General features: G+C 33.3%; 16 protein-coding genes across 22 annotated transcripts; 7 read left to right on the plus strand and 9 right to left on the minus strand.

Annotated features, from left to right (window-relative positions):
• Positions 1-1,739: 1,739 nt before the first annotated feature.
• On the plus strand, positions 1,740-10,258 carry LOC100792499 (1,4-alpha-glucan-branching enzyme 1, chloroplastic/amyloplastic). Its single transcript, XM_003523032.5, has 14 exons — positions 1,740-2,110; positions 2,742-2,858; positions 3,347-3,557; positions 4,556-4,625; positions 4,706-4,975; positions 5,689-6,595; positions 6,757-6,873; positions 7,001-7,063; positions 7,250-7,357; positions 7,915-8,016; positions 8,319-8,386; positions 8,530-8,611; positions 9,131-9,247; positions 9,740-10,258. The coding sequence occupies exons 1-14, from the start codon at positions 2,045-2,047 to the stop codon at positions 10,136-10,138; spliced, it is 2,697 nt and encodes an 898-aa protein (XP_003523080.1). The 5' UTR covers positions 1,740-2,044; the 3' UTR covers positions 10,139-10,258.
• Positions 10,259-11,174: 916 nt separating this feature from the next.
• On the minus strand, positions 11,175-12,184 carry LOC100306057 (uncharacterized). Its single transcript, NM_001249952.2, has 2 exons — positions 11,938-12,184; positions 11,175-11,867 (listed from the first exon to the last, which is right to left on the minus strand). Exons 1-2 carry the CDS (start codon positions 12,056-12,058, stop codon positions 11,380-11,382), a joined length of 609 nt encoding a protein of 202 aa, NP_001236881.2. The 5' UTR covers positions 12,059-12,184; the 3' UTR covers positions 11,175-11,379.
• Positions 12,185-14,888: 2,704 nt separating this feature from the next.
• LOC100805425 (metallocarboxypeptidase A-like protein TRV_02598) lies at positions 14,889-20,746 on the plus strand. 2 transcript variants are annotated; one of them, XM_003523056.5, is made up of 11 exons: positions 14,889-15,223; positions 15,883-15,940; positions 16,035-16,145; positions 16,363-16,500; positions 16,988-17,057; positions 17,137-17,192; positions 17,413-17,538; positions 18,486-18,625; positions 19,326-19,398; positions 19,476-19,550; positions 20,277-20,746. In XM_003523056.5, exons 1-11 carry the CDS (start codon positions 15,066-15,068, stop codon positions 20,583-20,585), a joined length of 1,314 nt encoding a protein of 437 aa, XP_003523104.1. In that variant the 5' UTR covers positions 14,889-15,065; the 3' UTR covers positions 20,586-20,746. The 2 variants fall into 2 exon arrangements, with proteins under 2 accessions (XP_003523104.1, XP_006577942.1); XM_006577879.4 differs by having other exon boundaries at positions 20,334-20,746.
• Positions 20,747-21,086: 340 nt separating this feature from the next.
• Positions 21,087-25,302, minus strand: LOC100808427 (pentatricopeptide repeat-containing protein At5g42310, chloroplastic). Of its 3 annotated transcripts, XM_003523062.5 has the most exons (5): positions 23,486-25,298; positions 22,733-22,885; positions 22,548-22,619; positions 21,878-22,066; positions 21,087-21,328 (listed from the first exon to the last, which is right to left on the minus strand). In XM_003523062.5, exons 1-4 carry the CDS (start codon positions 25,190-25,192, stop codon positions 21,956-21,958), a joined length of 2,043 nt encoding a protein of 680 aa, XP_003523110.1. In that variant the 5' UTR covers positions 25,193-25,298; the 3' UTR covers positions 21,087-21,328; positions 21,878-21,955. The 3 variants fall into 3 exon arrangements, with proteins under 3 accessions (XP_003523110.1, XP_040870679.1, XP_006577944.1); XM_041014745.1 differs by having other exon boundaries at positions 21,878-22,619; positions 23,486-25,302; XM_006577881.4 differs by lacking the exons at positions 21,087-21,328; positions 21,878-22,066 and having other exon boundaries at positions 22,733-22,853; positions 23,486-25,300.
• An 801-nt stretch (positions 25,303-26,103) lies between these two features.
• Positions 26,104-38,695, plus strand: LOC100812533 (pre-rRNA-processing protein TSR1 homolog). Its single transcript, XM_003523070.5, has 21 exons — positions 26,104-26,325; positions 26,417-26,493; positions 26,578-26,655; positions 26,741-26,872; positions 32,339-32,389; positions 32,484-32,624; positions 32,748-32,870; positions 32,989-33,066; positions 33,751-33,840; positions 33,913-34,035; positions 34,752-34,835; positions 35,695-35,793; positions 35,933-36,127; positions 36,420-36,495; positions 36,715-36,818; positions 36,914-37,173; positions 37,290-37,376; positions 37,462-37,692; positions 37,845-37,923; positions 38,029-38,092; positions 38,335-38,695. Exons 1-21 carry the CDS (start codon positions 26,235-26,237, stop codon positions 38,448-38,450), a joined length of 2,379 nt encoding a protein of 792 aa, XP_003523118.1. The 5' UTR covers positions 26,104-26,234; the 3' UTR covers positions 38,451-38,695.
• A 1,259-nt stretch (positions 38,696-39,954) lies between these two features.
• LOC100815202 (uncharacterized) lies at positions 39,955-43,875 on the minus strand. The gene is given in 7 exon segments (NM_001253232.2): positions 39,955-40,312; positions 40,980-41,072; positions 41,470-41,688; positions 42,111-42,245; positions 42,810-42,890; positions 42,997-43,086; positions 43,516-43,875. Coding segments are annotated over 7 exon segments (1,038 nt in total). The 5' UTR covers positions 43,774-43,875; the 3' UTR covers positions 39,955-40,150.
• Positions 43,876-47,184: 3,309 nt separating this feature from the next.
• Positions 47,185-53,856, plus strand: LOC100817698 (O-fucosyltransferase 16). The gene is made up of 10 exons (XM_006577882.4): positions 47,185-47,818; positions 47,931-47,981; positions 48,101-48,191; positions 48,319-48,395; positions 48,960-49,048; positions 49,161-49,344; positions 50,023-50,204; positions 52,030-52,132; positions 52,469-52,800; positions 52,886-53,856. The coding sequence occupies exons 1-10, from the start codon at positions 47,651-47,653 to the stop codon at positions 53,328-53,330; spliced, it is 1,722 nt and encodes a 573-aa protein (XP_006577945.1). The 5' UTR covers positions 47,185-47,650; the 3' UTR covers positions 53,331-53,856.
• A 149-nt stretch (positions 53,857-54,005) lies between these two features.
• Positions 54,006-61,341, minus strand: LOC100820367 (uncharacterized). Its single transcript, XM_041014746.1, has 11 exons — positions 60,753-61,341; positions 59,683-59,768; positions 59,353-59,546; positions 58,096-58,135; positions 57,305-57,386; positions 57,146-57,223; positions 56,917-57,042; positions 55,756-55,877; positions 55,231-55,270; positions 54,959-55,033; positions 54,006-54,422 (listed from the first exon to the last, which is right to left on the minus strand). The coding sequence occupies exons 1-11, from the start codon at positions 61,085-61,087 to the stop codon at positions 54,251-54,253; spliced, it is 1,350 nt and encodes a 449-aa protein (XP_040870680.1). The 5' UTR covers positions 61,088-61,341; the 3' UTR covers positions 54,006-54,250.
• Positions 61,342-65,603: 4,262 nt separating this feature from the next.
• LOC100779030 (WD repeat-containing protein DWA2) lies at positions 65,604-71,180 on the minus strand. The gene is made up of 13 exons (XM_003523092.5): positions 70,963-71,180; positions 70,799-70,882; positions 70,561-70,693; positions 70,295-70,406; positions 69,407-69,506; positions 68,487-68,614; positions 68,002-68,071; positions 67,593-67,681; positions 67,239-67,284; positions 66,811-66,881; positions 66,654-66,727; positions 66,438-66,496; positions 65,604-66,018 (listed from the first exon to the last, which is right to left on the minus strand). The coding sequence occupies exons 1-13, from the start codon at positions 71,005-71,007 to the stop codon at positions 65,977-65,979; spliced, it is 1,053 nt and encodes a 350-aa protein (XP_003523140.1). The 5' UTR covers positions 71,008-71,180; the 3' UTR covers positions 65,604-65,976.
• An 8,476-nt stretch (positions 71,181-79,656) lies between these two features.
• LOC121174815 (uncharacterized) lies at positions 79,657-80,353 on the minus strand. Its single transcript, XM_041015106.1, has 2 exons — positions 80,125-80,353; positions 79,657-79,817 (listed from the first exon to the last, which is right to left on the minus strand). The coding sequence occupies exons 1-2, from the start codon at positions 80,351-80,353 to the stop codon at positions 79,657-79,659; spliced, it is 390 nt and encodes a 129-aa protein (XP_040871040.1).
• Positions 80,354-81,716: 1,363 nt separating this feature from the next.
• On the plus strand, positions 81,717-85,254 carry LOC100814333 (uncharacterized). The gene is made up of 2 exons (XM_003523484.5): positions 81,717-82,613; positions 84,341-85,254. Exons 1-2 carry the CDS (start codon positions 82,107-82,109, stop codon positions 85,112-85,114), a joined length of 1,281 nt encoding a protein of 426 aa, XP_003523532.1. The 5' UTR covers positions 81,717-82,106; the 3' UTR covers positions 85,115-85,254.
• A 4,067-nt stretch (positions 85,255-89,321) lies between these two features.
• Positions 89,322-89,627, minus strand: LOC100788468 (uncharacterized). Its single transcript, XM_003523109.3, has one exon. It carries the CDS (start codon positions 89,625-89,627, stop codon positions 89,322-89,324), a length of 306 nt encoding a protein of 101 aa, XP_003523157.1.
• Positions 89,628-96,771: 7,144 nt separating this feature from the next.
• On the plus strand, positions 96,772-97,716 carry LOC100814865 (uncharacterized). The gene has a single exon (XM_003523485.1). It carries the CDS (start codon positions 96,772-96,774, stop codon positions 97,714-97,716), a length of 945 nt encoding a protein of 314 aa, XP_003523533.1.
• Positions 97,717-105,523: 7,807 nt separating this feature from the next.
• Positions 105,524-108,732, plus strand: LOC100815394 (protein ALTERED PHOSPHATE STARVATION RESPONSE 1). Its single transcript, XM_003523486.5, has 4 exons — positions 105,524-106,571; positions 106,677-106,861; positions 107,256-107,479; positions 107,868-108,732. The coding sequence occupies exons 1-4, from the start codon at positions 105,743-105,745 to the stop codon at positions 108,616-108,618; spliced, it is 1,989 nt and encodes a 662-aa protein (XP_003523534.1). The 5' UTR covers positions 105,524-105,742; the 3' UTR covers positions 108,619-108,732.
• Positions 108,733-112,585: 3,853 nt separating this feature from the next.
• LOC100816463 (pentatricopeptide repeat-containing protein At2g06000) lies at positions 112,586-116,409 on the minus strand. Of its 4 annotated transcripts, none has more exons than XM_014774414.3 (5): positions 114,165-116,409; positions 113,439-113,480; positions 113,269-113,349; positions 113,060-113,138; positions 112,586-112,907 (listed from the first exon to the last, which is right to left on the minus strand). In XM_014774414.3, the coding sequence occupies exon 1, from the start codon at positions 115,904-115,906 to the stop codon at positions 114,374-114,376; it is 1,533 nt and encodes a 510-aa protein (XP_014629900.1). In that variant the 5' UTR covers positions 115,907-116,409; the 3' UTR covers positions 112,586-112,907; positions 113,060-113,138; positions 113,269-113,349; positions 113,439-113,480; positions 114,165-114,373. The 4 variants fall into 4 exon arrangements, with proteins under 4 accessions (XP_014629900.1, XP_040870682.1, XP_040870681.1 ...); XM_041014748.1 differs by having other exon boundaries at positions 113,439-113,554; XM_041014747.1 differs by having other exon boundaries at positions 113,004-113,138; positions 113,439-113,554.
• A 1,676-nt stretch (positions 116,410-118,085) lies between these two features.
• Positions 118,086-121,491, minus strand: LOC100803824 (ATP-dependent zinc metalloprotease FTSH, chloroplastic-like). The gene is made up of 5 exons (NM_001370538.1): positions 120,184-121,491; positions 119,279-119,525; positions 119,008-119,191; positions 118,577-118,748; positions 118,086-118,476 (listed from the first exon to the last, which is right to left on the minus strand). The coding sequence occupies exons 1-5, from the start codon at positions 121,441-121,443 to the stop codon at positions 118,255-118,257; spliced, it is 2,085 nt and encodes a 694-aa protein (NP_001357467.1). The 5' UTR covers positions 121,444-121,491; the 3' UTR covers positions 118,086-118,254.
• Positions 121,492-121,896: the final 405 nt, after the last annotated feature.

Raw genomic sequence — 121,896 nt, forward strand, 5'->3', positions numbered from 1 at the left:
TATAAGTTGTTTAATACATGTTAACTGTTTTGAACAAAAAAAATTCCAACGGTTTGAAATTGCTAGAAAATATAATAAAATTAACATTATGTCATCATTAATGATTCAGACAATTTATAATTCAATTATTCTTGATTTTATTATAAACTTTCTTAAATTAGTTTTTAACTTTATTAATTTAATATTTTTTAAACATTTTCATGTCATGGGTAATCTACAAATATAAATATGTATTCAAAATTTGACATGTAGAATTCAAATATTATATATTATTACTTTTTCATAATTCAATAAATAAAAAAATTCATAACTCACCTCATTTACACTCTAAATAAAGGTAATAGTATAATTCTATAGAAAATAAACACAATAATATTGTGATGAGTGGTTTCATATTCACATGATCAATAAGAAAAAAAACATACATGATCAAACATTTTTTTTCTTTTCATGAGTATTTTATCATAGAAAATAATAAATTAGAATACATGTTCAATAAATAAATAATAACTAAAAAACATACAATTACAAATGTTGATTAGTTTAAAATTAAAGTTATGGTAATTTGGTTATATATTATAAGTAGTTATTAGAATCATACGAAAAGATATCATGAAATGTATTAGTAACTAGTCACTTTGATTTAGAATTCATGTATGTTCTTAGTGGGGAGGAATTCAACTCATCATTACAGACTACTAAATCGTGCTTTGACTTTCCTAAAAAAATTGTGCTTTGACAAGGAGAAATGAACTTAAATGACTCAAGGCAAGTATTTTCTTTTTAAAAGTAAATACTTATTTTTTAAATTATATATATATATACCTTTAAATACTAGTTTTATATGTATTGTATATGTAATTAGATAAATATTTTACAGTCGATTCTAAATTTCTTATATTGAATGAAAAATATTTTTTTTTCAAAGACATATGTATATTTTTTATGAGAGACACTCTTTCTCTCGTTATTTAAGATAAATGTTGTACATGTTTAGTAGACTAATTATTATTATTATTATTATTTTAATTCTCATAGATTAAAAGGCTATTACTAACAGCTTTATGGATAAACATGAATATCATGCTTCATATTTTAATCATGGTACTTAAATGTTGGAATTTAATTTTTCAATAATTAATGTGAACTAATGTTATAAAATGATTATAGTTTTTTTTATCATTAATAAAATTTTATTTTACATGATAAAATTATATGAGTACGTTAAATTGTTAAATTATTAAATAAAGTGATATGAACAAATATTAATGGTAACTCATTATAAATAATGAAAACTTTTAGAGACTTTAGCGGAAAAAAAATCATAGAATCATTAACAATCATTATTGAAGAATGCTCAGATAAAAAATTGATAGTAGATTCAAACATTTATTTTAATATTTAATAATCAAGCATATATCTTTTAGATAAAAGAACTAAAAAGTAAAAATTGTTCAATTAAGATTATTTAAAGCTTAAATAATTTTTACTTTTAGAGTCTCTAGAAGAAAAAGGCCATATTAATTTAAGAGTTTGGATAACAATTATCCCTAAGGCATTAATTAAAGAAATAAAAGAAAAAATAATTATTATAAAAATAATATAACTTAAAAACAATTATGAAAAATATAATTGTACTTATTTTAATATATATTTTTTAATTCAGTAATTAACAGTAACGTATTTACTTTACTCTCTTACTATTATATTCTTGATAAACATGACTACATGTTTGATTTCATATTATTGGGGACGCATAAAAAACAAACAGATGGAAACTCTAGCACCGTTGCTTGCTTGTTCACGTGGGGAAGGATATGCTTTACTTTGCTCTGTTTCTTCGTTGTAATCTAGCATTGAAAAGACGGTTTAAGGTTAATTATTCATCCCAAACTGGGTCCCTGATGGCTGATTGTTCAGCACATTGCTATTTAAACAACGCCTTTGTTCTTCGTCTCTTCATGTTCTCGGACATTGCTTGAAGCTCAAGTCGAACTTGGAGACCTTGATCGAACTCCAAGGCCGTGTTTGGATTTTCGGGGAGATGATTAACTGTTTGGGCCTTTATCCTCTTATTTCTGCCCCTTCAACCATTGCCTGCACCACTCACGTAATTTCACTAACTTCAGTAAACTTTTTGACTCTGTTTTCTTGTTTCTACTCTCTAGATTTTTTATGCTGTTTTTCTTGGCACTGTTTTGATTTCATGCTAACCAGCATTTTGGTTCCTTTTAATTTTTTTCACCTCCTTAATAGAATAACCTTAACCCTAGATTTTTTTCACTGTTTCTTCTAGAATAACTAGTGCGTGAAATCATTAGCCAGAGATATAAATATAAAACATACCGTGTCTTTTATTATCTCAGATATTTCGTAGCGCCAAGTTGTTTTTCTAGGCTGTAGACTAATGGCTGAATCACTTACTATAGTAAGTTCTGAACAGCGAATTAAAATTACCGCAAACACCATCGCGTGTTTGTCAAAATCTAATGTGAATGACAGTGTGTTCATGTTCAAAGCTCTCGTGAGAGTTAGCTAAAATTTAAATATTGGTCTGCATAATTTAGATCTTTTCCACCACACCACCACTTGCTTTTGCTACATAATATATCCCTATCTTTTTTCATAATTTAAACTTTAGTGATTTGATTTGGGTTATCAGCTTCTAACTATTATGTGTTGATTGCTTTCATCTGTAATGCTTTAATCATGTATGATTTTCTGTTTTTTAATTTTGGCAGATTGTGAGAAGTAAGCAGTATCTTGCGACACAAAAGCCAGTAAATCTGGCTCTCGGCTATCGGAATCCACATGGATATGGGTTCAGTTTTGGATCGAGAAGATCAATACACGAGAGGGTATATTTGATTATGTTTCATGTCTCTTATTTAAACAATTAGGGTCAGTGTTTCTTGAGAAATTTCAATGCAAATATGCTGTCCTATGTCCTAACTGATATCCAGTGTCCTTTGGAGTACATGCATTTAAGAACGGTTTGTTGCTTCTGTCGGAATCAATTCTCTTGTATAAATTGTAGTTATAGTTCACTATGTTTGGTGGCAGTTCCTAAATGTGATTATGGAGCCCAAGTTGGTTTAAACATGAACATATCAAAAGTAACAGTTAATGAATTCAATGTGTATCATAGTGTGTTAAACTTCTCTCATTATTTCTACTCATCTCTTCCAGATGGAAAAGTGAATTAATTAAAATGGCATGAAAAATTTAGACTCTAGTCTGACAAATTTGCCACAATTTTTTTTAAATGAAAATTGGTATATCTGTTATCCACATATGCAAATAGGCTGCTTGTGGATAAGTTCTCTCAATGTTTTCCTACAATTAGGTGAGCTCTCATTTCAAGGGCATAGCTGTTATGACAGATGACAAATCAACAATGTCATCCACCGAGGAAGACTTAGAAAACATTGGCATCTTTCATATTGATCCATCCCTAAAGCCATATAAAGATCACTTCAAATATAGACTGAAGAGATATGTAGATCAGAAAAAGCTTATTGAAGAATATGAAGGAGGTCTTGAAGAATTTTCTCAAGGTGATTATGATTCTTGCCATTGTTTCATGTTTGTTTTTCTTTTCTATATATCTATGCATACAAAATAAGATAACTGCAAAGATATTGTGCACAACTGCAATCTATATATATGTACATGTAAAGTTGGGATATTACTCAACTAATATTTAATAGTGAGTGTCTATTGTGAACCCTGGAAAGAGAACTAAGAAATTGGTATGAACAAAGGAACCAAACAATTTTCTTGAGCAATTAAGATACGGACCATGGAAGAAAAAACTTTCGGGTTTTCTCCTTTACGAACTTTCTAATTCTCTGCATGAATCCCTACATCTTTATTTCTCCATATTTATCTAACTTATATCCCCTTTTAACTAACTAATTAATCAATTTAACTGTGCCTAACCACTTTTCCCATCTGTCATAACAGTGTCCATGATGGTAGGTAAGTCAGTAAATTTTCTAGCACACACAAGCAAACATAAAATAATGTAAATTTGTGTGAACACAATCAATTGATTATGTTGGAGATATCATCCTACTTCAAATTAGTAGCTGTGTTTGCGTTGTATCCCTGTCAGACCTCTACCAGACACTTCACAGATATTTCAAGTACTCCTAGTTGCATTATATAATTTTATACTTATATTTGTTGAACTTTTACACCGAAGCAGATGGGAATATCAGAATTACTAGATAAACTATAGCATTTTATGATTTCTACAATGAGTTATGCTTGCTTTTTAAATATTCTCTTTTTTGATTTGAGCCTTGTGTTTTATGTTAATTTTGTAGTTTAAACTATTTTTTTTATGTTGTATTATAGTTGTGTCATGTCTATCAATTTTTAAAATTTGTTGTATCACCCTGTCCATGTCATATCTTATCCATCTTGTATCATATCCGTGCTTCAACTGGATTGATTTCTATTAAAATGCCTCACTAATTTGTTAGATTGATTCTAGTGACAGTTTTAATATAATATTTCCTTTTCTTTTCCCTTCTCCTTTCTCTCTCAGGTTATTTGAAATTTGGATTTAACAGAGAAGAAGGTGGTATTGTTTACTGTGAGTGGGCACCTGCTGCACAGTAAGTTATATATTTGTCAAGTTTATTTGTCATTGTTTTATTTAGTATTCTTTTCATATTTTATATTTCTTTCAATGCAGGGAAGCACAAATTATTGGAGACTTTAATGGATGGGATGGTTCCAACCACCAGATGGAAAAAAATCAGTTTGGTGTTTGGAGTATTAGGATCCCTGATACTGATGGAAATTCTGCCATACCACACAATTCAAGAGTGAAGTTTAGATTTAGACACGGGGATGGAGTTTGGGTTGATCGCATCCCTGCTTGGATCAAATATGCCACTGTTGATCCTACCAGATTTGCCGCACCATATGATGGTGTCTACTGGGATCCACCACTTTCAGAGAGGTCCCATTATTCACCTATTGAATATCTGTTGTCATGTTATCTTTTTAAAAAAAATTAAGCATTGCATCTGAAGGATCAATACTAAAAGGGACTTTGATGTATGCCACATATTAACTGAATTTCAAATCATGTGAATAATTTCTTGGTTTTTGAAATTCAATTTTTTTATAGCTTTCAAGTGAATTACAATTAGTTTAAAAGTTTGGATCAAAATGTATGTAATTATTTCAGTTGGATTATAAATGAATTCTCATCTTTGAGGCACATGAAATGCAAATGTAACATGATATATGATTTATTATAATATAAATTTAATGTTTTTTTCTCTAATGAATTCTACCAAAATCCCATCAAATGTCATTATTTGAAATTGTCACATCAAATCATGATTGATCAATCAACTAATACCGATTTCAAATGTGTTATGATAGAATCCATGTGCCAATGAAAGGAGTTCCACTTTTTTTATATTTCATACACTCTGGCATGTCATATTCCTCTTTTCTGTCTGGCCATTAAAAAATAAAAGAACTTTTTGTTCAGGTTTAGTTTGCAAGAGAAAGAGGAAAGTGTGTTTTGGATTTAACAGTTGAAAATTGGTTAACTAGATCAAGTGATTCTTCCATTCTTTAATACATTTGTTATCTATATTTTCCTCACACTTGGCTCTTGATTATGTTCAGATGAAATTATTCACCTTTTTTGTTCTGCAGGTATCAGTTTAAATATCCTCGTCCACCAAAGCCAAAGGCCCCGCGGATATATGAGGCTCATGTGGGGATGAGTAGCTTTGAACCCCGCATAAACTCTTACAGGGAATTTGCAGATGAGATTTTGCCCCGTATTCGGGCAAATAACTATAATACAGTCCAGCTGATGGCTGTGATGGAGCATTCTTATTATGCATCATTTGGATATCATGTAACAAATTTTTTCGCTGTGAGCAGTAGATCTGGAACCCCTGAAGATCTTAAATATCTGATAGATAAGGCCCATAGCCTAGGTTTGCAGGTTTTGATGGATGTTATCCATAGTCATGCTAGTAATAATGTTACTGATGGACTCAATGGCTTTGATGTTGGCCAAACCTCACAAGATTCTTACTTCCATACTGGAGATAGAGGCTATCATAAATTGTGGGACAGTAGACTCTTCAACTATGCTAACTGGGAAGTTCTTCGTTTCCTTTTATCAAATTTAAGGTGGTGGCTTGAAGAGTTTAAATTTGATGGATTTCGATTTGATGGAGTAACATCAATGCTGTATCATCACCATGGAATCAACATTGCATTTACAGGGGATTATAATGAATATTTTAGTGAAGCAACAGATGTGGATGCTGTTGTCTATCTGATGCTGGCTAATTGTCTGATCCATAGTATTTTGCCAGATGCAACTGTCATTGCTGAAGATGTTTCTGGCATGCCTGGACTTGGTCAACCAGTTTCTGATGGTGGAATTGGTTTTGACTATCGTCTAGCCATGGCAATCCCTGATAAATGGATTGATTACTTGAAGAACAAGAACGACTATGCATGGTCAATGAAGGAAATCTCTTGGAGTTTGACAAATAGGAGATACACTGAGAAATGTGTTTCCTATGCTGAAAGCCATGATCAGGTATTAGCTTTGCCATTGTATATTCAGTTATCTTTGTGATAGAAATACTAAGAATTTAGGCAAAATTAAATTTGTAAACAGCAAAATGATGGAAACTGGAGGGGACACATTGTTTTTTAACTCCACTCCTATCAATGTCATTTAATTTTTGCCTTGGGCAGGCCATTGTTGGAGACAAGACTGTTGCATTTCTCCTAATGGATGAAGAAATGTATTCTGGCATGTCTAGCTTGGTTGATGCTTCTCCTATTGTTGAGAGAGGGATTGCTCTTCAGAAGGTCATTAATCTGATCATAAAGATCACTGCACCACATCATTCATATAGAAATTGGATTGCAAAGCTTCTAATGTAATACATAATCATTGTTGCTTCCTTGGAGTCATTGTTATCTCAATCTTTTGCAGATGATACACTTCATAACAATGGCATTAGGTGGAGAGGGCTACCTTAATTTCATGGGCAATGAGGTATGTATACTGCTTCACTCTTCTTCCCACAAAACTGCTGTTCGCTGTGTTATTGTAGGTGCAGCTAATCATGATTTTTTTATTAAATATAATGTAAATTTTTTGTAAGTAGCATCCCACTCTTGCTACTATAGTTGTATATCATGTATAAATTTTGTTAAGTTATATTCATGAGGCCATTTTTAGTTTGGCCATCCAGAGTGGATTGATTTCCCAAGAGAAGGCAATGGATGGAGTTATGAGAAGTGCAGGCGTCAGTGGAATCTGGTGGATACAGATCACTTGAGATATAAGGTAATATTGTTTATTTATTTATTTGTGTTTGGTGTTAGTCTTTTGTGGGGGTTGGGGGTGGGTTATAGTTCCCATATGTATCAACTCAACAGTAACACAACATTGATATCTCTTTTGTGAATTCATTTCTGGGACTTTTCGGAAAGTTCAATTATTTTTAACATCAACGGAATCCTTGAATTGCTATGCTTGGATGAAGCAAGTTTATTTTTAAACATTAACCACATTTAACATTTGAATCCTCAATTTCTCATCAACTTCAGAAATTCATAATCAAAATGGATTGTTACAAATGGAATATCTGTGCTAGCTTTATGTTAAGATGATATGCTAGGGCTGAAGCTGGTTATTTTCAGATCTTTATTTTCCTCAGAATAATGTGGTAAAACATGGGCACTGTAATTCGGCTTATTTTTGTGTGATGCAGAAGGCAACTATGCAATCTTATTTGTGGAGCCCCTTTTTTTTCCTTTCTGCAGAACTCTTTATTATCTTTTCCTCTAGCAGTGTGTTGCTTGTCTGAGATATATGTTATAATTTTGTTTTTGGATGTGCAGTTCATGAATGCATTTGACAGAGCAATGAACTTGCTTGATGATAAATTCTCATTCCTTGCATCAACAAAACAGATTGTGAGCAGTGCAGATGATGATGACAAGGTGAATATGCCCCCAAATGATTGTACTATACTCATTCATAATTTGATGTTTTTTGCCACTTGCTATTCAATTAAGAGTTTGTCTTGTATCAAGATTGATTAAAATAGAACTGCTTTCAAGTTTCAAGAAAATATACAATAGGTGTTGTGACCATAATGTGAAGAGGATATTTCTCAAACACGAGTGATTGGAGAAGATAAAACCGTTAACAAGCCATTGTCTACTCAGAGACTTTGAGTTAATGTCATGCGTAACTGATTGCTATTTTAGAATTAACTGCCTAATAGTTTTTTCTTTTATAGGTTATAGTCTTTGAGCGAGGAGATCTGATATTTGTATTCAATTTTCATCCAGAGAATACATATGAAGGGTATGCAATATATGTTCATTTTTCATCTGTGTTTAGGGATATTAATTGCAACAAATTGTGTATTTTGTTGGCAAATTTTAAGAATATTACTGTAGTAATTACTGTTAACCACAAATAATTTGGCTGAAATGTTGAATATGCAGGTATAAAGTTGGATGTGACTTACCTGGAAAGTATAGAGTTGCATTGGATAGTGATGCTTGGGAATTTGGAGGACGTGGAAGAGTAAGCCCTAATCTCTCTGCGGTAAACATGAGTATAATCAGGGAAGAAACTACTGTCAGCCCAAGGGGGATGCCACTCTATCGTCCCCAATTTTTTTTTGAAATTGCAATAGCTTCCCTTAAGTTTTTATTTTTAATAAATATAAACTGTTAAAATTTTATTTTACCTCCCAAACCTTCTATTCTGCTTGAGTCTAATGATTTATTACAGGCCAATTGGTACTTGTGAGCAGCAGTGAGATTAGGGTGTGTGTGGATGAGGTTGGATAATAACTAAGGAGAAAAAAGTGGAACCAACACTATGAGATCATATAAACTGTTCTGATTTTCCCCTGTAAGTGGTAGTGAAAAACGAAGTGGCTGTGAGAGGTGAAGAGTGAAGAATGGGAGGGGGGCAACTGACACATGACTTTGATTTTTAGAGTTCAACTCAGTTGCTATAATTCAGCGGTTCTTGAATATTATGTGTTCCTTGTCAATTTTTCATGCTGGGCCGAGATTGACCATTTTCCACTCCTAGGTGGGGCATGATGTAGACCACTTCACATCCCCAGAAGGCATACCAGGAGTCCCTGAAACAAATTTTAATAATCGCCCCAATTCATTCAAGGTCCTCTCCCCTGCTCGTACTTGTGTGGTATGTTTATCTGATGCCCTCTAATTTTTATTTATTTTTATATAAATTGTCCTCTTTTATCTGGTTTATTTACACAATTTTTTTTATAGACAAATGTTAGTTATTAATATGTTAGTTTTTGTTAGCTGGGGGGATTCAAACCCACAACCTCTCCCCCCCTTCCCTTCTCCCTTAACCACCAAGCCAACTGTGTAAGCTCAGTGTGGTTTATTAACATGATTTTATGCTTTTTTTGTTAAGTACATTTGAGCTGCAAAGTTAGCTTTCCATTTGTGCTTTCCCTACAAAGATGTGAATTGCTAATTTAGTTTGGCTGGAAAGTCGAAAATAATAAGATGAATGATTATGAAAGGCATATGTGAATTGAATCTCTATTCTGTCTGTGGTTGATTTGTTATATTTCAAAATTAAGTTTGAGCTGCCATGTTAAAGTTTTTCGTTTGCTCTTCCCTTAAAATGCCAATTGCTAATTCAATTTGAAAATTTTCAAAGGCATATTATAGAGTGGAAGAAAGTCAAGAAGACGACGATAATAACAGTTTGGTTGGGGTAGAAGAGACTTCTGCTGCAGCAGATGTTGCAAAAATTCCTGATGAATCCGCTTCTACAGAAAGTGAAGATATCAAATTGGATGGGGTGAAAGAGACATTAGCTGCAGCAGATGTTGCAAAAATTCCTGATGAATCTGCCCCTTTAGAAAGTGAAGATAGCAATTTGGATGTGGTGAAAGAGCCGTTAGCTGCAGCAAATGCTGAAGTTACAAAAATTTCTGGTGAATTGGTTTCTGTAGAAACTGAAGGTATCAATTTGGATAAGTTGGAAGAGACAATAGTAGCAGCTTCTGTTGAAAGTGAGGTAGTTCGAGACAAACCAGAAGATGCAGCCAACTGAGAATCTTTTTTCCTTGTGAATATTAAGTGTTTTCTTGGCTTCAAGAGCATGAAAATCCAGCTGGTGGATAGGCAGGCTTTTGGATATCGTTGAATAAATTTTGGATAAATGTTCGTCAAATTATCGTCGTGTATGTATATTATACATATTATCTAGAAGATGCAGACAACTGAAAATCTTTTTTAGTTGCGAATATTTATCATATTATCTGGAACATTGTCATATAATAGTATCCAATCCCCCCTGCAAAAAATAAATAGAAAATGCGCTAAATTTGTAAGGTTTAAAAGGGGGAAACAAACAGCATTTTATTCGTTCGTTTGAGATCGGTACTAAACAATGCATTAAAGTAAAATGATAACGCTCTAACTCTCCAATAATCATGATTTACCTGAAATGCCATTCTGTCGATTAATCACAATTTACTTATGACTCCAAAATTTGTTTTTAATATTTTTTTTTATTAAAAGTACTTTGCAAATCTCAGTCAAGCAGAAAAAGAGTAATTTATAAATTGTTAAATAAATAAATCAAACAATCGAATCAAATATACCCGACAAATGATGGATGTAAAATTAATGGTAAGTAAAATTAACAAACTATAACCAAAAAAGAGAAAAAGATTCAACCACAAACATCAAATTAAATCGAGTTCTCAATCTTCCCCTCCCAAAAAACATTAAAATCCTATTACATTTAGGTCCTTCTTGCTCTTGTTGTTCCCATCTTTTTCTCTCTGGCCACAGCAGATTTGCCAAATTTTGAGTACACTTATGGGGCATGAAAGGTGAAAGAAAGCAAAAATTTGAGACCAGTACACTACTAAACAGACTTCAAGTTCTTGGATATGAATTTTGAAAAATTGACCAGAAATGTCATTCTGTCGATTGATCATGATTTACTCATGACTCAAAATTTCGTTTTTAATATTTTTATTAAAGTAATTTGCAATTCCAGTCAAGCAGAAAAAGAGTAATTTGTAAATTGTTAAATAAATCAAACCATTGAATCAAATATAGCCAGAGAAAAAATAAATGCTAACATATAATGGATGCATTTACTATCATATGTGAATCACAAAGATGATTTCAAATGAACTGTAACGATCCATTGAAATGTAAGTAAAATGACCAAACTATAAACCAAAATAGAGAACAAGATTCAACCCTAAACATCAAATTAAATCGAGTTCTCAATATCTCCCCCTTCCCCCCAAAAAATAAATCAAAATACTATTAGGTTTAGATCCTTCTTCCTCTTGTTCCCATCTTCTTCTCTCCAGCAACAACAGATTTGTCAAATTTTGCAGCAAGAGGAGGTTTCTTATTTTCCTTAGTCATGCTTCTGAGCATGTACCTTGGTGTTCCACTCACCCCAGAAGAGTAAGCCGCAGAGATAGATTTCCTCAAAGTTCCCATTTTTCTGACACTAGTCTTTTTTCCAGATTCCATGGTAACCCCAAGAGAGCGAACGGGCTTAGCCTTACCTTCATCAACAGCAGTTACTCCTTTCTTTCTCATGAGCCTTTCGTTCCTTCTAGCGGAATACTCGTCATAGAATCTCCCTCTCTCGAACAGAACACTTGAATTCGTGGCAGCTTTCTCCGAATTCACTTTGCTGAATTCGTCACGAACCATCTTGGTCAGAGCCCATAACTCGCACGAAATGGTACGGTATTCGGGTCGAATGTTCGGGGAGAGAACCGGTTTCTGAGATTTGGTCAAGGAACCTGTTTCAAAAACACAAAGATAAATAAAAAAGAAAAAAAAGAGATTAGGGCTTGAAGAAGAAGAATGAACCTGGTGGCGTTTGAAGAGCAATAGAGTTTGATGAATGAGCAGCATGAGAGGGTCGAAGGCGAATTGGAGATCTGGGCAACGGAGGCTTGTACACGGATTTAATGGTTGATGCGGAGTACATGATTGATGATTGTTGGTTGAGAGAGAGAGAGAGAGTCAAACAGAGTACGCTAATGTTGTGTTGTGGGAATAGTGGTGAGCCGTGTTGTGAGAACAGTAGTGAGTCTTGTGTTGTGGCTGTTACTGTTGCTTTTTTTTTTTTTGAAGAAGGGAATGGGTTTGAATTGAGGAGCGGTTTGCGTTTACAACGGTCATATTTTGGATCTACGGCTCACACGCATTCTGCATTTGGAACGGTGAATATCTTTACCAGATTCTCTATTTTACTTTCCATAAATACGGTCTCCCATTCCTTTTCTTTTTCCTATACATTTATTATTCTCTCCATTCCTAAATTATAAGACAAATTTTTAAATTTTTTTTTATAAGTTTTTTTTTTAATTATCCTCTTCATTAATTATTTCTTTTTTTAAACAGGATACCATTAATTATTTTTTCATAAATAATAAATGATATAAATTGTCTTTTTTTCATTTATGATATTTAGAGAATTCAAGAGTTTAGTTTTAAAAATTATTATTAATTTTTTTTCAATTTTTAGGTATTTTATCATTACATGTCACAAAAAAAGTTAGAAAAAATAAACAATCTTGTTTTATTATAATTATGATTAGTAAACTCTCTCATTAACTAACTCATACAAGTTTATAAATACACTTTTCATATTGTCATATGTGAGTTGACTCTTGAGTAGATTTTAACTAAATTTTATAAACTCTAAACTTTATGATTTATTTTGTTTTATTATATTGTTAAAATGTTTAATTAATATGTTATTTATAAATGTTTTGTTATTATTTTTATATAAAATAAACTCTTACGAGTATGCTAGTTGAGTTCAAAAGTTGAGTTTATGAAACTTTCACGAATCTAAATTCTCGAGTTTGATAACCTTAATTATAACGTTATCATAAAATATATAAAAATAAAAAAATTGACTAATAAAATTCATAAAATGATAAAAATTTGATAATAAAATTTGTAATCTAACCAAATTAATACTATAGTATTGTTTTTCTCCATCCATAGATTAATCGTTTTAAGAATAATTTTGAAAAGTATTATAAATACAGACAAATTAAATGGCATTGACTATTTTTCTCAATACATTTATTGTTATTATTAACTATTTTTTTTTGCTTGAATATAAGACACTTTTTTAAAAAAATTGTCTATTTTTATAAGATTTTTTAATTATCCTTTGCACTAATAATTTTTTTTATAAAATCCTAATTATTTTAGTTCATAAATAATAAACTTTATGAATTGATTTTTTTTCTCTCTTTGACTATAGATTTGGAGAATTGAATAATTTAGTTTTGAAATTTCATACTCCACTACTATTTTTCTCTATCCATCGATTAATTATTTTAAGGATAATTTTAGAAAAATAATATAATTACCGATATATTTAATTTTATAAGCTAAATTAATCAAAAAAATTTAATGGTGTATGAATTAATTATAAATGTTTTATATTTAGAAGCGCATGAAATATTAATTATCAATTACTGATTATTATTATGATTAATGCTTTGGATGTTTTTTCTTCTTATTTGTTTTACTTCCTTCCTTTGATTCATTGGGGTGGGTTTGTTTTGGCTTTTGATCTGCAGAGTGTTTGCGCATGCCTTCTTCTGTTAATCATGATCTTTGGTATTAATTTGTTTTTTAAATGGCAGAATCTTTTGTGTTTGAAGTTTCACTTTGTAAAACGAAGACTGTAAAATAAGAGTATCCAACCAACCAAATTTATGTGAGGCTTTTGTTTAATATACCTCCCTTTTGCTTACTTTATAATCATTTCTTCTTCTTCTTTCTTCACAGTGAAGAATGTTCACCGGCAGTTTTCTGAAACATATGTCAGCGATCTTTTTATGCCTATAAAAGGCTTCTTACGTACCACATGAATGAGTGAATTCAAATTGTGAAACTTCTCTTCCTCTGTTAGCTAGTTTTGTGTGCGTGAGTGTGAGGCAAATTTTCTTCTTCTCCATGTTTTATTTGTTCCGCTCTACATGTTTGTGGGTTTTTTAGTTTCTATCCCACTGTTATTACTAACGTTTCCTATCTGGAACAAAGATGAAGATGAAACCAAAATAGAGAAGAAAGTTGTTGAAACAAGATGCGCGACGAGTAAGAGCGACATGGGGGGTGTACTAATTTCCAGGGGAAGAAGAATGATTGAGTAATTAAGGTAGTGCGCGGCCCAATTTATATTTTTTTCTCTTTAAAAAAAGAATTTGGGCCGAACACTATTTATTTATATAAAAGCTAATGAAATTTATTTAATTTGAGTTTACTTTATGTATATTGTCAATGTAAAATTCTTATAGTAAATATCACTGTTAATTATTTGCCTATAATAAATTAGGATTGAACCTTAATTTTTTTTAATTAAGTCAAACAACTTATTTAAGTATAACTTTGTCGAGCTCAACTTATTTCCATCGTTACTTTCCATCGTTACTGTAAGGATAATGAAATTTATACAGATTATTCATCATTAGGGTAGCTCCGCTGAATTTAGTTTCTAAACGTGTAAATTATTTGTTTTGCCGTACAAATGGCACACTCTTACACAAAATATAAATGAATATGCCAGAGTGAGGTTACCTTTCAACTATCTTCGATCGAGACAGTCCAACGTTAAAAAAGCTACATAACCTACCCCATCTTTTAAAAATTACATAAATGTTTATTTTCTGTTTTTATTATTTTTTATTTTCAGAAAATAAATTTTATTTTTAAAATTTTAAGATTTAAAAAATATGTATTGAAAACAAAAAAAAAAATCTTAAAACACTACTGCATTTTTACTTATTCAAACAATTCAATCCAAACACCACCTTATTTTGTCATTGGTGGAAGACAGTGGTCAGACACACTTTGATAAGCTAAATCAATAATAACGATATCAACATCAAATCAAACATTTACATAACATTATATTACCATAAAAAATGAAATGAAATTTAATCTGTTCATACTCTGTTCTGGATCTTGCCATGGCTCTTTCGATTTTTCAATTTCTTCTGTTCTCAATCAGCAATTTCTTCCTCGCTTCTTCTTTCCAAGATCTTCTTCTTCTCTCTGTTAATGCGCAATCACACAATCTCACTCAACCTTCAGTTACGCCAATCAACTTCGATCTCTACCATTCCAGGTAACTGCTCTCGCCGTTACTCCCTGATCTACTTTTTCTCACCTTCGAATCGCATGTTTTTAATTTCATAATTGAATTTCGAATTCGACAATGTTTATTTCTTTCTTTTTCTTGTCTGTTCTCTTTTGGTAGGGCAGATCACGTTTTATTTCACCGTTAAATTTAGGTTACGATTTTGTTGAAAGAATGTCAAGGGACGGTTTCTTGATTGGTAGCTTTCCTGTTTGTTTGGTGAGCCATTTCAAAATTAATTTTGAATGAAATTGATTTTGCAAAATTGTTTATATTCTAAAAGCAAGTTAACAGTAAAACTCAGTATAAATGTTTTTGATTCAAAATAGAAGTTACCTGAAGTTGTTTTAACTCAAAATCAAGTCTAGACCTAAAATTGAATCCTCAAGATAGAATAAAACCTGTGAACATTTATTTAAATCACGGTAACTGATATTTCAATGTGATTTTGGATGATCGTATGATCTAAGGTGAATCTAAACATGCACTTACTTTCTCAATTATTATGCTCTCTGCAGCATTTAATACTCTTGTTGTGCTTATGTATTGTTTGTTGATGAAGCAATGTTTTTGAAGCTATTTAGACAGCTCAGTTGATTTATGAAATTGTTTATTTGTTTGCTGAACCCTTTTGTGGGATTATGCAGTGGCAATTTGATGGAGGAGATCAGGGCCTTGGTCCATCGTCACCCAGATAAACTCACTGTGGGTCATTTATGGAGTATATAGATTGTCTGTCTATTGTCCATGTCTCACTTTTCTAGGATGCATAATTCATATCTTTGATGTTTCTAAATAGATGGAGACAATTAAAGCTGGAAACAAAGGCTATGGTGCTGAGGTTTCAGTGGTTACTTATTGCAAGGAAAAGAAAGACAATGATGAGAGGTCGAAGCTTCGGATTCTTCTTGTAAGCTTTCTTCATTTGTTTGTGTTAATGATAAAACTTTCATGTGGCAAGGCATTTAATATTGCAAACAATTGTATGTAATAAAAGGGTAAAAATTATGATAATATGATTATAACTAGGCATTCTTATTAGATAAAGTTATAATTTGGCATGTAGTGGATAGTTATCTCAAATTGGTTATTCTGGTGTTTTTGACAGATGATTCCTTGTCTTCCAGAGTTTTGGGCAGCATGGAAGGGAGCTGATTACCACAGAACTTGCTTTAAGGATTTTGTCTATCTTAAGTGAAGAAAAATTTCTACCCAGCATGGATCAAGCTTCCTTAAACAGTGCACTTGACAAGCTTGTCATTAAGGTAAGTTGAAATTTCTACCATAAGTACATGATAATTGTGAAAACCATCTGGAACTTGACTTTGATTATCAATATGCTGGTAAAGTTTGAGAACAATTTATTTTTGATATTAAAACTTTGTCCCAGTTGTTGCACACTTTATACTATGCAGGCATGCAGCATTACATTTGATGTTCTGCTAGGCAGTGTCATTACAATTTTTGGTATCTTCCATCCATATATTGAAGTTTTAGACTAAGCAAGTACTTTTACCAGAGGAAATTATGTCAGTGCATGCTATTTTTTTCCTTTTTCCTATTTAATATGCTTGCATGCTCAACCATTTATTGCCGGTCAATTGGTAGAAGGATTTTGACAATGTATTTAGTTGTATCTTGGAGTTAGATTATGAAAAAAATAAGATGAGAATTTAGATGTATTTGTAGTATAATGGAAATAAAAGAAGAGATTTGGTATCTTAAAAATGTTGATGGCTAATTATTTATCAGGTGGTTCCAATGGAAAACTTGAATGGCCGCAAAGTTGTTGAAGCTGGAGATCTCTGTGAGAGAAGAAATGGTCTTGTGTTTCTCCTTTATGATCATCAGTTAAATGATTGACTAGCTTTGAAAATGCCTGAGTTTGTTTTATGTGGCAGGTAGAGGAGTTGATCTCAACCGGAATTGGAGTGTAGATTGGGGCAAAAAGGAGAAGGTTCATTTTGATTCTTCAATATCTCAGTTCATAATATTAAATATTGTTAATTAAGGGTGTTTTTTCCGGTGTCCATTATTGACTTGCACCTTGTAGATAGGTTGCGATAACTGATAACAATAGTGTATGGTGTGGCTCTCTTTATCTTTTGAAGAAATTTATCAAATGTTTAATATTTTGAAGCATCTCTTTTTCATTTTCATTATTCACAAATCAATAGGATTATGATCCATATGAGGAGAATCCTGGAATTGCTCCATTCAGTGAGCCTGAAAGTCAAATTATGCGGAAACTTGCCATATCTTTTGAACCGAATCTATGGGTCAACGTGCACTCTGGAATGGAGGTAAGTTTAGTTCATTTTTCACCTGTTTCTAAAATCAAAATGATTGATTGCCCCCCTTTATCCACATCTGTGCTTAATTCAGGATTTGCACATTATATAGTCCAAGCATGAATCAAAATTAGTAATTGAATTGTAGATCATAATTCGTACGTGCTCTGATAAATTCCATTAGTATTATGCATCAACCATGTGCTCTAGTACTAATGTACTATTCCCAACACAAGCTTCATATTTGATCCTTCATCTAGGCACAACCATGTGCTCTAGTACTCTTGTACTATTCCTCTTCTTTAGCAAACTATATTCTTGAAAACCTAATTCTTATTTTTTGAAGCATAAAGTTTCAATCAACGGGAATCAAGGTTAATCTCAAGACTCCACCAGGATTTGTCATGTTTTTATGCAGCTGAAAGTTGTGATAGAAATTCTTGATAATATCTTTTGCAAAATAGAGGAAGTGTCAGCGCAAATATTAGGAATGGGCATACATTATAGACAGTACATTACTTGAGGGTTTTCTTCTGCTCTTCTCAATGGCAGATCCATGTTTAGCAATGTGGGTGTACATCCTGCCATTCAGTTCCAAAATTCTTTAATACTAATATAGTAGTGTCAGGTTGTCATTTAAGCATCCTTGTCTTTAAAACTTTGCCTCCATCATGTTGATTTTTATTACATTTTGTCTCATGAAGTAAGAGATAATGTCTTGCCTCCACTACCCAAATTTCTGGGCCTGTCACCAGCTCCGATTATATTATTTACTACTATTGTTTTGTTTGGTATTGTTGCTTCTTTTACATTATTTGACACTACATTAACTTTTATTGGCAAATGTGTAAACTACATTATTTTTAATTTGGTCAACATGCTAAGGAACCATTCATATATCACTTCATAGTTCATATGACAATTTTTGCTGTCCTTTTTCTCCCCTCATCCCTCTGCAGGCTCTTTTTATGCCTTATGATCATAAAAATACAACACCAGATGGATTGCCATTGCAACGGATGAAATCATTGCTTGAAGAAGTAAAACATCTTCATTGCCAAGAGCGCTGCATGATTGGGTCTGGAGGCGGTTCTGTAGGGTCAGTTGATTTTTTGTTTGAGATCTGATGTGGATTGATGCAAATTTTCAAAAGGCCAAGTCCCAAGTGTTTATATTTAATAAATGTTTTTTTTTTCCTGTTATCTATCTTTGTTGTGAAAAGAAAAAAACACTGTTGTGTCTAAAATTGGTTCAGCAGGGTTAGTTTGATTTCTGGTAGAAGTGGAATGAGTAATGGCTGCAAACATGTTTCTCAGGTTTTATATTTTCTCCTGCCATCTATCCCTGGCTCGCAAGTGATGTCCATTTAGTGGACTTAATGACCAGACGAAAAAAATTGGCCATTACAGTTTTCTGTGTCAGTTTTGAATGCATCATAACATATATGGAACAAAACCAAAGTGGGTGTAAGATGGAGAGATACCCTTGCTCAAAACACTGTCAACCTATAATGACCTTAACTTATTGATTTGCAAGCTGTACTCAAACGACACTTGCTGTCTGGAATTGTCATTTAAAGGTCTCAAATATTCTACCACTTTTGATAATTTGAAGTCGTAAGTGGGTAGCCTAGCACCATGTTTTAGGTGCCGATTTGTTAGAATGAAAACTGTAAATTTTGAAACTAAAAAATACACAATCTACCGTGCTTCAAATTTTTGGTCTCGAGGTTGTTAAATGCCTTTGTATTGCCATCTATACATCATTCATTCTTCAAAGTTTTTAACTTGCTTATCCAGGTATTTTGCACACGGGACAGCAACTGATTTCATGTATGACATTGTGGGGGTACCCATGGCTTTCACCTTTGAGGTTTGTCTGTTGAACTTCTTCCTTTTTTTTCTGCTGGACTTTTCGGTGTCCTTACGTCTTCTTGTATTGACTAGCAGATATATGGTGATGGAACTGCCTCATCGAGAGATTGTTTCAAAATGTTCAATCCCACCGACCTTGCTACCTACAATGTATGTTGCTTTGACTCAGCAAGGATCGCTCCATTCCATCCGAGTGTTTCCTATTCCTTTACTCTCAAGAGTTTTTTTTTTTAAATAAATGTTTTTAACTTACAATTAAGGTGAGGGGGAGTGAATGACCCTTGGCGCGCGACAATATAAAGTTATTACTAGGGGTGTGCAAAAATTAGTTCGGTAAAAAAATCGAACCGAATTGATTTCAAATTGTTTTAACCGGTTCGATTTTATATCCAAATAGTCAAACTGATTTAGAAACTAGTTCAAAATCGAACTGGTTTTAAAAAACTGATTTTGAATTGAACTAGTTCAAAATCGAACTGTTTAATCAGTTTTAACTGGTACTAAGAGTTGAACCAATTTTGAATTGGTTTTCAAACTAGTTTTTGAATTATTTTTTTCAAATGAAAAAAATATTTAAATAAAAACCAATTCGACTAACCAAACTGGTTTTGTAGAAACAATTTGATTAATCGAATTGATTTTATAAAATAGTAAACTCATTTTTTCTTGAACTAGTTTGAAAAAAAATCAATTTGAGTTAGGTTCGGTTACAATCTGGTTCAATCCGAACCAGTTTTTTTGAACACCCCTAGTTACTGCCTTGTACATTTTACCCTCCCAGGTCTCCCTATGTGGGAGAACAATTAAAATGAGGGAGATTACATGTGGAAAAAGTGGGACAACAATGATTCAAATATTTTATATTGTCATTTTCAGAGAGTTCTGAGTGACTGGTCGGCAACATTCTTTACGATTTTCAAATTGGTGCCGCAGAAACTTGGTGATTCAAACGCGTCTATTTTGAAGCCGGATAAGTTGGTATCGATAGATGAGTATCTAGATGGGTATTTGATGGAAAGAAGAAATAGATATGGAAAGAAGTTGGAGGTGCTTGAGCTTGGAATGCAAGAAATAAGAACATATTTTAGGCTCTTTTTATTATCTTCAGTGTTATTACTGTTCATGTTCTGTTCTAGAATTTCAAAAAGCAAGTGTAGACCAATTGTTTCTGCTATACCCCTCTAAAACTATGTCGTAGGTTAAATTGTATATCCATTTTTGGGGGGAAAAATTGTAAGTTAAATTGTTGTCTGTATTACTATGTAACGCGAGCCTTTTTTTTCTGAGGCTATATAATCTAATTCTTTATAGTGCCCAACTCAAGGACTGGTGGGTTGGGTTGTAAACGAATGTATAAAGGTTGTTTGTTATACCCGAACGTCAATCCTTCTCTTTTACATTAGATTCACGTACAACGTGGTCTAACGGGGTTGAGGCACAAGTAAAGAAATGCAATTGCATGATAACAAGGTCTAACGGGGTCTTTGTCTTCAATTGATATCTGATATTTAAAATAGATAGTTATTTGTTCATCAAATTTCCGATGAAGAAATGGCACGACTAAGTCCTCTACGTAACTACCGGGAAGCAAAGCAGTGGGGATGTAAATGAAGTGCATAAAATATGCATTTCAACAAATTAATTTTACTTACATTAACGTATGATACATAAATCACAAAGAGAGAATCAGTTTAAATTTCATATATTGAGGGACAGATCAACAAATACATGATACAGCATTACAGGAAGCCATAAATTTTCTATGCATTCCATGTCGTGATTTTCCACAGCTTCATTTCTCATTCAGGAACTGTTGGAGCGTACATATCCGGCATGACCCAGACATACTGCCCCAAAGCACCTGCTGTGAGGGGACAGCGGGGGTTATGCTAGTCTACAAGGAATCGTGATTTTATTATTACATTAACCTGAAAGATTAAAAAATCCATCATAACTTGAGCTTTCCAAATAAATACAGTAAAACAAAATATGACATACTCTAAAATTGTTTACATGAATCAACATACAACCACCAATCACTACATCAGCAACTATTAATATATGTTCTGACAGAGAAAATCAGTTTAAATTTCATATATTGAGGGACAGATCAACAAATGCATCTTCTTCAATGGAAGTCAAAGTAATAAAGAGCCAATTTCAGACTAATTTTTTACATATAAAAAAAAACTTCGTACCCCATTGCCCAGAGGCTCTTCGCTATGCGAAGGTATGGGAGAGGGATATTGTACGCAGCCTTACCCTTGCATATGCAAAGAGACTGTTTCCGGATTCGAACCCATGACCAACAAGTCACCAAGGCACAACTTTACCGCTGCACCATATAATGCCGACAATTTCATGGTTTGGTAACAAATCCATAATGCAGTTACCAAGAAAATATTCATTTCAAAATAAAAACTAAAGCCTGGTGACATGCAATCTTAAGCATAGGCTGCCAGTTAGCTAGCACTAACCTTCAGAATTATAACCATGTAAGGTGAGCAAATTTGATTCTGTTCTGTCTTCATGAAAGAATGTGCTTGATAATTTAACTATGATTTTAGTGTCTGCTTCATGTATCTAAGAGCAGACCGCAGCATTGCTCTAGCTTTTCGATCAGGAGTGCACCCAGATGCGACCATTTCTTCATACACAGCTGGAACCTGAAACCCAAACAATGCAGCATAGTTTGTGCAATGAAGTTGATTGACCTTAAGCAACCCATGAATAAACTAATAAACAGGCTACACAATTCTTGCCACCAAAGTTGCGGTCATTTTTCTTCCTTGAAAAATCATGCTATCATCCACGTTAGGGATAATGTGCAATGTGATGGTACTTAACCTCTCAATAACATGACAAAAAATTGATAAAAAAAAATGGCAAAAAAACTAGAGCCAAGTCAATTTATATGTTGAAACTTGAAACAATGCTATTTTCACTGATTTGTTTACTGTGCATCATCACTGCATAGGGACTGCAAACCAATACAGAAGAGAACTACGGAAAAAGGTCACACTTGGAATTCTAAGAATGTACCGCGGGCAAAAATAAACCATGATAATTTCCTTTGATGAAGTGCAAGACTGAAGGGTCATGAAAACATAGATGACAAACTGACCGTGACAATGCTAATTTATGTACCTTTTGGAACTTTTCAACACGAATCAAAGCTTTCATTAGTGTGGTATAAGTAACTACATCAGGTTCAATGTTCTGCAGTTAATATGAACAAATACATAAGTACTTGACCAAAGACAACTCAAAAAACATATAAAAGGGCACATCCATAAAAGAAGAAAAAGAAAGAACATGTGAAAAAATCATACGTTTTCTTTCATATACTGCAGCACAGCAAAGGCTTCAGCATCCCTTCTGTCTTCACCGAATGCATTGATCAATGAATTGAGAGCTAAGAGACTAGGTGTCAGACCCTCAGTTGTCATCAACCTGAATGCATTTACTGCTAGTTCAGACAAACCCTGTGAAAATTATGCCAAATATTACCAAATTCATTACTTAACCAATCCACTCACTGAATACGAGTTAAAGATGAAATTCAGGGGAAAAAAACATAAGGTGCATTTTCAGCCTAATATCCTTTCCCACAGCCAGTTCTTTATGTTTTTCAATGGAAGAAAAATAAAGAATCAGTGATTTCCTAACAGAAATTAAAACCAATGTCTGCCAGCACCACAATGTAACGTCAGGTCCTTGAAAAAGAAAAAAAAAACTACTTAATAGCGCTTCATCCCAAATTCCCAATGCAAAGTAAGTATGAACAAAGGAAATTTTTTAGGTTTCAATCGAGTGATGTGATTCAATATAAAATAGCAAAGCTGGGATAAGATGAATGACGTTTTAGACTTCACAGCTTCACTCATGGAAAAGGTCAGTAAATCAAAGAATAATACTCGTGCCAAAGCTAGTAAGGTGCAGACTGCAGACAGGTAAACTTATATCAGTTCATAAACAACACAATCAGCATGTTGGTGTATACCGATTGACGATGATTAGATTAGCAAGCATTGAATTACTTGTAATCACAGTTATTGATAGACTTCCCAGAATACCATACATACCCTTTGCGCATAGGCATTGATCAGAGCATTATACATGGTTGAAGTTGGCTTGAACCCAGTAGATTTCAAGACCTCCAAGCACTCAATAGCGTCGCTAAATCTTCCGGACTTCCCATACACATCGACCAGAGTTGTGTAAGTAATTGAATTAGGCTGCAACCCCTGACTCTGCATCTTGCTCAAAAACGCAGTCACTTGCTCCCACCTCTGCTGCTCCCCCATAGAGTTAATCATAATGTTATAAGTAGTGATGCAAGGCGAGTATCCCCTCTGCTGCATTTCACTGAACAATTCCTCGGCCATATCGTGGCGTCCCGACTTACAATGACAATCGATCAGCGTGTTCCAAGTAACGATATCCGGCGGAATCCCCTCGGACAACATCCTCTCAAACGTGGCCATGGCGTGATCAAGGCAGTTATACTTCCCAAACGTATCAATCATCACATTGTAAAAATGCCTATCAGGCTGCACACCACTGCTCTTCATATCCTTCAGAACCTGAAACGATTTCTGCCACTCCCCTTTGTCGCGATAATTCGCCAAGATTCTACTAAAAACATAAGAATTAGGTTGCACATTGCTCGCTTCCATCTCCTTCAACACAATCCTCGCACTCTCCCACCTCCCCGCGTGCGCATACACGTCAATCAACAAACTATAAGTTTGCTCATCAGGCTTGACCCCAGCCTTCTCCATTTCAGAGACCACAAACTCCGCATCCTTAAGCGAACCCGTTCTCACGTAACCTTTAAGCAGAGCATTATAAGCCCTAGTTCTCGGTTCCAAGCCGTTCTCTCTAATCTCCTCAAACAACGCTTCAGCCTCATGCGTCCTTCCCGAATTCCCAAGCGCCAAGATAACCGCCACAAGCGTCGAGGGCTTAGGGTTCAGTCCGTTGCTCTGAGCCATAGCTAGAAACCGCATCGCGCGAGTCGGATCGCCGGCTTTGGAGAATCCTACAATGATGTCGTTCATGAGGTGGCCGTCGATTTCGATTTTATCGGTCTCGATTTCGGCGTAGAGTTTCTGGAGAATTGGAGAGTCGATTTTGTTGGAGCGCGTCAGGTACTGAATGATGGAGCTGTAGTTGACGAAGTCCGGCTGGTAACCGTCGCGGCGCATTTTGGACATTAGGTTTAGGGCTTTCTCGACGTCGCCGTTTCGGGCGCACGCGCCGATGAGCGCGTTGTAGGTGAGGGGAGTGAGGACCTGACGCTGGGAGAGTAGGAAGGCTTCGTAGAGCTTTTCGGAGCGGCCGAGGGCGTTGATGAGGATGGAGTAGAGGAGCTCGTAGGAGAAGCAGAGATTGTGTTTCTGGAGCCATGAAACGACGGCGTACGCGAGGGCGATGGAGGAGGAGGAGGAGGAGGAGGCGCAGAGAGACTTGAGGAAGGCGTGCCAGAGTGGGGCAGGGACGGCGCGGTAGGACTCGGCGAGTTGGAACTCGGTTGAGTCGAGTGAGGTGGGAGGGCTTGAGTTGGAAGTGGTGGAGAGGAAGCTGAGGAGGGGGGTGAAGTCGTAGCGGCGGTTGTGAAGGGAGAGGATGTCGTCGGGGCCTTCTTCGAGGATGGTTGGTTTGGCGGTTATGGGGCTTGCGGAGGATTGCGGCGGCGGGAGGAAATGGATGTTGTTGTGGTGGCTGTGGCGGTGGGTGGATGGGGAAGGGAAGGGGGTTGTTGTTAGTTGTGGTGGTAAAAGGTTCATGTTATGTTATTGTTTATCATCAAGATGACCCAGTTGGATTCAAATTGGATATTTTTGGTATGAACCAAATACGTTACTACGTCAAAGATATAACCAGGTCGTTCATTAAAAATTACTACAAAACCAAGTCTAGCCTAATCAATGGAAGAGACTATCTGTTGATCAAAATATTCATATTTAGTGTTCCTTTGTATCTCAAATAATATAAGAGATGTGTGACATTTATGTTTTTCACATGCTAAAGTATGATCAACCTTAATCAAAGTACTATTGTGAAAGGTAAGATCTTATAATAAAATATTATCCATTAATTATTTATATTATTATGTTTCTTATGAAAAATTATGTTATTTTTTTATAAGAGCAAAGGTATTGCCTGTTAAATTTTATATTTATTACTAGTATAAATGGTTTTTATAAGTTAACCAATCAAAAGTTGGTATGTAATATTTTTTTTTTACTTCTACAATAATTAATTTTTTTAAAAAAAATTAACACAAAATTATAATATCAATTAATAAAAATTAAAAAATATAATAAATTTTTTAATAAACAATCTATTGAATCCTTGTAGTATTATTTTCTTTTTTTAAAATAATCTTTAAAATAAGAAAATTATTTAAATAGTCATAGAAGTATTAGAAATCATGTTAAGTAATTTTCTACATTTTAAAAATTCCTTTAAATTAGTCTTGAATCATATTAAAATACATCAACTTAGGGATTGGACTAATAAATATTCGGCACTCAAGATATTACATAAATAATTTTATTGGCTATTTAGGAGAGAATATAGTTATTTTAAACTGTATGACCCTTAAGTATTTAATTCGGTTGGTTAATCCCTAAAAAAAAAAAAAAACTGCATGACTTTAATGGGCTTGGTCCGAACCAGGTTTATATACGTGTAATTTTGTGTCTCCGAGTGTTGTTTGCTAAACCCTCTGCTCTGCGGCTTATTTGGTCACGAAATAGGGTTTTGCTTGCAACTAAGATCGATAAGAGGACGAAGCGGGGAAAGCTACCGTTGCGTGCGGCCACAATGGGAGGGTCGCGAGTTCAAGTCAACAAACCTCACAAGTCCCGTTTTTCATCCAAATCTTCTCGCAACCTTCATAAAACCTCTGTCAAGGGTTAGTATTTTATATCCATGCCGTTAATTTGTGTTTTTCTTTTCCTTTTTGCCTTTTTCCTAATGTTTGGTTTTGGGTTTTGGTTGTTTAGACAGACTCGCAATCGCAAAATCAGAGCGCAATGTCGGCAAAGGAGCTCGTGCAGCTCGAATTCAGAGAAATAAAATGGTATTTTTCTGTTTCTTTGATCCTATTGTCTCTTACGCGTTGCATTTATATTTCAGAGTCACTGATTATGAATTTTTTTGACAGATACGTGATCAGAAAAGAGCTGCTGTTTTGAAAGAAAAAAGAGAACTCAGTGGGTCGAGAAGTCCTCCCCGAGTGATAGTGAGTGAATCATGGCTTTTTCTTGAACTGGATTTCGCAATTTGTTTTTTGGATACTCATTTTATTTATCTTTTGTTCTTCACAGGTTCTCTTCGCCCTCTGTGCTTCTGTGGATTTAGAATCACTTGCTGATGATCTCTTGTCGTTATTATCTAAAGATACTTGTGTGGTGCTGTCAGGAACCGTTGCTTCTTCTGAATATAGGACAAGAATAACGGTATACCAGATTGCTGCCTTATTATTCTGACTATAGGACAAGAATTATTAATTTTGTTAAGAGATGTTAGTACAGAGTAAAAATAGGTTTAAACTTGTGTAACATAACATTCTTGCACCATTCAATAGCTTTATGTAGAATGCAGTTTTTATTGATTCAACTGTTGAATTACGACTATCTGTTATGTTGATGATTGTTAGTTTGTGTCAAATCTTACAAAAATTGAAATACAAGAAGATGGTCCTTATTTTCATATATGTAGAATGCAGTTTTTATTTTCATAGTTGGTCCTTATTTTCATATATTTCAATGGTTCATATATGGGTGTGCAATGCTTTTTTGGTGTGTGTCATTGTAAGCACTGAGTAATGAATTTAAATGAAAATTTACATAGATACATCAAGGATTGAGTTAACAGTTGACTTGAAATGAAGGTGAGGAGGAGTCAAAACCTCACTTTCTCTCACAGCTTTATTAGATTCAAAATGTTACATATATATAGGATACAAAAAAAAAGAGAGAGGAGAGATGACAGTGACATCTCACTGATGCCTTCTGAATAAGGCTTACAGATTAAGCTACCAAACAAAGCCAAAATACAAAAGAAATATTCAACATTCAACACTCCCCCTCAAGCTGGAGCATATAAATCATATGCACCAAGCTTGGAACATATAGTCTGAATTCTGGGTCCTCTTAGGGACTTAGTCAAAATATCCGCTGGCTGGTCATTAGAACCAATGAACTCAGTGACAATCTCCTTGGACAGAAGCTTCTCTCGAATGAAATGACAATCAATCTCTATATGCTTAGTCCTTTCATGAAAGACTGGGTTTGAGGCAATATGAAGAGCAGCCTGATTATCACAATACAACTTCATTTGCAACTCTTCACAAAACCTCAATTCTTGCAGAAATTGTTTAATCCACATGAGTTCACAAGTAACCATAGCCATCGATCGATATTCAGCTTCTGCACTAGACCGAGCTACAACCGTCTGTTTCTTGCTTTTCCAAGAAACAAGATTTCCTCCAATGAAGACACAATAGCCTGATGTAGACCTCCTATCCATGGGACAGCCAGCCCAATCAGCATCACAATATCCTGATAATTGCGTATTACCTTTGTCTTCATACAACAACCCTTGTCCAGGAGCTCTCTTAATATACCTCAAAATACGCATGACAGCATTCCAATGGTCCAAATGAGGATTTTGCATAAATTGGCTAACCACTCCCACAGCAAAGGAGATATCAGGTCTAGTGATGGTAAGGTAAATGAGTTTTCCCACAAGCCTCCTATATCTCTCGGGGTCAGGATAAACTTCACTTTGATCTGCCATGAGCTTCAAATTAGGATCCATAGGACTTTCAACAGGTCTACAATTTTGCATACCTGTTTCTTCTAAAATATCAAGGGCATACTTCCTCTGAGAGATCACAACACCATCTCCTGATTGAGCCACTTCAATACCAAGGAAATACTTCAAAGATCCCAAATCTTTGGTCTGAAAATGACTGAATAGATGCTCTTTTAGCTGGCTGATCTTAGTAGCATCATTCCCTGTAATCACTATATCATCAACATAGACCATTAGATAAACACATTTTCCAGGAGATGTATGACAATAAAATACAGAGTGATCAGCTTCACTTCGTTTCAGTCCAAACATGTGAACAACATGACTAAATTTACCAAACCAAGCACGAGGAGATTGCTTCAACCCATAGAGAGATCGATGAAGCTTACACACAAGGCCATACTCCCCCTGAGCAACAAACCCAGGTGGTTGCTCCATATAAATATCCTCCTCAAGATCACCGTGGAGAAAGGCATTCTTAATATCAAGCTGATGGAGGGGCCAGTGACGAATAGCAGCCATAGCAAGAAACAGACGAACAGTGGTGAGTTTGGCGACAGGAGAGAAAATATCACAGTAATCAATGCCATATACCTGTGTGTAGCCTTTAGCTACCAAACGAGCCTTAAGCCGATCAACCTCACCAGTGGGCCCAACTTTAACAGTGTAGACCCACCTACAACCCATAGGGGTCTTACCAGGGGGAAGAGGAACAAGCTCCCAAGTACCATTATTTTCAAGGGCCTGCATTTCATCAATCATAGCCTGTCTCCAGCCAGGATGATCAAGTGCCTCACGGACAGTGGAAGGAATGGCAAGGGAAGACAATGAACAAACAAAGGAACTGTATGAAGGAGACAAACGGTGATAGCTTAAGAAATTATAAATAGGATGAGGATTACGAGTAGAACGAGTACCTTTTCTGATGGCAATGGGCCAATGTGAATCAGAATGAGGAGAAGAAGTGGAAGGAGAGGGCGGATCCATGAGTGGAGGACTGGTTGAAGAAGGACGAGAATCACTAGGAGAGGCTTCAGGTACTGGAGATCCAATCTGCCTTGTCCTGTGTTGATCTGTAGTCAGAGGTGGTAAGATGACTTCAGGTGAATTTGGTGAGGAAGATGGAACAATACTGACATTTTGGCCTGAGTTATCTAGGGGATAAGGAGAAGGAATAGGAAGAACTTCTTGAAGAGATGAAGAATGGTCCACGGAGGGTGAAAAGAAAGGTGTGTCTTCAAAGAAGGTTACATCTGCAGACATGTAGTATCGTCTCATGGTTGGAGAGTAGCATTTGTAACCCTTTTGAAGACGAGAATAACCCAGGAAGACACATTTGACTGACCTAGCAGAGAGTTTATCTAAACCAGGAGACAAATCATGAACAAAACAGGTACAACCAAACACTTTAGGAGAGACATGAAATAAAGGATCATGAGGAAAGACAAGTGAGTGAGGAATTTGGTTTTCAAGAGAAGAAGGCATCCGATTTATTAGGAAACAAGCAGTAAGCACCGCATCTCCCCAATGATGTATCGGAACATTTGAATTTAGCATTAGGGAGCGTGCAGTTTCAAGAAGATGACGATTCTTCCTTTCTGCAATACCATTTTGTTGTGGTGTGTGAGGACATGTGGATTGATGTAGAATACCTTTGGAAGACAGAAAAGAAGAAAGATCATGAGAGAAATACTCTTTAGCATTATCACTTCTGAAAATTTTAATTGTTTTTCCAAATTGATTCTCAATTTCATTGTAGAATGACACAAATATAGGCAAAAGTTCAGATCTGTCTTTCATTAAATAAACCCAAGTACATCTGGAGAATTCATCAATGAAGGTTACAAAATATCGAAAACCAAAAGATGTAACACGACTTGGTCCCCAAATATCAGAATGAATGGTAGAGAAAGCCGAGTTACATCTTTGTACAGTTTGAGGAAATGACGACCTGACATGTTTTCCTAGTTGACAAGACTCACAATCTAAGACTCGAAGATTCTTAAGACTAGGGACCATCATCTTCAATTTTGATAAACTTGGGTGTCCTAGACGATCATGCAAAAGTTTGGGTTTTGAGATTGCAAAACAAGACCCAGGTGGACTGGATTCCAAATAGTAAAGTCCTCGTGATTCATGTCCTTCTCCAATCAGTCGCCCCGTCCCATGTTCCTGAATAACAAAAGAAGTAGCAGTAAAGGTTACTGAACAATTTAACGAACGAGTTAATTGACTTAGTGAGATTAAATTATAGGGACACTGCGGAAGGAATAAAACAGAGTTTAATTTCAAGGAAGGAGACAATGAAACTTGACCACTTCCTTGAGACGCAACCTTGGAGCCATTAGCTACAGTGACGAGGTGAGGAATTTTTGGTAAGGAAAAGGATGAAAAGGAAGACTTATTACCAGAAATATGGTCAGAGGCACCTGAGTCGAGTATCCAAGGACTAGGACCTTCAATTGATTGAGAGATACAAGCTGTTGAAAAACATGGTACAGATGAGGATTGAGCTTGGTTGCTGGGTCTCTCAGATTTGAGCTTCAAATACTCCTGATACTCCTCATCAGAGAACTTAGACTCTGCTTTCTCTGATCTAGAAACCTGTGCAACCTTGTCAGGAAACCCATGCAACGAATAACAATTCTCTTGGGTGTGACCCATCCTCTTGCAGTAGGTGCAATGAGGACGTCCACCCCTTCCATTGCGGCCTCCTCTGCTGTTGCGACCGCCTCCTCTACCACGTGATGCAACCATTGCTGACGTCTCCACACTATCAGTAGGATTTTCATCCTTCGATAAGTGAGGCACACGGAGAAGCCTAGTGATGAGAGAATCCATGGATGGAATCTGATCCCCAGCGAGTACTTGATCACGAACATGATCAAAGTCTGAGTGTAAGCTTCTCAGGATAAGAACCATGTAAAACTTGTCCAGTTTCCTGTTCACTTCTTCTAATGAATCAGCCACAAGAAACTTTCTCAGCTCTTCCACGGCAGCCCGAGCCTTACCCACATGAGCAATCATGTCATGGCTGGTTTGCTTAAGGGCTGTAACCTTCATGGTTGCATCAAATAAGCTCTGAATATCATTGGCAAAAATTTCTTGAGCCTTCTTCCAAAAGGAACGACACGTTTTAAATGATCTAAGGATATCCAAAATATCCGGCTCAACTGATTGCCATAACACAGCACACAGTTGATAATCAAGCTTCTCCCATTCGGCTCTTTTGTCACTTGAAACAGAATCGGAAGCTTTCTCCAAGTGGTCATGGTGTCCTTGACCAAGAAACCAAAGTTCTACGGAAGCAGACCATGAGGGGTAATTTTTCCAATTGAGTTTAGCAGCTGTGATGATTGGAGTCCCGGAGAAGGAGAAAACAGGTCCAGGGGAAGCCATTTTGACCCACAAGGTGAAACCCTAAGGGAGCAAAAAGGTGGCTGTAGCGTTCCAGGTGACGAAACTGGAAACTGAGGGCTGGAACGGACTCAGGAGAAGCCGACCAAGAGAACGGCGGAGGCGCGGCGCGATTCCGGCGGCGCGTGGACTGCACGCGCCGGAGGACGCGCGGGACGGTGGCGGCGCGTGGCTGCTCCGTTGCTGACGCGAGTTGGCCGGCTGGCTCGCGCTTCCCAAGGCGAGCCTAACCCTGGCTTCGCCGGAGAAATGGCCGCCGGAAAGTGACGGCGGCGGCGGCAGACGGCGGCGGTTGCGGCGACGGCGGCGGGCGACGGCGGATGACACCTGCTCTGATGCCAACTTGAAATGAAGGTGAGGAGGAGTCAAAACCTCACTTTCTCTCACAGCTTTATTAGATTCAAAATGTTACATATATATAGGATACAAAAAAAAGAGAGAGGAGAGATGACAGTGACATCTCACTGCTGCCTTCTGAATAAGGCTTACAAATTAAGCTACCAAACAAAGCCAAAATGCAAAAGAAATATTCAACATTCAACAAGTTGAAAAGGAAAAAAACAAATTTTAACATTTAATAATTTACTTAAAGATATGGAATTATGAAACTCAGAATTTGTTCATTTTTGTATGTTAGAACATAGACCTCCACCTGGTTAATTGAATAAATATTATGTTCTACACTTCAGGTACTAAAAGCACCCCATGGCGATCTACTATCATGCATGGAAATGGCCAAGGTATTATTGTTTATATTTGCTTTGTTTCATGAGTTTAAGTTTGAAAGGTGATGGAATTTGGCTCTTGATTACCATTGGATACTTTATATTGTAGGTTGCTGATCTAATGGTTTTTGTGGCCTCGGCAAGGTCTTCATGTGAAGAAACTGATTCCTACTACATTGACTCATTTGGAAATCAATGCCTTTCTGTATTTAGATCTCTTGGTTTACCAAGCACTGCTGTGTTTATTCGTGTATGTAAATGATGGATCCTACTTTTTTTGAACTTAAACTAATAATTCCCATGAGCTTATTATCATTTCATGAAGAAATTGAGTTTTAAATATTTATGTGGAATTTTTGTTTTATGCATTCAGGATCTATCTACTGATCTTAAACAAAGAAATGAACTAAAGAAGATGTGCACATCTAGTCTTGCCTCGGAATTTCCTGAGGATTGTAAATTTTATCCAGCTGATACAAAGGATGAGCTACACAAGGTAATTGTTTCATCAATTGTTGGCTAAAAATTCTGATTGTACCTGCTGAACTTATCATCAAATGTGCACTCAGTTTGATGGTCTAAGCCTAATACTTCTCCCCTATTTACAAATGCAGTTCTTGTGGCTCTTTAAAGAGCAAAGGCTTAAAGTTCCTCATTGGAGAACTCAACGATCATACCTCTTGTCTCAAAAGGTTTGAATTTATGATGATGGAACTTCTGTGTTTGTTTCAAGGTTTCGTTGAATTTTTCTTGCGAACTTTGAACTTGGGAATATAACATATATGTGCATATGGCCACATTGCATGTGTGTGATTTACCTTCAGCATGTGCCCACAGAGTGAAATTAAAACCCCTCATTGGGTAGGTAGGTTATTTAGTGTACAGAAGCTGCTCTTGTTATAAATAGGACTAAGAATAAATTTGAGGTAAGCTTTATAGAACCAGTTTGATCCAGTGAACCACCGGTTTTATTGTTTTTTATTGGGTTAAGACCAGTTGAACAGTTTTATGGTTTTCCAGAACACATTGCCGATCTGACTGATCTGACCGGCTCTCAAACCAGCCAATCTGATTCAGTTTTAATAACTATGTTCCTAGGAATATCATTCCCAAAATGTTATATTTGCCCAAAGAAAATACCTACCTAGATTAACAGTCTAGTTTAATCGTGTGTTTGCAATCTTGTGTCATTAAGCAAACCTGAAGACTATATCTTAATTTAAGAGAAAAAGTTAATGAGAAGCTTTCAATCATATATACTTTTTTCCTAGAGCCTTCTGTAATTTGATATGGGTGCTGTTAGATGCTATCAATTTACATACAGTTTTTTTGTTATTGATGACATTATCATGCTTACCACCCACCCTAAATTATAGGTTGATGCAGAATATGATGGCAACTCTGAAAAATGCACCCTGTTTCTCACTGGTTACCTTCGTTCTCGTAACCTCTCAGTCAATCAACTGGTAATTGTCAAGGTCATGGATTTGCTACTGTAGTTGCATTGATTTATTAGTTGTCTCACAATTTTTTGTCAGGTTCATGTTTCAGGTGCAGGAGATTTCCAATTGTCTAAAATTGAAGTTCTTAAAGATCCTTGTCCTTTGAATTCAAGGAAAAATCAGGACCTAATGGATGCTGATGAAATGCATGATGCAGAGGTATATACTTTTACAGTTTTATACAATGTTTTCAAAACCAGAGCAGCCATAGAATCGATAAAGGAATAAGCTTAAGGTTTTGTGATTAAACCGGATTTTACTTGGACACATAAAATCTTAAAAAGAATATAAATGTATATGCCAAGTATGTAGATTTGGAGGTCAATGCTTGTTTATATTTATTATAGACATGATTCACAATAGAACATTATAGCATTGTGTGATCCATCATGTAGTCAACCCTCCTAGTGCATGTGCTATGTATATAGTTAAAGTGCATGTTGGGTTTGTTCATCTTATTCTGGAGAAATAACTGCATACTTTTGTTGGCTTCCTACTAGAGTTCTTAAAAAATAAGCTATTATTTTTCCATATGTAAGACAAACCAAACTTGCTAAATCATTTAAATTAATGTTGAATTATAACAATTTTACTAACTGTCTATTTCTCTAATATATGACAGTCCCACATCTAATAACTAAAAGGGGGATTATGTAAATTATTTATGTTTGATTGATATTCATTATTCAAAAGACAATTTTGGTCGATTTTATGATAAGCACACCCCTCCCCTTCTTTTGAGTCGATTTGCTGAAAGTTTAATACCTGTTGTTTAGGAAGCACTTGGACATTGTGATATTTCAATTTATTTAACCTTTGAATCTCATGCTTTCTTTAACCATTTATTTATGTGTTAATCCTCTTTAATATTTTAGGTCATTGGTTCTCTAGCTCCTGATCCTCAAAACCAGGAAGCCTTAGTGGTTGAGAATATACCTGATCCTCTTGCTGGAGAGCAGGTAGACAATGAAATCTCATCTATTTTCATACTCTTTTGTTTCTTGAGCTTTTGTATTCTTTAGTTTTTCCTTAACACCCTTTTAATCAAATGAAAGTTTTCTAATTTTATCTATTTTAGTATTATAGCAAAATGACTAGCCAGGAATACATTTCTGAAGATCAGCCAAAATGACCCATTATTTATTGCCTGGTTGTTTTCACCGTTTCTTAGCCAACCCTTGATGGAACCCTAATTTGCGAATCTAATTTTTAGCATCAACAATCTGGGGAATCTATTTGCAACTCTCTGAAATTGGGTTGAATAAAAACAAAGAAGCAGAATTAGATAAGGAGATGGAAAGAACAACACCACAATCTTGAAAGATTGATAAGTTAAGGATGATTTGTCACAAAGAATAGAATTCTTTGATAAGAACCTAAGGTTTCACACGAGAATCAAGTGTTTTAGAAGTCTATTTAGATCTCCCAGTAATAACCCCAATGATTAATATAATAATTAAAAGACTTGAAAATAGTAATAAAAAGTTGTGGCAGTCCATCGCAAGTCCAAAAATAGGCCCAAAATACCATTAAAAACAAAAATAAATCATATTCTAAAAGTTGGCTAAAATTTGAGCTTTGCTTCTTCTCTTTCCTCCATGAGAGAATTTAGTCTCTTGTTGACCTCTTCTTGGAATCTCTCTTACTCCTTGCTCTGGTGAGCCCACCCAAGCCAAACTCTTCCTCCTCCGTGGATAGTCCTCTATCAATCATCCCCCTCCCTAAAAAAGTTTGTCCAAATTATTGGGTGTTTAAATACCCTTTGTTAGCCTATTTCTTCACTTAATGATGGGGTACGACATCATTTTTTGTTACCAGACATGGCCAACAGAGGCTGAAATTGCTAAGGCTGATGAAGATAAAAAGAAAAAGAAGATAAAAAAGAGGAGTCTTCCTCATGGCACTTCAGAATATCAGGTCTGAATTTTTTTATTCATTTATTTCTGAATGCTTTTTTTTATCTTTTACTTTTTAATATTTATATTTTTTTGGCCTTACCAAATATCGAGTTCCTGTATAGAAATAATATATTTCTAGGTCTTACTTTGATTTTCAGGCTGCTTGGATTGTGGACGATTCTGATGAGGAGGAGTCGGATTGTGACAATGAAAACGATGATGGTATGGTGTTGGATGAAGGGGAGGATGGATTTCCTGGTCAAGAAAACAGGTATTCAGACTTTGATGGTGATGGGGCTTCTCTTAGATTGGGAGATTCTGATGAAGAAACTGACATTGATTCAGTGATGATGGTGAGCGCTTCTATAAAACACATTAGTTAAATGTTTGCCATCGGACAGTCTCTGCCCCCCCCCCCCCCCCCCCCCCCGCTGAATTTGAACACAGTTATAGTAGGTAGCAATGTTGAATTAATATTTAATTTTACAAGCTCGTGCATCATACAGACTTTCAGCGGTGTAGATTTTGTGAGAATTTCATTCAACCAACAGTTATTCATTTGTGCAAGATTAATTTTGATTTTCATGGTGCCAATGGTTTCTAATCTATATCCATCAATGCATGATTACTTCTGTTGTATTACAGGAAGTAGATAATTTGACGAGAGAAAAGATAGAAGATGAACTCAAGGAACTTAAAGAAGCACATGCTGCAGATGAGGGTGCATTTCTCTCCTTTCCTATTCTTATTAGTATTTATTGGTCACATTTGTCTCTTTTAAAAAAGGCATGAATATTTGGTCTGCATGTATCTAAAGTTTATCTAAATTATTTTTCGTGTAATTTCTCTTGTTCCTTCCTGTGTATTTGCAGTTGTATTGCTGATATAATTATACTATTTCTAATTTGTTGCTTGTCATTTGTTTGTTTTCTTGTTGCAGAGTTTCCTGATGAAGTGGATACACCATTGGATGTTCCTGCTAGGAAGCGGTTTGCAAAATACAGGGGACTCAAGTCCTTTAGGACTTCTTCATGGGATCCTAAAGTATGTATCTTTTGAAGAATCTTTATAGTAAATATCGTTGTCCCTAACCCCCCCCCAAAAAAAAAAAACAAAAGTCTGACATTTCTAAATATCAGGAATCTCTACCCCAAGATTATGCCAGAATTTTTGAATTTGATAATTTTAAAAGAACACAAAAACACGTTCTTGCTAAAGCTTTAGAACTGGATCAAGAAAACCGGGAGGACTGTATTCCAGTTGGCTCGTATGCTAGGTTGCATATCATGGGAGTGCCCAGTGCTGTTGCTTCAAAGTTATCTTTGCTTGCAAAGACAATCCCGGTTACAGCATGTGGGCTGTTGAAACATGAGTCCAAAGTATCTGTCCTTCATTTCAGGTGATTTTGTGCTTTACTATTTTCATTGTGCCTAGCGCACATCTTATTATAAGTTGTGGAACCATTCTGAACATTCAAAAGATGTGTCATGAACTGAAGTCACATGTGCTGTGTAGTGTGAAGAAGCATGAAACATATGATGCACCCATCAAATCCAAGGAAGAGTTAATTTTCCATGTTGGGTTTCGGCAATTTGTTGGCAGGTATGGCATTCAATTTGAAAGACTTTTTGGCGTATAATGGATATATTCAGGGATAAATATTTTGGTAATTGCAATTTTTTTGCAGGCCAATTTTCTCTAGCGAGTTCATAAATACAGACAAGAACAAGATGGAGAGGTTTCTCCATGCTGGGCGTTTTTCAGTTGCTTCAATCTATGCTCCAATTTCTTTTCCTCCTCTTCCTACGATAATCCTAAAAAGAGCTGGAGAGGATGCTGCACCTGCAGTGGCTGCTGTTGGCTCACTGAAAACTGTTGATGCAGATAGGATAATCCTTAAGCGTGTTATTTTGACAGGGTATGTTTATTATTGATAATTTATGGTCTTTTCTATTGAAATCTTTCCAATACCGTTTCTGGGAAGAAATTTCAGCATTTTATGATTGTTTATGAAAATTGATGATTGAATTTATGTTTTGCTTATTTTAAGATTTTAAAATTGTGTTGCAGTTATCCCCAGAGAGTATCAAAACGTAAAGCTTCTGTGAGACACATGTTTTATAATCCGGAGGATGTTAAATGGTTTAAGGTGAAAATATATTACCCTGTCCGGATTCTTTAAACTATACTTGGATGGTAGTGAAGTTTATTCGCTGATACCTAATGAGATTTTTCATGTGGGTGGTGATTGCAGCCTGTCGAGCTTTATACCAAACGTGGTCTTCGTGGTCGAATAAAAGAACCTGTTGGTACACATGGTATGTTGGTTGTTAGAAACCTTTGCCATCAATTTTACTAATTAACATTCTGACAGCTAGTTATTTTAGGGAGAAAACAGATTATATGTTGCTTGGTCAAAGATTTACATGTGCATTCCATGATTCTTATAGTGACCCATTGTTTTGAGCTGTTTTCTGCAATTTCCTGCTTGTTTTGCCTATCAATGTTCAAATATGTGTGGGGTATATGATATTTTGATCATATTCTATTTATTGCTTAGGTACAATGAAGTGCCTTCTTAACGGGGTTCTTGAACAGCGTGATACTGTATGTATGAATTTATTCAAACGTGCATACCCGAAGTGGCCAACCCATCATTTTCCTCTATCTGAATAAAGGAATTCAGAAGTGTATATTGATTGGGAATGAAGCTCTGGTTCAGATTGACTTCCTCGTATGGAGGAGATGCAGTTTTGTGACAAATTTATTTTCCATTTTCTCCACCGCCAGTTACCCGCTGCCCATGTGCACTTGTGAGAGAGATCAGACGTTTTCTATTTTTTTTTTTTTGCATACAAAATACTGAGAATGTAATAGTTATTCACATGTCGGCTAAAGGGTGCTTGCGTAAAATTTATTAATCTTTTTAGTGCAGTACTGAATTTATCGTTTCATGCGGGGGCCTGGTTCATTTCTTTTGAAGTTGGGTTGTTGCTGACGCACTTACAGCTGTTACTGGGTTTGAATCTTTTAACAATCACCACCTCTAACCTGTTCAACAAGCTAGCGTTTGAAAGTAAATGTATACCGAATTTGTGTTGCTACAAAACATAGGAAAGGAAATTCTCTATTTGCACTTTCAAATAGTGAATTGACCAAATAATCCTTTAGTTCTACAAAACATAGGGTTTGTTTACCAATTTTTCATTTTTGCTTTTAGAAAATAAAGAATTTTCATTTTTTTTTTTGTTTTTAACCTGAAAGTATATTTGGTTTAGTATTGAAAAATGTTAATTTTAATTATCTTCTAAATTGAGGCAAATATGAAAATAAAGCGATCAATTTAAATGTCTTAAAAATGAGAATAGAGAAAATGTGGTGTTAAGCTCTCTATTGAAAATCGTTGGTCTTTCATTTTAATTTTTTTTATCAATTGTATCAATTAGCGGTTAATTTTTGTTATATAATGTCTTAATTGAATTAGTAATAGCAGTTAATTTTTATGTAACCGAGCCTAAGCCCAAAAACCAATTTATTCATGCCATTCTTCGTGAGAACATAAACAATTTCATTATATTCTCTAAAAATGTGACCGAACGTTACGCCACTGCTCTTCTGACGAAGGAGACCAATCATCTTCAACAGGAAACATCGATGCCTGTTATTACACTCATTTTTAATGAGATAAACAGCTGTTTGAGAATCTAATTTCACTATAACGTCTCTGAAGCCCATGTTAAGGGTTATGTCTGCACCATTTGATTATGGCCCAGAGCTCAAGTTTCATAATGGAGCAGTTATTAAGATTGCACAGTAGAAAACGCAGCCTTTGGACCCACAGTTGAAAACACCCCACAAGCATTTTAATACTTATTAGTTCTTCAGGAAATAAAAATATAAAAATTAAAATGCATGTTAAAAAAACAGAATTAGGAAAACTTGGAAAATATAACAACTTAAAAAAAATGATAGAATTAAAAATAAATAAAACAATAACAAATTAAAAAATTAAGTTAGAAAATATAACAATTTAAAAATGAATATGAAAAAACTGTAAAATGAACCAACAATAACTGCCGCCTTTAAAAAAAATCACCACAGTTCAGGCTGTCAAAGAAGTAATATAAAAGCATAGCACATCTTCAGGGAATCGACCTTGATATCTTTGTCAGTATAATTGTGAATAAAAGTTTCATCAAATATATTAATAATATTAAGAGATCAATCGTTCATGGCCGCTGAAAAATGCAGACTTCTCTTTGAGCTCATGACTGGCCTTTCAGCCAATCAACAAAAAAAGTGCAAAATCTAATTAGGGCACTTGGCTTCAACTAAGAGACACCAGTACTTTGTTGAACTACTTTACTCCAGACTGCTTAAACATTTTCACCTGGCGGCAATTCAGCTAGCTTTGGAGGGGTGCCAAGTACTCTTTCCATGTCATAACGAACTTCAATATTGCGTATGCTGTACCCAACCACCATCAACCAATAAAGCAGCTTCGCAAGTTCAGCTGCACTAGTCTCGGTCACGCTAGTCTGTAAAATCAGAATTGAAGCAACTTATTCAAAAGTCTCAAATGTATTTACAGTAAAAACAAGCAAAGAGAAGGCTGTTCACTCCTCCCTCACAATAATCACACGTAGATCCATAAATCAATTTGATTTTGAAGAAATCTAGTTTCGGTTGCCTCAGTTTATACAAATAAAACCATTACCAATTTACCTAGTATCACATGACCATATGATTAGTCAGGACAAGCAAAATCTAGCCTCTATGCTTTAACTCAGTTCACACAGTTAAAGAGCATGTTACAAGTCAATCAAAGTCCGGACGCAAAAAGGTAAAATGCCCTTATTTAAGTTAACAGACAAACATATCATCAGGTCAGCAATGATTAGGGGGTAGATGTCAAATGTACGTTTTTAACCAACTTTCCATCCAAGACCCAAGTAATAAGACTTCAATCTTATGGACCAAAACAAAATAAGTTCCATCTTTCATTTTAACACTTAAGACACACACCCTAAAAATGAATGAATTCCAGTCAAAGTATTCAATATTAAGTATTAACCCAGATATCAATGGTGAGTAGAGTAGAGTGACAGTAATTTGAAAAAGTTAGACACATTTGGCAGATGACAAGGGAACGAAGTCTACATAAATGATGGGATATAGAAAGATCAAAATAATGAAGAAGCAAACCTTCATTTGGCTAGGATCCGAAACAGCCAGCAGGCGCTTTATAAATGTATTCATCGCAAACACTACATCCTCGCCAGCACTACTGGTCAACTCCTACACAATAAAATGAAGGTTTATTATGACAAATGATTGACTTATATTGATCAAGTTGAATAGGCTGCATGGGAATGTCAAATTAATAGTTACAGAAGCAAATATCAATCTATGGAACACCTATGCAAGTAAATCTACAACAGTGAATTGTGGATTTATAGTTGTGATGATTACATTAACACCAAACCAATACCTAGTTCTGAAAAAAAAAATGCAACACCAGAATGTTCAACAGTGATTCAACAATAGTAGATCATGTAAAACTAATCTCAATAAAAGCTACAGTAGTAACAAAGTACAGATCAACATGTGAAAACTTACACTGAGCAGACAGCACAAGTCAGCAGGATAAAGGAAAGGAAGTATTTTATATTGACCAATGAAAAGTAGAATTAACCTTCAAATTTCGAGGTTCGAGAGATTTTAGGTATTCCAACAGTTCATTTTGTCCATTGCTAGATTGTCTCCCAACTTGACGATTCAGCTCCTCAATCTCCGCTTCAAGTAATTCAATGTACTTTTTAGCATCTATTTTCTCAGGCCCAGAAACATTGTTCCACCGAATAACTTCACCTGAAACATTCTTTTGTGTGCCAGGTGCATAGTCTGGCACATCCTGCACAACATTTTAAGAGCATAAATTAAAAAACGTACAAACTAAAGTATTATTTTTTTGGTGCCATAATGATGCAGTCCCTAAAGGAAACACTATGGCCATTTAGCAATCAAAGCAACTTTTTGCGCACCAAAATCCCAAGACTTAATCCCTAGGCTGAAACCAACTAACCTACCCAACAAGTGTTTCCTTTTCTACTAGTCCACACCAGATTAAAGAAAGTCCTTTGCAATTTTCTTTCCTCTATAACCTGATCGGGAATCTTAATAGGAAAAGCTAGTAAGGATAGGAAATTACTGGACCAACAGTCTGTATAAATCTTCTATCCACGAAAACAAGAATAACACATCCTTGCAATTATCCGAGCACTTAGATATCTTTTGAATCACAGAATGCTAAAAAGAGAAGAGAAATTATGTTACCTTTTTATCTTGCACATCCGGAAGAGCAACAACTTGTTCCAAACCTTCTTGCAATTCCAAACGATATTGTGCATTCTTGAACATGTATCCAGTCATCATGATACTGTACATGAGTTGTGCAAGGTTTTCAGCTACCTAATAAAACGCCAAATGATTCCACCGAAATACGTAAGATGCATGAAGCAAAATAAATGAAAAGGAAGAACTTCAATTCAACCAAACCGCATGGCTCAACATTGCTTATTGGACCATCTTGTGCTAAAAATATGTTACTCTTCCAACACCAGAACAGTTGTTAGTATCGATAATAGTCTTCAATTAATTCAGATAAGTACACCAGGGGGAAAAATTTGCAAAAGGCTCTGAAATTAGGGCTTACAAGGCAAAGTTATAAACAAGGGGGGGAAATGGCAGCAAAGGTAATGAGCATACTTTTGAATTATTTTTTTCAAAATTCTAAAATCAAAGATGACTTCATGTGACATGATATAAAGGGGGATAGTGATTGAAAACACAAATTTCAGGGACAAGTACATCAGACAAAGCAAAGTCTCCCACTCCATCGAAACAATTCATCAAAATAACCAAAGAGGTTGGCTGGCCCATCCAGCCAAATATAACCATCATAACATGCAGAACTGCTAATTAAAAATGAAAGTAGAAGTTAAGCAAGAAGAGAAGAAACTCATAACATCTTACAGTGGTAATTGTTACAGCAAAAAATTGAGGGGGCAGTGTTCCAATCATATTTGTCACTGTTTGTCGCATTGCATCCACAACCTAATCACCAACGAAAGTTTCATTCACTAAGAGGGTAATCAACAGCCACGTTGACTCACAATCAAGTAACAGTCAGATAATTGTTCATAGCAAGACAACAACATACCTGTTGTGGCGCTCTTTTCACAAACAATTCCATAAATTCTGGCTGCACATTCTTAACATATTCCAGTAAAATTTCTCTCCTGCTCTTTGACTGTTGATTTCAAAACATTTAATCACTAGTCAGATAACAGCTCCGGCAGAGGTAGACACTTGTTTCCAGAACAATTTATTTTGACTACAGATCCCATTTTAATTTTATATGTACCAAAATAATCACTTGGGCTAGGGCATATAATGCTGAAGAAACTTAGGATTTCATATAATGACTCAATAAATTGGAAGAAAATATGAAAGATAAACCACACCAAGTAGTAGGTATACGGACATGAATGCACATGGTCGCCAATTCTATAGGAGAGTTTAAATATTTGATATATTCATTCACTTATTAAGGGTCACACTAACCTATTCCAAGAGGTTTTCATGAACTAATTTTTTTATATTAAAATAATAATATATAAAATTAAAAATGAGATAGGGGTAATACTGAATTTGAAAGAGTAAGAAGATGAAGAAGTACCAAAGTGCCATTAGGGGGTTTGGAGTCGCCGCCAGCACTGGCAGGGTTGGAAGTGTCATTATTGGAGGAATCGTATGCTTCAACTCTGAGACCAAATCTTCCTTTGTGCTTTAAATTTCTGGGAAAGCTAATTGATGAGACCGAACGAGATGGGAAGGACACGAGAGAAATCGAAGAGGACGAAGTGGAAGTTGAAGAAGACGAAGAAACTAATTGAGGAGTGAAGAAGGGTTTCAGTGTCAACGAATACATGATCATATAATTTGTTCCGCTGTCACAGAGAACCAGAGAGGTTTCAGAGTTTGCCTTGGAAGTGGAGCGGCATTCACAGGGATGAGGTTCACACGTGATTTTGCACCTGCCACGTACCGATACCAATAATTTCTATTTTAAATCTACTTTTGGATCGAAATTACATACATAAATATAACTCACCAACAAACTCGAAGTATTATTATGTCTAGTTTAGTTGAGTTGTTAACTAATTTATCATACAGTAATTTGTGATTGTAAATTAGTTTTAGTATAAGAGAATATTTTACTATGTTAATTCATGCATAATCAATTTTTTTTAGTATTATTTTATAAAAAAAAAATGTCAACTTTAATTAGTATCTTAACTTTTATAATACACGTGATAAATATTGAGGAAAAGATTAATTTAGTTCCCCGTAAAAAATGTATCTGGATTAGGCATGGCAACGGGATTTAAATTCGTGGGGCCCGTCCCGGATTTCTCCCGATTTTGATGAGAAAAATCTGAATTGATCGAGATTGGGTCGGATTTTTCCCGATAACCAAATTTGGATTCGGGATCGGGAATGAGATTCTCAATACTCGCCCCGAACCCGTCCCCGAATCCGCCCAGCTAATAATTAATATATATAACACATTGAAATATGAAACTATTAGATTGAATTTTATGTTAGTGTTGAATTAAATTTTATGTTTTATTTAAAATTATATTTTTTATTTTATGAAAAATTATATTTTTTAATAAAATTTTATAAAAATGTCAGGAGCGGGGCGAGGAAAACCCGACCCCGTCAGGGACGGGGATGGGGTGTAAATATACACCCTCGTCGATTTCGGGGGCGGGCAGGAAGGGGAGGGAAATGGGGAGTCAGGGGCGGGGTGGGGTAAACAAAATCTGGCCTCGACCCCGACTCGCCCCATTGCCATGCCTAATCTGGATGTCTAGATAATCTCTAAAATTAAGAAAAATTAACTAAATTTCTAAAAAATATTAGGATTTTATTTAAGTCTCTAAAATTAAAATTTTCATTTATTGATTTTGATTCCTTGTACAAGAATTTAAGTCATAATAATAACATATGTTCAAGGAATAAGATGAGAAAAAATTAGGGACTTAAATGTAATCTAAAAAAAATAAAAATTTATTTGAGTTTTTCTTACTATTCTTCCATTGTCTTATTTTATCCTATGCAAAAGTGGTTAGGCCGTGTTTTAAGGTCCTTTTTGGTTATAAGTTTCAAAAATATTAAAAACTAATAATCAATTTTTAATTTTAGAAAATTGATATTTGTTTTTTTCTTCTAATTTTTAGTTTTAAAATAAATTGTTGATGGGAATAACAACATATATACTTAAGAGTGTCAATGTCAGTGTGACAATAATGATAACGGTAACAATAGTTGTGATAATAATATTAGTAGTGATATTAATACTCATGGTAGTAGTAACGGTGAAGATGATAATTGTAGTAGTTATAGTCACAAATGATGATTAGTAGTTATGGTGAAACACAATGATAGTAGCAAAATCAATGATAGTAGAGACAATGACAATGATAAAGTGATTGTGATGGTGATGGTTTTGCTAACAATGCCTATAATAGAGGTAAATGTCATTGATGATGAATAAAAATAACCATCATAATTATATCTATGATAATGACGATTAAGATAGTTAGAAGTAACGGGAGAAGGATCATTCTTAAATGTAAAAAGTGTTTTTTTAAATTGAAAACTAAATTCATAAAAAAAATATTGATTTTAGAATAAATGAAAAAGTATTTTGAAATTATTTTAGTTTCATTTTTGTCAAAATGTATTTTATTTTAAAAATTAGATTTGAAAATAAAATAAAAATTCAACTACCCAAGTATTCTTAGGTTGGACCATTTAAAACGTTTTGGTTTAATTTTTATTTTTTAACATCCCTAAAAGACATATATATTTGAATAATAGGGCATAGATTATTTTATTATCATATATTAACAATCAGTATGTTATGCCAGCGAAAGTCTGAAAGAGATTCAAATTCATTATTTTCTTCTCACTCAAATCCTTATGACTTAAAAATACAAATTTTTACGAGGAAGGCACGAATAGAAGAATAAAAACAAAATAAAAGAAAACTTTGATATTGGAATGTCTCACCATCATCGACGCATACTCATCATTCATCATTGACATGTACTCTCAAGAAGAGCAATAATAACAAGTGAAGTGTTCATCGATCGGGTATAATTATTAAGTTTAAATTTGAACAAGTATTTTCAATCTTTTACATGTGTGACGAGTTGGGTATGGGTCTGTTTCAACTTTTTTAAACGTCTTATTTTTCTTTCTTTTTTATTTTGTTTTATTTATTTTGTACTTTGTTCATTTGTTATTCACTTATGTTGGTCTTATATCAGTCTTCTAATTAATGCTTTATTTTTCTTTCTGCACGAAATTACAATTAAGCATATATTTTTGTTTCTTTGATCGCGTTATTTAGTTAACCATTATATTTTGTTTTATTAAATATTTAGCCTAATTCATCACTTGTTTTAAATATAAATAATTATTAATGATATAATAAAAAAAAAATTTAAATAATTTAAGAATTAATTAGAACTAAATATTTTCAAAAAACATTAAAATAATTCAAATATCGTTTATCGCATATAAATGTTATAAACACTAAATGGCTTTATTTTAAATAAAAAAATATTGATTCGAGGATGACTATGTTTTAGAAGTATACATAGTTGGACATGACATTTCAGAGATTTTGTTTTACAATTTTTAATATAAATTTATTTCATTTAAAAAAACAATTGATCTGAGTATAATTCTATGTGGATCTTATGTCTGTGAATATGATTGAAGATGACTTTTCGAGTGTTTCCATGTTTTTTTTTAATATGTAAAATCATTTTTATTCAAAACTAAAAAGGATATTAAGTCGAACATAGTACTCCCTGGACCCTATATTTAAGGATATGGTTGAATATGACGTGCTAAATTTCTTTACAATTTTTTAAATACATCAAATTATTCTATTTTGAACAAAAAGAAATCGATTTAAAATGATGCTTTACTAATAGTATGTTATGAAAATACGGTGTCTCAAGTATTCTCAAATTAAAATTTTTTTTATTAAAAAAAATTATCAACACATATTTTTTTTTTTTCTAAAAAAACTATGTAACTTTAATTTTTCCATTACATTGGAAGATATACAGGAACAGGGTCATCAACTCCCTGCCCCGTCAAACTAAAATATTTTTCTTTTAAAAATTCGAAATTAAATACCGAAAAAAATCAAAATCAAATATGTTTTAAAAAAATGTATAAAATAACTTGAGGATAAGAATAATTACAGAACTAAGTCAGATCGATAATATAGACGGAAATAAGTTATTTTTCAAAATTGTTATTGATCGTAAGGTAGATTTATCCTCAACAAATATCAGATTATTTTCTTCCTATAACAGCAATCCAGCATGTAAACTGATACACAACGTAGTATAGACCAGTGGGAGGATAAAAAAGAAGGCTGTGAAGTAGCATGTCAAGTTTGCAAGAAATCTCAGATTTGGATGCGCGTTTTTGTTAAAGAAATGAAGAAACAGAAAGACAGCAAGACAATCCACGTGCAAGGGAAGCATAAAACCTTAGCAGTGGAGTGAGAGAAAAAGAAAGAGCTTACCCACTCTCATTCTCACTCCTTTTATTACCATTTCCAAGCCAAGACGCTATCATATCAATTCCTCTTCCCTAAACCAACAGATCTATCACGCAATGCCATGCTTCTAATTTAATTATTAATTCTTTCCAACATGAAATTGTTCTAGTTATTCTATCCAATTGGTGCTTCTTATAAGCGCAGAGAGCTAGAGAAAATGGCACATCAGCGCCGGCGCCACCACTATTACCAACGCTTCCGTCACATGATTCCAGTGTTTTCCGCCGTCGCCGCCGCGCTATTCTTTCTCTTCGCTCTCCTTTCGTTTTTAGCTCCTTCTCCCGTCGAAACCGATCGTATCCACCGGAGACGCCAACACACTTCGGTACTCTCTCTCTCTCTCTCTCTTGCGAATCGCTGTATCTTATAATCAATCCCAATAATTGATCGTAAATTAATCTTGGTTTTGTTTTGGTGTGTCTGAAACTATTGTGCAGGTTAACGTTCAAAAGGATGATGCGATTGACAATCCTGCGTTCCGCGTTCCGGTTAGGGCTCTGATTCTCTGTTTTTTTATTTGAATTTGGCCTTGGTTTCACGTTTCTCGCATTGGATCTTAATTCCGTAGTTTTATGTTTTTTTGTTTTAATTTGATAATAATGACTAGGGTGATGGAGGAAAGTTGGGACGCGATATCTGGAGTTCTCTAAATTCGGAACACTTCTTTGGATGTAGCAATTCCAGCAACAAGTTTCAAAGTGCGTATTATTGTTGGTTCAGTAGTGTGGAGTGATGCGATGTAAAACTTATTTTGTTTGAAACTTGGATTCGGTTTTGGATATATGAATGATAATGACGAATATAACTATGTTTTTCGTGTGGCAGAAGCTCAAGTGATTACACAACCGAATCGGTATTTGATGATTGCAACAAGTGGAGGCTTGAATCAACAAAGAACTGGGGTAATTCTCTAGACTCTTGAGATTATTATAGTCAAACAAGGATTTGATGCTGCCTTCCGTTTCTACTAGTAAAAAATTGTGTTTCTGAGTCTGATTTTTTTATTTATAAACCTATGGTATATAAAAATGTGAAATAAACTCAAAAAGTGAAGAAAAAAAAATGCTTCTGCTGCCTCAATTGGATTCTGCCATAGATTGATGTTATTGTTGTCAAATGGAATCAACTTGTTCTTGCAGTAGTAAGTAATGTGGCATTTAATGAGTAAGGAGAATATTGTTTGCTTCTCTCTCTCTCTCCTCAAATCTTCTTGACAATCATATTGTTTGCATCCATGGAAGAAATACATCCCTTGTCTTTTTAGATGTGCTTGGCTTTGGAAAACAAAATTGTCAATTTAAATTGTTTGATGCAAAGCCTGGAGTATGGAAACCCAGTAAATCCGTTTGTTTAGTTACAATGCAAATCAAGATAGAACACTGCAGTATATGATAACTGTCGTTGAATTGCAAACTATCTGCATACTCGGCTATTAATGCCAATCTTTCTGTTTCTGCATTTGGCAGATTACGGATGCTGTTGTTGCTGCACGAATTTTGAATGCTACTCTTGTGGTTCCAAAATTGGATCAACGATCTTTCTGGAAAGATTCTAGGTCAGTCACAACAGTGGCACAGATTGCCTGAGCGGTGTCTGCACTTTTGCTATTGCAATTTTATGTGGTTATCTGAGTATTGTGAAATGTTGACATACTTTGCTTTTTGCAGTAACTTCTCAGAGATCTTTGATGTTGATTGGTTTATATCATTTCTGTCAAAAGATGTCAAAATTATCAAGCAACTTCCCACTAAGGGTAGGAAAGCATTATCTGCATACAATATGCGGGTTCCAAGGAAGTGTAATGAAAGATGTTACATAAATCGCATATTACCTGTACTCCTTAAAAAGCATGTAAGCTTTTTTCATTTCCTGAAATTACAACTGGTGCTAATGTGTCGTGCAACTCATTAGATTCTCTCTGTTAAGTAGGAGATGCAGGAAGTTCATTAATGCTTTTAGATTAAGGACTAGAATCCAAATCTTTATGAGGTAGATATTATAGTAAGTCTATTCAGGTTGATTAAAGGTCTTATCTAAATCTTTTCTATCAGCTAAGCAATCTTATAATTGCACTATTTGCTAGATCCATATCCCCCTCATAATTTGCCTAAAAAAATTCAGACAATTAAGATACCATTCACTGTACCTTAAGAGCCATAGATTTGATCCATGTTTGCCATATCCTACGGCCGAGGAAGCCTACTTTATTATTCAAATTTCAAACCCTGAAGTTCCCAACTTGTAGAGGACTTAAAATTCAACTTTATATAAATTGCACGATTTTTATTTTTATTTTTAAAAAATTTGTGGTTTTGGCTATTCACAATGGACATTTTGTGTTTCATAAAACTGCAATAGATTTTCAGGAAATTCAGTCAGTGACAAATGTTGTGTTTTTAAAAAAAAATTAATAAACAAGTAATTAATGCTTTAAATTCTGATAGCTATTTCTGACCACCATATAAATGGATAACTATTTGAATGTTTGCTTATCCAGGAAAGCTATTTATTTGCTTCATTTTGTGGCAGGCTGTTCAGCTCAGCAAGTTTGACTACAGGCTTGCTAACAGGTTGGATACAGAATATCAGAAGCTGAGATGTAGAGTTAATTACCATGCTTTAAGATTTACCAACCCAATACTTGCAATGGGTGAAAAATTGGTCCATCGGATGAGGATGAGAAGCAAGCATTATATTGCACTGCACCTGAGGTAGTCTGATTGATTCTTGGTCCTTCATAATTGTATTTATCCTATTCAATTCACATGACCTGGTATCAATTAGATTCATCAATATGATAACCACCAAAACTCTAGAATATATATAGAGTTATACCAATGTGTGGATCCATGCTCTCAGTAAACATTCACTAGCGTACAAATGCATGTCAAATAGTTCTTACGCTGCTGTAATACATCCATAAGCATATTTACATCCCTGTTGGTATCCTTTACCATATGTAGGCCACTTTAGGCAGGTTAGGGGTGACCACAATTAAGGTGGCTTTTCAATAGTAGGATAGTTGAGTTAGTCTAAATTGCTGCTACCTTTTATATTTTTCATTGTTTTGTAAACATGCATGTGATGACTTATGACAGCGTATATATCAGGCAAAGTGCCAACATGCTGGGTATTATTTGTAATACAGTATTACCAATAATTTCAGTATTCTAAGATATTGTAGAATTGAAATATACAGATTGTTGTATGATATAACGATGGAGCAAGGCTTCTTGGAAATGAGGTCAAATTAGAATTACCCTGGTCAGATGTGACTACAAACTTGTATGTTATTTATGCACCATCATTTTCTAGTATTAGGCATTAGCTTGTAACCTGTGCCATTTCATCCATTAATTCTGACAAATTTATTATCAAAATAAATTTTATATTTATACTATTTTTTTGACAACTACTTAACTTTTCCCTATCCGCAACCTTGTTATTAATCCTCCTTGCATCACCTTCCCATTAGTATCTTCCATTTTATCTAGGACAATATTTCTTGGAATTTACTTTATTTTGGGATTATCATGATGGAGAAGCTTTCATACTGGAGTTTCTTATAACAGTGTTTTCCTGTAAATCCTAAAAATTGAACTTTTATAATAAGGATAACTTTCTGCTTAGCAATTTCCTTTGGAAGTCCAGTGTCTTATAAAATCAATATCAACTATTTGTTGCAAGTTCAAGACCACACAAGCCCTTTGGTCTAATTTTATGTTATGTATTTCTCTGATTCCAAGACCAGTAGTGTTAGCAATAGGAACCCAAGATAGAAATAGAGAAAAGATTCAAGCTGAAACAGAACAAAGAGAATAAATTCTCCCCCAGTGTTTCCCCTTCACCAAGGATTTCTCCTTTCTCAGAATTCTTGTACTGCTAACTTCTTTTTCCCTTTCCCTCTGTCCAAACAATACCACCCACCCTAAAATTCACCTCGTTCTCAAGTTGGAAATTGAGGATTTCCCTTGCATGAGAACTTCTCTGGTAATCTCCCAATAATAGTGCATCTCCCTCTCAAGTTTGGATAATCTCTCTGTCCTTGTTAGGAACCCGAGATGTAAATATAGAAAAGATTGAAACTGCACAGAACTAGGAGACTTAATCCCTGCCAAGGGTTTTCCCTTCATAAAGGATTCTTGCTTTCTTGTAATTCTTTGAATTCTCTGAATGCTCGCTCCGTCCATCCTTATTCTCCCTTATTCATCTAACTAATCCCCTCAAATCAACTAACTTGTCCACTCTGACTAACTGCTGCTAATTGCCTTATTCCCTTCCCCTCTGTCCTAACACTAACAGGTAGCCAGTTTGTTTGAGAAACTCCCAAGCACACATGCACATGCTCATAATTTAGACCAAGTCTATATCATGAGCTTAATTTGGACCACTTTACTTGTTGATGCTTGTGTTGATTCTATTTGGACAGTAACCAATGTGGCTTTTACCCTTTTGCATTCAAGATGCAGTTAAATAGGTAGAATAACGGATGACAAGTGAATAATTTCTAAAATTGATTGCCTTTTTTTGCTACAGATTTGAACCTGATATGCTTGCATTTTCTGGATGTGATTATGGTGGAGGGGAGAAGGAGCAGAAGGAACTGGGTGCAATAAGAAGGAGGTGGAAGACATTACATGTAAGTCTCCCCTGTTAAATTTTATTACCAACCATAATTTATTAGGAGATACTGTAAAATGTAATCACATCTTATTCACTTTTAGGTAGTGTTTTAATATGCTTGAGTGCACATGCAAAACAGGACTACACAGGACATGTGAACCTAACAGGATCTTTTCATAGAATGAATATCAGTAATGGCTTTTAACATCTGACATTCTTTCACCCTGTTAGTGGCAAGATGCAAAGGAAATACAATTATTTTGTAGAGAATGTTTTGCTGAACTATGTGTACATATGTGAAAACTGATTTACGGATTGGTGAATAATAAATATGAGGAATATCAATATGCAGAGAAGCAATCCTGATAGGGCAAGGAGGCAGGGGAGATGCCCATTAACCCCCGAAGAAGTTGGTCTCATGCTAAGAGCATTGGGATATGGTTCTGACATTCATATTTACGTTGCATCAGGGGAGGTATATGGAGGGGAAAGAACATTGGCACCTCTCAAAGCATTATTTCCTAATTTCCATTCAAAAGAGACCATTGCTACCAAGGAAGAATTAGAACCGTTTTCTTCATTTTCTTCTCGCATGGCTGCACTCGACTTCATTGTTTGTGATGAAAGTGATGTTTTTGTAACCAATAATAATGGAAATATGGCAAAAATATTGGCTGGACGAAGGTATGCACCATTTACATCTTTATTTTATTTTCTGTTGAATCACTGATATCTATACCTAATTAGCTTTCTGGGAACTTTCTTGTAGGAGATACTTTGGCCATAAACCAACCATTCGTCCAAATGCTAAAAAACTTTATCGATTGTTCTTGAATAGAAGTAATTCGACTTGGGAAGCTTTTGCTTCTAGTGTCCGAACTTTCCAGAAAGGCTTCATGGGAGAGCCAAAGGAGGTTAGACCAGGTAGAGGCGGGTTTCATGAGAATCCATCATCATGCATATGTGAAGATTCTGCAGCAGCCAAAGTGGACAAAAATTCACAATCTAGAAAATATGGGAAGGATAATACAACGAAGAAAAATGTAGCAAATGATGAACTGGATGTTGACAATGTGTCTGAGTGGCCAGACATGGATGATGATGACGATGATCAGAATGATCTAGCAGAGAAGGGTACATTCAATGAAACAATTTCGGATTATGATGCTCTGAACTTCGAGGATCCCGAGTTGGAGGAAATTATATCAGATTAGTGAAGGTGCTTTATTCAGTGCTGATGTACCTGTTGACTTATTATGGTTCTTTGCCAGCTCCATTTGACAGCTGCTTATAAAGCTCAAAAACAGGAACAGAAAAGGCACGTCTTTCTCGATACTGGCCGAACTATAGTAAAAAGACATCTCAAAAATTTAATCATACGTTCATCTTCTGCATTTCTAAGGACATAATGGTCTCAGTTTGATGCTGAATTTTTGGAGTGTTTAGACTTGTACGAATCTGTAAAGAGGTTATCAGAAGCGAGCAATGGAAGTAGAGTTAGAGGACATCCATTCGAATATAGCTGCACACAAAATTGAGTTTGCTAGGAAGTAGGAAAATCTGTATATCTTTTGCAGTTGATAGACTGTACACCTTTGTTCCTGTCTTTCATTGACATTGATGCAGTCAACTTCTCTTTTAGAACATATCAATAGTGATGGTCAGATACTATAGCCGTTTTAAAAACATGGATAAATTCTTTCATATAAGTAGTCAATATGAAAAGTAGATTTTATTTCACAAATTGTGTGCGTGTTGTGCGTGAGGGTGAAAAATGACATTTTAGTGAACTCTGGTCCTTGTCTGACTGAGGGAGGGAAAACAATTCTATTGCCGTGCTTAGCATCATTTACGCGGCACGATCTAATTAAAGAGCACACAAGAAGTAATTTTTGTCCCAAAGCAAAAGTATCCAATATTATGACTTAAAATAACGTGAATGTCATCAACTTTAAATAACTAGAGTGGGAAGCCAAAAGGGGAAAAAAAAAAGCAAAAGGAAGAACACTAAAATGGAAAGAATGAATAAAATGATCGATCCACAATGTTACAAAACGAGTTGCGCTCGTTATGAAGGGATCTCCCTAAAATTGAAGAAAATAAATAATGAAGCTTGTAATTCAGATGTTTATCTTCATTGTGAAGAGGGAAAATCTTCATCAGGTGAGTCATCATGAGCTTCAGGCGATGGAGGTGAACCAAAGTCTAAATTAGGGAAGACACCAGGAGGCCTCTCCCGAGGCTCAATTGAAAGTAATTGGGTTGAATCACCCACAACATCCGCCCATCCATAATGAGGTTCGGCCCTAAATATGAGACATTATCAAATTCAAATTAGCAATATGCCTATCATCCAAAATGACTATTAAGGATTAAAATGACATTTTATGATTTTAGCGACCAAATAGACTAATACTCATAATTTTAAGGATTTGATATATTCAAAATATACAACTTTTAATTAACCGTCATGTTCTATTCTATTTCTAAAATGTACAAAACATAGAATGAATCAATGTTATGTTTCATCCGGTTCTTACACGTTTATCACTGTATTGCAATGCTTGAGTATTTTGTGGCAAATTAAAAAGAAAAATGTGTCATGGAGTACACATGCATCATAGGCTTTTAGATTAAACAAAGGATACATATACTCTTTATATGCTCACTTTTTCAATATATTTATATTGTCAAGCATCTTGCCGACATTGCCTTTTTTAGGGCGACACCCAAGTAGAGATTGGTTCCACACTTTAGAGTGTGGGGACTCCTCATGGTCTAGATAGATAGGTATATATAGATATGCAATAGAATTGTTAGTAGTTGAAGAAAATGTTCTTACTCATAATAAGTTTCCTCGTCTACAACTATATCCCAGCTCTCACCAGTTGTGCTATTTCCATACTTATGGACTTTCCTGATACAGACGAATGCAAAACCAATTTAGCAATGCAGCATATAGAATAGAAACGCAACATTTCAAGAAAGCATTTTGAAGAATTGAATAAACAAATCTGAGATATTGGACACAGATCTACATAACAGTCGAAGTCACTTTTAAACTGTTACCATGAACAAATAATTCAACTAATAGGTAAGCTTTTGATACCATACCCATTTCCAAAGTGTTCTTCTCCCCAAGTTCTTGACCAACCTGGTAAAATTTAAGAACATTGTGGCATCAATTTTTTTTGAAAAAAAAAAAGTAAACCAAATATGTTCAAGACAGAAAAGCATGCTAGCAAGCTCATAAAAGCAGGAGAGAAAAGAGAGACCCAGCAAGCAGCTCAATGAGGCTGCCTTCCCTTGGAATATGAACTTAGTGAAAAAATCTCATCTGGAAAGCTGAATCAATATGAGAAGCCCCAATTTACGGACCTTGAAAGAAAGGGCAGTTCAACTCTTCAGAGTCATAGTATACATGATTAAACCTTAATACAATTCTATATTTCATTTTTTATATACAAAGACATCGATGCTTGATTCAAATGGAATGCAACCTCCGAGTTTACATCTTTGGGAGCACTATGAAAATCATCAAATGGAATGAAAAGACATGGTGTTTGGTTACTGAATGGGAAGAACAAAATAGGAAATAAAATAAAACTTTTCACTAAAATTATAGTAATTATAACATACGTTCACTGCTTGGAGATACGTGCCATGTTTCTCCATGTCTTGAACCTATGCCTTTAAAGAATCTCTCCTCCCACTTGTCTCCCCATTTTGTTCCAAGCTCAGTTTCTGCCCACTTATCTGTCCTGAGGAAGGTAAGCAAGGAGGGAGGAAGCAAAAAGAAAAAAAAAAAATCAGAACGGGAAATGAAAAAACTTGCAGGCTAAAATTTTGATAAACTTATAAATAGTTCCCTCATATCCAACGAAATCAACAAATTGCAATTACTCCCTCTATCCCTATTTTAAAGACAGTTTTGAAAATTTCTGTCCCTTTTAATAAGACTTCATTTCAATTGTCTTGTGCATTAATTATTTTTTAACTAAAATGCCCTTATTTCTTTTAATTATGAATCCATAATTGAATGCTACTCTGAATTGTCTCTTTCTCTCTCCTATTGAGATTGGAGAAGATGAATAGGCTCCTAATAATTTTAAGGGCAAATTTGGAAAAATATTATAATTACAGACAAATTTAATTTTTTTTTAAAAGGCACAGACAAATTTAATGTTAATTCCTAAATTTAACCAATTTTCTTATTAAGCATAAATTATTCAATGTCTTATAAATAGGAACGGAGGGAGTACATGGTAAGCAAAAAAAGGAAAAAGAACAACTATGGCAAACGAAATTTAAATTGAAACACTGTTGTGGTCCTGGAAAAAGTATATCATAATTCTACACTTGATAATATCCATTGACATTAGCATAAATGAAAATCAATCTTACACCATTGAATAACATTTTATTTTATAAGATAAAATTCAACAAAATCCACTGTTGGGCTAAAAGTCTAAAAGTACATTGTGCATGTCATCTAAAAGTAAATTGAAGATGCCCACCATTTGATCACATACTTGATACTTGTAGTCATTTAATCTTTTAAAAATTTAGAGCACACAATCAATATAATGATTCAATGGTTAGATACATAAAATCATATTCTATAATAAATTATTTAAAGTTAGACAATATAATTGTGGCAATCCTCACTCACCTAACCACACAAAATTGTTGCTACAAAAAATGAATAAGCTATTTTCAAAAAATATCTAGTACATAGCAACATGAAATTGTAAATGACAGTTAAGCAAATTCAGTAGATGGGAAAATCAGAATATGTACCATTTGAGAACAGATCCTCTTCCATCATAATGCTCTCCCCACTTTTCCCACCATGATTGTTCATTCAGTCTACCGTACTTATGTGCCCCTTTCTCAGTCCAGCCTTTAGCATCATACTTTTCCCACCTAATGAAATTGAACAGAGACAGAAACTTTTCCCATGCATTAGACACATTAATAATGCATAGAAAACCAATCCCCCCCCCCCAGGTAAAATACATCATCTTACCATTTTTCATACCATCCAGCATTTTCAGTTCCTGATTTTGCTTGTTTTTGTGCACTTCTTTCTATTCTTGCTATGTTACTGCAAATTTAAACATGCAAGAAATTGTGTCAAGAATTCATAGGTTTTACCTATTCACAACAAGTAGAGAAATATAAAGACCTCCATTCATCTTGATGAAGATTTTCCTGCCATGTTTCCCACCAAGTATCCCCCTCAGAATTTCTACCAGATTTCTCCACACCTGCAAGAGCTTATAAAATGAATCAAATGCACTATTAAGTCACAACATTTAGATTTGTTGGAAATCCCACATTGTCTCATAATATGACCAAAATAGTGTATATAAGTGGAGGCTAAGGTAACCCTCACTCAATGAGATGGATTTTAGGATTGAGTTAGGTGTAAATACAAATTCTAAGACAGTATCAGAACTTATCCTAACGAATGCCATTGGGCCTATCAAGCCACCCATTATCAAACTATTATATCCAATCTAACAAACTTCACATCCAAGATGTCTAAACCTAGGCATGAGGGGAGTATGTTGGAGATCCAACATTGTCTAGTGATATGATCAAAAGTGCACTTTTAATTCCTTTCATTTGACAATTTAAGCTTATATCACTTTTCACAGGCTTTCCATTTTGAGACATTTCATAAATCAAATGTCATTCTAAATGTGCATATAACCATATAGACCAACTAAATGTTGTTAACAATCAGTCAACTTAAAAAATATCTAGAATTATGCTAGACGTGCTAACAAAATATTTGAGCAAGGTTCCAAAGGTAAGTTTGAACCCCTCAAACTATATTTTAATCAGGACAATCATATACCTCTGCCCAGAAGCAATTCTGCACTGGCCCCAAATGCACACTTAAGAATTCTTAAAAGTATATAGTAATTTCAGGCTGCTATTGCTATATCAAACATAACGGAAGAAACATACCTAGCTCCTTATATCCAGTCCAGTCACTCTTCTCCCACCACTGTCAATTAGATCAATAAAACCAATTAACTGAATCCACCTGGGGTATGATACTAATAAGATTATGAATATTGTCAATCTAACATATTAAAAATGAATCCACCTGTGAAAACATTTGATCAGATTATAAAAAAGAGTTTTGTTAATATCAGCCCATAGGACTGATTTTAAGTAAATAAAATAAGAAAGTATTTATTACATCAAAAATGCAAAAGTGCAATAAATGCTTTGTTTCCCAATAAAAAATTTCCACTATTAATTGCTTAAAATCAATCCTAATGACTGATTTTAACAAAACGGACAAAATACCATAACCAACCTACCATAATCCCAATAAATTCACCTTGAAATCATACCTGATTCAGCTACAGAAGAATTATATCCAGATTTTCCACGAATAGTTCAAAAATAAGAAAAAAGTAATAATTTACAATGAAAGAAAAATTCACATTATGATTGTTGATAATCAGATTGTACAAATGATAAAATATTGCAGATTAAAGAATTCTAAGATTTTTCCAAATAAGTTTCTCTGCAATGGCAATCCAAGGATAAATAGAAATTTCCCTTGTCGGGAAGAGATGACCATTTTTACAAGGTTACTTGTCCCAAAATACATGTATATTAAGAATAGCTTAACTAACTTTCAAATTACGAGAGCTATTCATATAGTTAAAACTAAGTTTCTGGAAATATTCAAATGCAGTGCTCAATATTTTCAAGGTATGTGAAATGCTTACACATCAAGATCTTATTACATTCAACAATATTTGGCATACTAACACATTTGTCTAAGCCACAGTTCTATTTAACCCAACAGGTGAGAAATTACTCTATTCCTCTGTCTTTAAAAGCAAAAACATGAAGTATTCAGCTATAAATTTTCATTATTACTGTTTTCACCATAAATCATTTCTCAACAGAAGGTTAGCACAGATTGTTTTATGATCTATGGTTTGGAAATTAAGATCATTCTTTTTATTTGGTACAAAAGATTGGTCCTCTATCATAGTCTAATGATTTCTTTAAGCTAACAATGATAATTTAAAGTTATCAAACAAGATTATCTCTGATGGCTTTGCATAAAAGAATTGGAAGATAGCTTTCATTCAAAAAATTGTGTTAACATAAAATGCTAGCATAGATTTGTTCTCAAATTTTATTTATTTTATTTTTAAAAAAGTACTTGGACATTCAAATATTAAAATTACAAAATACCGTTTCTTTCCATTCTGAGGAACCATCATGGGATTGACCACCCATTCTTGTCCATCTACATCTATATCCATTTTCACCCAGTTCTTCCCCACTTTCTCGGTACCAGGCACTCCCATCTTCATTAGTGCCAGACTCATTAACATTTTCGTTTAACAAGCTGATACCCCAGTCCTTCTCATTTGCTATACCAGTGTCTGTGTAGGAACCGGTGAACACAAACAGACATAATAGTTTAACATTCCATGATTGACCAATGGAAAACATCTATAAATGGCCTTGCTTAATGTTTCAGACAGGTATAAAGCAGTAAGGATATAAATCATAAATTACCTCTTTTGGGGGGTGTATCACGTGACTGTGGGCCAGAATTTCTCGGGGTGCAACGAGGAAAGAATTTTTCCTGCTTCAGAAATGATCTGTTGCCATCATGGCATAAAGCAGCATAGCCATTAAGATTTAAAAAAAAATTCAGTTATCACCATAGGTTGTATGAAGTATAAACGACAGCCAATTAAAATTCAATGATATAACCTCTTCATCAAAACAAAGATTCGTTTATTTTCTCAAGAAAACCGTGTGACAACTAGAACATTTCAGCTATCACCAAAGAGTAAAAATGAAAGGCAAGCTTCATCCTTCCTTGCTTTTAAATGTAGGTCAGAACATTTCAGCACCATGTCATTATTAACATCTAGATAAACTCCCTTTCAAACACACGCATAATAATTCAAATAGAGTTGACCTATTTAACAGTACATAATTATATAAACGTTCACAATTTCTGCATTCAACTCAATATTACAAAAAAATATTTAACCTCGTTGGCAACTTTGCTTAACCTAATTAATCGTTCAAGTCCCCAATATGGTCGATGCATCATAATTCTTACATACTGGACTGGGTTAAAGTGTATAAAACTACTCTCATCGCACTCTAGTCTCGTACAATTACAAACCAGAAATGGCCATGACCAACATCTCACCTCACCTGTTGGTTCCAAAAAAGTTAGAAAATATGAAAGAGAATGCCAAAAAAAGCATAGCAGGCTTCTTAATTAATTAACTATCTTAACGATTTCACATGCATTACCATTATACACTCCACTCCCCGGGGAATCAGCATAAACTACTAATTGACTAATTGAGCGAGCAGGCTAACGCGAATCACTAATGCATGAACATTTCAATTCGCTATAAGAAACTTGTCAGTACATTTGAATTCGTTGATGAAAGTAACTTAACTTCAACCAACTACAGATCCAATATCATATGAAAACTGCACATTAATGCCAACATTTTATTTTATTTTTATTTTCAATTTCCATCAATATAGAGAAGAAAAAAAGTTCTGAGACCTAGATATAGAAATGAATATTCACGCGATTTTAATTGTAGACGTACGGTGGAGAAGCGAAAGGCATTGCGGCAGGGGAGGCCTGAACCCTCACTCTGTGAATGTGAGGGGGTTTTTTGGTATCGAACCTCCACTCCTCGTTCTTGTCACTGCCGTTGCCAGGTCCACTCGTTCTGCGAATCGGAGTAACCGAGTCGGAACAGCAACAGCGCATTGCGCCATCACCGAGTCGAACTCGGTCAGAGTCGAAACAGAGCTTTCTACGCTTTCTGGGACCAAATTCGAGCACGTGACTCTTAGGAAGAAGAGCGGCATTGAGTCGCATTACTCTGAGCTTGAAATCAAACTGCGTCGTGGAGAAGCCTCTAGAACTCGCCGCCATTAATGAATGCCAAATGACATTGACGAATTAAGTGCAGTGTGTGACTGCAATGAGTGCTTAGAGGATTGCAATGCGAACGAAATTGGAATTGGAGGGATATTTGTTTAGTGAAAAAGAACAAGAGCGTGAATCGTTGTCCTTTGGAAGCATTTGATCTGAATGTGGAAATTGAAGAGAGTGAGTGTGGTTTACAAAAAAGAGAGAGAGAGGGCGATGAGATCAGATCCGGGCTGGACTTCGATCATGCTTCGAATCCCGAGATTTACTCGCATATATACATATACACGTGAGCACATGGGTCCCACCAACCCTTACTCCACTTTCGCCTCGCCACGTGTCATATCTTCAACCTATTAGTATTTTTTATTATTTAATTTGTGGATAAATTTAAATTAGGATCCCATCGTATGAAAGGCATATATTCTTTTAAAGAGAAATAATTCATTTATATTAAAAATAAAATTCAAAACTTTAATTTATTTCACTTTATCTTTAATTCAATTTATTTTATATAAAAAAAATATAATTCTAGTCTCCTATTTTTTCAATCTGTAATAGTAGTATATAAGAGCATTGTTGAGACAAAGTCTTTGTGAAGAAAGTGTTGATAATAATAAACTTCCAAAAAGTAAGTCATTAGTCATATAAGGTTAAGATACTATGTTTGCTTTGAGATTTAATTATAAGAACGAGACTTGATTAACATGCATGTACTAAGCTTGAGAAGTATTAATATGAAGAATAACAGCTTTTGAAATAGGATTCGCACATAAGAAATAGTCTTACCAAGAGGATAGTTGCTAATTGATTATAAGCATACAAGATTGAAAATGCATTTAGAATATCAAAGTGCAGTAACATAAAAAAAAAATTATGTGATCAGAAGCATATTAGAATGTGAGTTTTGGCCATGGGGTAATTTAATAAACTCAGAAGCTACACATGATCAAAAGGTTTGTCGAAAGATGCTAAACAAAACCTAAAAAACGTGATACTGATGTGTGCATTGTTCGTAAGCATAAATAGTTCAAAAAAAACTCAGCCAAACTAACAGAGGTGAGAATACTAGGTAGTGTAGCCTACGAACACTTAAACCTGCTAACTGTGAAAGCATGTGAAGACTTAGGACAAAAAATACTTATGTATTTAGTGTGATATAGTAAACATTTCACAAGAGGTAGGACTAAAAGCAATCCAAGCTAAGGGGTGAATTAATATAAAACTCCATGTGTAATATGCCTTCACTCTAGCCTCTCAATGTAGTTTGTTGTCATTTTTTTTTATGATAAAAAAAATCCAATTGAATTAATCTTTGATGATACTGTTAAAGTTCTTAAAATTAGTTTCATTAAAAAAATGATGATATCTATTAGAAAATAAATTTTAACAAAGAGAGTTTCTATGATGTCCCTAAAAATTGTGTGGATTTTGGTACTATTATTTTTTTAACTAATAAAATTGTCAGGTCATAAGTCTTCTCGTTAATTAAAGAATTTTTTCCTTGATTAGTTTTTTAAAAAATTAAATTACAACTATTTTAAATTTAAAAAAATTGATTAAACCTAATTTTAAAAGTATGAATCTTAATTTCCTTTACCAATATTAATATAAAATCACAATTATATTTTTCTTGAGTGTAATAGTCACTCTAATTTATATTTAGTCACATTTTTAATTAAAATAGTTATAATTTTAGATTTAAAAAAATGTTTTAGTAAACCAAGAACTAATTTGAAAAAAAAATTCTTTAATTAGTGAAAATACAAATCACATGATAATTTTATTGGTTAAAAAAATAACATTACTAACATCCTCACAATTTTCGGACACCATAAAAGCTCTCATTTTAACAAATGATTTTTCTAAAGTTGCTTCTCGACACTGTAACCTACTTTGATTACTTGTATTTAATTATCATTGAAGTGTGAGAAAGTTTTCTTTGCTTCTAACCAACTTTTGATCGCCAAGAAACATCTTAAGTACATAACTCAAAAGATATTTAGTGTTGCGCAAAAATATATAACAAAATCTGTCAAGGATCACTATTTACCTCCCTTTTAGTGATATTCTTAAATAGACTTCAAGTAAGTGTGGGGTTTGCGTTAGCGGTATTTTTCTCCTGTCCAAACTAGAGTTAAAAAGGTAATTTATTATTTAACATTTATTTTGTAATATAAAAATGTTTTTAGTGAGTCTTGGAAATTATGAATTGGAAAGTTATCGCACAGTCTCTATTATCATACATTAATGGCATTGTACCATGTAATAATTATAATTAATTATCTTTGCACAAATTAGGTAACGTGCATAATTAAATAAAAAGTTAGAGATTTTACATTAAGAAAAATGTATACAAAATTATGTTATTATATAAAGTGAAAAATATCAAATGAACTTTTATTGACATTTTGTTTAAAACACGATAATATAGGCAGAAGGATAAAGGAGCGACGAAAAAATGAACTGGTGGTGTGTTCTATTCAGCATTTGGAATTAAAAAAAAAAAGGAAAAGATGGAAGAATATTTTTTAAAAAAAAAGTTGTGGGTTGACATGTTTATGCAACCAATAAGGCTAAGGTGATGTATGAGGAAGGTAATTTGAGATTATTAAAGTTATATAGAGATAATTGAATGAACTAATTAAAATACCATATTATCCGTAAAAGTTATGTCACGCTTAAGAAAAAATCAAAACAAAATTCATAAGGACAAAATGATATATTTAGTATTAGGAGACAAAAGTTGTTGTAGTAAGATCCACTTAAACTCTCTCATCCATCTCTCCAATAGCAAACTGGCAAAGATCATTTCACTCTTCTCAATATTATTTCTCTCTGTTGTACGGAACAGAACATAAAGGATGATTTTTTTGTTTTACATCCAAAAAATAAAATAGATGGTTTCCATTCTCCAAATTGTAAATTCCAAATATTAATACGAGTATATTAAAATACTAATTTGAAGAGTCAAACTCCCGATCTTCATTTTCAATATTGAGAATTTTAAATATTATTCCCTCTCATGTAGAAGTGAATTTCAAACACTATTATTTTCTTAGTTCTAAAGAAAGTGTGTGAAATGTACTTAAAAAAAACTCCAATTGAAAAAAAAAGAGTGGGAATTTTACTCAAATTAGGAACTTGAGCAAAGGAGTTGATATTTTATATATTTTGATGTTATTTTTAATCAAAATTATAAAATAAAAATTAGTAAGTTATTAAAATATTACTAGTAATGTTAAAATCCTATCAAATATGATCATTCAGTTTTTTCAAGGAAAATTAATAATACTCTCTATCATAATAATAAAATAAAAAAATGAAGTGACTGGTGCGAGCGACATCCTCTCATTCTCATAGACTTTCCGAGAATCCAGAAATAAGATATTGGGCGGATAACGTGGCCGTAGGGACATACCGACACGACAGAAAAGGTAAATAAAGTGGTCATGAATCAATCCCCGTTGGAAAGCAAAAGTCGTCTCCCCTTATCCACACCTCAGCCTCTAGTCACTGAAAACTGATCGCACCTTCGCTTCCACCCTTTGTTTAACGTTGTCTCGGCACGTGTCTTTCAAATTTGCCACGAGGACACGTCAAAGCACCTGTTGACCATGAGAATAAAATTGGTGGATAAGAAGCTGACTCAAAATGAGTGCAAGCTGACGTGGTACCAGAAAGGTGAAAGAAAATCCGTGGTCATTAACCTCTTCACGTGGCAGCCAAAAACAAATCGCCTACCAAGTGAAATCACTCTGATTGCTCCTTGACTAGGAGACCAAACAATGCTAAATTTGTGTTTTATATCATATGATCCATTTCAGAGCCAGAACAAAAAGCGTAGCCGTATATTGATCACAGAGCAAGGCAATGGAACTCAACGTTCCTATATTCTTCCTCTTTCTTGAGGGCCACAATTTTAGTCACCCACTTAACATAGACTGGCTAATCAAAACAAAGAGGGTGGAAATCCATTTTTAAAGGATTAGATTAGGATGTCCTTGAGCCCGAAGTTACATCTATTAATGGATATGATTGAATGCTCTTTTTAAACTAGTATTTTCAACAATCCCTTGTTGCCAAGACTTCAAAGCGTAAAAGCCAAATGATGCTCAAATCTTTATATTCACCACAGACGCACGCCAACTACATGGAGTCATGGACAACAAATGATTTCCAATGTAATCATTTCGATGATTGCGTTTTGCACTTGGATAGGTCTCGATAACAATTCAGTAGCTGTACATCGATCAAACAAACTAATTATACCTCGATTGATAAAAATTGGACATCTACAACGTCAAGTTGTCCACGAATCTGACCAGTTATACATTTATAAATTAATATTATCTCCTTTAATTTTGAAGCATACATTAAGATATTAAGATGTGTGTCCAAAACTTCTCTCCATTTGCTATAACGACACTCAGCCAATTTCATATAGCAACTTTCTGTTTCCCAATTACAGTAGATTTATTACCTTTCCACGAAGACATATTAGAGGACAAACTCGAGATACAAAGAAAGAACTTGTATGAACTTGTAGTTCCATAGATATACAACGACTCCACGAATTACATAGCATGGATGTCTAATCAAAGAATAAACTTGCACATAATCCAGCCTAAAACCATTCAACGTTGAAAGATAAAAAAGATAAAACCAAAAATGTTGATTTCTGAGCTATCAATGCTTTCTCGTCAAAGATGTAATGCACATGTAACATTAAACCTGTTCAGCCTCGTCAAACCCAGCAACGGTGACATGATGGAATAAATATTAGGGTCTTTCAGATCTATTTATCTCAAGACCCGAGAGGCAGGAAATTACTGACATACACAAGAAGATGACATGACAAATGATGGCAACATGGCAATTGGTGCTGAACTTTATTTTTTGGAGATGAAAGGCTTAACTGATTCTACAACAACCTGTTTTGAAAATGAAATGTCAAATTAATGTGATGATTATTGATAAATGTAGACAAGTAAATTGCACGAAATAACCATCGAATTCTTATCTATGCTTTGAGAAAGTCACTGATTTAGATTGTCATTATACCCAACCCAAGGCCTAATCACGGGGCAAATAATAAAACAAGCAATTATCCTTCTGTTTATAAATATAAGTATTTATCTAAGTTGTATGGTCTTATGACCACATGCATGCTATTAGCACCCACATTAGCAGGAAAGTTCATTACCAAAACGGAGTGTGTAACAGTAAGATAAAGAAACTGGGAAAATTTGACACCCGAAGAAGTTTATGTTTTATGTATATTTTTTTTTTCATTAAGAGAATTTATCATCTACCATTGAGAATTAGCCTAAAGATTTACTTGTAGTCTTACCCTGCCATCATAGGATAATGATGCAAAGATCCATGGTTCACGAGAACTCCATGTGAGCCCTGTAACATGAATAAAATATTTGTGAAGAAAAGTTTGTGTGTGTGTTTGAAATGATGTTTTGTATGTATGTTAGAGCTTAAAACCATGTCAAAGTTGGCAAAAGAAGCAAAAGCTAAACAAAACTAAAGATGGATTGAAAAACTTGAACCTCTTTACCATAAATGCTGTCTTCATAATCACTGTACGTATTAAGCAATGGATCAACCCATCGGGCAGATGAATCGACTTGTCTGCTAAAAAGTAAGCATAGATGAATAAAAAGTAGTCCTAAAATAAAATGTAATATAGTAATATCTTAAGATAATAAGATGACCTTTCAGTTGTTAACTCATCATGATTTGTTGAGGCAAGCCACAAGTTGACAGTTGAATCCGTACCAGCACTCTGTAACATCCACATTCCATGAAAAATAACTAAATATCCCCTACATGATAATTTAGTATGCAGACAACCTTTGACCAACAAATGGACACCAGCAAGAGATTTAGAAGTCATTAAAAATGCATGTTTGTATGTGTGCACATGTGGGTGTGGGAAAAAGCTTCTCTAAAGCAAGTTTATATCTAAAGTAAGCAATTAAGGGTGAATCCACCCTCAAATTTTAGTTGGATAAGCTCACCATCCACTTTAAAATAAATCAAGGATCAATACACCCTTTGCTTTAGAAACAAACTCACTTAAGAGGATCTACATCCCTGTGTGTGTGTGAAAGAGAGAGAGAGAGAGAGAGAGAGAGAGAACCAAGATCATTCCATCATACTCTGGGTTACACTTGACAGTCCAAGTCCTGGCAATACAAGTAATACAGACTGCCAATCAGATGTCTGAAAAAATAATATGAAATAGTATATTTTCATTTTAGACAATATTTTTAATGGAATAAAGAAAAGTTATTTGTGCTTTAAAAGTATGATTGTAACAACATACAGTAAGCACTGAAAATAGAGCAGTCATTTCCCTCTCAGCTTTCATTTTTAGTTTTCTTTCATTTTTTCCACAACAGAGATGATGTAAAATTGGAACATAGTAGGGTTCTTGGACTGGGAATATAGCTAAAACAAAAAAATCTGCTTTGCAACTATACATGGTAGGTACCAATGAGTATGTCCTGGAAGCTCTTGGATGGGAACTTTAGGTTTTCTTAGATCCCAAATGTGTATCCCAGACTCATGTTCTGCAGTAACCTGTACAAAACATAGCAATTCAATTTGACAACATGAACAAATGGTGGCAGAATATTACCATCTCAGAAGGCAGTTGCTACTATAAACTCATTGAGTAGACGTGAGAAAAAGCATGTAATGCAAATCAAAGTATTTTAATACTTGGAAAACAAAAGCAAAAATAGTAATCTATGATATGATTTGAATCTGTAATTGAATGTGAGAGACAAATGCTGACAATGTGAATTTCAGAAAATGTTAAAGAACACATTATAAAACCAGTTTTAAGGTACAGTATAAACATGTACATTATAATGAGGATCACAAAGTTCAACTCTTACAAGTATGTGCTGCTTTTGGGGATGGTAATCAACACTGCATACATGGGAACACTCGATTGACATAGTCTTCCTGTGATTCAAAGAATCCTATTAGTAGACATGAAATTCCTTGGGGTACCAATTCAGACAAAAAAAACTAATTGGTTTCAGGGGAATGTATATTTGTCTCCCAGCAACCCCCCACCCCAATCCTGAACTTCAAACGAAACAAGCATTTCACTTAACCAAAAGGAAAAGGCAGACTTGCAAATGCATTAACTTCGAAAAATTAAACAATATTGAATAATTTTTCAGGATGCCTAAGATCATATAACTGCATAATTCAAAGTTCAAAAAAACTAAACAAACTCCATTCCTTGTGGGAAAAAAAGGAACAAATGCAACAATAAAATCACATTTTTGCTCAATGTGGTGGAATATTATCATGTCATCAACTAAAATAAACCAGTAAAAAAACTGAATGATGTTATATGAACATTACATACTTCATTGTTCTGACATCCCAAAATTGGAGATACGATTCACAAGTTGCAGCAACAGAACTCACATCATGTGGATCCCATGCCCCTCCAGATAACTTGTGCAGCATACCAGCTGAATCTTGTGATTGTACCTGTTTTTTTGTTCGAATTTATCAGAACATGGAGGAGGAACTAAGTCAAAATCATCAAAAGTTTCAGGAATTTACAAATAGTAGTGGCCATAATCACACAAGTCTATGATTATTTAAGTCCCAACTAAATCTCGAGTCCTAAATTTCCGAACTACAGTCACATAAAATATTATTTAACACCAACTTCCCAGAAAACATTGTGGTGTTTGACTTGAAATGAGATTGGGGAATAATATCAATATCAGATTTTCCAACCCAAATACAGTTAAGTGAACAAAATTAAATCCATTATGGACAATGTGTATGACCCGCTACTGAGTCCCTTTTATCATGAACTTAATCATCACAGATTTGTTTTAGGAAGTCCATTGACCTATATCTTCACTCATCTTCAACCATTCATTTTCTATAATGCCTCTCATTCAAATAGCTTTATAAGATTCAGTAACAAAAATCAACTGATAATTGTTCATATATAACAATTAAAGGAAAGTATATTGTAAAATATTTTTCCAATTACTTTTGAATTTTAAATGCCTAGATAAAAGAGAGAAACTATCCGCTTCATTTTTGCACAAGACGAAATGATCTTTTGTTGTTTACTTTCTCCAACACATTTTCTTCCTGTTCCAATGTAGGATTCATTAATCCGTTCATTATAACAAATGATGCTAACCTGAATAATGATAACATGTTATTTTGTACTAACATGTGTTTCCTGTATGTACATATGAGAAAAAAAAAGCTAAGTATTTGTGTCACAAAAGGTGTACCATGCTATGAAATTCATACCTGAGCAGTTTTCTTTGAAACATCTAAATTCCACAAGTACAGGTTTTCCTCATTGATGCTGATCAATTTATCATGCCTTCCAGATGGCCACCATAGAATACTGTTTGGTGGTGAATATTTATTAAGGAATACAAATAAATGTATCAAATTCAAAGTGTTAAATAAGTATATAGTAAACAGGAAGATTATTAAAGATTAATGAATAGACTTAATAACATTTTTTATCCCCCCTAATATTTTTACAGCAATCAAACGTCTCAAATTTTCTAATTGGAATTTCAAGTTCCATGTGAATCTAGTGTCCAATTACATACAGAAGTTAGCAACATAGCCAACAATTAACATATATGACATGACATTTTATTGGGTCAAGCTCAAGCACCTTAATGGACCCGTTAGTAGTCATTGTATATTTTATTTAAATTGGGGAGTAATTAAGTCAAACTCACTGGGGAATTCAATAATATGTAACTCAGTACAATGCCGTGCCATTTATGTAAATTACTGGTTACACCTCTAATTTCTATTAGTAATTGAACAACATGCTAATATAAGGATCTACTTTCTTTAACTAGAAAAATGGAGAGATTGATTACTTCCAACAACTATCAGTGGCAATCAGGTTATAATAGAGGAGCTAAAAGTGCAATTAAACCTAAATAATATAATCAAATTTTCCGGGAGAAAGTTATAAGGGTAGTCCAGTAGTGTAAACTAGAGAAATGAAACCTTGCTTAATATCATCATTTAACTATTTCACCCACATCTTCAGATAATAATCTATAGAAAAATGACATAGCACATAATGGAAGCCAAACTCACGAAGTGCAAAAGATAACACCGAAACATCATTCCAGAGTCAAGAGCAAACGGGAATTGCAAACTCACCATTTAATCTTGCCAGAATCAGTGTCGAGGGAGGTAATTCTCTCTAGCTGAGGTGAATTTAACTCGCCATATAGCTCGGGGATCTGCCATATTGCTGCCCCATACGTTTCACCTATAAATTAGAACATAAAGGTAATCAGAAGTCCTCCTAACCAAACCAAGAGCCTTAAAATGATGCACAAGAAGCACAGGCTATCTCAACGTACGGGAAAACACTTACAATGTCAAAATACACAAAAATAAAATAAAAAGAAGAGGTTTATTACCGTTAGAGTAGACGGTTGAAAAGATCCGTTGATCAAAGGGGCAAGAAACAAGGTCCCAGATCTCGTTGGGATGAGAGAACAATCCCTCGCAGAAGAGTTCGGTTCCACTCGACGAAAGCCGAATCAGATGTACCTATCACGGAACGATTCACTCAATTATTTTCTACAGGGATCAAACTGTAACAAGCGGAACTGAAGCACGAGAAACGAGAGAGAAAAAAAAAGGAATGCAATGTACCTCATTTTCTTCTTTGAGGCTGAGAGTGCCAGCGAGGAAGCTAGTGTGATCTGTGTCTGCCTTCACATCGGATATGCATCTAGCCTATCATATAAAAGAGTATAAGAAATGGAATAGTTAATTAGATCGATGCAGAAAATTTGTGAGGGTTTTGTGGGTTGGACCTGATATTTTAGACCGTATCCGATGCCTGAAGATGCAGCTTGCATTGCTCTTTCTTTTCTTGGAGGCGGAATCTACTGCTACACCCACCGTGCGACACCTCAATCCACACACTGCCCTGAGAGAGCAGAGTTAAACACGGAAAATGGCAACGCCGTTGCTTTCTGCTCGCTGTTTTTTATTTTTTTCTGAAACCGTGTTTAAGGGCCAGTTGTTCAGGGATTCATTGGTGTTGCTAGTTGCACCCAGCATTTAAGGAGAAAAGATTGAAATATTTTTTATCCGTAAGTCTTTTAAGTTGATCCATAAAAAATTTACGGATCAACTTAATGCATAAGCCTTTTACGGATTAACTTGATCCGTAGAAACCTTACAGATCAACTTAATTCGTAAGCCTTTTACAGATCAAGTTGATCTGTATGCGCTTAATATTAACATACAAATCAACTTGATCCATAAAAGACTTACAGATCAAGTTGATCCGTATAATTTATGGACCACTCTCACGTACACCCATCATAAATGCAAAAAAAGTGCAGAGACAGTTTTGATATTTTTAAAAAATGCTGGGTGCACCAACAATAATGCTAGGTGCACCTAGCAACACCCTCGTGGTAGTTACGATGGCGCATTGAGTATTTTGGGCCTCTTCCTTAAAATAACCCATGAAGCCCGTTTTGGATGAAAAACGCTAATAATTTATGGATAATGGAGTTTTCCAATTAGCTAATGTTTGTTCATTTTTTTTGGGTTCATCTCTTCTTTATTGAAATTTTTTTATTTTATGAATTATATAATTGTTTTGAAATTTTTTATTTTATGAATTAGATAATTATTTTTATATATAGGATGAGAAGTAATACTAGTTTATAAATACGATTTTAAGCCAAACCTTAAAAAGTTTTTATAATAGGTAAAAAAAATCAAATTCTAACTTTAAATTCAAGAATTAAGTCAAGTTCAACCTTTATAAAGTTAACTTCATCGTGCCTATTTGTATTCCTAATTACAAACTACGTGCCCAGTTAGGCCCTCGTACATCGAGAGTAAAGTCAATGTTTGGCCTAATTATCAAGTATTAAAGTTTTTTTTTTAAAAAAGAGTAAACTTCAAATATGGTGGGCACATAGTAGTTACAAACTTCTAAAACGATAGGTTGGGAAAGAAACAAATGTATCCTACTTGCTTATCTTGAGGTTTACACTTCTCGCGCAATTTGTTTATTTGAACATTTTTGCTTGTTCTAATTTTATCTTGTAAGCAAAAATAACTATTGATTTATGGTATGTAGATTGTTATCCGTCTCTAGTTTTTATAATGGTTTAGCTGGGAGGGAGAAGCATGAGAAATACGTGATGTCAAGAGAAATGGAAGTTAACCAACTTTCTTTTTTATTAAACAAAAGTAATTGAAGAATGAGGACGGATTTAAACTTATGACCTTCATTTTTCTTTTCGCCACTTAAACCACTAAGACGATTAACTTGTTTCGTCCCTCAAAATGAACGATAGTTTAATGATATAAAAAAACTTGTTTTTTAGTTAATGGCTACTTAATTTTTAGATAAAAACTTATATTCGATCAATTAGAGAAATGGGAGATGAGTGGAAAAAAACCATAAAATTTAGATCCATAAGCTATTGTATATATTAAAGTACCGGATTAATGTTTTGATTAGTTTTTTCACGATATTAGTCGTGGGTCAATTATTTCTATTTTATATATATATTTCATACGTTGTCTATGAGAGGCCATGATCCTTTCAAGCTTTGAAATTAATCGCGTAGGATAAGAATATAATTGTGACAATTTAATGTAATGATGTTGATGTTTAAAGTGGTCTTAGTTTGGGGGTTATCTAATTTGCTCCAAATAAAAATAAGATTGAACAACTCACTGCACTTAACTGATGTGGTAGTTCTCTGATATGTGTACGTTTAAATAATATAACTGTAGGTATTAATTACTCTAAGTAGATGTGATGGGATTGTTTAACCCATCTTACTTTGAGAGTCAATAAGACAACCCCTTTAGTTTGAAGACAAAGAGATCAGATATACATGTAAAACCTAAAACTTAAGAAATTCACAAGCTTTGTTAATTTCAAATTAATTGAAACAACTATCGTTACCAAACCCCACCCAAGTCATTCCTTTGCGTGTCTAATTGTAGTATCTTGATTCAAATAACTTGTTTTCCCAAATTTAAAAATACTATCAATCTTTTATTTTTCATTTGATAGAATATTAATAATAAAAATATCTCTTGTATGTTTTTATTTAAATGTACTCCTATATGACACATTACACAAGAAACTTACTAATCAGGTAATTTTCAGTCGTCATCTTTTACTTGCTACACAGGAAGTTACAAGAAGAAAAAAAGCACGTTAGGAAACGCAACGCAAGAGTACTCATGTGTTAATGGTCTTTATATTTTGAAATAAATTAATTTACTATTAACGGTTGTGAAATGCACAATACAAGGAAAAAGAAAATAAAAGAACGATTGGAAAAGTACGTAGAAGAAAGATTCGTGAGACTTATCCCATGTTCAGGAATCAGTAAATAGTCCTTCTCAGTTTCATTCACAACGTATCAATTACCTTCTCCTTCTCACCAATCTTCAGCCTTAAAAAACTTGTAAGAAATAATACGGCATTGGTTCTATGGATCAGTCATGTTTTTTGGTAATTCTGTTTAGAGCAAGTGGTATCCTATTAACCGCTGCATGGTGACAAATTAATCCAGCACGAAAATAATGGGTTATGGGATAAATTTACACCCGCTCAAACGTTATCCTGTCATAATATCATTACCTGCTGAATGTAGACGTACTATTGAATACTGCAGAACCTAATTCGGCCTTTTATGGTGATGCATTGCATGTCTTTTGTTTGTTTGAAAAAAAACTAAGAAAATAAAATTGGCCTTTTAAAAGTTTTATTACCTGATTAAAATTCATTCGTCAATTGTGATTTGTGAAGTTCTGATTGTTGAAATAGATAGTTAATATATAATTAATATATCCGATGCCCTGGTCCCCGAATATCTCACTTTGCATAATTGCATGTGGCATTCGGGCGAGTTTGTTTCAGTACTTTTTAGAAGAAAAAACAATTAGAAATATTTATACAAATCTTAAGATAATTATATAAAATTTTGAAAAATTATTTTTTATGAGCTTAAAAGAAAAAAATATCTGAAAAGAATTATACCATAAAAAATATTTTTAACAAATTAAAATTATGTATAACCTATTAATCTAATGCTTCTGTACATGTTTTCTTTTATATTTTCCCTATCTTTATAATTGTTTTACTTTTTTTCATGCAGTGTTTCTCTTTTTTCCGTTCGTGCGGACTCGTTTGATAACCTCGATCGTAACCGTAACTATGAAAAATAATAATGACATTTTTTTTATGTTTGAATGAAAAAATTATGTAAAAAAATGATTGATTGAAAAATAAAATAAAAGCAAAACAAATTATTTTATATAAAAAAAATCTAGTTTTACATTTTTCTTCATTCAAATAAATAAAGGATAAGGGAACAAGTAATCAAGTATGCTCACTAACTAACTAACAGTAGCATGTGTCCCGAAATAATACCATTTTAAAAGAATTGGCCGAACACCGCGTGATCATATATTAGATAGATATATAAATATTCAAATAAGATATAATCTTGATAGAGTACAGTGAGAATATGGATGCCAAATTTCTGTTTCGAATATTTAACAAAGTGTATATTTATAATTGTGTCATAATTAATTCGGTGATATACTTTTGTGTAAACACGCACTTAACATCTTATTTTTAGATACAATCAATAAAAAGTTGACAAGAAATAAAATATAAAGTAAAAATATTCTTTATTTATTAGTTTTAATTTAATTCCTTCACATAAGAAAATGATATAATTAGTTTCCTTTAATAAAGATTTAATCATATGTAAAATAATAAAAAATATAATTTTTCCTATTATCTTCTGGGCACGTAAGTAAAATAAAATATGTAACTAACGGACTAAAACAGATTTTTTAGATGATATAAACCAGAAATTTTATAAATATATATTGATGTATTTTTAATATATTTTTAAAATTATATTATATAAAATATGAGGAAAGATCCTGTTATTCCAAGAGTAATTCTTTTATAATTATTTTATATCATCACATTCATTTCCTTAAAATCTAATAATTATAACAAATAATTAATATTAATCATCAAATTTTAGCAAAAATAATTGTGACTATTTTAAAATTATTATTAGAGTAAATTAATTCATTCTCATAAAACATATAAAATATATTATTTAAAGAAATTGCTAATCCACACCCACACCTTTTTATAGTATGAGTACATTAATTGTCTAACCCATAAAATTTGGACATAAAAATCAATAAACTTTTTGTTATAGTAAGTTTAACTAAATAATATTACAGTACTTTACTATTGAAATTAAAAACAGTCATTTGTTTCTCTTCTTTCATTAACATTAAATTTTTTGATATTTTTATCTCTTTTCTCTTATAAACATTAAATTTTTAATCTCTCTCCTCTCATCTATCATCAATATGTATTATGAAATTTTTGTATTATAAAAAATAAATGTATATTTTAATTTATAGTATTTTTTATAATTTCATGAACATATTAAGTGGGAATAAATGAAATTAATATGAAAAAAGTTGATTTTTATATAATACACAATAAACATATAATTGAATGTAAAGAAATGATGAGAAACAAAAATATAAAGAAATTATTACTTTTTAAAATATTTAAAAATAATTGTTTCTTTAAGATTACAAAATCCTTTTTTTTAGTGTGACTCGAAGAGAGAAACATTTTTTGTTGAAAAAAGATATAAAAATAACGTAATTTATTATTATTTTTTACTATAGATTATTTTATAAAAAATATTTATTTTTTCTAAATTTTTAAATAGGAAAACTACTATTATTATTTAAATAAATATTATATATATATATATATATATATATATATATATATATATATATATGACATGAGAAGGTTAAATATGATTACTTAAAAACATACATATTAAATCTTAACTATTTATTTTTAGTTATATGACTTAGATTTAATTCTTTCACTCTCATGTAATATATCATCTCTCCGTATATATTTATATATGATAGTTACATGAAAGTCTAGTAAAGAAAAATAAAGTTATACGATGTTGAAGTAATAAATTTTTTCTTCAATGGCGTACAAAAATAAAACTCTATGTGGATTTAAACTGAATCCAATCTCTCAATCTCTTGCTATCAATTTTTTGATGAATTAAATTTTTTTAAAGAACAAACTCTCTTTCTACCTTTTAGGTTTAAAACTAAGCTTAACTTTTCTAGCTTTGTTCCTTTTCAAAAAGAAAAAAAAACAAAGATTTTATTTAAAATAATTCTATATCTCTTAATCTTTATAAAAAATAAAACTATATCATATCTTTTATTTTAAGAAATTTCCTTATACAATAAATTTTCTTATATGTAGCAATAAAATATTATTCTTATTTTATAGACAACTTTCACATTTATAAAATAATACACCTTTTATATTAATTATATTTTTGGTGATAGTAAATAATATAATAACATTCCAGTAAAAAATTTATTTGATTAAATTAAATTATCAAATAAATCATTTTTTTATGTAAAGATTGAAACACTTGTTTGTGTGTGATCCCATAGGTTTAAACTAATAGTAGACTAATCATAATTAATTTACTAGGTAGACGTCTAGCAACACTCCCTAGCATTCAGATAACATAAAATAACATATTTTACCTTCAATAACCAATAGAAAAATAATGCAATGTTTCCTTCCATCATTTACAATTCAATGTTATATTATTACTATCAAACTCTAATAAATTAACATATTATACTTAATCAATGAATGACTTAATAAACTATTTTCTTCTTTTATTGTCGTGTCCAAGGTCTTAATTTTATTGCAGAGATCAAACTCATTACAAAAGTTGATGGATTTCTTTTTTATTAATCATTAATTCTGTAAATATTTAATCATATTCAATATTCATTCAACCCAAGGCGTCAAAAATTAAAATATAACAGATAACTTATTAAATATTAGGATAATCTTAAGTCAAAGGAAATTATTATATTTCTTATTAAAAAATTTCTATTGACAGATTAAGGTAACATTAACCATTAGGAATTCTCACTTTGAGTCAGTTCAATGATGACATCTACATATACATCATCTACATATATAATTTAATAAATGAAATTTATTAATCTTTATCAAATAATGATAATTACATATATATTAATCTATCCGGATTTCGGGTTATTGATGTCCTATTCACAGTAATATTACGATTAAAAATAATTTAGGTTAAAATTATAAATGATTTGTTTCTTAGTATCATAAATAATTATGATAATAAGTCTCTAATTTTAGTCAAGAACTTTTTAAATTAACAATTTAATAAAACAATAAATATGATAATAAAATAAAGAATAATTTTTTTATTAAAATTAATAACATAATGAATAAATTGAATCTTGGACAAACATATCTCCAACAAAATATATATATATATATATATATATATATATATATATATATATATGAGAGAAAAAGGAATTAATAATTGAATGTTTGAGATAAGAGAGAAAGGAGTATCTAAAAAATTTAATACTGACAGAGATGAAACATAAATGATTATTTTAAATTTGAATAATAAATTATTGTAATATCTTTAAATTTATCTTAGTAACACAAAAGAATTTATTGATTATTTTGTCCAAATATTTATATTATCGATTGCTAATACACTCGTAATAAAAACATATCTATATATTCATTTTAAAGTACACAAAAAATATATTTAAATAGATTAGTTTTTATATATGATCCGAGACTTATAAAAAAAATAAACATCACTTCTGGGTCATCTAAATAGAAAAGAGAAATTACTAAGTCTAACTCTCTCGCTTGAGTAGGGCAGTAGGTTGTTGTCAATTTTTTTATATTTGCCTTTGACTTTTACCAATAAAAAATCATAATAATAAATTACAAAGCTTAAACTTTAAATTTTGAACCCAAATGAAATCAAGGTTTGTTAGTCAAACACAATTGTGACCAAATATAAATTTAGCTAAAAAAAACTCTACAAAAAAGGAGGAAAAAAACTGTTTTTATTTCATTTTAAAAGCTCAAATTATTGAATTAGACTCTCCTATCCCGGCAACCTTAGCTTACATATAATTTGAGTGACATGTTATATCTAAAATCTGTTTGGACCATTTTTTTAATCAATAAGAAATTCTAGTAACACAGTTTTTTTAAATACACTTTTTTTTATTGTTGAAATTTATAAAAAATAATAAAAAATTGTGATTCTCCCATTATGTTTCATAATTTTTCATTACGGACGAAAAAATAGACCGACCTGCTCGACCCATGTGAAAATCAAGGGTTAAAATTTTAAGTGCTTCTTGTTTATACTCGAGTTGACCCATCAATCACAGCAAAATTAAAAACAAATAATAGACAAATATATTTTAATTAATTTAATGTTTTATAAACATTAAATAATAAGTAATCATTAAAAATTGAATGCATTATCTTAAATTTTGAATAATAATTTATTTAGATAAAAAAATTAAATAAACACTAATAACATTTGTATAAAATATAAAATTAAACATTATTTTTTTTAATATAAAAATTGGGTTTTCAGGTTGGATCCTTAATCCATTTTTTTTTGGACTAAAACATGATGAGTCAAAAGAGAATTGGTGGATTGAAAACGTCAACCTGACCCTAAAAAAATTGGGGCAAAATAGATTGTTGTGATAAGTCTAATTCGTCTTGTCATTCCTATTTTTTTATCATAATTTTTAATAAATTTTATTCAATTAGAAAATATGTTCTCACCACTTCTCTTTAAATAATTTACATCCAGATTTTGCACTAGATTCCACTCAACTCGTAAGGTCGTTTGCATGTATATACAAGAGTTCAACTTCAACCCCTTAGTTACGAGGAACAATAATACATAAATATTTATTTATTTTAAACATTTCACAAACACAATTTATTTATTATTTTATCTATTTTGTATTACATCATAAATTATATAATATCTATATTTTTAATTTTCTCTGCATGTGATTTATAATATAAGAGATATATATGAAACATTTTTCATTTACAAGATATTAACGTGATTTGAGTTGAGTTAGACAACCATCTAAAATTTCCCAAAACTGACCTGACTATATTTTACGGATTTAAGGGGGTGTATTGGATTAGGATTTTGAGAGAATATTTTGACAAAAACAATCTTGAAGATTTTAAAAGATTATGTGGGATTGTATTGATTTTGTGGGATTTTAAAAGATTTTTTTTAAAAGACTTTTTACAATCAGGATTCTTAACCCAAGATTTTAATGGATTTCTAACACAGATTTTTAAGATTTCAAAGTACTTTATGGATTTTTAAGATTTTGAAAGATTAATACATTTTAAACAAAAAAATAACGGAAGTTACAAAAGTGAATGAAAAAGATGATAAATAAATTATAATGTTTGAATAAAGAAAATAAAAACGATAGAAATTTTAAACCTTTTAATAACAAAGTCATTATTGCCTAAAAAAATAATAACAAAGTGATTCTCACTTCATGTTCGCCTAATTATTAGCATTTCTCCACATATCTGAACCTATATTAGTCCTCCATATATTAGCATCTCCTCGTTCCTGCTCTTGTGTTTGAACAATGGGTTCATGATCATTGTCTTCGTAATTTGGTAACACTGAAGATGAAGATGAAGACTCGTCAGTAGGTTCCACTGGAAATTGAACGACATTCTTTGCGAAGAAAATTATGAAGTGCTGCACATGCCAACACAAGCTCTGCTTGTGTTTTAAATAGAAATGGAGGTGCTGACTTAAAAATTGTGAACCGCGATTTAAAAATACCAAATATCCTCTCAATCACATTCCTTAAGGATGCATGCCGAAGATTAAATAATTCCTTTTCATTTTCAGGGTCATTACCGTGACCTGCAAAATCTTGTAGATGATATCGTACACCTCGATATGGGGCTAAAAATTTGCGTCGATTAGGAAATCCACAATCCACCAGATAATACTTACCTTGGGGCACTTTAAGTCCATTCTTCCTTGCCAAAGCATCACTTAACACCTTGGAATCATGTGCTGAACCCTCCCACCCGCTAAGAACGTACATGAATTTAGTTTTTGCATTGAGTTGAGGAAGTATTATTCGTTCTACATTTTGTTTGCTAAGTGACCCATTGGCATCACGCAATCCCCTATTCATAGCATCCACCAAGAGGTGCAACAACTCATTGGTATCCTCCATAGTCCAAGATACATAATTATCTTTGTCTCTACTCTTTCCTTTGTTATTTTCTTGTGAATCCCCCATTTGATCGCTAATATATATATAAGAAACTAGTTATTTGACAAAAATAGTTATTGTTTCCTAATTGTCAAAAGTATAGTGACTATATCCCGAATAATATACAATTCAATAGAAAAACCAATAAAAAACTACCTAATAATAAAATAAGGGTCATGCTAACATGCGCACTTAGGGCACATGTTAAGGATACTTCCAATAGTAACTATGTCTTAAAAACAATAATTTTTGACTTTTAAAAAAGTAAATTGCACAACTTTCAATACAAAATTTCTATACATAATACACTAACAAGTGTCTTAAGGGCACATGTTAGCATTTTCCATAAAAATAATACTCATATATCATAAAATCATTTAAAAAAAAACTATTAACAAAATAACAATAATAATAACACAATAACAATTAAAAAATTATTAACACAATAATAATAATAATAACACGCTGTCAAAAAAATAATAATAACACATTAATAATTAACATTTTAATAATAACACAAGAAAATAATAATAATAATAATGGACGTTGTAAAAAAACAAGTTGAAGAAACATAAAAAAAAAAAGAGTTTTTTATTTTGATTTGCATATACAATACTAAAAAAAAAGCAATATGAAATCTTGATGCATATCAATTGCCATTCTTTTGATGCATATTCATTGCCTGGACGTTGAAAACAATATGAATACGAAATCTTGAAGCATATACAGCACCATTTTCTTTTGATTTGCGTAATATACATATAGTATGAACAATATTGACTATCGATTGCCATTAAAAAAATAGGTAAAATTGATTGAAAAGTTGTAAGAGAATGAACCTGGTAGTGGTTTGTGTCTTGTTCGGCAGGAGAAGAAAAAGTCTTTGGAAGATTATGAAAAGTCTCAAGGGTTTGGGTGAGATTGTTGAAGGAGTATTTTATGTGTATTTCTAACTAAAAAGTCTCTCAAAATCCATTCCACACAAGAATCCATCAAAATCTATTTACTTTTGAATACCAAAAGACATTTTAAAAGTGGTAAGAAATCTCAATTGAATACCAACAAATTTTGTTGCCCTGAAAAAAAAAATCTTTATTGTCTTAATTGAATACCACAAGATTTGTTTATATTTTATAAAAGTCTTGATTGAATACCACAAGACTTTTTAATCATAAAAAAGTCTTTTAAAATCCTTTGAAATCTTAATCCATTACACCAATTGATCTAGAATTTGACCGCATTGACCCGACCCAACAACTTGTGGCACCGTGTCCAACCCGTCGCACCCATATATACAACAATTCAACACCCTTTATTAGAAAATACATAAAAGTAAATGTTTGTTGAGAAAAAATGAAGAAGATGACGATACACGTTCTTGATCGAAACACGGCGATACAATTAGGTGTATGTGTGAATGGGAAAACCCTGTGGGGACTTTTCAAAATTCTCATTCTGTAGGGTGGTACCTCCCAAACTTCTCGTCATACCAAATAGCCGCATGCTATGGTACCCGCCACCTTCATATATAACCCAACACCAATTCTCACCAAACCATGCTCCTTTCATCATTTGAATCATATTGCTCTCTCTCTCTGCGTTAGTTGTATCGCACACCATCACATGATCATAAAATTGCCCTTCATTTATCAGAAGAAGAAGCTAGGTAGCTACTAAAAACGGAAACCTCAGGGTTATGTGAAAAAAGCAAGAGATGTTTCAGAGTCCCAGAAAGTTTGTGACGCCCTTTACTAAATGGGTTTCTGATCTTAATTGGCGTTTAGGTTTAACTGGGTTGATCATCCCTCTGGTTTTATTCATCACGTTCTTCTCTCTGCATTATTCATCCACTTCAAACGGTTTTTCAGCCTTTTACCCTGTTCAGCAGTTTCTCTTCAACATCCCTTTTAAGTTTATCTGCGAGGACGATCCTGTTATTTCCAAGGATGAATTGTTGCGGTCGAAAATTGCGGTGTGTTTGGTAGGTGGTGCCAGAAGGTTCGAACTCACGGGACCTTCCATAATCGAAATGGTGCTCAAAGAATACCCCAATTCGGATCTTTTTCTTCACAGCCCGTTAGATAAAGACACGTTCAAGTTCTCGATCTTGAAGTTTGCGCCAAACGTCGCCGCCGTTCGAATCTTCCACCCCCAACCGTTGCCGGAGAACGAGCCGTATGTTCGAGTCCTCACCGCGCATAACTCGCCTAACGGAATCCAGGTAATTTCGCTGCTATTTTCTCTTATTTATTTATTATTACTTTTTTCCCTTTTTGGATTCCTGAAAACACCACTTCAGAATCATATTGTTAAACGTATTGCTTATTTTGTTGCCTGTTTCTTTTGAAATAATAATCAATAATCAATATGGACCACCCGCTGTTTACGTATATATAAGATTGTTACACATTACAGTGAAATTATATTATTATTATTATTATTATTTACACTTTTTTTGTATTCTTTTAATTTTTAATTTTTTAAGTAGTTGCGTCTTGCGTGCACTTTTTAGTTTTTTTTTTTTTTAGGAATCTCCATATTGTTTGATGGATATTGGTTTTAATTTTATGGAAAAATCTGAGCGAGTTGCTCGGTCAGATTTTTGTACCTTTGCAGATATTTTCATATCAGTATCAAATTCTTTTCTTTTTCAACCCTGCCCTTCCAGAAACCAGAAGTCTATTTAGGATGCTCTCTTAAAAGAAAAGTAAAATATATTATCAAATATCTTTACTTCCACTGCATTTCATCTTCCTAACCCATGTAGGTTGGTTAAAGGAAAAACTGTCAAGGTTACCCAATCACTTATGAGTGGGACAGAATATTTTAACTGTATTAAATACAGCAGGAGGTTATTATCGTAGGCACGTAACACGATCACGTTAGGTCGTGTATTTATGTGTATGTTTATCTTAAAAGTATACTTTTCTCTAAAAAGATACTTTGTAATTTGTATAACTTTATATTTATGTTAAAAGTTAACTTAGGCTTTTTTCAATAAAAAGTTAGTATTCTTCTAAAAAAAAGGGTAGTAACGTTCTTTTAAGAATTTATAATCATTATATAATAATAATATTAATATAAAATATGATACTAAACGTGAAATAAATTTAAACTAAAAATTATTTGAAAAGTTACTTTTCTATTTTATATAAAGTTATTATTAAATTAAATTTGATAAGATCTGTTTGTATTTTTATTTAAACAACTTGATATATCTCTTGAAATAAAACCTTGATACCAAATAATATATTTTCCACATTTAGGCGAAAAACAAATAAAGTTTGCCTTTTACTGGAATATATTTTTCCGTTTTTATGTAATATCCAGATCAGATTGTTTGACACATTCAATTCGTTGGCAAGATTCTTTTGAAAATGTTCCTGAACACAGAATTGGGAAGATAAAAGATACTTTTAATCTTATGATATATTTTTAAGATAATTAATTATAACATACAATATTAATTTTTAATTTTAAATATTCAAATGAATAATGGAAGCATTTCCTTCTCTTCATTTTTTTCACTAGCTACCAGTGAACCACTTTTGTACGTTGCTGCAATTCTAGCCCGCAACCATCTATATTTATAGCTAAATTAATTCATAGCCTGTTTTACTTTTTACTAAATATGTCTACAGGCTCGTAGATCTGTTAATTCTTTATCCATTTAATTGTTTAATACTTAACATATTTAGGAGTTGGATAAAATTTGAAACTTTGGAGAGTTAGGAGGCAGTTTTCAGTTTTGGTAGGGTTTGGCAGGGGTAATGAGGGCAAGTCCTTTCTTTCTTACTGTCAATGATTTATGAACTTTAATTGCTAAACCAGTAAAGCTAAGCCAAAATTGCTTAGAGTTGAAGTATATATGACGCGAACGTAAATGCTAATTATGACTGAATTTAATCAACAAACTAAATGCTAATTATCATTTACGTTATTAAGCAGGGGCTTCTTCAGTACTTTAACCTAGTGGAGGGATGCCTAACGATGATAAAATCACACCAACAGAAGCACAACTTCACGTACGATTGGATAATCCGAACACGTGTGGACGGGTACTGGAACGCGCCGTTGGGTCCCGAAAACTTCGTTCCGGGAAAATACCTGGTCCCACCGGGCTCCTCGTACGGAGGACTCAACGACCGTTTAGGAATCGGCGACCTCAGAACCTCGACGGTGGCACTGTCGCGTCTCTCTTTAGTTCCAAACCTCGATTCCGCTGGCTTCAACAACCTCAACTCGGAGGCAGCGTTCAAGGCCCAACTCACCACGCTGAACGTGAGCCACGTGGCGAAACGACTCCCGTTCTGCGTCGTTTCGGACCGCAGGTACGATTTTCCGCCGGGGCGGTTCGGGGTGCCGGTGGCGGCGCTTTCGAGCCCGGGCCCATTGAGTGGGGCCAAGTGCAGGCCGTGCAGGCCGGCGTGTGAGGGTTTGTGCGTGGAGACTGTGATGGATAACGTTGAGAAGGAGTGGAGTTGGACCCATTGGGAAAACGGTGCGCTTCAGCTCTGCGACGCACACGATGCCTGGGAGAGTGGTTGGGAGAAGATTTTTGACCGGTTTTCTGGGAACAAATTTGCGGCGGCTAGGAAGCGAATTCACTCTATGAGAATGGGGGAGTGCGTTAAGGATTTTGTTCAGTTGAGGAAACGGAGTGCGCATTGGAGTGCGCCTCCGGTGGATGAGATTTGTACATTGGGTTTGAGTCCACCGTGAACACCTTTTCTTTCTTTCTTTTTCCTTTTTATTCTTTCCATCGTTTGCAGGTACAGTGCACACAATTTAGTAAAGTGATTACTGTGTTTTCTTCATGAAAAGTTGGCAGAAATAGGAGAAATATCATTTTTTTTTCGAAATTTAAATATACTAGTGGGTGCGAATATGACACTCTTATAATTAAAATACTACTAGTAAGTACTTCGTGTAAACGAAAAAAGAGAGAGAAAGAAACTTTTAATCTTTAATAAAAGATTAATATTACATAATTATAATCTATTTATAATCCATACGAACATTTTAAAGGTAGTTTTTTTTAATACAACAGAAACGAAAAAACAAGAGGATGAGAAAACTAGAAACGATAGACAGAAACTCCTAAAACTGGGATTAATTTGGGAGTTATCTGAGAGTTAATCATGCATGATGATTGAAAAATATAATTATGAATAATATTAATAAAATCTCTAACTAGTTTAGTAAGAATTAGCTTTTTTGTAAGCCAAGTCCTTTAAATAGATAATATATAGATATATAATTTCTACACCAAACGCGAGATTTCTCCAGCATCAAATATCTTTTATTTTTTTATTTTATTTTTATATTTCTCGTCCCTCTCAAATAATAATCAGTACGAAACAATTTTTTGTAAAACTGCACGATCATTTTGTTTTCTGCCAAATATTTGTTTTACACTTCTTAATTTTTTTGCCTATTTTTAATCATAAATGATTTTTAAAAGGATGTAGGTCCACGTATTCAATTGGTGTATTTGGTGTTGTTTCTTTTTTTTTTGGATCGTGTTGTTTCTTTCGTAACAAACAACAATGTTGAATAGCGTAATTTGTCCTCTTTTAGTCATCCAGTTACCTATTAATCCTTCCATGAGTTCCATCATTTTTCCATTTTTTTCGTATCATCATCAAATAATGACAGAATAAGAAAACAAAAATGAAAAATGAAGACGACAAACAAAAAGGAGAAGAGAGGACGTGGAACCTCATATGATATGAGAGTTGATTTTCTACTTTGGTATTAGCATGGACCATATTAGAGTAGCCAAACACCACTAGTAGAGTACTTTACTAGTTTTTCTTTCTGTCATGCACCATAGCGCGGCACACACCAATTCTCATCAAAATTAGGCTAGCCACACTTTAACAGTGGAACAGGCACGTGTAGACTGTAGAGGACCCCACTTTCCCTTCCTTTCCTTCATTCTCGTTCTGGAGGGAGGTCACCGTAACTTTCACGTTCAAAAAGAGACAGACCCAACACAACCACCGTACCGTAACCTGTTGGTCCTCTTCTCAAGTTTGTTCACGTGATTTCACCACCATCATCAACGTGAATTAATACAACACACTGCATTCCCCAATCATATCATACCTTCTTTTCCTCCGATCCATCAGAAAACTACACCAGCAGCAAGGCTCGTGTATTCAAACCCCAAATCATTGCACTCCAAAGTAAATCCTATTCATTTGCTACGGCCACCGCCAACGTGAAATTAATACATTAGCCAACTAGAAGAAAAGAATAAGCACCATCAGTTATATGATTCTATCCATGATTTTAAATTGCAGTTATCGTCATATTAGATTAGATGAGCCAGACAATCTTTACTTTGTGAGAAAAATATAGCCACAATTGCGGTCGTCATATGATTAGGAAGTGTTAAAATATTTATCTTGTTACAATATTTAATGGTGATGCTGATAAATTAACAATAATTTTAAAGAAAAATTACAATAGTTAAAAATATTTTAGGATGTAATATTTTTTTTTTTAAAAAAATAATTTTTATTTAGGACAAGGTTCACGCAAATAAAAACCTACTGTGGTAGACAAGACATCCCGAGATGAGGATAGTTAACCTTTTAAACTAGTATTGAATCCAAGTATAACAAAAGATAACTCAATGAATTGAAACATCTTTGGAGCAAGAGGAAAAGAAAGCAAAGGATAAGTCAAATGGGAGCATATTTTAATTGATTCTTGATTCTTAAATTAATATTTTAATTTAAGAAATTAGGATTAGTCTCATGTATATTTTAAATTATAGTCAAAACTCTATAAAATACACATCATATTTACTACTTGTTATCATTATTGAATGAGTTAATGTGACTTTTGGTCCATTATATTTCATAATTATTTGGCTTTGGTTAATCAGGTTTAAAAGTTTTATTTTAGTTCTTTATGTTTTTAAATGTATCATTTTTGTCATTTTTTTATTTTTCATTAGAAATTTTGGTGTTCTATTAACTTTAAAATTTAAAAATAGTTTAACGTCATTTTTGATCTTTTGTGTTTTGTAGTTATTTCGTTTTGGCACATTATCTTTTAAAAGTTTAATTATGATCTTTTATGTTTTTTGAAATGTATCATTTTGGTAATTTTTTCAATTTTTCATTAGAAACATTAATGTTCATTAGTGTATTCAATTTTAAAATAGTTAACATAACATAGTGGGGACTAAAAATCGTCACTATCTTTTTCTTATTTAAAAAAAAATAAAACCATTAAGTAAATGAAGAAAAGACGGATTTGAAACTATGAACAACATAAATCTTCACTCTCATATTATTATCATCATCATCATTCAATTTAATCATTTAATAACCATAATAATTTCATCCACAAATTACTCTCAATCATAACAGGTAAGAGTTCCTTCTCCTTCCACCACTTCACCTCCCACCATCGACACAAAGAGACTGCTACCCTGACCTTGCTTCTATCTCTATCGCAACCTTCCTATGCAGCCAAAAATTGTTGCCTCATCTAACAATAACAATCATGTCATTGTCATCGCCAACAGTAGCACATTGACGAAGATGATAAAGAAGATTGACAACATCTAGATGTGGATGAGGTTTGATCGATTGGACTTGTCAGAACCCCTCTTTGTGCTACTCGTCTTGACCTAGCCCGATAGAGATGTTGGATGAAAAATCATCTACTTGTTTGACCAAATCATGTGCGACAGTGAAGATCTTACTCGCAAATCTCTCAAAGAGCCGCATTGTGACTTCCTAGCTTGTTCATATATGATTTAATTGGCAATTTAAGGTCATATTTTTGTATTTTACCGAAGATAACTTTTGTTCCGATCTCTCCTGATTTTGTTTCCAATAGAATAGAATATGAAAAAACAACATAAATATATGAAATGTTTTGATTTCCTGGTGAAATGTTTTGATTTCCTGGTGAAGAGTATAAAATTTTTGTGATTCCAACAAAATTATGTGTAGATATTGTTCGATTTGTGTAGATATTGTTCGATTTGTGTGATATTATATTTTTTTACAATCTATAAGAAATTGGAGAAGATGATTTTTTTATTGTTTATTTTTGGAAAAATAAAATAAAAATAATGACCGTTTTTATCTATTCTATATAAAATAAATTATTTTAAAAGACTTAATGACACTTTTCATCTATGATATTTTACAATTATTTAACTAACTTAAAATATAATAAACAAAAAATAAACTTAAAATATAATGAACAAAAACAAAACAATTATACAAAACATAATGAAGTACCAATGTGGCCTTAAGGCTTAATGAGTTGCAGTAAGGAATCAATTTTTTTTAAGAGAAGTAATCAAGCTGAAAAGGCGACATTTACAAAAATTTTATTCTTCGGGTAGCGTATAAATGTAATGAACTTGTGGTATTGGTTCTCTCTTCTCTGCTTAGCTGTTTCTTGCGGTTGTTTCTTTCTTCGTCATGATCATGTTACGCACACTAAAAAACAAAAATTTGACTTGCGAAATGACTTATTTCGATACATTTTCAAGTTTCTTTTTAAAGATTTTTTTATTAAGCACAAATCATTCCGTTCACTTGTGTATCATTTGTATTTATTTTAATACGGTTGAAATCACATTTTGACTAATGATTTATACTTGTACTCTACTATGATTCTGACTCTTAATTAGTCTTATGAATTTGCCAATACATATCTACTTGACTACTTATTTTTGGAAGGGGTATGCATTAGCAAATTATTCCCACTTGTTTTCAAAATGACTATGTAGCAAATTGTAACATCAGTAAGGATTAAAAAGTTGGCTGCCTAAAAGAAAACCAACATAAAGATGTACCCATTAAGTCACGAACAACAATAGGAAAAAAAAAAACATAAAAGAGGAAGCTACACCCTGATTATTATAGTGATTGTATTTACATATATTTTGTTACTGGATATAAGACTGGCCAGTGATATCTAAATCTCTGTCCCCAGTTGAAGGGGGAGGATTGTGTTTGGGCTTGATAGCGTCCTTATCAACGGGGCCATCAGCACTCTGGCTCTCACTTGCCGGTGGCTTTGTTTGTTTCTCCGGTTGCCCTTTCTCGGTACCGTACATTCCACCACCATAGGCACCATGTGTTACCGGCTCCATTCTTGAGATTTGGGGTCCTTCCCCCAGTTTTTGCTTTTCACCCTCTTTCTCCATTGATGACACTTTCACCATCACCTCACTATTCAATTGCCACTCCATTTGATTTGAGGCTGAGTGAGTCCTCCCTTCTCCTCCTTATGTACATCTTCATTGTCACCTTGTATGTTGGACGAGTGTCTTTTTTATTTACGTGGCAGCATATATCCATGCCACGCAACCGATGTTCTCTTTTAAACACTTCATGTAAACACCATATTCTTCCTTTTTATTCCTGTCTTGCACTTACCCTTGTTTTCTTTTCTAGAATTTTTTCGGCTTAGGCCCATCGAAAATTGAACAGTGACCATATTTTGTGGATAGAAAAACTATGACAAATGATATATCCAGTTTCCTTTTTCCTAAGCACACACCCTTTTCATTTTTGTTTAAGCTTTTTACTGTCACAAATACTCTTTATATCCAAAATATCCTTATATCATTATTTCAAAAAATAATTTCCAGAATATAATAATTAAGAATGCAAAATTTAAAACAAGAATTCCGGAATATTAATAATTAATTTTCTGAAATTACTTTCCAAAATACAATTTCAGATTTTTCATTCCAGAAATTACTTTTCAGACTACAAAATTTAAAACAATATAATTTAAAAACGTATTTCAATGAATGTTTGCCATGCAACACTTCCACCTCTTGTTTTTGTCATATCTGCGTAAATATATATTTTAACAAGCTACTTTTAGAGACCGGATCTTATTTCTAGAATGAAAAGTTTAACAACAAAAGCATCTGTAGATACGTTAAATTTGTTTCAAGACATGAAAGAAAATTACTGTGTAGCACAAATAACAATAATCGTAGTGTTTTTAAGGTTACATGTGCACTCAAAGCTAGATTTCCATGGAATTTAAAGAATGTCAAAGTGGGATCAATCATTGTTTGCTAGTTTTTTTTCCCTTTCTTTCTAGAAGTACTCCAAAATGATAATGACATAATGAATTATAGTTAGTATTAATTAAAAAAAATCTTAATGTAAACATCACCAGATGCGCACAATCTCACATCTAAGAAAGTTGAAATTAATAAGCAATTAAGTATGACCGTTAGTTCTGGAAAGTTAATGAAAAATGATAAGTTGTATGCATGAAAACAATTTCAGTTTTAACATTAGCAATCACATTAAAAGATGAGAACACAAGAGAAATCAAAGACGAAAACTTCACTGCTATTTCGTAGTCTCAAGATATAATAACCATTAAATTAATATCTATGGATGTGTTAGTTTTCATGCTTTATACACAAAATTTAACATGGATACCGTGCAAATCAAGTGCCACAGAGCAATCGCAAAGAACATAACTACAAGAGTGATAAGACACTATTTTTATTTGAACAATTTCCTTTGTTACAAAAGAAAGCATATTCAGTGATATTAGAATTTAAAAGTGCTCAAATTCATTGACTTTGTAAGCAGTCATTCCATAATCAATGACACCATGAGATCAATTAGAATTTCTTTATATATAATTGATTTTATTATTAGAAGCCAAAACTAAGTACGAGGAGTCAAAGCAGGAAGAATCGGAAATATATATATATATATATATATATATATATATATATATATATATATATATATATATATATATATATATATTGGCATGCTAACTGCTGGTCCGTCTGGTGTATGAGAAATAGAGTTATTTTTAATGAAGGAGATGTCTTAAAGAGAGCCTCTACAATCAAGGTAGATTATGGGAAAGTGAGTCAACCTTAATTTTAATCAAATTTTATATGTTTGAATTATTTTTAAAATTAAGATAAAATCAATTATGCTGCATAAAAATTATGATTCAGTTGAAGCAAGTAGAAATAATTACTACTTTTATCAAAATGAATTCTCCAGTAATCAATTAAGTAGAATTAATTTCGTTCAAAAATTAATTTTGTTACCGTGAATCCAAACACACACTAAAATAATTACTTGGCAATGGCTCCGTTGGGGTGTTTTAGGATATGATTTTTTGGATTTAAGGACTTGCATATGGGTGGTGTTTTATTGGATCCCCATTCACAAGTCATTTTGCATACAAACTATCTTGTACAGCAGATGTATACCCTGTATTAACATTAGTTTGACAGCAGAGACCTTCTTAATTACATCAGCAGCACCCCAAACACCTGCCCTTTCCGAAAGGTAAACATTAATAATACAATCACAAGGCATAAAAGAATTCCTGCAACTACACATAAATAAAATAACTTAAATATGCAGAGCACATTTGTTGCACTGTTCCTTGATTCCAAATACACTTGACAACCCGAAGGATGAAAAAACCCTAATATTAGAACACTTGATCAAGCAAGGGAGAAAGAAAGTAATACGGCAGCAAGAAATTGAATGGAGGTAAAAAGAAAAAGGGAGTGAAAGAGGAAGAACTTGATGGAGGGGAAGTGTCTCGTTGCCGTGCTCGGGGAATGTACTTAGGAAAATAGGGGAGTGGATATAGCATTTGCCGAAACTATTAACAGGGACTACAGTTTGTCTGGGCCTGTTTTCTTTTCTTTTGAGCTTTGTATCCCGTAGGAAAAAAGGAAGCAATGTTTTGTCCTAATAATAATAATATTATTATTGTTATTATAATAGACGTCATTTCATATTTTACTTCATTCTTATCGCTCAATTATAGATACTTTTATCTATTTATTTATTCTGCCGCCTCGAGAAATGTATATTTAGCATTAAATCATTAACATTCATTAGTCTTACATGTATGATGTACCTAATGCAATCTCCGAAAGTGACATAATATGAATCATGAGAGTTGTAAGTTTAATGATTAACTCAAATACTTACGCAAACCCAATAAATGAGTAAAATGTAATATATGAAGAATACTTTCAGGTCCCACGAGCCGACAAGTATAAACAACTTATTTTCCAATAAAAAATAATTTAAAATAATATATGATGTAGGAAAGAATAATCGTATCAACACGAAATACTTCACATCACTGTGAGGTAAAAGAACTTAAATTAAATAGGTAATAATAAAATGAATTTAATCATAATTAAAATTAAATAATAAATTACTTAAAGATAAAATACGTGTATAAATTTGCTTGAGAGTCGTTAATACAATAAAATTTGCAGTATAATATTCCTCGTGTTATATTTGTCATATTAAATTGGAAAAACATAGGAATGAGGACACCTATTCAGATAATACTACCCCAAAAAAATAATTTTAATAGTATTTCGTGCCATATATTAGCAGCGCTTGTTAGGTATTATCTCTATTCTTAAATTTTAGTTTTTTTAACATTTAATTATTATTTCAAAACTTTGGTTATTTTAGAATTTTAATTAGATGTAATTATGCATTTATTTTTTCAAATATACCTTAAATATGTTGGGCTAATTAAAATGATAAATTAATAACTTAATTTTCACAAACTTGAAAGAAAATGTTCAAGCTCGAAATATAGAGAATAAAGAGAAAAAGTGAATGGTAGCACTGATAAACTCAAATGTAAATGGTAGCAGAGTGATCGGCAACGGGTGAAACCTTAAAGGTGCGGTGAGAAAAATGTGAAAGCTTAAAGGAAACTTGAAGTTTGAAGATAAAAACCTAAATCATGGATCTTGAAGATGGACGATAAAGGAAAATAGTACTTTGTATCAAAAGTAGAAACATAAAGATGAAACCCTGATTTTGAAAGTTAGAATAAAACTTCCTTAACAAATTAAGATTGTATGTTTGGAATGGTAGCGAGTTGAATTCATCATAATTTTGGAAATAATAAATAATTATTTTTATAGTGAACTTACTATGATTTTGTCTTTATAATTTTTACCATCAACCTAAACATACTAGAAGTGTCATCAATAGTATTTTTTTTTTTTAGTTTTATAACAACACTTCCCCTAAGAAAGTGTTCTAAAAAATGATTCAAATTTATCTATTTTTTAAATAAAAATAATAACTTAAATAGGGAAGTGCTCTCAAAGTCATTGTTCTTATTAAAATAAATAAATAACATTTCTTTAGAGGTGCTACTAAAACCTTTACCCTTTGAGGTGAGGAAGGAAGGGAGGGAATGGAAGAGAATAGGGGAAAAATAATACTTCCATTTATCTCACAAGTGTTATTGATACTTCTATCTCACAAATGTTACAAAAACGGTTGTGGATGAAGTCATAAATTAAGGTCACTTTTGTTATAATGTAACAACGATGATGACCTTGAATATCAGCTATTGAGTGCATGTCTTATGAAAAGTGCACTTGTTTTATTTTTCCTCCTTGCTAGCTATAGCTCTTCTAGCAATAGGTTTTATGAGACGCATCTTGCTGGATCAGCAAGGCAACATTATTTTACTGTTTGTGAACATGAATAGATTGCAGCTTCTTCCGATATAGAAGAGGTGCTACCTTTAGGATGGGGACTCTATCTCTAACTAGAGCGCTCATTCCTTGAAATGGAGTCAAACTCTTCTTGAATGGTCAATGGTTTTACAAAAAAATTGAGGTAATTGTTGGAGTAAAAGTGTGAGATGAAATTTACACCGAGTAGAAATGAAAAAATTGATTACCATACAAGTAAGGAGAAAACCCATAAAATTAGTCTTAAGATTTTAAGTTAAAGTGTGTCATCAAATTTCCTTAAGATTTTGGGTTTAGAATAAGAATTGAGTTATTTTTTATTTCCTTTAGTTTTTTATTTTTTTTTCTATTTTTTGTAGTTTTTTTAAATTAACTATTTTTTGTTTTAATTTTTTTATTTTACCAATTTATATATATTAATTTAGAAAAAAATATAATTTATCTAGGATAGCATTTAAGAAAAATACATATATTTAAGTGATCTAATTCTTTTACCTAAACAAATTAAATAAATAAAACATGTTCAATTTTAATATAGAATGAATATAATAATAAAATTAACATTTTTAATTCATAAATCTTGCACTTTTTTCTTATATAAAGAAACTTGGTGAATGATGTTGCTTTAACTTTTATTTTTATTTCTATTGATCTTTTGTGTCTAAATATATTTATGATATTAAAATTAAATGAACCTAAAAATGATAAAAAGATCAAGATAAAGAACTAATTAAATTTCATACATGATGAATAATTACAATGTAATAAAACAAAAGAATGATTTAGTGAAAATAATTAGAGTTATTTAGTGAAAATAAAAAAAGTGATTTTAATTATCCAACTAATAAAATAACAATGTAGTATTAAGAAAAAAGTGTAAAAATTATACAAAATTTTATTTAACAAATTAAGAGAGTTTTTTTTCCTATACTAGCATATAAATAATTAAAAAGAAAAAAAACAATTTTAAAAAACAAACAAAAAAATTCAATTCTCATTCTGAATTGAATTAAAAAAAAAAACCTAATTTAGAAATCGATCCTTGAAGTGAATAGAATCTTGTATTATTGGAATAAATATTTTTTGGGTTGTATTATTTGGATAAATATTTATTTTTATCATTATTTGAGTGAAAAATTCGTTAGAAGGCACCCAGTGATTCCTAAAAGTGCTTATCCGTGGTAGTTGGCTTTACTTAAAACAATAAACGGGTCATTATATAGCAGTATTACACTGTAACCAAAGCACATTAACATGAATTATCATACATGATCAGTTTACAATGTAAGTCGATCCTAATTAAAAGGACTATGGAACAGTTTTTCAGCAATGTCTGCCAAGAAGATTAATAATAGTTTCAGTTTTATTGACGGAATATTTAAGCCTCTATTTGGTTAAAATTAATTAACCCCCGAATTTCAATTTCAACCTCATAAGTTGAACAAGAAATACTTTTCTGCGAACAACAATTAGCTTAGCCCCTTTAATTTTCTTATGCACAAAAAAGGCTCGCTGGCTGTTTGACTTCAAGATTATTTTCCGGATATTTTGGAGGATTATTGATTTCCACATAATCTTGTTCGAAAAGCGTATAATCTTCTTGGACTACACATTTTGAAGATCAAGTATTTCGAGTTCCAAGGGATGGCAATATCTGTGTAATTACAACCAACACGCGTTAAACCAATAGAAAAATTAGAGAATCGCGAGGAAACCTATGAATCATTTAAGATTCCACTTCATCCATATCAGACATTACAGGAGAAACCACGCCGACGCACGCGGTTGTTTACATGATTGTGCACCAAGTTGTATTAGTGACAGCTGGTTAATTAGCTATATATAGTAGCTAAATATATGTTTTCTTCAAAAAGAGAAAAAAAAAAGTTTAATGATATTTTTTTCGTTAATGAAGTGAAATAAAATAAGAAAAATGTTAATCAATACCCTTAAAATATTACTGGTTAAGGAGTGAAAAAAAACTATCGGGGTGAGGAAATCGAGTGATTATAAATGTAATTCAAATATAATCTTCAATAAAAATTATTATATATTAATTCCTTAGCAAATAGGACCCATAAAATGCATAACAATAGACTAAAAAAAAAAAGAAAGAATATAAAATGATTAACAAAGTATTTTTTGATTTTTCTTTCATTGCATCAAAATTTTGATATTTGAGAGAGGTACTGAATAGAAGAAGCTAGAATAGTTTCTTTTACATTACTCTCCCTTATTATTAACTACTAACAAGAAATTTGATAAAAACAAGAAACTAAAATAGTACTTCCTCTGCATTCCTATACAGAGACTCAATTACTTAATTCATTAATACTAGAAAAATATTAATTTAATGGATAACATTAAATTTATTTTAAATTTATAACTTTTTTCAAATTATTCTTAATATTAATACTTTTATCTATTTACATGATTTGTTAATATTTTTTTTTCTTTTTTTCTAATGAAAAATATTTTTTTAAAAAAATATTATAGATTGAATCTTATAAAAGAGTATAAATATAATTTTAAAACTAATCATTATAAATAGGATGGAGGAAGTAGTTTTTTTTTTCCTTAGAGGGGAAAACAAGCTAGCTAGGCGACTGTGTCTATGTCTTCGTGTGCACGTGTATTTACAGAAACTAAGCATATAATGTGACAGAGAAAGATTTAAAAATTTTGTTGAATAAATTATTGTAGTAAAAGGTACATAAATCATTCTAATTGATGATAATTCTATTACACACATATGATATCGGCCATATAAATACTTGAAGGAAATCCCTTGACGCTCACCAAAACACAAGAAACTTCTCTCTCTCTCTCACTTTGGCAGTTGGCACCAAATAGAAACATGGTAGGCGTTTTCCGGCGCTCCCTTTCTTTCCCAAACAAAAATCCCAACCGTCCATCACAACAGAAACCGCACATATCACACCACATCAGGTCCATCAGTCTTCCGTGCAGATCTCACCCTCTGATCTCAGAGATCAAAGACGAGATCAACGACCTCACCAGCTGGGCCTCCACCTCAAAGTCCAATCCACAAACACACACAACCATTTCCCACGGTTTAACCCTTCTCAAAGACACACACGAAACCCTTCAACACATCCTCCAACTCCCTCAGACTCTAGAAACCCTCCGAAGCCACCCTCTCTGGGTCGAGAAGCTTCTAGAAGACTTCCTCCGCTTCGTCGACGCCTTCGGAATGTTCCAAACTTCCATCATGTCTCTCAAGGAAGAACACTCTTCCGCTCAGATGGCCATACGAAAACGCGACGAGTCCAGGGTTGTCGCCTACGTAAAGGCTAAGAAGAAAATTTCCAAGGAAATGGAAAAGCTCGTGTCTGTCCTCCGATGTGTTCACGTCACACAACATCAGCAACATTCCACGCTGCAGGTTCCATCTTCCGTTGTGGACGCTCAACTGAGACACGTCATCGCGGATGTTATGAGCGTGACTGTGTCCGTTTCCGTTGCGCTGTTCAACGGGATTGGAGTGTCGTTTGCGTCACGAAGGTTGTCGTGGACGCAGATGGTGAGGTTGTCGAGAAACGGTGGGAGGGAGAATAATAATAAGGAGCATGAAGGCATTGAAGAGCTTCGAAATGGGGTGGGAATGGAAAGGCTTCAGAATCTGAAGAAGAAGGGTGATGAAGAGGTGAGGTTGGTTCTGAAGAAGATGCGGGATTTGGAGGAATGTGTATGTGGCATCGAAACTGTTACCGAGAAAGTTTTCAGAGCTTTGATAAACTCTCGGGTGGCGCTGCTTAACATTCTTACCCTTACACAGTAGATACTTCTTGTATTTTTTTTTAATTAAAAATTATTTTTTTGAAGAAAAGATATTAGTAACAAACTTCATTCTTTTTCTTTTTTTATAAGAAAAGTATTACACAAACCGCTCAACAGTATCAGCGGATGGCACAAGGATGTGTGTTACTGTTGGGTGCGCTGTGTATCACTCTTCTTTTTATAATGTATCTTCCTCCTCTTATCTTTTAACGCCATATATACGCATACGAAAATTAGAAAATTTCATCATGCTCATCTTCATGTAAACACACGCGTGTATGAAGAAAACAGTATATTTGATTGAATAGCGTTACACAGAAGAAGAACATCATGTATCATATTGGCTGTCTTCTTGGATAACCTTCGATATGTTGACCGTATTGAATATTAATGTGTTTTAATTTTTTTTTAATAGATAGATGTTAATTTGTTACTTTTATTATAAATATTAGTTGGAACGATTAGAATCTCCCATTCCTCTCTTTTTACTTTTTTTTCTTCTCCTTTTATTCTTTTCTTAATCACTGTGTGATTAACCTTTTATCTTTTTAATATTGTAAGTTAATTCTCAGAGTTTTCTCATTTATTTATTTTCGAAGCTATTTTTCCGGAATTTTTGTGAGGATTGAATGTTTGAATCTGAATAAACTCATTTGAGGATGGACAATAATTTTTGTTTTGGGTAAGTAACCACAGTTAGACTCTACCATGTCATTGATTCATGTGCTGGTGATTTATAGTACCATAATATTTATAAAACGGGAAAGGTTCGTTATATAATAAATATTGTCCATAGGTATTTGGAGGAGCGCATACTTTAATTAAACCCGATAGACAATTCAGTTTTTTTTTCCTCCTTTTGATGTAGAATATTACGTGCATTTCTCCATTGTATTGTAGACCACTAGAGCAAACACTTAGACACGCAAATAAATTTAATTGAGCATGTCTCAAGAACTTATTAGCCACATGTTTAACACCCTGGCTCCCAAACCCCAAAGAGTAATTAAGACCATCTTCACGTAGGCAAGTCCCTTTTTATATAATAATATAAATTAAATTTATTTTCAACTTTACATGCATTATTTAGGAGTATAGGAATAAGATTCCCTTTAATACAAGAAAAGAAAAGATGGAAGTTGCGAGTAGCCATTAGACGCACATGGCATGTTGACGGTTCTTAAATACGAAGAGGACATGAAGTGATGACAACCAAACTTAATTAGCCCCAATGCCTAAATCTGCAAAGGATTAAAAGGTAGCACGTTAAGCCTACCATCACCATTTGAAAATAATTAGAGCACACATGATTTCTTAAGCACAGCTGAACATCGGGCTACTGGGTTGTTGTTCTTAATCATTATGATTATTTTATTTTAGGCTTATGATTTCATATAAATTATTATTTATCTTTACCACCGATGAGTTATTATTATGATTAATTTTTCGAATTCGCTAATGAAAACTTGAGGCACACTTTAAAGAATTAAAAATAAAATTATGATATATTGAAAACTAAAAAACATTTAAAAGTTTAAAGTTTAATATTGTAATTTAAAATATTATTAATCCACCTTAACTTAGTATCCTTCATTTTTTTATTAATCCAAAAGAAAGAAAAACTTTTATTTTAAAGATAGGTACTTCGGAGCGTTCTCAATCATTTCTTTTTATATATGTATGTGCACTTTCAAATCATTCGTTCATTATTGGGACTGTTGCTCAAGAAAATTAACATTTCTTTTTCTTCTAATCATTGGTCCTGCTTCCTCTTGGTCCTCAACTTGTGTAATGAAAATGAATTATCCACCGGCACAGACAGCCCATCTTTGCTCATGACAGTATGGGATAGGCCGGCCTCCTTCTAGCAGGCCCAATTCTCTAATCACAAGGTAGTGTGGTCCCTCTTAATCTTTTTGTGTTAGTTGCAACTGTTCTAAAATGTGGTTATACTTTCATCATCAAAAATAAAATTGTGGTTATACTTTAAATATCTACGTGAATTATGCTTTGCTTTGAATATAAGTGGTCAAAAGAGAGGGGTCAAAATTCAAATCCTACCCTTCAAAGTGTTCTACATGATTCTTTTAGGCATAATTTTATGGTTAAATTAGTCAGTAAATCATCACAATATTATTAAATTTTTAACTACATCTTTATAATTTAAAATTTTCATTAAATCCTTATAATATTACAATTTTATAATTAAATTCCCATCACTTAATACTAGTAGGCGTTTGAATAATTATATATATAAATAAACATTTTTATTTATCTTCATATTAATTTATGAATAAAATATTAAATAAAAAATAAATACTATTAATGTCGTCTCAACAGTATATATATATATATATATATATATATATATATATATATATATATATATATAACTTTGGATGATTATTAAGAACGGGATTTAAAATTATTGTCAACATTTATGTATAGTTAGCTAATATGATATGGTGGAAGGCTTATAATTAAATGGCATCGGCCACAAAGTATATATCCATTTGAAATTTCCACCTACTCTTATTATTGTCTTTGCGACAAAGGAATTTTATCTTAAACTAAAAAATGACACACCCTAATTATTTTTCAACTTGGAGAATATGAGTGGTGTAAATGGGCACGAGAACATGCTAGACTTAAATATATATATATATATATATATATATATATATATATATATATATATATATATATATATTGCTGCAAACCTAAATATTGGATATATCTATTACGCTACATTTTCATTTCAAACATCAAAGTCCATGTGAAATTTAACTGAAAAAATTGTTAGCATGACAATGTTATAGAATATCAACCAATTTGGATGATAATTAATTTTTATCGAAAATTTTTTAATCATATTTTTTATTTACAAAATTTAAATTCAAGTTTTTAATTACTTAAATAGACTGAACTTAATTTCCAACCAATGGTCATGTTGTTAAATAAATCTAGTTAAATAGATCTATTTAAAGTGTGGTGCTTAATACAAGCTTGAAATATTTGTAAGACCCCTCATATGAACCTTCGTCATTTAATTTAAACCACATAAAGAATCAATAATGGTACCCCAAGAAAGAGGTCGTGTAACTTCAAGTTAAAAATCTAATTTTTCTTTCCCTGCCGAGTCATTTTTCTCTATATTCATTATTTCCTTTGAACGGTAACACAGTGAACCTTGTCTTATTTTCGAAGTTCTAGTTCACGAGATCTACATTGAACTCTCTTACATGAAGAAATATTTATGAAAGGCAATTAGATCCTAGCAAAATATATTTTCCTTTTAAAAAAAATCTTATTTTCCTATGGATCTTCCAGTTTTATATCCCTTATTATTAGGTGGAAGATTTCTAATAGGATTTAGACACATTGAATACTTGCTATTGAGATCCAATTAAACGTTGATGCATCTGGAACCATGCAATAATATATTAAAAAGGAAAATAATAAGTAGAAAACATCTATATTCTTATAAAATCAATATTTAACTCAAAATCAATTCTCTTAATTCCTAGCATGAACGAAACCAACTACACTCATAATCAAGGATTCCATTTTAAATTTCAAATTTACTGAGTTTTGATATTCCTGCTTCCTATTTTTGGCGTGTCTTTAAAATTTGTTTGGTACTGTGAGGACAATTTACTGCATAATGTAATTATTTTTTTGACACTGACATGCATGCCATCAGTTCAGCGTCACACTCATACGACAAAATTATCATTTTGTTTAAAATTGCTTAAGTTTTGCAAAAGGAACACGCATAAAAAAGGGGAGAAATTTGGTTCATACTAAAATTTATTTATCATTTATATAAGAAAAGAGAAAAATAAAATGAATCTAAGTATAATAAATACTATAATGTAATAAAAAAGAAAAAAATAATAAATACCAATAAAATATATAATATATAAAAATATTTATATATCATTACTAGTAGAAAAGAGATAACCCGTTAAAATAACAAGAGGAATATAGGTGAGCTCCTTCCACATAATGCTTGTTTTTTTTTAGTATGGAGTGAGTTTGTTTAAATTTTTTTTTAAAATTTTTAAAGTAAGTGTTTTTTATATAAGTATTTTTTTAATAGGTTGATAGAATTTTTTTTTAAAAAAAAGTAATTTTTTTAAACAAAAATAATTTAGATAAATATACTAAAAAAATAAAAAAAATTATTATTTTTATAAAACAAATACTTATTTTAATAATTAAATTTAAGCTGATTATTAGAAACACTATTAAAAATATATTTTATTTCAAGGTAAATTAGGACAACATGGTATAAAGTTATGATTGTCTGTAAAAACGACTCATCCCCACCAAACCAGGATGAAAAATAGAACTCTAACGACTTTATCTACTGACAATGACCCACCAAAAAAGCAAAATGTGCCTCTAAGCAAATTACAATTTCCGAATTATCTGCCTTTTATCATACGTATGTCACATATATATCAATGCATTTAGTAGCAGACTTTCACCATGTTTCTGTCGGACTAGGTGTTTGGGATTGGTATTCGAGGTTCTCTAGATTCATAACATAATTCTGCGTACGTCTGTGTGCGGATTTTATAATATATATATTTTTTATTTAGAAATGACTATGACTTTTCTTAGAATTAGGATATGGCAATTGGCACGATATAGCAGCAAGAGCATTGTTGTTCTATATATTCGGTCCAGAGTAAGTGTAGAGTAGTTTCCACATCAGAAAAAGAACAAGGGCACTATTAGAAAAACACTTAAAGAGAAAGCATACACATGCCTACCACACTCAACGCGAGTTGGAATTCCACCCACAACTTTCTTTTCATGTAAAGACAAATTTAATTTCCCATCAAGGGCAAAGGGCGTGCGTTGGAAACTTTTTTTTTTTTCTAATTATAATAGCTTTGCTCCCATTTTCATCCTCCCACCTTCATCACCTTCATCATATTGCCTCGATACCAACCCCTCAAAAATTCCCTATGGCGTCATAATAGTTCACTTTGAACTTAATCAAGTGAAATGATAACGTATGATCGACCAAAAAGCTAGGGAATTCTTGCCTTTTACCTTTGGTGAACAATCATTAGTATTAATAGTCAAGTTGAAAGTTGCGCAAATTTAACGAAGTCCGGTTGCAACGGCAATGGATAGTTACCACGGTTTTCCGAGTTCCGACTCTCAATGATTAGACATCAAATGTTATTATCTCTCTCTCTATATATATATAAAGAAATATCATATTTTAGTGTACATAGTTTTATGTTCATTTTATTTTTAGAATTACGTCTATAAATTATTATTTTATCTTTGTAATTATGTTTATAAATTATTTACTAATTTCTATTATCTTAAAAAAAATGAAAAAAAACAGTTAGGCACGGAGTGCCGGTTTTCTCTTAGTTTTTTTTATAAAGAAATCACTATTTTTTTAAAATAAAAGTCTGCTTTTAATTTTCTAAATTTTATTAAATCTTTTAAAGAAATCGTTATTTTTTAAAAATTTATCAATTTTCTATTTCAATTTTCTCTTCTCGGATAATTATATATAAAGAGAATATGATATTTTGGTGTACACATTTTTATGTCTATTTTATTTCTATAATTACATTCATAAATTATTATTTTATTCCTATAACTACATTTATAAATCACCTACTAATTTTTATTATCTTTCTTTTTATTTAAAAAATATAAAAAAAAACAGTTAGGCGCAAAATGCTTGTTTTCTCCTAGTAAATTCATAATGACTTGACGAATAGATTTTTTAGGAATAAAAAAAATCTACAACCTGACTTAGGGTTAATTAGTCTTGTAGTTAGATTAAGACATTGAAGTTTGCAGAGATGTTTTGAATCTATACGAAGATAAAGAGTCAAAGATTTTAACGATGGTGGTTATTAAAAATTAGTTAAATGATTTTATTACTTTTGAAATCAACATAGATAAAAATATGCTTAAGTACTCTTACAATTACATTTTTTTTGGTTGATAACTACAAATTTTGGGTGATATCATAAATCTGGATTTAACACACTAACTTGATGCCACACACTAGGACAACTAAAAGTGAAGTCACACAAATGAGGGCATTAAGAATATGTTTCTTTTTTTTTTAATACGAATGACATTTCATAAAATTTATAATTTTACACTTGATGCTAAGAAGTAAGAAGCTTTTTGCAAGAGACCATACATACTCTCTACTATACTAATCTTGTTTGAGTAATATTACCATGAACAATTTTTTCCCCTCTTTAATTATATATTTAATGCAACAAATGCACAAAGCTTAAAGTTAAATTGTCAATTAAGTTGATTTTGCATGTGTACTCATAAAAAATTAAGTTGATTCAAGCGTTTGACATCTCACCCTTTAAGTGTTCATACCTTTTTTTTATATATCTTAAAAGATATAAAAAAAACATATTTAAAACATCACTACTAAGGAAACATTTAGATTATTTTTTTATATTATAATTTGGCTATTTAGTGGTTGAAGTAAAAATTCATTGCCTAAAGTTATTTTATGCATACAATTTTTATGATTTTTTATTCATAAAAGTTTTATGATTCTTACATCTCTCCACTGTACATACATGCAAATTTAATGATAAAGTTGTTTTTTTTTAATTAGAATTTGTAATAAAATTATTTCTGCATGTCACGAATAATTGAAATTAAACTTATTTAAGAAGAGGATGAAAATATGTAGGATTTGGATAGGGTTGTATAGTATCCGATCCCATATTTTCACAAGTAGTAATTTTAATCTTATTTTCATATAGATCGAGTATTTATATATTTATATTTGGATCCGCAGTTTATTTATGTATAAGGTTAATAATTATATATTAATAAAAAAATTGCATAAAACATCTACTATAATAATAATAATAATTCACTTTTAAATAATTTAAATATAACATTAAAAGCATACACACATAATATTAAAAATAAATAAACATAACATTAGTTCATTCAAATTCAATTCATAAATAAATGAAATTACAAAGATAATCATCTAACATAACGATTGTTAAGTTAATATTCTAATCGTTTAACAAAAGATATAATTAAAGGTTTAAAGTTTTTTACTCTGGAATAATCATGCAACATAATAATCTTGGGTTTTCAACTCTTTGATAATGATATTAGCGGAGATTAAAAACTTTGAGTATTAGTCATAAAAATATAATTATTTTTCACAGAAAATTTTGTATAAATAACATATATATATATATATATATATATATATATATATATATATTTGGAGTGGGTATTATAGTAGTATATATGCATAAATTTATGGATTTATACCCGTCTCTACCCGGTCTCTCAATATTACGGACAATTATTCATTCCATTTGTAGATATTTTTGTGGAACCAATTTAGGTACACTTTTTCATCGAATTTATAATTTTCACTAACTGATAATCACGTTTTTTACAAAATGTGATAATGATTTTAATTTGATGAACAAAAGACACGAAGGTGAGTTGTACAAAAGATTAAAAGAAAAAAAAAAAAAAGAGAGAAAAACAGCATGTAGATCAAGTTTTTCCTTATGGTGATTTACTTAAAAAGAGTTATTGTCGTTTCCTTTTTCCAGCAAATATTCCAGTGAATTTGAATGCATCTAACGGCGATGACTGTGCTGTGAGTCGAGTTAACTTAACTTACCTTGTTAGAATGCACATGCAATAACAGTGGAATTGAGGACCATCCGTGCAAAAAAACTAAAAAAACCACAGCAAAGAGACGTTAGATGCGCTACCCGCCACTTTATTATCACATTGCACTTAGCGGTCCACTCCTAGCTTAATTATCGAACTGACCAATTAACACAAAACGCTTTTCCAAATCAACTTCACTATAACCGATTCGTTCCACCATTCCAAACGTCACAAATATTTAAGAACCTGGAAATCACACTCTTTTCCACCAAGCGTTAGCGTATACTATAATCTAATTTTATTTTGTTTTTCGGTTTGGGGTTCCTAGCCGGTGGTGACTCGTCGGAACCATCATGGGCTGCAACACCTCGAGACTTGACCGGCTACCGGCGGTGGCACTGTGCCGTGACCGTTGCAAGTTCTTGGACGACGCGCTTCGCCAAAGCTACGCCCTCGCCGACGCACACGTGGCACACATGGAGGCCCTCAAAACACTTGGCCACGCTCTCCTCTGTTTCTTCGACGGTTTCGAGGATTCCGACGAAACTAATGTCCCAAATAAGGAAACCAAAGTTCCTGTCGCCACGAAATCTCCACCCCCTCACTCCCCTTCTTCCTTTAGTTCGGACTCAGACGACGCACACGTGCTTTTGCATTCCGAATCAGAAACCGAAGACGCAGAAAAAGAAGAGTTCCAATTGTTCACTCACGCGCGTTATGACTACGCTCACTCGGCTCGTTACCCCCCGTTTTCTCCGCCGCGTGGCTATTCCGGCTCGAAGCCGCCGTCTCCGCCGCCTCCTTCCGGCTCCGCCTGGGATTTCCTTAACTTCTTCGAGCCGTACGAGAAGTACCACGTGCCTTATTTTCCTGGCGGCGGTGACGCTGACGTGGCCGAGAATGAAAAGGGGAAGGTTGAGAAACGTGACGGGTCTAAATCTAAGGAGGAAAATGGAGAAGCGAAGAAAAAGAAGGGTGATTCGAAGGAGAAGAAGGTGGTTTCTGAGAAAGCGGAAGTTGTATTAGTTTCAGAGCAATGTAGTGACTCTGCGAAAGGTTTCTCTGAGGCAGTGAAAGAGATTCAGATTCTGTTTGAGAAAGCGTCGGAGTCGGGGAACCCCGTTTTGGAGATGCTGGACGCTGGGAAACTCCGTTACCATCGAAAATTTGACCTCAACCCGGGTAAGTATGGTGGTGCATGTGTTTTTTTCTGTTAATTTATCGTTAATTTTTCAAGTGTTTGTGGTTGGTGAAACTAACGGAAAAGTGTGAGATATTCGGGATCAGTTTCGTGCAAGATGATGCATGTGTTTACTCCCTCAAGTCCTCTTGGGGTTAGATGCATGAAATCCTCGGTTGGGCGGAGAATGGGATCTGGGTATGAAGGAGACAAGGATCTCACTTACGCCAATCTCTGCTCTACTCTGAAAAAACTATGTATGTGGGAGAAGAAGCTGTATCATGAAGTCAAGGTATAAACTTCTATTTTTCTTTTTAGTTTGCTTCCTCCTGAGTATGTACAAAGGGTTACTTAGTCTTTTGAAATATAGCAAACTAAATAACTAAGTATATTGGAAAAACCCAACTCTCATTTTGACCAGAATAACTTAGGCATACCTCACATTACAGGCCGGTTTTATGGAGATGAGTTAGATCTATTATGGAAATGTATTGTTCAGGCACTACACCTAAAAATGATATATTGGGAAAAATTCATGTTTTACATTGACTAAAAATAGTGCATAATGAGAGCTTATAAATTTTATAAGTCAGTTTTGTGAGGAAGAGTAAGGCTCAAAATTAAAGAAAATGAAATGTGTCTTTTACCTGTTGACTATCCCTAATTGACTTTTTTTTTTTTTTAAGGCTGAGGAGAAATTGCGTATGCTTCATCAGAAGAAGTGTAAGCAGTTGAGACGTATGAAACAAAAGGATGCCGATGCACAGAAAATTGATTCTGTTCAAACTTTCATTGGGATTTTATCTACAAAAATGAAAATTTCTATCCAAGTAGTTGACAAGATATCTATTACAATTAGTAAGTTGAGAGAAGAGGAGCTGTGGCCGCTGATCTACAGGTTTATTCTCACGTAAGTCGTAACTAATTTCTTGCCAAATTGTTGTTTGAGCCTCTGTAGTCGGCAGATACATCATACAGCCATGATCTTGAGCCATAATAAGTGCGTTTCTATTATTCACCTTTTATGGAAAGGTTTGAAAATTGGATAGCTAAGAATTACGGTAGTAATTTTACTCTTGAAGGCCGTTATCTTGTTTTTTAGTCTGCAGCATACAGTGTATAATCTTATACTATTATTGGAATGATTAGTATGAGCGTGAAGACAATAACACCATATTATTATTGCATTAGAACAGAAGCATACCATCTTCTGTATCAACTGAACTGATTGTTCTTTTCCTTCCATTTTATTTCTTTTCCATCCTTCACTTGCTGATGATTATCCTTGTATGGAAAAGGTTTCTCGGAATGTGGAAAGATATGCAAGAATGTTACAAATGCCAATATCAGCAAATTGTTGAAGCCAAAACTTTAGATGCCTTATCGTTAAACACAAAGCCTGGCAATGCTCATATTGATGCAACAATAAAACTCAAATCTGAGGTACAGAAATGGAATTTGAGCTTCTTAGATTGGATTCACGCCCAGAGGTCCCATGTGAAAGCCTTGAATGGTTGGCTGGTAAGATGTCTATTATACGAACCCGAAGAAGTACCCGATGATTCAACTCCCTTCTCACCTAGCAAGATTGGGGCACCACCTGTGTTTGTGATCTGTCACAAATGGTCAAGGGCAGTGGATAATCTCTCAGAGAAGAATGTAATTGAAGCCGTAAATGGGTTCATGCTACGAGTGAACGAGCTCTTGGAAAAGCATATTTTAGACCTTCAACAAAAACTAACATTGGACAAAGAATTTGAGAGAAAGGTGAAAATGTTGGAGAGGGAGGAGCAAAAGATGCACAAAGTGATGCGGGCTCATGAGAGGAAGATGGTTACAGTTGGCAGAGAAGAATCTGATGCACTTTTACGTGGAGATGCTGTGCATCACGCTGATATCGTTGATTCTACTAACCTACAATCAAGTTTGAAGCAGATCTTTGGTGCCATGGAAAAGTTCACAGACTCCACTGTTCGCTTATATGAAGAACTTTGTCAACAAATTAAGCAAGAGGATCATGTTTTGGGAGAAACCAACAAAATTAGCTAGCTTTACACTTTTTAGATTGGATGAATTTTGTAGGATTGAAGTTATCAGAATTTTCTGAACCTAATTTTTATGTATACAGCATCTCAAAGTTTCTTCCGGGAAACATTTGTTAAATTTTCGGGGACTTGTTTTTCACATTCCTTTTTTTTTTTTAACTTGGACACCCCCCGACATTTTTATATTTTTTTTCCAAAAAGATTCATTCTCAGAATCTAATTTTAAAACATATTTTTAGATGTTGGTGCAGGATCTAAAATTCGGTGTCTCGAATAAATTTATTACAATTCAGAAACTAAATTTGGAAATGTGTTCTAGAAAGCTATGAAAGCACCAAACATAAGTTTCCCACTTCCCAGATGTATTCAATACATTCTAAAAGTCTTAAAATTCTAACACTTGGAAACCGTTCCTTTGTTTTTTCCACTGCCTAATGATGAAGTTGTTCAAGCTCGCAAAGGAACAGATAATTATTCTTGCCGTAAGTTGAAATGTCTACTCCCTTCTTCAAACTCGCTCTGTAGTCCTTTTATATCCAAGCTCTGTTAGCTTCATGTGCCTACCATAAACTAAATAAATCCAAAAAAACAATCGTAGAATGAAGCATACATTCACACTTTTGCCTTCAACATGTAATGACCGAGGATACACATGCCAGGCACCTTCATATATTCTATAATTTCTTTTTATTTCTCAACATCGTAACATACTTATATTTTTTTTCTTTCTCAATCTAAATGTAAATTAGCACTAATGCTCTTTCTTTGGATATAGTATCAAGTGAGAAGAAAAGAAATAGAAAAATAAAAGACCTGTTATTTGGATTAATGAAATTATGGAATGAAACAAGAGGTAACATAAAAGCACCATTTTATCATTAAAAAAGTCTTATAATAATGAACAAAAATTATAATACATGGACAAAATTGTAAGTGCATGCTTAGTAGATTAATATTGTGATAAAATCTGCTCCCTTTCACGCATGGGATCGGAGGAAAGATTTTCATGAGACTCAATTTTATTCTCACTCTTATTTCCCTGCAAAAAGGCAACTGAAATATTTCTTATCCCTGCCATTTCAATTCCATCTATTTCCCTCCCTCATATTTCAGTCAAAACATACGTAGTGCAAGTGTACACGGATTATTTTTCACATGTAATAAAATACAAAATCGCCTCCTTCCTTTAGAGTGCGTTTGAAACAAATGATAAAAATAATATTAAAAAGAAATTTTATATTTTTTTTTTTAGTAAAACCCACATTTTTTACACTTTATCTTTTATTTCTATCTTTTTTATTTTTATCTTTACCAAACACACCTTCAATATTTGTTCCTTCTTTGTCGGGCCTACTTCTTGAGTTTTGTCCATTTGTGTGTCTCCTATTCTAAATACTACTTTTTTTTTCCTGAATACTTCTAAAACCACTGTAAGTTCTAGAACTGTTAGTTTTCAAAATGTTATAAAACAAATCATTTCTAAAATGTATTAACTATATTTTTTTAACTAAATTCTAGAAATTCTATCCACAACAAAAAAATGAATTTCGGAAATTGATTTTTTTTTAAAATATTTTTTAAAGAAAAACAAATACTGAATAAGGCGTATAATAAAAAGGAAAAGCAATCTATTTTTTTTCAAGAACCATGATATTCTTAATTCAAAAGTAATCTATTTGTTCTTTTTTTTATTTTGTGCTTTTGGAATACAAATTTATGTATTTAATTAATATTTTGATTTTTTGAACAATAAACTACTATTTAATTATGTATGGTAAACTGATAAAAAATCAACTTCTACCAAAAACACTTTAAGGAGGCATTTGGTACATGATTTTATTTTTTATTTTTGTAGGAATCTTAAAATAAAAAATTATGATTCTCATATTTGGTATGCAATTAATAAAAAAGATTGTTAGGAAATTATGATTTTTGGAAATCAATTTTAATTCATTTTTCTGCAAAAATATTCTTGGGGCCAAGAATACAACTTTCTCCAGTGAAAGGAAAGTTTTACTTACATATTTTACGGGAATCATGATTCTCAAGAATCCATTTTTCCAAGAATCATGCTTTCAAGGTAAGAAAAAACTTCTCTCCTACTAAATGTAAAATTTTTAAACTTAGAAGACCATGCTAAAACCAAAATATAAAATGAGGAACCAAACATATATTTTAACCTATAATTTAAGTCAATTAATTTTTTTTATGTATAGTTGTTTATTTTTTTTACAATATTAACTTATACTGTTAGGCCATAGCATACACCAAATGGGAGTGCTTTACATTTCATCGATGATTATCATCGGCGTACAAAACTACCAAGTTAGAGATTAGAGATATTAACAGATGATATTTTTCCACATCAAACTAATATCCACCAATACATATACAATGGTTAATCTCTTTTGATGTATTATCCATTAATACATCACAAACACATGTGTGTGGCCAGGTCCATTTGCGTTATTTTCTTCTACGTGTTGGTCCATCCTGCATCTCTTCGCAAGATTTTATGTATGCTGTCGCTGGCTAGTAGTTGGCGGTTTTGGCCTCAGACTCACTCCCATCCATCCAGGTATTATATAAGACTACTTCCAATCTCACCTTACCAAGAATTTCCAATCCTCAACCGTCCTTATAACTATAATAACATTGTCTCTCTAATGGCGTTACCACTATTATTGATTTAACTGCTTTGGGCACCAACAGTCAGTATTATTGATTTTTTAGATAATCCCGTTACTGTATTCACAATTCTAACACCTAGAGCTTCTTGTATTCCTTTGTCATAAGTCAATGTTCATGATGAAATAATTATAATTATGTGAAAAAGCATCCAATAGTTCACGGAAAAATCGAGTAAGATGAAAGATAGGAGAAAAAGAAATGAGTTTAAAGAATAATCAAATATCAATAAAATATTTAGTTTTTTTTTATCCCTAACTGCAATAACTCAGAAAGATTGGTCTTGAAGAATAGGATATTCTTTAAATAACTTCTGAAAAGAGTGCATCTAGAACATCTTGTTCTTACAGGGAGTGCATCAAATAGTTTCCATTGGTGACACAAAAAAATGAAATAAAATGAAAAGTTATCGGAGAAGCAGCAATGGGAAGGGATATGTGAGGGAAAGGGGCAGAATGGGAATTTTCTTATATATAAAAAATAAAATAAAAACAGATGGGGTGGGGTGGGGTGGGGTGTGAAAATAGAGAAAAGGAGGGTGTCAAACTGCCAATAACAATACCCTTCTTGAAACTACTCTGACCCATGATCCAATAGGATTAACTACTAAAAGTAGAGCATCAAAGAAACCACCCCAATGCCTCCTCAGTTAAACTTGCTGGGCTTTGATAGAGGGCCACACCTAGATTCCAATACCATGGAGCCAGTTTGTCTTCTAAACACCGCTAATGAATCTATACTACCATATAAAACAAATACAACGTGTAAAGTTAATTCGTATGGCAACAATAACCCACTAACCACCAGGTAATCACCCACTAATCACTCTTCACTGTTTCATTTATATCTTTTATTTCATTTTGATTTGTCCAACTATTTATACGGTACAATGATCTACTTACACTAAGACGAGAAATTGAGAATGGAAATTAATGAAGGATTGCCAAGTGAGGGGAACAGTTAGGTGTAGAGTTGACTTTTTCTATCATTGTAGATGGTGTGAGTCCGATACAAAGTCCCAAGGAATTAGCTTTTATCCCCCAATTTTTTTTTTAATTCCAACTTATTTTTACATATTTTTTTTTATATTTTATTTCATTTATTTGTTACTAATTACTATTTTAATTAATTTATTAATTTAACATATCTTTCATGAGATATGCACTTGGAAACTATTATCCAGATACGCAGTTGAAAACTATTATTGTCAAGGAGATAATTTATGAAAAAAGGAAAAGGAAGAATATTTTTTCAAAACCAAAATTATTATGATTCAGAAATTGTAAATAGAAATTATTGTATTATATTAATTTTTTATACAATAGCACAATAAAAATGCGGACACAACAGGGCCTGTGTGTCTGCTAGTGTAAATAATGAGTATTTTAGTTACCACATAGTTAACAAAAGAAAAATCATCACTTACATTTATAAAAAAAATATCTTTTTATGAATAAAAAAATAAAAAATAACAAATTACTTCAACGTATTAGTTTAATTAGTATCTTTACAGATTAAGTATCTCGAGATGATCAAATAAATGCAACTTGACTTTTATCTTAGTACGCGTCCTCTTCTTCGCACAACACGATCTAATTTAGTTTCCTTGAGAAAGATAGAAAATTAAAAAGTGGTTTAGTAAAGATAACTCTCCTCATCTATCTAATTAATAGAAAGAGTACAGATTTACAGTTAATGTACCATGAGCAACATGGAAGTGATGGATTCACGTATGACCGAGACGAAAGATAAATTACCTCAGAGTTCATCAAATTGAAGTCTAATTTTGTGAGTAAACCACTTCACATCGGTTGATGGGTATCCTAGAGCATAAGCCTGCATCAAAATTCATAATTCAGGGAGAACTTTGATGTTATAAAGTTGTCATCCTTTATTTTTACCTATTTTCTATGTATTAGGTTCTTCCTACACATAATGAACCAAAAAGAGGCAAATTAAAAATCACCTTGTACCCATCAAGCGCACTTTGTACCAACTGTGATATCTCAGTAAAAGCATCTTGTTGAGAAGCCCCACGATTAAATACCTTGTCAAATGTAAAAGGATACCAACTATATGTTACCAAAAACTTCCATATGGTTAAAAAAACTCAGCAACTCAAGTGCCAGGGCTTACCAAGTCTTACAGAATTTAACCACTGCAAGTGCAGGAAACCACCTGTATGGAGTCAATACACGGTTTACTTAAGATCAAGGAGTTGTGCTGTTGTATTTTGAACCACAAGAGATTTTCTGCAATTGAACTGTACTTATAGAGGGTTCTTTGCATTTTGACCTAAATCTTTAAATCTTTCTACACAATCATGAATGACAATAATGTTGAACAATTTTATGACACAACCACATTTCTATCATGTATATTTTCTATCATGTATGTTACCAACTATGGAGCCTAAGAACACAAGAATTTTCTTAAGACCAATTTTAAAATGTTTTTGTCTAGGCAAATCCTCAATAATAACTCTCCAATCTTTGTACAACATAATTTACCAAAAAAAAAGCGAGCTTCACATTTCATTTTATTCAATTTCTTTCAAAGAGAATTCCGTATACTCTGAAGTAAATGCACTCTCATATGAACAAGAAAAACAATTTACTAGCACTACATTTTACATAAAAGAGACTAAATAAAACCTATTTCATGTAAGAAACTAATTTCCAAATCTAGAGGAAAAACGAAAAATCCATGTCTGGGATTTTGACAAGTTTCACATTGGCTGTAAGAGCCTAACACAACCCTCCTCCTTTACCCGGACTTGAGACCAGCCATGAGACCATGAAAAGTGAAAAATGAGACCATGAAAAGCGAAAAATCAACTCAACAAAATTAACTAGAGTATACCTAATGTCAGGTCCAAAAATATTCAGCAGAAACTTGGAGGGAATGACAATGCAAATGTAAATACTGATAATCTCCAGAAACAAGAGACACCCTGCCCAATGATAGCATGCCTTTGATCCACAAGCTGGAGACACCTGCACCAAGTACTCAAGGCATAATGGTGGAAGGCTGTGTCAATCCACTGGTTTGCACTTTGCCATAGAACTTCACTAAACAGCAACAGGTATACTTTCATTTGTGGTTTCATGATAAGATTTCTTTGATGATGTAATACCCAATGTCAGGTTCTGAGCAAGAACTTTCTTAACGCGGGCAGCTTCACCAGGCATTCCAGCCTTCAAAAGACAGGATCTTAAATTATTTACAGTGATTTCATCTGGGGCACAACCAACAGCCAACATCTTATGAAAGATACCAATTGCTTCAGGCATTCTCCCTTTCATACAATGCCCAATAATAAGAATGGTAAACGTCAACTTATCAGGCTTGCACCTATTGACCTCCATTTCTGCTACAATTTTATTAGCCTCGTCAACATTGCCAGATTTGCAATAGCCATCAATGACAGGATTATAGATAAATGGTTGTGGAACAATGTCACTCTCATTCAACAGTCTCAAAATGTCACGAGCTTTGTGTAGTCTGTTATTATTGCAAAGACCACTGACAAGAACAGAGAATGTATATAAAGTTGCACCAATATTTTTGTCATTCATTTTATGCCACATATCCATTGCTTGGTGCACCTGCCCAAGTCGAAAATACCCATTAATCAGAGAAGTGAAAGTAGCAACATCAGGCACACAACCTTGAACGAGCATTTTCTCGTACAAGGCTAGTGCAGAAGCCATGTCACCCAACTTACCAAAGCCACCAATAAGAGCATTAAACGTGAACGTATTAGGTGCAGTTCCAGATCTAATCATTTCACCAAACAGCAAATTCCCCTCCTCCATCTTACTAAACTTGCAATAACCTGATATAATAGTCGTGTAACTAACAACATCAGGTGCAAACTCCCCATTCAGACAAACTTCCTTCAGCAAACTTCTAGCTCTATCCACCTCATTAATCCGACACAAACCATGAATGAGAGTATTATACGTAATTACATCTGGCAAACAACCAAAACTCCTTAAATCATTGAGAAGCCTAAAAGCCTCGTCAATTTCCCCGGCCCTGCACAACCCCCGCATTAAAATATTGACTGTGTAGGTCACCGGCTTATACCGCAACCTGATAAGCTCCCTAAACAAAACAACAGCATCAACTACCTTATTCTGCCTAATCAAAACATTGAACAAGTCATTATACACAACAGCATTGACTCCAACATTGTTGCACTGAACATCGGCGAGCAACTCCCTCGAAACATCCAACCTACCAACAATGGCATACGACCAAACCAAAAATCCTAACAGCCGATTATCAGGAATCTGGCCATCACACCTCATCCAATCGTACACCACTTTCGCCGTATGGTGAAGATTGGATCGGCAGAGTGACCTCAAGAGCAAACTATAAGTCAAATAAGAGTGACTCATGTGCAACTTGTGTCTACAGAATTCAACGAACTTGAAGCCCAAATTGGGAATGTGTAGCCTATTGACGACCTCGTAAACGAGCGAAGGGGTTAGGTGCTTACTGAAATAACCCACGAACGGATCCAGCGAGTTGGAGCGAACGAAAACAGTGCAAGCGATCTTGACAAACCAGGCTTCGGCCCTTCTGATCGAACCCATGGTTTCCGAGGCGATAACATCGGTTCTAATTCGCCGCAAATGCACGCGCTTCGGGTTTTTCTTCCTTGGGCCCGATTGGGCCTTCGATCTCTATGAACTCATCTATCTACTCCACACTTCTAAGTTCCTCTCCATTAGTATTCAGAAAGTGCGCAAGGGAAATCGCTGCTGCACAGACCGTTTGGAATAATGAATTAATATGTTGGATTGTGTCTACGATTTCGGTTTGGCTACCTGGTTGAATTGATGGCGTGGATTTTAGAGTCTGGTATGCGTGACCTAAACTGGAGGCATATATTTATCGGAAGGTCCATTGAGTGTGGAGAATGGGAATGGGGCTGGCCGAGAAGATAACGATTCTTCCCCAGGGACCGATGAAGAAAAGAAAAGACTGCGTTTTCTGATTGGAAAAGGAATCCCCCACTCTCACTGCTTACTCCCTGCTTAGGGTTTTAGCATCTATCACCTGAGCCGCCCAGCCCCCATTAAGAGCAGAAAAAACATGATTGTGGAACACAAATAATATATTAATTGGATGTATGGAAATAAAAATAACTTATTTAAATAAATGAAATACAAAAAAATATAAATTGTACATTATTCATTTTTTGTTATAAAAAATTATTTAACTTTTTGAGAAACTAAACATATGATAAAGAAAGAATTCTGCCCTATTTTACTCTAATTTGGCAGGAAAAAAGGGATATAATGTAGAGAGAAAAAAAACCATCAAGCTACAAATAAAGTTATTTATACATATTATTAATATTTAAATTTGTTTCAGACAATATATCACAATTCGTGTATCATCCTCTATGAAAAACTCCTTATTTTAAGTAAAAAGAAAAGAATTTGACGTGGAGATATGAAGTATCGAGAACTAAGAAGTAGAAGGACATTTTGCTGCTAAAAAAAGTAGACGCACTTTCATTCAAGTCATAATCTAATTATTTTAATTGTTCCATTGGCATTTTAGATTTGATTTTTTTATCAGTAAAAATAAAAATATATATATAACAAATTTATAATAATTCACACATGGTAATTGAATTAAAATCATTGGCATTTAGATTTGATATATAAATTCTTCTTTGTAGTTTTGATAATATTTTTCCACTGTCTTGCAAACATGTTATGTCTGTTATCATCACAAGTCAAGTTTTTTTAAGAACAAATTTGGTGGAAATTGTTAATTGATATTGAAAATTTAGCACAAACTAAATAAGATGGATATTTTTAGCATTTAACACCTCTATTGAATTGAACTATTGTTGTAGCGTCTCATTAATCATGGATGGTGCACTCAGAGGAGAACGCAATAATAATGGATAATACAACAATTCATATAAACTAAGAAAGAAAATATTACTGTTAAAAAATATATATTAACTGCATGTTTGGATTATATTCAAAGTTCTAAAATCTATTCTAAAATCACGTAGAAAACCAAAGCAATAAAACTTGCTTCCACCTTTTTAATTTTTCATCATGTCTTCGGGGTCAGAATGAATTCTGGTAGCTATCCAATTATGAAATAAATGATAAGGATTATTTGATAAAATTTGTTGCAACATTTTTAAAAGTGAATTTGTTATGAATAATTATGATATGCATACTTTATCTTCTAAAATACATGCCGCACTTTAGTAGTGCCCAATCTTGAGGAAGCACCTTCACAACATCCTTTATCTCCGATGCTTGATGCTTATTATTTTATGGCCTTACTGTTATTCATCAGATTTTATTGATGACTAACCTCAAAGATAATAAAGGAAGTGACGAGGTACTAAGTACTAACTTGTAAAGATTGAAATTCTTTATGTGCAAGTTTCAATTGTTACATTGAATACGTCTTCATTCATGCTATCTTTCCAAGAGTGGAGCCAACGAGGGATATTGCCTGGTGACTTGTCATTTTGTGACAAGGATTTTAGACCACAATTGAGTGTTACTCGCCAAGTATGTATTCTATTACATTTCAAAGAAATTTATCGAAGCAACATGATATAATACTGACCCAAGACATTTTTTTACATGCAAGCGGTCGCTCTCTCAAAATTAAATATGAATAAGGATGCAGACATGTCGATTGTGGCTGCTGCTCACGAAGGGAAATAACCATAACATTCTGTTATTAGTAAATCCTTTGCATACTTGAAGTTGGAAATGAGCTTCATTCGAAAGTGTAACTCAGCCGTAGAACCATATTTTTTATTTATTTATTGCGTAAGCTGCTGTGCTAATTGTTTTTTCTCCTTGAATTTGATAAAATAATTATTGATTCTTACAGTGTACAAGTCAGAGCGTATTTTATAGTACAAACATAATTCTGTGACTTGCGTGTATGATTATGCAACATATAATTCGGCTTTTCCATCAATGAATAGACTCATGAACTCTTCACCATCCACAGTTTCTTTTTCTATGAGAAGTTGAGCAAGCTTGTGAAGGATATCAATGTGAGTTGAGATAATATGTGTTGCCCTAGAATATGCTCTCTCTACCAGTTCCCTCACTTCCGCATCCACTACATCCGCAGTTGCCATGGAGTAATCCTTTTGCGATGACATCTGCATTACAATCATTTGAAATGGTCAGGCATATATTTTGGTGTTCAAGAGCAACGTTTACAGTGTAAAAGGGATCAACCTATTTTAGGTCATAGCATACCTGTTGACCCAAGAATGGATTTCCACCAGGTCCACCAATGGCAACTTGTCCAATTTTTTTGCTGAATCCAAATCTCTCAACCATCTGCCTTGCCACTCGTGAAACTTGCATGAAGTCGTTTGATGCTCCGGTGGTGACATTTTCCTGGCCAAAAATAACCTCTTCGGCAACCCTGTTTTGCCATAGAGACATGGAATTTGTCAGGATAATATTCAAACTTCAAAGCACAAAACTCAAATCTACAAAATAACAACCATGTCCCATAATGCAAAAGTAGACAATAATATAAACAGTTCATAAACAGTCATACAGATCACACTCAAAAGTAGGCCATTAGCCAATTGACAACAAGTGGAGTTTGTTAAAGAATGAATGACTTGCAAATGTCAAAATCCAAGATCAAACAAAGTAATTGTGCACGTTGCACTGACCTTCCACCCAGGGCAACAGCCATCTGATTTTCAAGGTAACTTCTACTGTACAATCCAGACTCGAGCCTCTCTTCGCTGGGAGCAAAAAATGTGAGACCACCAGCTTGGCCACGAGGAATAATTGATATCTTGGCTACAGGGTCATATTCTGGCATTAAAGCACCCACTAGAGCATGGCCAGCCTCTGAAAATCAACATAGAAAAAAAAAAGGTTGAATACCCAAAAACAAACCAACACTTACCAAACTTGGGTAATAAAAAAAATGCATACCATGATAGGCTACTAATTTCTTCTTCTCATCTGAGACAACAGCATTTTTCTTCTCAGGTCCAGCTATGATCCTTTCAAGCGCATCAGATATCTCATCTTTACTTATTTCCTTGAGGTCACGCCTGGCTGCAAGAATAGCCGCTTCATTCATCAGATTCTGCAGATCAGCCCCAGTGAATCCAGGGGTTCTCCTTGCAATTTTTTCAAAGTCAACATCCTTTGCAAGTGCTTTTCCTCTAGAATGCACCTGAAAGAGAAGAAGAGTTGATTAATCCAGACATAGAAATGGGCGCAACAAAATCAATCAAGAAATATTGCATTCAAGCGTGGACCTACCAAAAACTTCCCAAGTGCACCAATCTAATTAAAAATGCGCTTAAAACTTACATGCTGAGGTGCTCTTGATAAACTTTCTTCAATCAAAATTAGAAGTTCATCTCAATAATCTATGTTAGAAAATTGCTAGCAAGTTGCAACACACTCTAACACTATTATTAGCTGAAATTTATTAAAAATCACAAATTTATGCAAGTCTCACTCCTTACTCAATGATCCTCTCTCTATTCACGATTTTATAGTTTATATAACAATTTTTTCGGTAACCACCATAATAGTCCTTTGGGCAAAATATGGAATTAATCCAAGTCTGGGACTTAGCCACACCTTTGTCCAACAATGTATTTTGTGATATAATTGAACTCAGACCCTCTCCCACAAGCTGAGTTCAGCTTGGTGTTGCTAACTAAGTCACACTCATTGTGTACAGTGTTGAAAATGAATATGTCAGACAGTGTTATGCTAGCTAGCACTCCTCTCTACTTAATAAAGGTTAGGTTAGGTATGTTATGGAAGGGAAATTCTAATAGTAATTAAATAACAATTTGAAAAGGGTTATGTTATGTCACCTGAAGAATTTTAACTCTGCCGGCAACATCAGGTCTATCCACAGTAACTTGCCTGTCGAACCGGCCAGGCCTCAACAACGCCGAATCAAGAACATCCGGTCTGTTAGTGGCAGCCAAAACAATAACACCAGAATTGCCAGAAAAGCCATCCATCTCCGTCAGAAGCTGGTTAATAGTCTGTTCCCTCTCGTCATTCCCACCTCCGAGCCCCGCCCCTCTCTGCCTCCCAACGGCGTCAATCTCATCAATGAAAACAATGCACGGCGCCTTCCCCTTCGCCTTCTCAAACAAATCTCTCACCCTCGACGCACCAACTCCCACAAAAAGTTCAACGAACTCCGAAGCCGCGCACGAGAAAAACGGCACCCCAGCTTCCCCCGCCACAGCCCTCGCCAGAAGGGTCTTTCCGGTTCCCGGTGGGCCCACCAAAAGACACCCTTTCGGAATCTTCGCGCCCAGCGCGGTGTACTTATCGGGATTCTTCAAGAAATCAACAACCTCTTGTAATTCAAGCTTCGCTTGGTCCGCGCCTGCCACGTCAGCGAAGCTCACGCCGGTCTCGGGGACTTCCTGGAACTTGGACTTGTTCCGCCCGAAGTCCATGGGCCCTCCCAGCCCGCCAGGCCCGCCGGGCCCGCCTTGGGCTCTGCGGAAGAGGAAGAACAGGCCCGCGAATGCGAGTAAGGGGAAGAGCAAGTTGCCTATGATGTTGAACAAGCTGTTGGGGGATTCGCCCTCGGCGACGGAAATGTCGACGCCGTTCATGGCGAGGATGTCGATGAGGTCCGGGTCATTGGGGACAATAACGGAGGCGCGACGGCCGTCAATGGCGGTTAGCTGGAGGGCGGAACCGTCTTTGCTGAACCTGACTCGCTCGACTTTACCCTTCTTGACGGCGTTCAAGAACTCGCTGTAGCGCCAGTTGGTGCCTTCGGGGAGGTCGGAGGAGGCTTGTGGCTTTGGAGCTGTGAGGAGGAGGTTCTGTGAGAAAGGGGAGGATGAGTTGGAGGGGTTTAATTGGCTCTGTTGGGCTTCAATTACAGGGGGAGGGGTGACGTTATCAGCGGCAAGGGCTTGTGGGGTCACAGAGAGGCTCGCGGAGGAAAAGATAAGGGCAGCTAGAGCAGCTTGTGAATTGTGAGCATTTAAGATGCTTCTCTTGAAAAGGAATTGTAGCGGAGTAGATGATTTGGTTGTTTTGGGGGTTGGGGGTGAGACAAGAACATTCCTTCCGATCAAGGCGCTGGTGCCCAAGGCCATTGGAACTGGAATCAATCACTTTGCTCTAGATTTTCGATTTTGAAACACACCCTCACCGTTTCATACAAAGCGTCTATATATGCCCTACTTGCTGGATTCTATGCCATAGATTTTTCCTGGTCTTCTCTCGCGTGTACGTGGTTTATCCACAGCTCTATGTTAATAAACCCAAAAACTAAATCAAAATATCAAGCCTGGTTTGCTTTTATAGGAATACGGCTATTCCTCCTAAGCCATTTAAATTTCTTTTATACTTAATATGTTTTTTAAAAAATTAATTTTTTTTCTTTTTTACTTCTTCTTTTCCGTTCTTTCTTTTTTTTTCTTTTCTTAATATAACTTACCAATTAACAATCTATATACAAATTGTTAAAAATATATTTTATAAAATAATTTAAAATTAATGGTTCATGTAAGTTTATATTTGTGAGTATCAGATTATTAACATAATGT

This window comes from Glycine max, chromosome 4, assembly GCF_000004515.6.
Source record: "Glycine max cultivar Williams 82 chromosome 4, Glycine_max_v4.0, whole genome shotgun sequence".
Taxonomy (NCBI): domain Eukaryota; kingdom Viridiplantae; phylum Streptophyta; class Magnoliopsida; order Fabales; family Fabaceae; genus Glycine; species Glycine max.

Coding starts and splice junctions, on each gene's coding strand:
- LOC100817698 (XM_006577882.4), top strand. CDS start 47,651: ATGGCACATCAGCGCCGGCGCCACCACTATTACCAACGCTTCCGTCAC. Junction 47,819..47,930: donor GGAGACGCCAACACACTTCG/GTACTCTCTCTC, acceptor ACTATTGTGCAG/GTTAACGTTCAAAAGGATGA. Junction 47,982..48,100: donor ATCCTGCGTTCCGCGTTCCG/GTTAGGGCTCTG, acceptor AATAATGACTAG/GGTGATGGAGGAAAGTTGGG.
- LOC100816463 (XM_014774414.3), bottom strand. CDS start 115,906: ATGGGTTCGATCAGAAGGGCCGAAGCCTGGTTTGTCAAGATCGCTTGC.
- LOC100814865 (XM_003523485.1), top strand. CDS start 96,772: ATGGTAGGCGTTTTCCGGCGCTCCCTTTCTTTCCCAAACAAAAATCCC.
- LOC100812533 (XM_003523070.5), top strand. CDS start 26,235: ATGGGAGGGTCGCGAGTTCAAGTCAACAAACCTCACAAGTCCCGTTTT. Junction 37,924..38,028: donor AGGATGTTAAATGGTTTAAG/GTGAAAATATAT, acceptor TGGTGATTGCAG/CCTGTCGAGCTTTATACCAA. Junction 38,093..38,334: donor AGAACCTGTTGGTACACATG/GTATGTTGGTTG, acceptor TTTATTGCTTAG/GTACAATGAAGTGCCTTCTT.
- LOC100792499 (XM_003523032.5), top strand. CDS start 2,045: ATGATTAACTGTTTGGGCCTTTATCCTCTTATTTCTGCCCCTTCAACC. Junction 2,859..3,346: donor GAAGATCAATACACGAGAGG/GTATATTTGATT, acceptor TCCTACAATTAG/GTGAGCTCTCATTTCAAGGG. Junction 8,612..9,130: donor AATTTGGAGGACGTGGAAGA/GTAAGCCCTAAT, acceptor TTCCACTCCTAG/GTGGGGCATGATGTAGACCA.
- LOC100788468 (XM_003523109.3), bottom strand. CDS start 89,627: ATGGAGTGGCAATTGAATAGTGAGGTGATGGTGAAAGTGTCATCAATG.
- LOC100808427 (XM_041014745.1), bottom strand. CDS start 25,192: ATGAACCTTTTACCACCACAACTAACAACAACCCCCTTCCCTTCCCCA. Junction 22,886..23,485: donor TCAATGCCTATGCGCAAAGG/GTATGTATGGTA, acceptor TAATTTTCACAG/GGTTTGTCTGAACTAGCAGT. Junction 22,620..22,732: donor TGCAGTATATGAAAGAAAAC/GTATGATTTTTT, acceptor TATTAACTGCAG/AACATTGAACCTGATGTAGT.
- LOC100820367 (XM_041014746.1), bottom strand. CDS start 61,087: ATGGCGGCGAGTTCTAGAGGCTTCTCCACGACGCAGTTTGATTTCAAG. Junction 55,878..56,916: donor AGAGGATCTGTTCTCAAATG/GTACATATTCTG, acceptor TACCTTCCTCAG/GACAGATAAGTGGGCAGAAA. Junction 55,271..55,755: donor CGTATCTCCAAGCAGTGAAC/GTATGTTATAAT, acceptor AAATTTTACCAG/GTTGGTCAAGAACTTGGGGA.
- LOC100306057 (NM_001249952.2), bottom strand. CDS start 12,058: ATGTACTCCGCATCAACCATTAAATCCGTGTACAAGCCTCCGTTGCCC. Junction 11,868..11,937: donor TGCTCTTCAAACGCCACCAG/GTTCATTCTTCT, acceptor TTTTTGAAACAG/GTTCCTTGACCAAATCTCAG.
- LOC121174815 (XM_041015106.1), bottom strand. CDS start 80,353: ATGGAGGATACCAATGAGTTGTTGCACCTCTTGGTGGATGCTATGAAT. Junction 79,818..80,124: donor TGGACTTAAAGTGCCCCAAG/GTAAGTATTATC, acceptor TTCAATTTCCAG/TGGAACCTACTGACGAGTCT.
- LOC100803824 (NM_001370538.1), bottom strand. CDS start 121,443: ATGGCCTTGGGCACCAGCGCCTTGATCGGAAGGAATGTTCTTGTCTCA. Junction 119,192..119,278: donor GAAATTAGTAGCCTATCATG/GTATGCATTTTT, acceptor GTTGATTTTCAG/AGGCTGGCCATGCTCTAGTG. Junction 118,477..118,576: donor ATCCATTCTTGGGTCAACAG/GTATGCTATGAC, acceptor ATTGTAATGCAG/ATGTCATCGCAAAAGGATTA.
- LOC100779030 (XM_003523092.5), bottom strand. CDS start 71,007: ATGCAAGCTGCATCTTCAGGCATCGGATACGGTCTAAAATATCAG. Junction 70,883..70,962: donor GATACGGTCTAAAATATCAG/GTCCAACCCACA, acceptor TTTATATGATAG/GCTAGATGCATATCCGATGT. Junction 66,882..67,238: donor AGTATGATGGAATGATCTTG/GTTCTCTCTCTC, acceptor TGGATGTTACAG/AGTGCTGGTACGGATTCAAC.
- LOC100805425 (XM_003523056.5), top strand. CDS start 15,066: ATGGCTCTTTCGATTTTTCAATTTCTTCTGTTCTCAATCAGCAATTTC. Junction 16,501..16,987: donor TTGACAAGCTTGTCATTAAG/GTAAGTTGAAAT, acceptor ATTATTTATCAG/GTGGTTCCAATGGAAAACTT. Junction 17,058..17,136: donor TCTCTGTGAGAGAAGAAATG/GTCTTGTGTTTC, acceptor TTTATGTGGCAG/GTAGAGGAGTTGATCTCAAC.
- LOC100815394 (XM_003523486.5), top strand. CDS start 105,743: ATGGGCTGCAACACCTCGAGACTTGACCGGCTACCGGCGGTGGCACTG. Junction 106,572..106,676: donor AAAATTTGACCTCAACCCGG/GTAAGTATGGTG, acceptor ATTCGGGATCAG/TTTCGTGCAAGATGATGCAT. Junction 106,862..107,255: donor AGCTGTATCATGAAGTCAAG/GTATAAACTTCT, acceptor TTTTTTTTTAAG/GCTGAGGAGAAATTGCGTAT.
- LOC100814333 (XM_003523484.5), top strand. CDS start 82,107: ATGTTTCAGAGTCCCAGAAAGTTTGTGACGCCCTTTACTAAATGGGTT. Junction 82,614..84,340: donor ACTCGCCTAACGGAATCCAG/GTAATTTCGCTG, acceptor GTTATTAAGCAG/GGGCTTCTTCAGTACTTTAA.